The sequence below is a fragment of the Salarias fasciatus genome, chromosome 14 (assembly GCF_902148845.1).
Source record: "Salarias fasciatus chromosome 14, fSalaFa1.1, whole genome shotgun sequence".
NCBI classification, from domain to species: Eukaryota; Metazoa; Chordata; class Actinopteri; order Blenniiformes; family Blenniidae; genus Salarias; species Salarias fasciatus.
The window spans coordinates 10,433,524-10,577,697 of record NC_043758.1 but is presented as its reverse complement, the minus strand read 5'-3'; the positions used below and the strand labels follow the sequence as shown (position 1 = coordinate 10,577,697).

General features: G+C 40.3%; 2 protein-coding genes across 3 annotated transcripts; one reads left to right on the top strand and one right to left on the bottom strand.

Moving 5' to 3' along the window:
• Positions 1-10,878: 10,878 nt before the first annotated feature.
• Positions 10,879-23,465, top strand: ankk1 (ankyrin repeat and kinase domain containing 1). Its single transcript, XM_030109234.1, has 9 exons — positions 10,879-11,260; positions 11,647-11,929; positions 12,039-12,187; positions 12,572-12,621; positions 13,189-13,344; positions 14,565-14,677; positions 17,953-17,977; positions 18,337-18,577; positions 19,255-23,465. Exons 1-9 carry the CDS (start codon positions 11,091-11,093, stop codon positions 20,300-20,302), a joined length of 2,235 nt encoding a protein of 744 aa, XP_029965094.1. The 5' UTR covers positions 10,879-11,090; the 3' UTR covers positions 20,303-23,465.
• Positions 23,466-62,440: 38,975 nt separating this feature from the next.
• drd2a (dopamine receptor D2a) lies at positions 62,441-116,130 on the bottom strand. Of its 2 annotated transcripts, none has more exons than XM_030109074.1 (8): positions 115,968-116,130; positions 86,711-87,021; positions 79,920-80,029; positions 69,589-69,725; positions 67,309-67,517; positions 66,236-66,322; positions 64,315-64,702; positions 62,441-62,984 (listed from the first exon to the last, which is right to left on the bottom strand). In XM_030109074.1, exons 2-8 carry the CDS (start codon positions 86,987-86,989, stop codon positions 62,788-62,790), a joined length of 1,407 nt encoding a protein of 468 aa, XP_029964934.1. In that variant the 5' UTR covers positions 86,990-87,021; positions 115,968-116,130; the 3' UTR covers positions 62,441-62,787. The 2 variants fall into 2 exon arrangements, with proteins under 2 accessions (XP_029964934.1, XP_029964935.1); XM_030109075.1 differs by lacking the exon at positions 115,968-116,130 and adding an exon at positions 89,187-89,246.
• Between the last annotated feature and the right edge of the window lie 28,044 nt (positions 116,131-144,174).

Genomic DNA, 144,174 nt, shown 5'->3' with positions numbered 1-144,174 from the left:
TCGGGAACGAAGCATCTGATTTAATGGGATGAAATGAATCAACTGACAAGCGAATGCTAGAGGGTAGAGGTCAACTGGAGGATAAACTTGTGTTGATGTCGACCCTTGAAGAGCACTTCTGGCTCTCAGTCTTTTTTTTCTTCTTTTTCTTTTACTAGTGTTTGCTGATGTCAGTGAAAAGCCATTATATGGTGTTTGCAAATGCATTTTTCAAACAAGACTGCAGCACAGTGTGAACTTGCACAGTTTTCTACATAATCCCCAGCTCTCTCTGTGCACATTTATTGATCTCTTCTACAAGTAGTGGTATTTTTTTTTTTTTTTGCAGTTGCTGTCATATTACAGATTTTTCACAAAGACTTTAAATTTGCATGAGAACTGTATGTTTTGTCTCATCTAGCCTTGTTTGAACTGTTCCAAATCTGGTGGGGCTACTTAGATTAAAAGAAAGAGTTGTTTTCAAACTAATGCCTGTTTTCAGGGCTAGGTTTGAAAAAAAGAAAAAAAAAACATTTTTCTTCTCCAGCCTTTTTAATCCACCCTGCACACACAGATACAATGAAAGTACAAAGAAAAATGGGGACTTTTTTTTAAAGCTTGTTCTGTTTTTACGGCATGTGTATTGCTTCACTTAGTTTTTCTGTGCATTATTCCTGCTGTCTCTATTATGAGCAATAAACAGTAAATGCATCCTTCATCACCACAGAGCTAATTAACTGTTGGCCACTGTATCATTCTCACGAGCTACATATTCCCCCTGCCTTTTTCCAGCAGTGCCTTCAGAGGAGGAGTGCGCTTTCCTCCATGGATCCACAGACGATTGTCACCAATATCAGAAATCGCATATCCTTTGGTCCCATGTTGAGACAAGTGAGGAATTCCACCTTCCCAGAGGAGATAGGTAATTATTAGCAGCGCCTTAAACAAAACCATCAATCTCAGATAACAGCATGAGAATGGAAGATGCTGCAGGACGGGAAATGAGAGACGGCAGTGCCATTCATCAACAGCAGGCGAACAAAAGAGCCATATTGCTAAGTGGGCTCTGGGTGTTCTGTTATATCAATATATATACATGTGCGCGTATCCTTCATGGATCTATAATGGCAGGGTGTATTTTTCTTCTGGATGATGGTTCATAAACAATTTACCGTAGGAATTCGTGACTTTTTCCTCTGATTTTCAGACCCATCAGAGCTGGATCTGGTTCTGGTCCTCGTCAGCCTGGTGGTCGGATCTTCCGTTCTCACAGCGATGCTGCTGCTGGTGTGGCTGGCCTACCGTCGCCGGGCTATCTGGCAATCGGCAGCCCCACGGCGGGCGTGCTGTGGCTGTGCACACCCAGGAGGCGACCTGATCCTGCCGTGACCAAGGAGGAACCACTGCCAATTACTCTGATAAAGTCTTCACCAAAATAACTGCAGACTATTACATTAGCCGACAGACAGCGAAGCAGTCGATCATATTATCCATAGAGCAAAGGCGAGAGGCCGCATCAGCCGGTATGGGCTGGACTAGACAATGAGGAGCAATCCAATTCAAAGCTCCGCTCATAGGTGACACAGCTGCTGCAGTTAAATTTCAACCATTATCATTCACTGAAAACAATCACCTCCCTCAGATAGAGATGCTGCTCTGATCCCTTTATTTTCCCTGTATGGCAAGAAATCAATACACTTTGTACCCAAGTTTGAGACTGATATGTCATTAATACTGGTTTAATATAATGCCTGCATTTGCCACTTGACACCTATAGACCCTCTGAGACCACTGATGGAAAACGTCACGTTTATTGCAAAAGAAGATACAACAACCTGTCAATGGAGTTGTGCTTTGTTATATAGTGTGACATGTACTGGAGTATACAGATTTCTTCACAAAAGGGACAGTGTGTAACTTTTCATTGAAAGGTTTTAACAATAAGCTAATAAATGAAGAAAATGATCGAGATTCAATTCCAAAGATGTTTATGTGTTGTGCTGCAATTATTTAGAGCAACTTAAAAGTAGTAAGTTTATTTAGCTATATAGTGCTTTTCGCAGATAAATCACAAAGTGCTGTACAGAACAAGATACATACATACAGTCATAAGTATCACAGATTTATGTGGTTTATATTCAGCCAAAAGCTTCTCTAAATAAAAGAGTCTTCAAGTCTTCAGTTGCCCAAATTCAGGTCAAGTCTGTTGAAATAACAGCAGAAAGAGAAATGGGCTCACATTAACACAGACTAAATGGTCAAATGACTCAGAAAACACTCCTTTCATCCGTTTCCAGTGTCTATATTTGAGTGGGGGGATTTGAGGACTTTTCAGAGTTTGTGAAATGGAGAAACTGACATTCACTCCGACTTCATGCTGAGTTGTGCAAATGGGCGGCGGACAGAAGGAAACCTCTCGGTTTCATTCAGTGCACAACTAATCTGTCACATTTTGTATTTGAAGCCCAGCGCAGCTGTATGAATGCCTTACAGGAGAGGCTGGCTGCAGCATGTCCGTCTGCTTATCTCCCCATATTTGAGTGTGGCCATTCGGAACAACTATAGAGACTGCTGTATGGGCAAGTAGTCACTTTGTAGCATATCTCAACACCTTCTGCCCTGTGTGTGTGTGTGTGTGTGTGTGTGTGTGTGTGTGTGTGTGTGTGTGTGTGTGTGTGTGTAACTGTTCCACGCACACATTGTGGAGGCTTGTTTTCCCTTCAGGAGCAGAGAGCAAGACACGAAGGCATCCTCAGATTAGACTTGGCGTCAGTTTGGTCGGCCCTGACTTTAGGCTGTACACAGAAATTCATAAGATTAAGCACTTTATTGGCACCGTGTGATATGACAAACAAATGAAAACCACAACAAAAGCTGCACAGCAAGAAGCTTTTTTTCTTTTTTTTTTTTTTTAGAGGAGAGAAAATGACAGAAAGTTTTAAAAGACCCACTCCAGAAACCACTAAAAACCACTGTGAATAAATAGCTACACAAATATGGATTGATATGGAAAATTTAATAATATATACTGAGGAATAAATGATTTTATAAATCTCTGTTAAATAGGATTCTCCTTTCTCTCAGTAGTTTGGTCTGGGCTGCAGTTCTGCCCTCTCAGGCAAGATAAAGTGTGCATTTAGTTTTATTCTACTTTACACTGTGCTGCTAGTTTTTTATGCAAGACTGCAAAAAAAAAAAAAAAAAACTTTTCTTCAAGGGACTCAGAATTGCTGTCAGCATAAATGTAAGCGTAAATGACTGTCTTTGTATGTTTGCTCTGTGATGAATTAGTGAACTGTTCCTGCCTTCGTCTGTGACCGAGTTAGTCAATATGCTAAGATGGATGGAGAATGACCACAATGCCCACAAATGACCCTCGAAAAAATGACACATTAAAACAACCAGTAAACAAGATAAGATTAAAAAAAAAAAAAAAAAAAAAAAAAGATAATGGTTAGCCAAGTAAAAGCTCACCATAACATTTAAACCATTTCAATACAGACATCGAGACAGACTCTGCTCCACTTCTGAAGGGGTGCTGGGATCTGGCACCAAGAAAATCCTTTAAAAATTGTAAGATGGAGGCAGTTGATAAGTTAAAAAAGAAAAACGTTTAATGAAGAATTTGCAATTATCTATTTATTGAACTAGAATTTTAGAACCGTTTAAACCACTACCAGACTAGAAAGGATGAGAAAAAACAGAGAAGCTCTTCAAAATCACGTAACAAACAGCTTTCTCTTAAGAGTAATTGAGTAAATCTGGAACCATTTTACGGCGTGGCCCTCAACAGTACTCCTAGATTTTCTTGTGAAAATTGCCCCTGAATGAGATAAGTAAAATCATTTGCATCGTTGCGCCTTGGTCCCTTAGAACCGAGCTTTTCTCCTCTTTTCCCTCCTTCATCCACTTCTAACAGATACTAACCTCTGCGGACTGGGAACACCCCACATCAAACTTGCTCAAATCCTCACGCTTACCACTTTTCTGCTTTGATCACATTACTTCTGAGGGCAAAATACACTCGCTCTCTGATTCCGATGTATATCTTACTCTAACAAGCGCAACGATAAAGATAATCATAGACATGAAAGGAATTGATTTTGACGATCCAATCTGATCACTTTGACTTTAACTGGTCATCTAATGACGGTTTGGTGTGTGTATCCTTGTTGTGTTACTGTGTGCTGCTGTAACTCTGAACTGTAATGGCACACACCTTGTGAAGTGCTGCTGAGAAAATCATGGACGCCACAACATTTCCATGTTTCTCAAGGAAAAGGCACAAGAGCTTAATTACTCTTGGATTAAACACTTGGTCACAATTGTTAAACTTAGAAGTAGGAAATGTGTTTATGTAAAAGCATGAACCTCACAAAGTGATACTAAAGTGAGGGTATATGTGCTTTGTAGGATCAATGCTAAGTCCAAAATGCAACAGAACAGAATAATCAATTCATTAAAATGAGCATACAAAGTCCTGAAGAGCCAGCATGAAGAGACGACCAGCAGCTGGTGCTACAATAATCAACCCTGAGGTTACTTAACCATTTTACCTATTTTCATTAGCGACACACACGTTCCTGCTGCACAAGGTAGAGTTGTCAGAATAGTTTTACAATTTACCCCATCTCAATAAAATCAAATCAAATCCAATCTACATTCAATCAAAACACCAAAGAACAGGCGAATTTGATCCCAAAACATTTTTCTTGAGGGAAGTGAAAATAGACTGCGTAATATGTTAAATTAGGTTTTCTTTTCAAAGGCTTTTAAATTGGAGGACGGTGATCTGAAACCGGTGCTTAAGGTTGAATATTTTAAATTATGTCAAGTTTTTCCTCCTAGAAGTAAATCCTCGACGCTGCCTCCTCCGACTTTTTATTACACCGTATCAATGCACTTTCTCACGAACCACACGTTTGTAATTCTGTCTAAATGCAAGTGGCAAAACATCTGCATAAGATAAGGAATTGATTAAAAACCTCTCCGCTCTCTTGAGAGATACCGGGCGGCCAATTAATGTTCGAGAGTCCGAGATATACCCGCTACGATCATTTGCTTCAGCATGAGGAGATTAGATGAGCCATTCATTCCAGTGCCTCCAACCATTACATTCTGTTTGGTTATATTTGTATGCTCACAGAATATGGATCAGTCACACTGCCAGCTATTACAGGACATGAGAGGCAATAGGAAAACCTTTAGCTGGAACCCGGCGGCGTCCTCAGTGCCGCGCAGCCTGCTAATGTGATTGGCTGAGCCGCGAGATGTGGGCTCTATCAATGAAGACGGACTTCTCCCCTCAGGTAGCCTATCAGGAATCTGATCACGCCTGCCTGGTTTTCATTGGAACATCAATCCATGTGTCTGTCCTAAATAACAGTGTGGGCTGGTGAAGCATGAAACTGTGGCTGTCAGTGAATGTTTAATTCATCAATTGCCGCACTCGCACATGGAGGCGAAGAGTTAGGCTGTTTGGAAGAAAGTTGTGTTGCAATGAGTTGACGCTCAAACTGAAGAAATCTGGTGGCAACTAATAAAAAATAAACATAACAAAAGGGCACTGACAGGGCAAATCTGTATGTGAAGCAGTGGGCTGCTTTTCTGGATCAAACAGATTTCAGATGGTGTGAAGTTATGCTCTTTATGCCCTCGCTGCTGACGCTTTCTTGATGCTCAGAGGAGTTTTAATTCTGCTCATCTTCTGGCCCAGCCATCCATGTATCCATCCCGAGGCTCTGGAGTTGTATGTAACTCTTAGCAACAAATTGCCAGTTTATTTCTAAATGTGGCACACACTCTGTTCCTTGCCTCAATGAAAAAGTCACAACAAAAGATGTAACACTGAGATGGGTGAAGAAATTATCAACTGTAATATACAGTACATCAAGGTTCATTGTCTTTACTCTCAGTGACATGTTTTCACATGTAAAGAAAATTTGTTTCTCTTTACCTGCAGTGTATACAGGCATAAAAATTGAAGAATTAAATAATAAAAAGGAATAAAATATAGGAATATGTATTAAAAAGGCGCAGTATTATATAAACACTGCAGCTATGATGGCGTGGGGCCGCATTAGGACTCAGGTATGTTGTTCATGAGTCTCACAGGTACCGATAAGAAGCTGCGCTGGGACCTGCAGAGTCTTTTTTCCGGAGGGGAGGAGGGTAAATTCTGGGTTTTCGTGATGTGGGCCGCTCTGCTCCTGCACCGACGGGTGTGGATGTCACATCAATAACCAACATGCCACCTGCCAGCTTTCTTTAGTGGCTGGTGGTAAATATTGAGTCCAGACTGCCCTTGGGAGATGAAGAGTTTCCGTCAGATTGGAAAGATTCACTTTTATCGGTATCTTTGACATGTGGTGAAAGGTCAGTTCTCTCTACTCAATAAAAAAAAAGTCTTCCTGTAAGTGCTGGATGGCTACACCTGCTAAAATGACAAACATCCCTGATAACTAACGCAGCAAAAAACTGCTGAATTAGCCGAAAAATATCCAAATGCTGAAACATCTAAAGCAGCTATTACAATCGAAACCATATCAATAGCTAAAATAGCTGAAAACTAGAATCAAGAAGACTCAAGAATTTTTATTTTCATTGTATTCCCACATTCTGAAATTATAATTAGCAACTCCCTGCTAATAAAATTAAAACAAATAATAAGAGAATAGTGATTCTTATTAATTGTTCACAGATTTCATCAATGCCACATGAACATTTGGACACTTAAAGTCAAACTGTGAGGTCGAAGGTTGAATTTGAATCCTGACATAATGGCCCGAACTGACAGGATGTAGGGATGAGCGAGTTCCTGTTGATCTGTGGGGACGAGGAGATTTGTTGGCAAGCTATGCCGACCATCAGAGACTCTGCTTTACACAGCAGCATTGTCCAGGACAGCGGTTGAGAAATGCTTCGACCAATTATGGAATAGCGATCAAAATGTCACCCACATAATATCGTCTTTAGCTTGTGGCGCGTACAGACTCTGACTTTCTTACCACATGGTTCAACAGCTCAAGTTTCAGTGTGAAAGCTGTAATATACACCTCTTAACCTGCAAAACATCCCGGCACCGACAGCCAAGTCAGAGCATTATTGGAGAATGATGGAGTGCTTGAATAAAACGTAAGGCTGACACCTTGAGAACATGGAAAAGTCCAAGAAAAACTCTCCAAAGAATCGACCCAAGCGTTTTTGATGTGTGAGGTCAGGCGAACTTGTCCGTCACCAAGCCAGAGCTCATCTTTTAACATTTTGACAGTCAAGCACAAGGATCCCTAGTCTGCCTGCAAACTGTGAATTCATGAATTTATAATCATATAATGTCTCACTTTAATGTGTTTATAGTTTATTTAATTTTTATTTTTTTGAATCTGATGACAGCCCAAACATATAAAGCATGGGTCATATATGCGCTTCCACTCCCAACGCAGACCTGCAGGGAGAGTAAACTGATTTAAAATGCACAAGCCGGAGAAAATCTGATTTAAGTGGCTTTATTAATACAATCTCCTACCTCTGATTGAAATACAATTTCCAAAGTATGGCTGCTCAGACCTTTAGGGGGTGGAAAAAGCAGCTGCAGAGTCCTGCCTATAGCTGCTCTCGGGCTCGAGACAGTCCCCAGTGAAGGTGAGGGTTTCACGTAGTTGTGAGACTGTGCTGGAGATTTGCATCATCCTCTCAGCAGGGGCCATATTGAATCTAAATGCACCCCGTGTTAAAAAAAAAAAATGAAGAAACACAAGGGAGATGATGCAAATGTTTCTATGATTACCAAACTTACACCCACAGGAATAATTCACATGTATCCATAAACACACACGCTGGTTCATTATGTGTGTAATGTTGTAACGAGAGTCCACATGCCGTGATGGAACCCGGGATGGACAGCGGTGAAATTCAGGTGACGGGTTCATAGAAACCAAAAAAAAGAAAGAAGTTGGAATGAAATGAAAGGTATAAGACCAGCTTTGTTTTCTCATCTTCTTGAATGAGCTTCTCGTTATCGTAATCCTTTCAAATAAGCGAGGCAGTTCAAATCTTATCTCTTCAACAGCAGCCCCTTTTAACGATGCAGAGAGATGAAAGCCTCGATTTCAGGATCTGAGGCAATAAGTGTTGTGACACACTGGGAACTGAAAAGAGGGTTCACACACAGAAATCCAAACGCCATCAGGCAGGACATCCGAATGTCAGCTGGCAGCGTCGCTTAATTTACAGTTCATCTCCAATAGTTATTGATCTATTTACAGAGTGATAAATTAATTGCACGAGCAGCTGAGGAGAATGAGGCAATATCCCATTTCAGTAGAGAGCATCCACACTGACTCCAGAGGCTGTACGAAAAAGAAGAAGAGAAAAACCAGCAAGCCTTTACACATGAATCAGTTTAGGGTCGTTTCAGTCTGCTCTCTTTGCATTTCTGTGTCCGACAGAGCAGGAAATAAACAGGCACACATACTTTTTGCCGGAAGCTTTCTAACCTTTAATTCAAGCAGATTTCCAGTCCAGCTCAAGTTTAACTCTTTAAATCTAAGTGTATGACATGCGGCTCGCCAAAGCATCCGTTTGAGGGTCCAGGATGTGTTTCCACAAAGTCATTTACAAGTAAGATACAGACACTACTGTAATTCTTCAATAAATGTAATTATTATTCTTTTTTTAAACTGAGTACAGGAACATCAAACAGTAAGTGCGTTCACACGACCACTTTACTGTCAATCTGTCTATCTGACAGAAAAATCAGACTGTCTCATTTAAATGAACTAAAAAGATCAGATTGATGCGCAGTTTTAAATGCACCAAGTACTGTATGTATATCATCCACTGGATGTATCCCATGATGCTTTGCCTGACCATTTGTGACATGCACAACATGATCCAACAGGTGACTTTACTTGTTGACCCACCAGTAGCCAGACGGACCAGATTTTGTCTGTATTTACAATTTCATTTGAAGTCTGATCAGGAAGTGACAGTAATATGTTGAATTGCAGTGTTGGCTCCAGCATTTACCAGCTGTGTTTTGGAACCACCATTTTCAAGAGAGAACAGACAGAGAACAGAGAAAAGACCGTTTTTATCTTTATTTATAAAGATAAAAACAGGATCTGTCCCACATCAGTGGAGAGAAACACTGTGGCAGATAGTTGTCTTTCTTTCTTTGAAAGAAACTTCAAGTTATTCATAATGGATGTGAGGATTTTTAGGTCAACATTCAATAAAACATAAGATATTTAGTTTTTTCTTTTCAGCTTAACCTTGTCCAAACTTGTGCCAGAGACACTCAGGCTGATGCACCTCCTTCACCCGGCGTTGTCTGTGAGCAGTAAAGAGTTTCTAATGTGTTCTCACTGTGGATTTTAAAAGCTTTGATGCCACCTTCAATCAAGCGTGAGGTCCACAGGTCGATGTCAAAAACCTGAAAAGAAGAAGAAGCTCATGAGGCAAATCCACATCAGTCCAAACCAAAATAATTTCCTGAATGCAACTGAAACTTTTACCCAGTTTAAGGAAACACGCTGATCAGTGTTAGTAGAAGAGTAACATGAAGAAAGAAGAAAAAAACCCCACAGCTGCCTGGACATATTTTAGTGGCATTTAAATGGGAAAGGTCTTCTTCTCAGTTGTAAGGAAAAAGAGAAATGAGCAGACTTTCAAGAGGGAACTCAAACGCAGCACATACTGGGACATATTGGAAGGCAGAGCATCTGAAGCACTTCCTCTCATAAAGTCAATGGTTTTTTATTCTAACACAGACGAGCTCATGTTGGCCACATTTGAAATATTCAACTGGTCAAATGGTTGTTTGTCTATGATGTGAAGTGAGTTCATCTGTTATCAGACTCAATCAAAGGACAAAATGTAATAGCTGGTCACCCAAAAGACGATTGCCAGGATTATGCCAGGCATGTTAGTTTTAAACCTCTAAGTCATTGAACCAAAAGCTGTCCTGCATGAAAGCATCAAAGCAGAAAAGACGCCTGTTAAAATAAGTCATTGGTGATATGAGAGATAAACCACGTTTAACTGAGAGTCAGGTGATCACATAAAACAATGAGTTCAATGAGGGGCAACAACTATTATTTAGGTACAGTAAAGAATTTTTCTCACTTCTGATGATAGGGCTTCGATTTTTTTGTGTGTATCAAACTGTAAGAAGTGCTCAGATATATTCTACTCTTCTGATGGGATCACATGCTATAATCATCATAAATTCCATTATAAGACAGAGGGATTGAAACAGGTTGACTTTGGGCCATGTTTAACACACATTGCATTGGACAAGTCTCATGTAAATATACCTATCTAACTCTCTCGCTGTCAGTAATAAATGCAGTTTATTTTGGTCCCCAAGTCAAGCATATGTAATGTCTAGAACAGAGCCAGCCAGCTGCTCGCAGTATACATACCTGTGTGTACACACAAATGTGCATGCATGCACACACACACGTGGTTGACCTGATCCCTGTTGTTAGCTAAATGACCATGTCCTCAACTTCAAATTGCAGACTACTGAGGCGTTCCAGCGGAGCTGCTGGGGGTTAAGTGCCTTGTTAAAGTGTAGTTTAATAGAAGTAGATGGCTCATTAGGCCGCTCACTCACCGAGTATACAGATCCAAATCACAATTGCCATATTTATCACACTGAATATCATTATGGAGATTCTGTAAATAGTTCCAAATCTGCATATTTCAAACCATCTTGACAACAGAAATAAAAAAAATAAACTTCATCCATTCATTTGCAGAAAGCAGAAACTTCTGCCCGCAGCCTCGGCAGGAAGAAACCGGCTCTGCAGCATTGCAGTGCAAACAAGTTATTCACCCCAGCTCCACCCACCGGTTGACAAACTGGTGTGTGGCTTTACATACTTTTCACCCAGCTGTCACTACGCTTAATTCAGGCTGAAGTTCTACAACTTTCTTTTTCTCGGCGTGATTCATAAGCTCCCGCGGCACTGCTGATCGATGCTGATCTGGAGGATAAACCCTGTTTATATGTAGGATTAGAGAGGAAAGGTGTTTGGAAGACGTGTGTGTGTGTGTGTGTTTGATAGAGAGAGAGAGAGAGAGAGAGAGAGACGGGCTGTGCACACATGAACTGCCTTGACGGATCCCCCGGGCAGTTTGCCGACTTCAGGAAGGACGACTTTGAGGCTGACTGGATTAAGGTGGCAGAATGTAGATTTGGCCAAGTGTACCAGGTCAAGCTCAAACTCTGGCGGGAGAAATGCGCCCTGAAAAGCTTTGACAACGACTTTTACAGGTAGGGACTTCATTCTTACGCCAAAACTGCTGTCAGATTCACCAACTTCTCTCTCAATTTATAACGTTTGTGCGGGAGGATGAGCCTACACGTGCCTTCTTTCACACCTGATTGTAGTTTTTGACTTCCCAATTTTGCGAACATGACTAACAGTTTACAACCAATTTACTTTTCTCTGTGTTCCTTCTTAAAAATGCCAACAAAAAAAGAAAAAAAGAAAGTCATGCAGGGGAACAGCAACCTCTGACCCCCTGCTTCCAGCCGAAGCCCGCCCCACACTTTGAGAAACACTTCCAGCATAGACAATACAGAAATCATTTTTACACAAAAAGAATGTTTCAAGGGTGAACTTCCCCAAAGCTGAACTGTTGTTTTCTCTATTACAGGAGAATAAAAAACGAGGTGTTCAACATCGCCAAACTGAAATTCAAGTACATCATATCTATCTACGGACTGTGCAGCGAGGCGACGGCTGTGGTGATGGAGTACATGACTAATGGATCCCTGAACGGTCTCCTCGCCAGCCACACTTTGATGTGGCCCAAGAAGTTTCAGATGATTCATGAGATCTCCATGGGCATGAATTTCCTTCACAGCATGAAGCCTGCGCTGCTCCATCTTAACCTCAAGACGTCCAATATCCTGCTGGACGATCATCTCCACGTCAAGGTCGGTGAAAGGTCGGGGAGTGGGAAACAGTCTCTTGATGTTTTACAATCCGTGCTGAGCGCTTTATGATAATTCTGTGTTGTTCCAACATGCTCGTTCCTCGACTCAGATCTCAGATTTTGGGCTAATCCACTGGGAGCAGAGCAGGAGCGAGACATTCACAGAGCGTCTGACAGCAAGAGGGAACATAAGTTACATCCCGCCAGAGACCTTCACTCAGTGCTCCAGTCCTCCAGGAACCAGCTTTGATGTTTACAGGTGACTTGCCAAGGGCATTTTTGCAATTGCACTATCAGGATCCCTGCTTTTTTTTTATTTTTTTTATTTCCTGATTCGCTGCACAAGTCACAAGCCACAGTTCGCACGGTGTAACCTTGCTCGCCACTGTATGGTTTTTTTCAATCTTTCTCCAGTCACTGGGATGGATTCTATATATTCTACTCAGCTGTGACTCACTCCTCCTCAAACCCTACTGTCTTTCTGCCTTTTATTTTATGTTGCAAAGCATTGTACTATTCTGAGAAAGCCATCTTATTTTTTATGCCTTTCATGTGAAACAGCCACAAACTTCGTAGGAAGGTGTATCATATGAAAAGTTAAGAATATTAGTGCTGAAGTGTCTTCTTTTGCTTTGATCTACAGCTTTGGAATTGTGATATGGGAGATTTTAGCGCAGCAGAAGCCTTACTTAGGTAAGAATTTATTCATCCGACATCCATCACATCTTCATATGAAATAGATTTATAGTGCAACCCCAGCAAGGAGTCATGCAAAATTCAACATGATGATTAACCCTTTCCGCTGTAGAGGTGCTTGTGCTGGAGGCAGGCTGTAACCATTAGACGAATGAAGCCTGCCAACAGGAGACCAATAAAGACATCATTTTGTCCTACTCGAACTAAAACCAAATGAAGCGTTTACTGGGTTTTTCTTCACTTTGCATCTCATCTTTACAGATGAGAATTTTTTTTACGACAAGTTATATGTATGTCTATTGGGTCACAGTGTCTATTTATTTCTACATTAAGCAGTTTGAATGGGGGGGATGAAGTGTTGTTTTTGTTAATTTCTTTGCAACACATACAAAGCTTGGTGATATGATTATAATAAAAAAAAAAGGAGGAAAAACTCTCATTAGGACACTGTATTGTTTTTCTGCTGTCTGTACCAGGGTGCTCTCCAAGCTGTGAGAGAGGTGAAGAAACGTGACGTTTCCGCCCTGCAGCATGCTCATGTGTTCATCCGTTTTGTGCACGCAGGGTGCAGCTTGACCACGGTGCTCTTACAGGTGTCGGAAGGGAAACGACCCTGTGAGAAGAAGATTCCCGAGCCGAGGCCCAGTGAGTGTGAGCAGATGATCGTCGCCATGAAGCATTGCTGGAACCAGGATCCCAGGAAGAGGCCTCCGTTCTCAGGTACAGTATGAAACATATGTGTGTGTAGTTGACAAGAAATGCATGTTGTTGAAAATATCTAACATTTTTATGAAAAAAAAAAAAAAAAAAAACCTTAAAAGAAAAATATGAAGTAAGCAGATAAGCAGGCAATCTGAACAAGACGCTGCCAGCTGAGCTCTGCAGAGATTGGTTGAGGAAGAGGCTGGGTCACAGAATATGATGGCAGTTGTGTGTTTTGGGGTATCCATGTGGTCCCAAAAGAAAATGAGAAAGAAAGAAAGCCTCTAATTTGGATTTAAAGCTCTGAAGCTTGAATCTTGTTACTAAGTTACAAGACATTTTTCATGCACTTAAAAATCATCCAAAAATCAAATAATTGGGTTTCCCAGTGGTCTGGAATAATAGGATGACACCACAATTCCCTTATTTTATTTTCAACAAGTACAGTCTGTTTGGCTAAGAGCTGGAACTTATTCAGCACCTCTGCTGCGCTCCTAGAAAAAGATGTACAATTTGCCTGATTTGTGTTTGGTCGGATTTGTCATGTTAGTGTCGCATTATTATTATTATTATTATTATTATTATTATTATTATTATTTTCATAGTAAACTGACAGCAGAGAAGTCAGGGATGTTATTTCTCCCTCTAAATGAGGATGTGAAAACAAGGCTGGTGTTGGTTTTCAAACTTGTGCCACATGTTTGAAAAGCAGATAATTCAGTGTCATGTTGAAATGTCCGTGTTTTGATCAAGGAAGTGTTTCAGTATTTATTTTGATATAGTTTCTCAAAGGCGAGATAAAACAAGGAAAGCACATTTTTCATCTTCTTTGGGTATATAAATAATTATTAACTCAGTTAACTACATGCCCATAGAAAACACACTCAAGTGCATGTAATGCTCAAGTGAAACGCATACATTCAAACGAGATTTGCTCATTTAGTCCAGAGGAACTGGGTCACCTTTGTTTAAACAGGCACTCATAGCTTAAGAAGTCATGTTAATAAATACAAATCAGCATCATGTTTATTCATTAACAGCAGCTACTCCAATCTGCGGTGTTCACAGCAGTCATGGCTAATAATACCGTAGCTACAGAAGAATTTATCGCTAATTCATGCATAGCGGTTCATTCTCTGCAGCGTAATTATAAGTAGACCCCTTTGGAGTTTCGAGGTGCATGTCTGGGAATACATTTGTTTAAGTAAGCACATGCATGACTGCTGTTTTGTTTGCAGACATGGTGAGGAGAACCGAGGCCCTGAGTGAAATCATGAAGATCCCAGGACCAATGCACTCTCATGACGACGACGTGAGACAGAAATTGGATCACCTCCCGCTGACCTCCCCAGTTAGTTCTGCTTCCTCGAATGTTTGCTGTAGAATATATTGTTTGGATCCCAGCTTTAAAGGCGTGACAGATATTCAGTGTTATGGACAAGACTGTGGCGAAAAGTGATGCACTGACGATTGTGGCTCTGTGAGGATGTGTTGGATAACTTCAGAGCTGCATACGACATTATGATGCCCACAATGCCAGTGATAACAAACTGATCTTCAGAAAGTGCGGCTCACAGAAACCTCACTAAAATTAGCTACAAACATAAAATGTAATTTTAGACAAAGTGGAACATCAGGGGGGGATATGAGGATTAATAATCCAGAAAATCTTAATGTGTTTATATTTCACAACTCATTAAATTACTCACATAATTACCCTGAAAACAAAACAGTCAAACTAATCTTTGTGAAATCCTGAAATTTAGGTGCTCACCTGAATTAGATAAAATACTTGTCATTATACTCTGTGGGAAATTTGTTTTCTACGTCACTAACATCAGGCTGCTGCATCAAGTTTGATTAGATCATATACACACACACACACACACACACACACAGATGCACACAAACTATCAAAACTGTCATGATTGATAACACTGCTTCATAACACAAGTGGCCTTGTGAGTATTTTGGATTCTGATTGAGGTTGGCACAAATAAACTCTGAGGGCAGTTCAGTCTGAAACGACTCGATATCATCTAGCTGATGGTAAAAGCTCATCTTCAGAGTGAAGGCTGTGCTGCTGGTCAGACAGACGCCCTCTGCGGAGTCTTCCAGTCCTCTCCATCACTTTCATGGCAGGTTGTCTGAGACCAGAAGGTTGTTTGCTCCAAATGTTGCGTGAGCATGTAGCCTTCTTGCATGGCAGCCATGGCTGTTAGTGTGTGATTGTAGCGATCATTTTGTGCGTGTGGATGATTGGAGGTCCAGTAAAGAGCCTCGAGATGACTAAAGTGCTAAAATGGGCTATTTGAAGAAAAGCCCACATAACTTTTACCAACTGTGCGTTCATGTAGCTGAGAACTCAAAAAAGTTGCCAGTCAGGAGGGTTCGAGAATTCCCTGCACAACGTGAACATGCACGTCCTCCCACACATAATCTGCAGAAAAGCAACATTGTTACTGAGTTTATACACCTCATTTTTACACATTTAAATCCAGTACTGTTTCTTTTTTTTTTTCTTGCTGATGCCAAACCAGTCTTATATGCATGCTGGATCAGTGAACTGTGATTGTGCTAAAGCAGGCATTTAATGAGAAATAGAAAAGGCAAACAACCTTCTCTGACTATTCTGAAATCTACGTTGAACATTTTTCGTTACTTTATTTCACAACTTTGGTGATTTGTATTTACACATACTAGTATCAGAGCTGACTCGTACCTGAGCATGTTCACGCATCTACATTTTTTGAGATGGATTAGATCATTATCATCATTGCAGCATTGCACATTAGTATTCAATGGAACCAGAGAGCGATTGTTTTGTCAGTCAAGAATGTGAGGGTAGTTTGGCCGGGCAGAGTTTATTCAGATGAGGAAACAACAGCACAGGGTTTTGGATTTGGGATGGCAATCAATCCCATGAGGGGATAAGCAGTGGAACACTGGTAACAGAAGCACGGGAAGCACAACAAGGTGTTAATGAAACCAAAATCCAAGAATCTGACAAAAGCCTCACACAGAGCACTAAATCTTTGAGGATTTAAAAAAAAAAATAGAAAGATGCAACACTTGCACACACAGAGAGAAAAACACACCTGATATACCCTGGGAGAGGGGGAATAATGTCGTACAGGTGTAGCCCATTAGGAATGACCAGAGGAATTGGAGGCGCGGAGACATGACGGCCGTGAAGAGAGGCTGAAAGAAAGTAGCAGAAAAATAGCAGTCTGTGGTGTCTGAATGAGGCAAGATTAAACAAAACTGTTATTTGCAGTGACTCATCATCACTATTACAGTAAAGACACACTATGTGAAATGCTTGATACCATTGTGAGAACAGTCAACAGAGAGCAAAGTACAGCCTTCACCTGAGTCACATTCAGAAAGGAGGCAGTCAGAAAGGAGGCAGCCAGAAAGGAAAACAGTTTTCATTGTAGAATTACTCGGACAAGAACTGAAACATATTGTACAGAGGGAGACAACAGAGCTTGAAGATTTGGAAAACAAAGAAAAGATATTTGCATGAAACTAGAAATAGTGTGGGGACAGCAGGGAGTCGTAGGGTCATCAGAAGAGAGCGAGTCATCAGCAACAGGCTAGAAATTGGGCTCTTCAATGCACACGCCACATGTTGCACTCCAGGGAAGCAGTCACTGTGAGAGTGTGTTGGGTAAAGGGACCGTGGATCATGTCCCGGTGTCATTGCAGAGATATTAGGAGGTGGAAATAGCCGGAAACGCTGCAGGAGCATAAAGGGGGCGGAAACAACACGGAAGGCAATATCAGGGAGTGAGTATATTGGATGCATGAGAGAAGAAGATTGTACATTAATTTTTGGACACAACAGGACTTCTGACAGATACAGTGTAGACCAGCACACCGATGATTTGATGATCTTCCCAGTCCAGAAATAAATGTTATTCATAGGAAGGAGATTGAGTATGCCGAGGTGTCATTTGACTCAGAAACACAGCTGATCGAGCACAACAAGAACAAAAATCTTACTCCTGTGTAAACTGGATTGGATACAGCCTTCATCTTTTTTTTTATTATCAAAAGTATATTAAGATCAAGCTTGCTGGAGTCTGGAACACAGAGCTGAGTTCCCTCTAGGGGGTGGGGGGTTCCAGATGGCTCAACAGCTCACAAGAAATCCCGACTATGTTGTTTGTCAGGGATTGAAACAAATATGCAAATTTCTTCATTCCGCTACGTTTCTTTAAATCTCATGACACAGGTCAGGTTTTGTAAGGATGAGAACTCCTCTGATGTTCCGATTGTTTCCAGTGAATTGATGGAATTTATTACACTTTGGGATTTTTTTCCTTCAAGCTGACTGTTGAGTGCAACAGAAATGCCCTCGGGGACGATTTCGTATTAATAAATGTGACACAATATTTTTTTTCTTAATCACAAGAGTTGATTGAAATAAACGACGATGAATTTAAAACACTAGCCTGAGGGATGTAGTGCAATTCACCCGATGACTGCAGCTGTTTATGAACAGAGTCTGTGAAAACAAATGTACACGGCGTCTCGAAAAATATACAAACTGCTTCACCTCGTAATAACCAATGCCACAAATCATAACTTTTGTTGCGTTTTCTCTCTTTTCCATTGTAGATCGTCGTGCCTGTCTTTTCTTCAGGTAAATTCAAGGGTAAAGCATGAAGGGAAAAACATGTGCGATGTGGTACAATGCCTGAAGGTCTGACATTTAGAAAGTGCTGTTTACAGTTGTTTTTCCTGTTTTGATATTACCTTCAGAGGTGAAAAACAGACTCAAATATCAATAGGAGAGAGAAATGAACAAGTTTCTGGAATTAAATTTTTCCTAAGTATTGATTTGAGCAATGAATATTTAAATCTCATACTATTTTAATTCTAATATTGTCAGTTATTGTAATGTTTTTTTATGAAAACAAAACTTGATGTTCCAATTGCACACATGAATACAAACTTTGTAATTTTTTCCACATTATAGTGTCCTTTGCTTTCCTTTCACAGATGAGCGACACAGCAAAGATGGCCTTCTGTCCATGCTCAACAAAAAGGACTTTTGCAGTTTCAGGCAGTCTCTGAAAAAAGAGCATGTGTCCAAACAGTTTTCAGGCAACAGGAGCATCCTTCACTTCACCGTGGAGAGCGGTGATTTAGAGACTGTCAGGCACGTCCTGAGTCTGGGAGCTAAAGTCAACTGTGCCACTGCCAGAGGTTACACTCCGCTCATAATTGCTGTTCTACACAGGTCAGTATTATTGCGTTCTATCAATTTACCTTATATCTGATATAGAACAAAGTATATCCTGGCTTTCCTGGTAATACCTCCAGGTTTAAAGGTCGACGAAAGGTATTTTTGGCTCCTTTTCATGGTATTAAATAGACGAAATTGCCTGGAAATGTAGTTATTGGCTCAATCTCTGGGAGCTCGATGTGACCGGGCTGCACGGTGTGGGGTGGAGGTTTGCACTTTTGCCTCGCAGCCTGGTTGATCCTCGACTTGGCGTGTGGGGTATGGGATACATTTGTTTTTTTCCTTTCGTGCTTGCATAGGTTTTCTCTGGTTGCTTGGGTTTCCTCCGACAGTCCAAATACATAATTTGTTTTGGGTAAGATGAGGTTTCTAATGTGCCCGATTGTGAGTTTGTGTGGTTGTCTGTATTTTCTGTGTAAGCCCTGGGGAAAATTACACATTCAGAAATGCCAAGAAACCAAACTATTGACTTAAAAAAAACCCAACAAACTCTGAGGTTAGCTGGGATATGATGAAGTCCCTCCTGACCCCACATTAGGCTTCGTGCATCTAAACGATGAACACACAAAATGAGACGATCAAAGTCTTTTCTTAGAATTACTTTGTTTTTGGTCAAAATGTCGAACTATTCCTTGAAGTCTTGTTGCTCATTATAAATGTGCTTTGTCCAGGTTTCATGACATTGCGTCTTTGCTGCTGGATCATGGCGCAGCTGCCACCCAGGGAGACGATGACAACTGGACGCCGCTCCATTTTGCTGCTCAGAACGGCGACAGCAAGACCGTACGCCTTCTGTTGGACAGAGGAGCTGAAGCAGATGTCCAAGAAAATGCCGGTTGGATGCCCCTCCACCTGGCCTGCCAGAATGGCCACGAGACAGTGGTTCGCCTGCTGCTTTTGCGGCTGTCCGGTGAAACTGTGATGGAGCGGAGGGAGGCACAAGGGAGGACGCCGCTACACCTAGCCTCCGCCTACGGTCACGTGGATATCGTCAAGCTCCTGCTCTCCCAGGGATCAGATCCCAATGCGACCAGCAAAAGTCTCTCCACTGCACTTCATATGTCAGCTGAACAAGGCCATAACCGGATAGTTAGAAGACTGCTGAAGAGTGGCGCGAGCACCGACTGTGCCGACAGCAAAGGATACACTCCGCTCCACCTGGCTGCTCTCAAGGGTCATGTGGGTATAAGCAGGCATCTGCTGTCTACCGGGGCCAACCCGGACTCCAGGACACTCCAAGGCTGGACCCCCATGCACCTGGCAGCTCTGAAGGGACACGAAGCAGCGGTGGCCCTGCTGGAGGCTCACGGTGGCTGTGTGAATGCGAAAGGTGAGAACGGATGGACTCCATTACACGTCGCCTGCCACCACAGTTACCCAGAGGTGGTGCTGAAGCTGCTGGCAGGCCAAGCGGATCCAAACCTCACGGAGGATACTCAGGGATGGACGCCGCTGCATTTGGCATGCAATGCCGTCAGTTTCCCAAGCGTCCTCCAATTAATATCATATCATGCGGACGTCAATGCCGTAACCACGGCGAAGGCCACCCCTCTGCACCTGGCTGCTCGGCACGGCTGCACACCGATCGTGCAGGCTCTGCTGCTGAATGGAGCCGACAGGAAGCTGCAGGACTCATCCGGATCCACGGCTCTACAAATAGCACAAAGCTGCGAGAAATGGGAAACGGTCAAAGAACTCGAAAAAGACAACAGAAACTGAAGATTCGATGCAACCACGGTGTGACTTGTCAAGAAACCCGAGGACTTACGTTTGTGACAACACACAGTGTGAACTTTTCAGCACCGAAAAATAACTTGAGCAAAGAAAAACTTAATCTGAGCAAACAAAAATCTATTCCGCAGAGATCTGCAGGATAGAGCAAATAAAAAAAACGTGGAAAAAGAAGATGATTGTGTGTGTGTACGTCGATACTTGCAAACATAAAACATATTTTTCGAGCGCAGAATAGATTTTTGTTTGCTCACATTAATTTTTTCCATGCTTGAGTATTTTTTTTTAATTTTTTTTTTACCTGTACTCAAAATTTCACACTGCGCATTCCAGATTTTGGCATAAATGTAATTCCATAGAAACCAGGTGAGAGGGATGTTTACAACAGAATGAAATTTTAGCTGGCATGCCTTATTTCTTGTAAATTTTTACATGATTAAAAAAGGAATGACTGGAGTGTGTCTGGTCTGCTGGTGAAGACGGTTTCCTCACTGTGAATGTGGTAATAATTCATCAGAGGGAATGCTATGCACCTCACCCCGTGTGTGTAATTAGTATAAATGGAGAAATTAGACGCAGTTGTCATGTTTTTTTTTCCCCCTATGAGGCAGCTTAGTATGAGATATAAATGATTAAATATTTAACTTAACAGGAAAAACAATTGAAGTGCAAGAAGGGCTGATGATTTATGCAATTTATTAATCAAGAAGACAATTTTGCAAAATCTGACTGTGAATCAGAAAATATCCATGAGGGAGCCACAACACATGGGGTCAGAATCAGGTGAACGACAGAACATATCGACTGTCCTGGTTTAAGCACCAGTCAGCCTGTTAAGCATGTGTGCTCCTGGTGAATCGAGGCTGGAAATGAGTGTGAAAGAGCTGCTGTGATAATGACATATAGGCACATTTATTTGATTAAACCTGTCAGACTTTATCAAGGTATTATTTGTCCAATAACCTGGATAAGGCAGAACTGACACGGGTATTTTTCACTGCCACCAGTGAGTTCTTCCTCCGATAAATGCATATGTGACAAGACGACACAGTTCATTATCGGTCATTCCCACCTGAATCAAAGAAGAACTGCCCGGCTTTGCCTCACTCATTTACCACCATGACACCTTATTAAACTGAAATGAAATGCATGGATTCAGAAGCTGTATTGACCTGCATGCTCTCAGGGTTTTCGCTGGATTCACCAGAGACCGGCTCTGTTGCAGAGCGAGGCGTTGAGCTGAATCAAATTATTGAAAATGAAAGGAGCGGGTTTGATTAGGTCTGAGCTTGCATTTTTCTTCTTTTCCTTGGCTGCTTGTCTGCTGTGTCATGTGTGGATGGATATTGTTTCCCACAACGCATTTTGTTCTTCTGTGACCCGTTCGATTAAACATAAGTCTATTTAGCCCGAAGATTTTCATTTTAAATGACAACATGAAACCACCCACTGCGCAGAACTCTTGGAGCGGTATAAGAAATGGAAGAAACAATGTTTTTCAATATGTCTGTTCACCCCATCAGAATTAAATCAGACAATTCCACTAAAATTCCATCAAGTGCGCCTTCGCTAACACCTACACCAGGGGTGTCAAACAAATGACCCATGAGACAAAACCTGCTTATTCTGGCCAGAAGGACGGCTTTCAGGATCAGGAGTTAAAATGACAAAGGGAATATTCAATTGAACTTGAAGGTGGGAGCAGTTTGTTACCAACAAAGAACTGTGCTGTTTTAGAAAGAACAACAAAACAATACCAGTGTTAGCCCTGGAACAGGGGAAATAGTGTGGTAATGGGTCACACTTCATGAGAGAAAGAACTAGGATCTTTACCCTAAATGTATGTATGGACTGAAGATGCCTGAGAGAAGCCAGTTCAGGAAAGCTAGAACTTGACTGTAGATGGCAGGAATGCCTGTAGGTGATGGATCAATGATTTGTAGTGAAGTGGCTTGAGCGCTATAGCACGAATCAATCCATCTTTGAATGTGCTTTTACCCTCTTCAGGGTCACAGGGCGCTTTAAACAATCCCAGCTCACTGTGGACGAGAGCAGAGTACACCCTGAACAGGTCGCCAGTCCGTCACAGGGCAAGCACAGAGAGATAACCACACACATTCACACTTAGGGTCACCAGTTAACCTCAGGGAGGAAACCGGAGCAGCAGGTGGAAAACATGCAAACTCCAAACAGAAACGTTTTGCCCAGACTCACTATGAGCGCTAACCATTGCCTCACCATGTTCCTGAGGGTGAATCTGAAGAAGATGCATGGCAAGAAGTAACAGGTCTTCACCAGCAGCAGTCTAGCTGCTAAGAATAACCCTGTTTCAGGCAGACAGAAGCAGATCTTCCAGCAGGTTTTCAAAAAAAAAAAACAAAAAAAACATAAAAAAAACATTAAATTGAAAACATTGACTTATACTTTTCACCAAGAAGTGGAGTATAATGAAAATCATGTGAAATCAATGCTGCAAAGTATGGAATAATGAGAATAAGAATAGGGAATATAATGCAACACTGACACCCAGCACTGACAGCAGCATTGCTCGTGGATGAGGGATCACTGACGTAGCAGTGAAAGCTGCCTCCCTTATTCAGGATAAAAATTGAAGCCATGCTATGAGCAGAGACATAAAAAAATGACTGGTTGATGATTTATCCATAGTTATATCGCTTTGTTTCGTAAGATTGTTAAAATGCTCAAAAACAGCTGGCCTTGGATAACTGTGAAACTGCTTATAAACCAGGGTTTGGTAACTTTTTTAACATCTAGTGACAGTTCTTCTTGGTAATGAGTGTACCATTATCACCAATAAAGCAAAAAATGTTGTACTGCATGACACAAACGAGGTAATGTGTGTGTCTAGAAATGCCCCTGACGATGAACACTGTAGAGTGTGGGAAGGTATCATTAAAATGCTGAGAGCTTCAAACTCCTCTATGCTGGTCACCTTCGGCGAAATATCCTCCATCCTTAACTGAACAGATCATGTTATTTTACCAGTTTTCTTTTGACAAAATCATAAGACAAAATCATTTTCAAGAATTATTTTCTGCATTTTAGTATTTGGAAAAAAAAAACCTCCAAAAAACTTTCTAAAAAGCCATTGGAGATATTCATAATGGTAACATGTTTCAGTCCTCTGGCCTCTGAGTGTATATTTGACTGTACATGGTGACCAAAACACTGAATATGTCTACCTCACAATAAAAACTGAAGAGCGAAATTGTTTAACTTTTAAATCTCAGGAAGTGTTTGTTCCCTCTGTATAGATGGATTCTTTGGATGTACCCCCCCTCTCTCTGAGATACTTGGTTTCAATTTATTTTTAATCCATTTTAAACAGATCTCAGGAAACTTCACTCACTTGGACTACCTCAGGTATAGAAAAGCTAAATCCTGATTTATGGTGGTATTCATGGTATTCATCCAGTAGAGTTTGAAAAGCAGCCATCACATTGTATGGGGAAAAAGCTCTCTCTGGAAAGGTCTGTGTATTTCAGGTAGGGTTGGATGATTTTTGTAGTTGAAAGAGTCTTTTTTTATTTTTTTAAACCGCAGCAACGCTCATTTGAAATTTATGAAGCTTTAATGTCTACAGAATTGGAAGCAAACCAATTCTGTGTGGTTGTTATCTACAGAAAACAGCCTGACGACAACTTAACAGATGGGACTGACCGATAGCTGTGGAATCCGAAGCCGCGTCATTGTGTAACCTGTCTGTCCTCATTTACAGACAAAGAGTGGACAGACAGATCACACAATACGCTCCGATGCGCAAATAAACAAAGCCTTTGTTTTTTATTTCCTTACCATTTGTTCTAATGTCTGCTACTAAAAGCTGAAGCTCACTTTCTGAACTACATCTAATCAGGCCGTTCTAAATCAATGGCTTGGCCTCAACCTTTTTGCACATACGGTGACACATCGGATACCTTCCATCTCAGCCTGTAGCCTAATTAGATTTGCAGGCACCTAAACTAATTTTATTTTCTAATAGGGCGAAAAGCAGGAAGAAGATAATGTCATGTAAGTTGCTGGCACCACAAACACCACGAGCAGAAGACAGGCGGAGAGACGAGAGCTGCAATGTGCTGCTCTTTAATTTCACCAGCAGCTGAGTCTCGTCTGCTTCACACTTTTTCTTTTCTTCCCATTTGAGGAGGAGCTTCACTTGGTCAACATATTTTATTCATATGTTACAATACAACAGCTTAATTACATTCCGTCAGAGGCCCTGGTGTACAGCTGCTTTATGCTAAAATGAAGAAAGATTTCATTTCCTAATAGCTTTATATTTGTGTTTGAAAATGAAGGGAACAGTATTCCCAGTGTTGATTCACATTCAGTAGCAGGGAAACATTTAATTGGTTCACATTTCCATATCCTTGTTTATGACTGTTTTCAATTTGCATCATATTTCATGTTTTCAACATGGGATATACACAGCATATATGTTGGTCGTTGGTATGATATCATGAATCTACGTGAATTTATATAGACTCAGATATCAAGTTTATGGAGTTTCATGAGTCTTTACAAATAAAACTGGGGGTACAGATCCCCAATGTTGAAACCCCTGGACAGCTTCTGCAGTAATAAAACAACTTGTAGTTTCTACTGTTCAGTTCCTGCCCCCTTTCCCCATCAGTCAATCACGGGTGGATATACTCCAGAAGTGGCAGTATTTGGCAGAGAGCAGATTTGTCGCTACCTGAGTATCAGATTTTTGGCATTATCACACCGACGATATCATCCATCACAACGACTGTGTTCTTTTTTCACCTATTTAATATCTTTTATACATGGCAGCAACCAGTGGTGTCAGTGGAAGCTGTCCAACTGTTAGGATGAAACAAGTTAATCGCAGTTCTCTTTAGAGGAATTATTGGCTCGGATTCTTCTATTCTTCTGTTTTAGCTTCAGCAAGGTGACAGATGCAGATGGCAGCCCTCTGGCGACAAGCATCATACACACAGGAATGTGAGAAACGTTTCAAACATTCTTTTCCTGCTAGGTCACTGGTTGGTTGAGTGTTCTTTGCTTTTCAATGGCTGGAGCATTCATTCATAAACATGCCAGTTTAAACATTCAAGAACATTTTCCCCGTCCTCATTCGTATGGGATTACTTAGTATGTGGCACAGGTAGGGAACGTGTCTCCACTGATCTAAAAGGTGCAGTTAGAGAAGCACTATTAAATTCGAAGGGCTGAGCAGCAGAAACACTCTGGAATCCTCAACTAGTATTGTTGCTGAGCAACTTGTACATGTGAGAAAAAAATAAATAAATAAAACCACTCTGACTGTATACATAAGCCAGTGCTTCAGTTAAAAAAATTGCATTCTCCCTGATTACATGAAGATGGAAGATGAGGTCCTTTAGGAAATGTTGCTGTCTGCAACACTATTGAGTGAACAGCCAAAATGCTTACAGTTTATATTTAAAACAATAAACCCTGGCTCCGTCACACCACCACCATGCCTCTTAGCAGTGACTTGATGGGTAAATAAAAGAACATCTTTGTTGATTGTGTTGCCAGATCCCAGACCGGCAGTGTTGATGCGACTGTGTTCTGCCTGCACCCCACCCCCCCTCCTCCCAACCCCCCCTTCTTTCATCTCCTGGTTCATCTCAATCCACATGCTTGGTACCCACATGCGGTGTCAAGATCAATGAGGTGGGTTCAGCGTCCTGCTTAACTAATCAGGCTCATTGTTCTGTGACAAAACCCACTTGAGTTTCATACTCAAAAAGAAAAAAAAAGAAAAGAAAAGTAAGAAAGAAATTAAAGGTGCCGTAGGCAGGATTTTGCTAGCCAATGCTAATTTTTCTGTGTTTTCTTTGGATTAAATGTTAGAGTATCCATTGGTAATCCTTTAGGAGTGTAGTATAATTGCACTACCGCGATGGCGCAGCGTTTCCATCTGTCTCTGTTCTGAGCTGAAAAGGATTCATGACTGCTCCCGGTATGTTTGACCAATCAGAAGATCCCCTGAGGCTCTATCCTGATTGGTCGAGGGGGCGCCGCTTTAAAGCTCTGTTTCTCGTGAACGCACACGAGGAAGTCCAGGCCCGCATATTTACCTGCCTCGTCGGACATAACATCATCAAAACAACACGGAGGACACTGTCTTTTTTTACTGGAATTCTTAAAAAAAGGCTTTGACCCCAGGCCCACCATGAAAAGGTCACAGTGAATCAACCCGCCGGCGCAGGCGGCCGTGACACTGCCGGCCCTGCCCGGCACCCCGAGGTGGGCACGACTCCGGGTTTCAAATCTCCATCTTGGATGGGTCAAATCGCCATCTTGCGAAGGTAATTCTGCCTACAGCACCTTTAAGTCCCTTGTAGAATATGCCCTGATTGTTGCAGACTAAATGCTCACATGATTGAACTAACTTATTTACATCACTGATTGATAATGAATTATTGTCCATCTGCCAAAACTGAAGCTAATCCTTTAAATGGCAGACTTCCGACTAACTTTTAGAAACTTGTTTCTTAACTTTTCTTATTCCATTCAATTCAGATTGGAAAAAGTTTTTCAGTCCAGTTCTTCTATTCACTTCAGTTTTAATATTCTCTCTGTGTACCTTGTCATTGTCTTGTATTTGCAGTCTCGTTAATACCTTGTCAATCTTCCTGAGGAATCCTTTTTATAAGTCTAATGAAAGTGTTTTATAATACATTTTCATTAATATTTTTCCTTTCTGTGATGAGGTTCAATGTTCCTCTCTGGCTTCCTCCAGTGTCTCAAGACATGTTCATTAGGTTATTAATAATACTGAATGATGGCAAATGTTTTTGTGTTTGGGGCGTAACCTGACATTCACTCTTTGTTGGTGCATCTATTTTTTTTTTTTGGTTTTTTTTTTTGTAATTTTGGCCTGGATGAAACAGGTGAACTACTGGAGATGCTAATTAAGTGGAGGGTTGTTGCTAATTCTGTTTAGTACACTTTAAAACTGTAGGCTTTCTTCATTACTGGTTGAACTGATAACGTGAATGGCTGAACTCTGGCTGAATTTCCAGGCACATTGGACTTAAAGCTAGGGTAGGCCATGTTGTCCCAAAGCACTTTTTGTCATACTGAGTGAAATGCTCCTTGCCCCCTGGGAGAAGTCAATACATTATGTGTACGGAAAAAGGTGCAGAAAAAATCTGACAACTTTAGCGGCCAAAGGACAGTAAAAACTCCGACCAATCGTAAGGCGCGGACCGCTCTTAAGAAACCGATCAGATGCCGTGCTCCGCTGTCTGAACAGCCCCGTCTGCCCCGCTCCGTCTGTGTGTGTGTGTGTGTGTGTGTGTGTGTGTGTGTGTGTGTGTGTGTGTGTGTGTGTGTGTGTGTGTGAGCGCGCGGCGCAGATCGGCTCACAAGACTGCCTCTTGGTAATTACTTGGTGCAACAAAGTAACACAGTATTGTGTGCAAAGCGCTGGTCAATTTACATTTATGTGCTATGAGAAACAGTGAATCCCAGACATCTCCTTGAATTTAAAAAACCCGCCCGGCGCCCCGGACAGGACGTAAAAAGAGGACATGTCCGGGTAAAAGAGGACGTATGGTCGCCCTAGGCTTGGAGCGGGGTCCCATTGAAAACATTAGTTGAGATTCGTGGTCACGTTCTTGGGGCTGTGGCGTTGGGCCAAGCACTGATTGGAGTAGGAGGAGCTTAGGGGGGGTGGCTTGAGGTGTGCAACTTTCAGATCTTTCAGGCTCTTCAACATCGTCTTAAAGTAGTGAAAATGTGACACTGAGCTGTTTCAGACTACACATTTAAGGAAAGAAAAAAAAAAGAAAAAATTAAAAAAAAAAAAAAAAGGGATACTTAAACATTTTGGCAAATTGGCCCATTTAGCGCAATTTCTTAGACATTTCGAACAGCATACTTACTTTTTTGTTAGGGCGAGCTGTTGTTTATTCAGAGGTGAGTCGGGGAAGGTTTTCAGGACAGACACAATGGAGGTGAACGGTATTTTTGTTCCCCCTCGTCAAACTCATCAAATACACAATCCAACAACGCCAAAACAGTTTGGTGGACACGTTATAATCCGCACATTCACTACGCTGTGAAATATTAATGCAAAATTACGAGATTGAGATGTTTATGCGAAGATTGCTAAGACGGAACTACTTACTAAACATGGCTTCTGGGCGTAGTGATTTCAAAAGAAAAAGTAGTTCCCAGTATTTGCTTCAGTGTCGTAACGCTACAATATTATTTGTTGGTGTTCCACAGCGTAGTGAATGTGCGGATTATAACGTGTCCACCAAAGTGCTTTGGGGTTGTTGGATTGTGTATTTGATGAGTTTGACGAGGGGAACCAAAATACCATCCACTTCCATTGTGTCCGTCCCGAAAACCTTCCCTGACTCACCTCTGAATAAACAACAGCTCGCCCTCACAAATAAAGTAAGTATGCTGTTCGAAATGACTAAGGAATTGTGCTAAATGGGCCAATTTGCCAAAATGTTGAAGTATCCCTTTAAAGAAAATTGTGCTTGGCTCCTGTCTTTTATTTATTTGTCTTCATGGGAAAGAAAGTGAGTGGAGCATGGTGCAGGTGAAATGTTTATAGAAATTTGCTCCAACTCCTGGTTTCACTTTTGCTTCCTCATAAATTACAGATGTGCTGCTGCATTTGAGGGTTTTGTCTTTTACACACACACTACAAAAATTTGCAGTGTTTAGCATGTTTGAAAGCACTAATGTAAAGAACGTCAGACACTCACAGCTCTAATCTTAATGACAGGATGTGATCTGGCTATTTAAGTATATTTAGCTTCCCAGATGAGAACCATTATGTTCTCTGCAGAGGCTCTCTTAGCTGGCAGGGTTAAAGTCACCATTGAGCTGTGTCCTGTGGTGTTAAGCAGCTGCAATCATGACTGATGCAGCTGGGCATTTTGACCCAGGTGTGCAGCCTCAGCATGGCCAAACAGGCACCTCGGCAGGCATCAGTGGAGCTCACTTCAATGATTGACTGAGTGATCTATTAGATTTCCTGGGAGATGGATCCCCCCCTGCATGTGAACATATGGAAAATGTCTTCACCCCTGCCATCAAACTCAAGAAAATCTTACACAATGACAAAGGAGAAACACAGTCGTGGAGGTTGTGTAAATAATCCTGGTTGGCGTCGTGCCAGCGGCATCTCTGTCACTGCAATGAGCCTCGGGCTCTGGTTACCGAATGAAACATTCCTGTTAGCTCTTAAATTCGTGCCTGAAGTTACTTTCCAGTTCCACTCCCGCTCTGATTTAGTATTCTAAATGAAGAGATAGAACTTATTAACCTTAGACACATTATGCCTAATCATTTCCTGGAGAATTTTAAAATAATTGTCTATTTCTAGACAGTACAATGTATTCTGAAACCTATTGAACTATTGCGATTGAATTACATTGTTCTATACAGTGTATTCTTATTATCCTTTCAGCTCCCTCTCTGTGGTGCTGTCATGTTCCTCTGAAATGATTAATGGTGGATCTTGCTGCTATCTAGCACAGAACAGAAACTCCACAACACTCATTACTTTACACTATTTCAATACTCCGCACAATGCATTTTGTAGCAACATTTTCTGCAGGAGAGGACTGCATGTCTCATCTCTGCAAAGGTTTGTTCAGGAGGAGGAAGCATGCATGTGATTTCCATACTGCTGCATACTGTACGCACACTCATTTTCACTGCTAACGTTTTTAATCTTTCACTGAGAAAATTACCTTGTTTGATCTTAAATAGTCAAAATACCCTTTTGTCTCTAAGGTTAAGGCTGAAACCCACACATCACGAAACAAATGGGCAGTCTATTCAAATTTTATGTCAAAAACAATGAACGTTCACATCATTTTGAAGAGATTTCACTTACGTCAGTCACATACATGCATACAATGATCTGATTTAATCCAAACAAGGCCACGATATCCAGCCAAACCCATATTTCACTGAGCCACAAGAAGCTCAAAACCCAATTAGAAGAAGTGTCCTCAATCTTGAAACCTAGTATTTTTTAAGGTTTAGTTAGTCTTGAATCAGAAGTATTGACATGATTTTTTTCATTTTATCGCAGTCTTTATGGCTGTTGCAAATATTTTTAAGTTTTTCTTTTACAAATCAGAAAGTGGTCCATGTGAGCAGGACAGCCAGTCGCCAGCCAGCCATGGGCCGCTGAGGTGGCCTGCAGCACCTGAGGCCTCGGCTACGAAGGAGGATTTTCTCCTGCTGAGGTAAGTTCAAGGTTGAACCTGGACGACAATGCATAACTTCCTCCACAGCTAAAATGCTGAACTGTTCACCTGTCTTGAGTAGGGATGGGAATCGAGAACCGATTCTTTTGTAGAACCGGTTCCTCATGTCTCGATTCCAAGGAATCGTTTGGCTGTCCCCTAAACGATTCTGCTATCGATTCCACTGTGTGCGTGACGCATGGACTCACACAGCGCAGCTGCGGTCTGCTCGGGCGCCGCTACAGAGCCGCGGGCTGGAAACTTTCAGCAAGGATCCTATTTTTCCTCACTCCGGAGCCCTGCTGCTTCAATCTAAACAGAAACAAGTCGGGTGCCAGATGGAAACTAGTTACGTGTTTCTGCACAATCAAGCATCTTTTGAACCCACAAGGTGGGTTGATGGAATGGCAATGTGTTTGTGACGTGTTTTTTGTAATGCAAATCCGGTTTTTACGGTTTTAACATGCATTCTCTACAGAGATGGTTTAGTTTAGTTTAGTTTATTTAGCACATACAATAAAATATATCACAAACCAGTGCAGAAAAAAGAGAAAGTGCAGGGAGGAGCGAGCAAGCCAAAGGCTTATGAATACTCCCCACCTAATAAAATTATACAGCTATTGTTAAAATAAAATAAAAAAAAACAAATAAATAAAATACATACATAAATAAATAAATAAAATAAAATACAAAACAACAAAAAGCATCATAAACTCTCATGCAAAACAAAAGAAAGAAAGAAGAAAAAAAGACAAAAGAAAAGAAAAATGCTGTTGACCTTATATGGACATGCTCATAAAAATGGACATTTTTGTTGATCATTATAGGCAACACGGAAAATAAATTAAAAAAAGAAGTTAGCAGTCTACGGAAAAGCTAAAGTACAGAGCTCTCTTGGCTACACTTTTAAATTAGATGCTCTCTTGCGCGCCTTTTGAAGATCTACAATTGTTGGCAATGTGGTACCACCTGTTCCAAACTTTGACACCTCTCTACCTGAACAAAAACTGGCTTTTAGATTTAAGACATTTGGGCGGATGTAGAGCTGAGGCCTGTCGTGTTGAGTAAGAATGAAAATGAGAATTTGCTGCAAAGTACGTCCTAAAATGCTCAGGGACCTTGTCTTCTGAAGAAAATATCTTGTACATAAAAATGCATATTTGATAACTGTTAATATCATAAATATTGAGAATCTGGAGATTTTTAAATAAGGGAGCAGCAGTAGCGTCCCAGACAGATCGAGATGCAAGTCTAACAAAACGATTCTGAAGAATTAAGATTTTTAATGGAGGTTTGGACTGCTTTCAATTGTTGGACGGTTTTAATATTATATCTGGGGCAGATGTGGCAACCTCCATCAGCTGACAGCAGACACACAGAGGCTGTGTCAGTGACAGTGCTGCAGAGCTGGACCAGACGCGCCAGGGCATCCAGTGTGAGCCCAGTGTAATTTGGTTTTGAGCTTTTCAACCTGGCGTCAGGAAGAAGCTCCAGAGTTTGACTGTATTTCACACCAAAAGAAGAAACTGGGGCTACTTGCAGCTTGCAAAGTTTTCATGACATGTATATTTTTTTCTTCTGTTCAGGATGAAGATATTAAAGAGTTAATGCAAATACCCCATTTGTATTGTTTCATTTCTCACTCAATGAGAATCGATAAGAGAATCGATAAGGAATCGTGTCGATAAGCAGCATCGATAATGGAATCGGAATCGCTAAATTCTTAACAATTCCCATCCCTAGTCTTGAGAGCAGCATATGCTCTATTAAAGAGTATAAAAGCATTGCCTCCTGACCAATCAGATCACTTGGTAAATGGCCTCTTAGAAGATCCTGATTTTTATGGAGAGGTGCAACACTTTGACAGAAAAGAGCCTTGTCACTGAGCACTTTCAGGTTTGTCTTGTACTTGTTCTTCACTTGTTCCCAAGTCCATTTAGCTCCATCAGGGGTTGCATCTGAGGTAACAGGTTAATATTAATAGTCACACATGGCAGATCTGCAGAAGCATTAATTTATGGAACACACAACTGTTTGTACCATCAGGGTGAGGAATTAATATTCCAACACAAAATATGCTCACACTGGGAGCTGAGCCTCAAAGAACTCAATAGAAAATATCAACAAATGGAAGGGCACTGCAGGAAGCTCTTCCCAAAACGTCAGTGCACCATGATAAGGTGAAAATATAGAGCGATCAGAGTGCTACTCATTTATATTGCCCGATAAATTAATATTGCATCATCTCGCCAAATATAAACATAATTCTGCAGGCATTCCTTCCTGGCTTTAGCTGCAGGACTGTGAAGGCAAGTGTTGTGGTATTGTAAAAATGTATCACCTAAACTTTTTATGTCACAATGTTTGTTCGTTGGAGCTGCAGGACACATTTTAAGCTGATGGACAGGAGTGCCTCAATTTCAGTCAGAAATGATCACACAGACAGCAATTAATGATCAATTTAATGCTTTAGGAATATGTTAAACTGTAAGGTTATGAGCCAGGAAGCAAACAGGGTTTTTCCCAAACAGTGGAATAGAATATCTAAAGTAACAGGCAACCATGTTGATTTTGTCCAAAGGAGACATTAGCTCATACAATGAATGTCTTATCTCTGTGTAATTTTCAGTTGTTAGTCGTTGTAATGTTGCACATAATTGTACATTTGTCAGACTAATCTCAGTATTTTAAATGGATGCTTTTCGCTGCACTGTCACTTTGCATTTGTACATAATGCATAATTTGTTGTTACTCCCAAGGGTGTTTTTAATTGTCAAATTAAATATATTGGTGGGTAATAAAATGAATTACGTGAAGAATGCAGCTGTTTAAAATCAGCCTTTAAAGCTGATTTGCCTTAAAGAGCTACCAGTGACCTCATGATGCATTTAATGTCTATTTGAATTTACTTAACTGAGATGTGTGACATCAATGCACTTGCAAGTTGGAGACTTTTGGGATGAAATCTATACTTATTTAGGTGGATTTTCTTAGGACTATTTGCAAAACACTATCAAGATTTTTTTTCCTTTACCCATAAATATTGTCCTTTATGTGACAGCACCAACACACATGAGTTGAGCTATTCGTCACATGTTAATTGTTGTCAGCTGTGTCTCATCCAGCTCCTTCCATTCTTTGCAGAAATACTGTAAATCCCATCCCAGTTTAATTTCAGTTTCAGCTTCTATCTTGCCACTATGGCTGCACTTACAGTTTTTTTGTGGACTTCATCCCTGTCCCGAATTGTCTTTTGTTCTGTGGGCACCACCTTCTGCAAATACAATGGTTTAAATCCCCCCAGTTCCTGAAACTTTAGGGTCTCATCGTTGTGATTTTAATATTGTCTGAGGTCACTTTGCCAGTTTTCTTTTAAAGGACTCTCCTGGGGTCAAAGTATATAGGCAATTATGGAGCTGTTAAATTATAGAGTGACTCTCCTGCAGTCACTCATGACTCAGAGTACTGAAGAGATGAAGGTTTTTTTTTTTTTTTTTGTCAGGATAAACCAGTAGTAGTAATAACAATAATAATAATAATAATAATAATAATAATAATAATGAGACTTTATGAGCAACAACTGATAAAACAAGTAAAAGCATCATTATTCTTATATTCTCAATGTCATTCTGAACTTTGGGGCCTTTCTGTGTATAGTTTGCTTGTTTTCCCTTGTGTTTTAGCTTTTCTTTGGGTTTTTTTTCCAGATGCATCAAGTTCCTCCTGCAGTTAAAAAAACGTGGTGACTTTTGACTTTCTGTGTATTTGTGGTAGCCATAAACCGTGTTTGTTTGTGTGAGCTCCTCAATGGTCTGGAAACTGAAGGCCTGCTTGTGCCTAAATCTGTCAGGGCTGCCCTCCATTCTAAGTTTCTTGAAGCATTTGTGGAGGATAGCTGCTTAGAAATGAAGCGTTTTGTGTTTTGATATGCTTCACCTCATGTCACTGCTTCTAGATTCACCATCAATAGTGCTCCAAGGTCTGCCCTTCATACAGGACATTCCTGATGAAACTCTTTAAAAGTTTTACACTGCGCCGTAATGACAAAATGATATACTGCCACTGCAGAGCAGTGCTCTGGAAGTCATATCAAAACGTCCAAACACTCCTCTCCTTGAACAAACTGCCAAGATGGCATAACCTACAGTGAATTAAGCACCATTCAGATATGCATCTGTTTCATTTCCTCCTTCAGGCTTTGGTAAAGATTCCATCCAGCCTCTGAGGATGAAGAAGGAGTTTTTGATGACAAGACTCCTATTGAAACAACACACTTCAACAGCTGTTCCTGCCTACTGAGTACAAATCACAGATGCAACAACGTGCACACAGACACAGATTTTATCACACAGCGCACTATCAAACACGACTTTCAGATGACTCTGCAAGAGGCAACTTGGAGGAAAATGCATTCCCTCTGACACCTAAAGAGCAATGGCCAATTTCTGTAATATTCTAATATTCAGTGGGAGAAGTCCATCTTTTTTAAAAAAAGTTTACAATACTTAATATAAACTTTTCGTTTATTAATGAGGACTGACTGTTTAAGCAAATGCAAAACTTGCTCGCCTTCATCAAAGAACAGTGAGCTGCCTGAAGTAGAAAAAGTGTGCACTGTGTTACCGATTTACACACTTGTTTAATTAAAAAAAAGACCTAAAGAGAAACCAACAAATTATTCACATTAAAATACTCTGTAGAGGGTTAATGTATCAGACAGGGAAAAATATGGCAACAAGGACGGTTGTTTTCCTTTTTCCTTTTCCACTAACGTCACTCATAAAAATAAAGAGTCCATTCATTTTTTTTTGGAGCAATTAAAGAAGAGCACAGTGACATTTGCAGGTCCATTGTACTGTGCCAGCATCGTTTTAGTAATTTTCAGTGCCAGATGAGTTTTTTTTACAACACCAGAAATAAAACCTTCTCCCGATGATACAACAAAATTGATGATGGCTTACTGTAGCTGTGTTGACATCAGTCTGCCCTCATTTACCTTCAGATATATTCACACCCAGAAGATTTTAAGTGGCACCTTTGAAGTCACCAATAAAACCAACTAAATCCCAACCAAAACACCGTCTAAGTCTCTTTTATTGCTTCTGTGGCGAAGGTAGTAAATATAAAGTGAAAATAGTTTATCTGTGGTTCTGGTCAGAAAGCCTTTATTTTATCTCTTTATGTGGTGCATGTGTCTTTTTTTTCCAGCAAGACAAATATCTAAATAACAAACGGAGTCATTGAAGTGATGGGAGTCTCTCTCTTTCCATTTCTCTTGTAACAGGATTTCATCAATGTACATAAATTGGAGACTTGTGATCATCTCCAACTCTGAATGTCTGTCATGTACAGGGATGTCAACATAGTCTGATGAAATACATAGAAGAACAAAGCCTCCCAGAATTCATAGTGAACATGTTTTTTTTTTCCCACACTCACGCAACCAAAGAGGAGTCTGAAATTAAAGCACTACACCCCACACTATGAATTCTTCTACTCACAGCCTAATGGCGTCTTGCTAAACAAAAAAGACTTCTAACTACAGTGTAATGATCAGTGTGACCTCGGTACGTTAAAATGATGGTTTACAAATTCGCTTTGCAAACCAGATCAGGTTCAGAGTCTCCATCTGTACTCAAAGCCTTGCTTTGATACCCAGTTCTTCATTTAGCTTCAGTTATTTGTTCCTTGATTGCGGTGTGCATGATTTATGAGCAGCAGTGGCTCCCAATGTTTTTTCTGTCTTGGAGCTCTGTAAGAAAGGCTGTAGATTCCTTCTTGAAACTCTGTATCAACAAAATCTGACAGCGAAATAGCAAACAAATGTACAAAGCACAGTTGAAATGCATCTAAACACTGAAGCAATGTGTGGTTTCTAGGTCTTTCCCATATTTTATTATAGTTTCGACATTCAAATATCTCCCACCCTCCAAGATTTCTGGAATCTCCACAGGGTGTCCTGGACTACAGATTGGGACTCATTGATTTACAGGATGACATTTCTTTTTTTGCAGTATCAAAGTGTTCTTCTTTACCACCAATGGAGGTTGACGTCCAACAGTCAAAGACGACAAAATACCCAAGTTTTATGAGATCGGTGCACATTAGTTTATTGACGGTTGAGTCATCACTGTAACCTGAAATAATCTTTGGAAAAAAAAAAAACCACAGCTAATTCAACTAAATACAGTAAAAATTTTCTCTGATATCCCTTGACAGCAAGTGTCTGGCTTTTAAACACTCTCTGGTTCATCTGTTTTTCTTGAGGTCAGGTGAGGAAAAAGGGATGACTGCCTTTACCTTGATTCACCTTTCAGTGGATTGAGGAGGGTCAGTGAACTCCTCAATGAGGTACATCGAAGTGTAAGAGGAAAGAGCCAGGTGGGAAATGAAGCCAAACCGCCATTAAATGTTGTAATTATTTTCTAAGGGGCAGAGCAGCTGATGTCGCCTCTGGAACATGCCGCCTTCTGTATTGATCCTTTCACAAACGCTGAACAAACCGCGAGCGACACTCATCTGAGTTCATGGACCCACGTCCTGCCATGACCCTCTCGTCGATCCAGAGAAAGAACGATGACACAAGTTTTTTCAATTCTGCTTGGCACATCAGTCTGTGTTCCTTATTGACTTCGGTGAAATTCATTTCTCAGTTTGAACAGCGTCCGGAATTAAATTAATGGGGACAAATATTGCATCTTTGATTTGTTTATGTTTTATTGGCCAACAAGAATTCAATCTTTCACTCGGTCAACAGTTAGTTATTTGTCAGGGCTGCTCTCATTATCAGTGAAGCTGTGATTTCAAAAGGCACCGAACAGAGGAGTGTAAAGAAAACGAAATTAACAAAACAATATACAGCACACATAACCGAATAACAGAAAAATTCAGGAATACTAGTTTGAACTCATTGGTTTAAATTAATTTAAATTCAAACTAGACAGTAAGCTGTTGATATTTGTGATTTTTTTTTAATGTCTATGTAAAATGCTTGTGCGGTAGAATTAATCAACTCTCTTACTGCATTCCTGGGGCCGTGAGTATAACAGCATTTATCCTGACAGATAACTCACATGTGCAATCTTGCAACAAAATATTCATGATGCTCTTATGCAACAAATTTCCAGAGAAGGATTTGAATATATGTCTGCCAGCTCATTCCTCTGGATTTTGAAAAAATGATGGATTTACTGTTATTTTCTGATGATCTCCTTCTCCTCTTCACCTGAGGAAGAGGAAGTTGAGATAAATCCCATCGGAGGAGGAGCTTAACAGATTTGTGCATATTTCAGTGCTGTGAATCATTTAACACTTCAGTATTTTAGCAGCCCACAGAGGAGGCAAAAGCACAATCAACAGGTCTGCCGTTGCTGTTGTGTCCCGACTCCCAGAGGCAGAGCCACACTCCCAGAGAGGCCATCCGGAAAAGATTAAAAAGATACTACCACTGGATGGGAATGGAAATAATTTCTCCTGAGAGATCTGAAAGCTGACAGATTCTCCTACACAGTAACTTTGATGTTTATCCTACATTGTCGATAAAAAATGGTAGCTGTCTTTCGCTGCTGCATCTCTAACCTCTCAGCTTGGGTCTTAGTTCTGTTTGCTGTGTTTATTGGTGGGATGGTTTGGACAATCCTGATTTAGAATATAATATCTACAAAGTATGAACAGCTTTTTTCATCTTTCTTTTATTGACATTTTTTTTTTCACTTTGTACTTAGAGTTCATTTTTCCATTTTGTGCCCTCTTGGTGTTTTGTTTGGCTCAGGAGAACTGGACTCAAAATGTCAGGCACCCGCCGTTAGTTCATAAGTCCAAGGGAGGAAGAAGGAAGCCTTATATCATGATGGAGGATACTGTGCCGATGTTTCTGGAGAAGTGTGTATCAATGAGATCAATGAGTTTGTCATTTAGGGATGTCAATGATGAAGTTCAAAGCATCGGTTGCTCTTTCTGGTTCACAAGTTTTTGCTGCGATTTCTGAACAGATATACACCTTAATAGATCCACTCGCATATCTTGGGATGATGTTGGTGATTTGTTTCTTCATGAGTGGCACAGAGGTGTATTTTGTGAAACTGCTGTTTATGTTCATGGAGCACGTGAGAAAGAGGTTTTTCCACAGTGTGGGAACAATTTGATCTGATATCTCTCAAACAGGGAAGTACACTGGAACATAGTCACCTGTGTTTTATGTTTGTTACAGAATGAACTATATATTTTCAGTCTTTTGCTTTAATCTAAGGTAAAGTGTTTGTGTGCAAAAGAAGTGGGGTACAATAACCCCTCATCCATTTTTAAGCATTTTCAAGTTTTCCATAAAAATAGTGAGGGAAATGTGGCTGGACATAGCTCAGGTCAGGAATTTAAAAAGTTTTCACAGTAGGACCATACTCCATTCTTGATATAGTGCCTAATCAGCTATAATGTAAAATTGACAGAACTGAATCACTGTTACCTGTCATGAGTTACTCAAACATTGACAACATTTCTTAATAAAACCTTGACAGGCAATAGTTTCCATTTTAGACAATTAAAAAAAAAAAAAAAAAAAAAAACCAGACAGGAACACTGACACACAGAAACGCCGACAGACAACAAGAGCACATCAGGAAAGCCCATTATATGCCGAATGCACCAGGTGAAAACAATCATACATTTAGGCACAGGTGAAAGGCATCAGGGCAGAGCAAAAATCAAACATGAGGAGGGGAAACGAGAGGTACAGTTATCTCACAAAAAACACAAAACAAAACATGAATTTTAACGCTTGGCTACTTTCTGGTCTTCAACATCTGCTGTAGTTATTCAACAGGAAACAGGAACAACTGTGTTTTTGCAATGTCGAGCACCACATACTTTAACATTTATATAAATTATTTTATTTCACAATGGAAAAAAAAAGCATAAAGAAAAGCATCACAATAGTGTCTTGCTTGTTTTTCAACTTTCAGGTTTGATTTTTACTTTCCTTTCACAATTTAATGATGATTATCAACTTTACACATGATTGTCATTACTGAGGATCAATAGCACTTGTTTGAACACACAGGGGGCCAATATAATCACATGGAAGCTTCAATGATTCTAGATCACTTCTGCACCCCATGATAATATCATGTGCAATTTTTTACCCTAAAAAAAATATGCTAAGAAATACTCACAGTATGTCAAAGCACTTATAACAAAAACCAAAATCCCCACAGGAAAAACAAGCTACTTTTTGGTTTTTTGGGGGTTTTTTTTACAGTCATTTAGGTTCAAGCTTCACTGCAGTTCAGTGGCTTTGATGGTGGAAGTTCTGTGACAAAAACCTGATGGAAAAACAAAAACACTGTTTATGCCACCTCCTTGAAAGGACTCACCCATCTCATCATAAAGGATGCGAGAGGCAATAAATCGGTGAGCAGAGCGATTGACCCTGTCTGAGGATTTAAGAGAGTGGGGAGCAGCGATTCTATAAATTACATCTCCATAATCCGACATTGACAGGGAAACTGCTTCAACAACGCTTACCTGCCAAATATAGGAAAGCAGGTTATGTCCCAATAAGAGAAGGCAGATATTTGTGGTCAGTTTTACATACTTTGAGATCAAATTCGCATTTATTATTCCTTCTAAATGCACATGTATTATTTCTCCAGCGGTTTTGGTGCCAGTCTGTCAGTGTGACCAGTACCAACTATTGGATGGCTCGCCATAAAGTGCTGTTTGCACAAACAAGATCCCGGGAGGATGAATTACAATAACCCAGGGTTTCTTTTTCATCTGGCGTGGTATATTCCAGCTATTTTCATCTAAATCTGCCCCAGAAATAGAGGGAGAAGTTATTTAAATATAGGCTGTGAAATGTTGAGCTCCCACGAATGGCAATGCATCCAGCAGGATTTTTTTTTAGCAGTTTTATACTGAAATACACCCTAGGAATTGTTGGTAAGTACTCCTCTGGGAATGTCATGGGGTAGAAAATATTCAGAGTGAATGAAGGAAGAATTTCAACCCTCATGTGTTTGAACATTACTCCTGGCCTGGTGGGGAGATTTGGTCAAGATCAGCTAACAAACCGAATTAATTAAAAACTCCCATATTTGTTCTGTTGACAAGGCTTTCTGTTTTCATGGGTCAGGTGCAGCACTCCGATGTTTCTCGTGGGAACCGGGGTGGAGGGGAGCAGTGTGTAAAAGCAGAAAGTGGAACACATTCAACAGGGCTGAAGTGGAGAAAAAGAGAAGGAAGGACTCATCTCATCAGGAATGTGATTATGACTCTCTGCTCTGCTCCAGGAGAGCTCTCCAATCTCTCACTTTCACTCCCAGCACAATTAAGAGCAAACCCCACTGCTCCAATGTCGGCCTCAAGCCTCTGATTTGATAGATTGTGTTAAAATTTAGATTGATACTCTGCCTGAGGGGATAAATGATTACAAATGACACGGGCCTCTTCTTTGCAGAACTCCAATAGGGCAGAAAAAAAACACAAGTGGAGTCAGATGGCCATAAAGAGCAGACGAGGGAAAGAAGTGGAGTTGCAAAGCTCACTTGACAAAACTTCACTATAACCCTTAACATCGGACTGCTGCATGTCAAGTGGAGTTTACAGATTTGGTGGGAAGAGGTGACAAGCTGACACTGGCCAGTGGTGTTTATATTTTCATTTAGGAAAATCAGAGAACATCACTGAAGTAACACGTCATTTCACAAATCCAGTGTTTCAGGAGAAGATGACTTCAGTGCCTTTTGTGCATAGCTTACATCACATGTGAACAGGGAGGAGTGTGTTTTCTGTAAAGAAAACCAATGCACAGCTTCCTGCTTCGACACATTGACAGCAAATAGTAACAGGTTGCTTAACTAAAAACAAATAAATATAAGGGTAAAACAAATCACTCCAAATGAGACACCGTTTAGCCTAACAAATATAATCAGTAGGGCGATATAACACGGCAGTGATGTTGAGCAAACGTGTGCTCGGCACTCCAATCAACCAGTAGATCACAAAGAACATGTCACATAAGAAATGTACCGACTCATTGACAGTTGGGTCAATCTGAGATCCCACAGCCTCACAAAAGTGGGAAATTTTGGATTCATTTTGCAGTCATGTAATATTTGTGGAAGAAGCGATGGAGCATGTAAACACTGAATAAGTGTTGAAGTGTGCAGAGTTTCAGATTCACTTGTGTCCTCGCTGACTGTCCTGAATCCTAATAGCTGAGGCAGTGGTTTCTGCTTATTACAGCAGATGTTCGCAAGAACCAAAAACATGGAGTAGATGTCAAAGATGCCGGCATATGTTGTAGCTCATCCATCAGGAAGAGTTGTGTGTCGTTCTATTATTTATCTGTTTTTAAAAAGTCATCAAACCTGTACAATTTGTACAGTGACCATATGTTGTGCTCCAGAAAAGTGGATATTCGGCTTGACTTTCCTAAATGACACTCAAGATGCCGTATTTTTTCACAATTTTAAAAGTATGCTTGGTATGTATGGATAGAAAATTCAGTGATATAACAAAATATCAATTTTGTCTCTCTGTAAAGACAAAATTTTAGAGAGAAATTAACTGGACAGTTTTCATCATTTGAAACAATGATAATCACGTCAATGATTCCTCCTTTATGCAGAAAAAAAATCAATTTACAACAATATACACAACAACACGTATAAGGTTCACCCCAGCTTCCATTTGTTCTGAGGGTTAATCATGTTTTTTTTCCTTCAGTTCATATAAAAAGCAAAATTTCGTGGGTAGATCCGAAACATAGCTGTTCTGACGTCTGCTCCCTCTGTTTGTGAGCGTAACAGATCCACCGCGAGGCAGCCTCCTGGGGATTACGTCATATGCAACAAAATACTCTGGAATTCTGTGAGCTTAAATACATGCTCACACTAGCACCAGTGGAGAAAGTGCTGGGCGGAACAGTGCATGTGGTATTGGCCTTTGTGAAAATCACAGAAGAAACGTGTATCAAGTGTATCAATTAAGAGTCCGTCGAAAATCCATAGACATTTTTCCCTTTTCTAACAGTTTTCTTCTGCCCGGGGCAGACTTTGACATGAAAGGACTGACGTGTTTTGAAAATTCATGTTATGTTACACTCTTGTCATGCAATTGATTAACTGTTGTCAATTTTGAAAAAAAGAGCAAACACAAAGGGGCTGCCTCCCTCCTGGTGGGATGATGATTGACACCACTCACCTCTTCTGAAAGTATAATACATCTCAAATGAATATAGATGAACTGCTACATGACAATTTTTCACCTTGATGAAACAGCTTGGAGCATCTCTAAAAACGTGTTACACCAAGCTAGAAATAAAGTGCAGGCATAAAAAAATTCACAGCAAACAGTTTTAATTAAAGTGTATAGAAAGTAAATGTTAAGATAATTGAGAGCTAATTGTTTTCATTTCAGAATATGTTGTTAATTTACAACTCCTCTCAACAGAGTCTTCAAAAGCTTGTGATAGTTCTTACCTATCTTCCCATACAGAATAAGTAATCCCACGATGCAGCCTAAGTTGTGGAGGTATGGAGCTGCATCATTTGGGTTGATTACTAGAAGAGCCAGTAAATCAAATACTCTCATAAGCTGCTGTCAGAGCTAAATGAGACAGACTTCAGAGATGGTCACAGATGGTGAGTTGTGGCTGCGCAGTATTTCATCCACTGTATTCCAGGACTCTCGTGATGTACCGGTAACACATCTGTCATATTTCACAGAAGCTTGTTCGACTGCAATATGGTGCAGAATGCCAAGGGTTTTATGGCTTAGTCGTACCGGTAATGAGTTGTTGAAGCAGACAAATCCATAATGTTGCAGATCTGATTCAAGAGCTGAGAGTTCACACACTAATGAAAGGTGAAAGGGAAGTTTGTTTCATCAGGTGGATGGAGAGGAGAACAGCAGCAATATGTACACTTGTTCAGGGGAAAACCTTTAAGGGATTTGAAAAAGCCATGAGTTTAAACTTGAAACCAGAGACCTGTTACATTACTGACAGTTAAAACTGTTTTATGAGGCTGTGAGATTTATCAGCAGAGAGCAGTGAGATGAATTATTATGGGTGCATGGAAATGAATTCCCCTAAAAATTGCATTGACATATAGAGGTGTCCAAAAATGCAGTGGAAGACACTCATTGTCTGTGGGTGGACATTGTGGAAGAAATACACACCATGGAAAAATGGACTTTTCAATTGGAAGTTATTGAAAGGGCTTTTGAACAAAAGTATCAGACAGTATTCAAGGTCAAATCATTGCCCCAACCAGATTTAAGAAGTGAGTTTCAAAAGCTGACCTCTGTACAAACATTTCTGGTTCTTTGCTTCTTTCATTTCTTGATGATGTTCACCTCAAGCAGAGAACTTTGTTTTTTACTTTGTCTTGATGTCACGCTTTTTGTCAAATATCTTTCTGTTCACATTTTCCAGAGTCACTCAGTCTCCACCCAGGGCTCTTTTAAAATCATTTGAAAACAGTCATTCTGCCTTTCAGAACCTTCCTCTACACCACGCTGCCTCTGTCAGTCAAAATCATTTTAGCTGATCAGTCACAGTCAAATTTAATCTGCGACCAGTGAAATGATAACATAATAACAATTAAAACACATAGCTCATTGGTGGCAAATCAAAATGTTTGCCATGATAAAGGTTTTTCTATTCTCCAGTAATACAGAATACAAAAAAAAGTCATCTTCCTTTCATCTGAAACCACACTGAATTTGAAAGTTTTTGTTTCTACATTACCCATGTGCAACCATTCCTCTCTGAAGTCTGTTCAGTATTCCTGTCAGGTATCTACCACCCTGCCTGTGTTGTTTGGGGCGTCCTGTCCTCTTCAACCTTCACATGGGTCATCACTCAGTGAGGTGACTTCTCATTTCTACACTGTAACTGCCAAAGCATTCACATCGATGTCGAATCACTTCAGTAAACATCGCTCTGCCTTTCCCTAAAACGTGAAACCTCTGTGTGAAACATCCGGACTGCTCAAACAGAGAAAGAAACCTCAAGGAGTAGGAGCTCTTTCATATCCGGAGGTTTGTCCCTACTAAGATCCAGCCAGCTAAACTTCTCCACACTGAAAGAGGCACGTCACAGTGGTGACGGAGATTCAACAAGCCACAGTCCGAGCAACAATCATCTCCACGGCCTCCTCAGCGTCAGTCGGCGCAGACAGTCAGAGCAGCAGTACTCGCGGCCTGTGGCTGTACACTGTCAGGCTGACCTTTTGAAGGGAGTAATGAAAGCATTATTCTGAAGTGTCACATCATCTCTCCTCTCTGGAGTATCAAAGTGTTTCCTGAAACTGACAGTACATTATATAACTGGACCGAGCCAACACAGCAGCTCTCCGAATGAAACAGCTTGAAAAGACAACAGCGCAAGCAGACGTCAAGCTTCACCCGGTGGAACCATCGAGGTTACCTTGTTCACTTATCCGATTAATTTCCCAAACAGCATCACATAAGTTGCTGAAAATTACTTCTTGATTTTGGTTACAAGTCAAACAAGTGGAGAAGTTGCTGAACATACTGTGGACATGGGTTTATTACCGTCACACTGATGTGACTCAGCAGCTGAGCTGCCAGCTCTGTCCGTCGGTTTGATGACTGATTCACTCTTTATGCTCAGCTGAAGGTGCGTGCGGCTGGTGAATGGTGGTTCACACATTTTCTCAGTCTGTTTGAGTTAATCATTTCACAGCAGTAGCCAGTTACGTATCTCACACTGTCATAAACACTTTCATAACAACAGTGTCCTACTACATAAGTTCTCATGTTAGTCCCAGTGCCGGATGTTTGTTTATTTCTCTCAAAAAAGAGGCTATCTGATCAATTGATGCAGAATATCTAGATCCAGGTTTTATGCAGCACAGGGAGAAAAAGGACCTGTTGGATGTATTTTCTTTAAAAGGCTTTATCTTGAACACTTGTGATACAGAGAGGACAACTACGACAGCATTTTCGTGTCAAAATCTGCAAGTCAAAATGAGATCCTTGTGAACGTGTATTATTCTTGTCAAGGCTTTCATAATATATCTGTGCTTTCACGAGCAATACTTTGGCCTGCCAGGAGAAAACCCTGCTTTGAGCATGTGCAGTGAAGAGGTAAACGTCGAGTGTCACTACGCTGCTGCCAAACTTTCACCAATGTTTTTTATTTCTTCTTTTTAGAAACAAGTAGGCAGAAGAAATCTTCACTGTTTTCGGTATGTGTATAGAACTGAAATGTGTATAGGTTACAGTGGATCAACATTTTTAATTATGTCTCTTTCATCATTTTTATAATAAATGTTTTCATAAAAATATGTTTTTCCATATTAGCCTTGTAAAGGGGAAGTTGTCTTATAATCAGAGATTGGTTTCTAATCGAACTGCAAATATTTCACAAAGATGTATTTGTTCTGCTGGTAGCAATTACATAAAGCTTTCCTGCTTTTTTACTGAGGCCACATCAAATGCAGTTTGACTAACTTTGTAATTGTCAATCAAAAGACCATTTCAAGTTCCTCTGTCATGATTGCCTGGCAGCAGCAGGGGAGACAAGCTTATGTGGAAGTTTAATGCTTTTCTCTGTGCGTCACAGTTGTTTTCTCTGTGCGTCACAGTTGTTGTTTGACCATGGTACACTTGTGTTTGAAACAATTTCTATATCTGCAAGTGGATGAAAGGAAACCAGCGTTGTGTGACTAAGCAGAGGCCAGCTGCACCTCTAGCTACAGGGGTGAAGAGACTTTCCCATTTTGTTTTATGGTTGATGATTATTTTGAGACGATGTGGTTCCACTAGATAAAACGTGAGGTGAAGTGAATGTTCTGGGTGAGCAAACCTGCTCATGGTTGACCACACACACACAGGACCATCTTTCTCTGTGAAGCTCAGAGTTCTGTGGCTTACTGTCTGGTTCCAACCAACAGTGCGTCCAGTCGTTGCCTGATTTTATGTAGTAACATCATATTGTCCGCTTGAATACATTTCAGGTGCATTATCATATATATCCATGGGGCATGCATGTTTCACCTGATCCTGAACAAACACTGTAATATAGCAGGATAAACAAAGCACCACTTCCATGTGTGGGTGGAGCCCTCACATGTGGGGCTCCATGTCTGGAGACACCACCAGGAGAATCCTGATTATGTGTACATGTCATTGTGTCATGTATGCATAGTAAAATCAACAAACAAGGCCGCGTTTATGAGCTTATTGGAGCTCAACAGCATCAAATACAGAAGTTACTGTCCACTTTCTGTGAGTCAACAGCTGAACAGCTTAAATAACGGCCTCCATTCATTCATTCATTGTTCATTAATTGTTTAATTTTAATCACCATTTCTAAACAGCCCAAATAACTGTCATGAATATGTCATGAACTGCGATTTATAAATCGCCTCACTGCAACATCTGAAGGAGTAATTATCTCAATCAAGAGATATGACAAAAGGGAGACCACACAGAGGGCGTTTCATTTGACACCCAAATTAATGCGATAAACGAATAATTGCTGGCGTCCTTGACGGGAGCTTTAGCTGTTCAGCAGTGACTACACCAAACAAGTAATTCAGAAAGGTCATGGTAAGTGCTGCTCATCGTCATGTGGGTGTCTTGTTGAATCTTCAATGATGGTAAGAGCAGAAGGGGCCCCAGTGCTTCAATAGGGCTTTTCTTTTCAGACATCGTCATAGGCTCTTTGACTGGATGAGTGGACTAGATAAGCACCTCACTAGTAGCAACAACACAGCACTGATAAATAATTCGAATGGTAACAACGATAATACCAAGTTGCTTTAATAATAAATCAAATCAATGGATAGGTGCTCTGAACATGTGGACTGATAGTTTGCTATGCTCTTTTTATTGCCTTTCCAAATTAACATGAATTTCATCACTATACAATACATTTAAAAAACAAAACATAAAAAAAAAATGTTGTCGAGTCAATATCAGGCAGACCTTGGTTTAGGTCCACAAGCGAGCCAGAGCAGAAAACTGAATGGATCACATTTCAAAATGTGAACAGAGGTGTGCTTATCGATAGTAAAACATTGATTCTCCTGATGCCATTGATATTTACATCACAGTTGTTATAGAACACACACACACACACACACACACACACACACAGACACACACACACACACACACAGAGTTCTAGATTAATCTATGTTGTTGTAATTTGGTTGTGCCATGCATCCTTGATACTTTTGCTGAATGAGAACTAAAGTAATCATGAAAATTAAAGATACATGTTTGATAAATTATTAGATCCTATTTCCTCCTGTTTCGCATTTCCTCCAGTCTTCTTTTTCATGTGTCACTAGCTTAGTATGGTTGTATAAAAGCCCGACACGTACTGAATCTTAAGATTGCTATGTCAAAGGTTGAGAAGTGTTCATCTGATGTTTTAATGTAACCTTGGTCATGTTGGGAGCATTTCTCAGCTCAGAACGCAGCTTTAACGCTGCGTGCGATGTATGTGAAGTAGGGCTGTAACATACTCGAGCAGCTCCACGACTTTTACTTTGCGTTTAAGGTCAGATCACCATAAAGTATGTCAGGTGTCAAAGCGATGAGGCGCAGAAGTGCGGAGAGCAGGTGCTGCTGGAGATGAGAGATCTACTTTCATGAGACCTTTGATGCTGATAGGCAGCATTCAGGTATATGGAGAGCATAATGTGACACTGATGGCATTGCTCTCTTACTGTGGTACTAAACAACTGAAACTGTTGTTTAGTTGATTTGTAAAAGTTGATTTATACAAGTCAGTTTGTTAATCTGCATTAGATGCAGTATGGGCCTGGCTGGAGATCAGACAAAACTTTTCCTGCTCTGGGGCTGAAAAACCTAGATTTGCACATGTTTAGAAAAAAAAACAAAACAAAAAAAAAAACTCATAACCCCTAGAGAAAGCAGACTTGCAAAAACTACCCATTGCTTTAGTTTAAAAACCTCTTGTATTAGTATGTTTAGTATGTTCTGACAAATCAGAGATCAGAAGGCGAAGGAAGCTTCACAGGCTGGATTCTCCAGAGCAGGAGGGCCGACAGCGGTGTTAAAGCGGCTCTCCTTGCTCTTATCTAAGATGTCTCCCAGTGTCAGTACACCTGATTCTGATAGATGAAGCTCTCTGGAAAGCCTGTTGAGGAGCCTCTCTGCAATTTAACCAGCTGAATCTGGGAGACAGCTAAAACTTCAGGACAGTGTCTGGCCCTTGAAGACCACGATTAGACAACATTGTTTTAAATCTTGCTTAGCCCCTTAATATGCCCCTTGCTTAATATTCACATATAGTGCTTCTGCTTCAGGATGACAACACCTTTGTAACTGATGTTATAAACGTGTATCAGGATGGGTTTCTGGGGAGGGGGCCACCTTGATAGAGGTTTTTCAATTTTCTAGATGTCGTCAACCGTGTAATTGTTACAGTTATGAGAAGTATGTATGTGAAATCCAGTCATCACTACCAGAGAAAGAATCAAACTATTTAACAATGAGCATGACTCACGCTGCTGCAATCGTGTCGTGAACGGCACCTGCTTCAGCTTCGCATCATTTGAAAAATCAAAGCTTTGCAATTTTAATATTCAGTACAGGAATAACAGTGGCTGCTGAACACAGTGACACACACAGAAACACTAACTTCTTCCCTTTTCCTCACAGCTTCACGGGAGTATTCAGGTGTAAATTTTCAGAGCCGGTGGCGGCCACTCTCCCAGCCCGGAGAAGGCAGAGCAGGTCAGGCCCATTACCAAGAGAATGCCTCTCATTTTGTTTGCCATTCATGGGGTCGTGCGCCAGGAATTTGTCCCTCAGGGTCAGACTGTCAATGCCAAGAACTACTTTAATGTGGTGAGCCGTCGGAGGAACATCATTAGGTGCAAACAACCTGAGCTGTGGCGCGATGGAAATGAGGTGCTCCATCATAACAATGTGCCCGGGCATGGCGTGCTGATAAAGGACAAGATCTGCAACTACACCAACACACTCACACATGCTTCTCCGCAACCTAACTCTCAAGTTCTGGCATCATGAGACCTTCCTCCTCCTCAAGACGCAGTTGAAGTTGAAGCTTTGCTTTTTCCACACATTGGAGGAGATCCACTTCACATTGCGACTGCTTTTTTCTGACACATTAAAAAAAGAAAAACACTTCCAGTCAGTTATTTTAAATGTGGCAGGTGTGCTCGGAGTGGTGTATTACCAGGAAAGGCTGGGGATGATGGGACTATTTGAAACGGGTGTGAGTTTTGCTTCTCACTGCTGCTGTCACATTTCATCACATCTTGCTGGATCAAAGACACAAAAATAGCTGCTGTAAATTAAGTGAACACATGGAGAAATCCAAGCAGATACCACGTAACCCAGGCGTCTTTTGTCTTGTGCTTGTTCTCAAAGTCTTAATAATGGGAGTCTTTACCTTTTGTTGGATGAGATGTCATTTTTGTGAAAGATAATAATTTTGTGATTTTATCACATAAAGCAGCTTTGTGGCTTTGGCAAACATTACAAAACGCCTCTGTTGATATCACCACAGCGATTACAATTATAAACTCTTTTAATAGGTTGGAAAAGACTTTTAATAATGCAGGGACACAACCATGATTAATTTAATTTAGGTTCTTCTTATTGCCTGTATAGAGGAGTCTCCTCAAGGATATTGTTCTCCCTGTCTCACCTCTGGGAGTATTTCTTGACTTGCTTGTTGCTAATTTCTATAGCGACAGCAGAGAGGCGATCAGGGAAAACAGCCGCTGGAGTCTGGAGATGGGAGAGAATGAGTAGATGTGAACAGAAATCTCTCCTCAGAGACCCCATGTTTCATGCTGCAGCCACCTTCCCTCCATGCTCAGCTGACTGGGGGATTTTCCCGGTTTTTATTGACAAGGTCAATAAAACATATAAGCTGGCTTATATGTTGTTGCAGATGTGGTATTAAGAAACATGCTACGTTGACAGGGACCAGAGAGAGAGAGAGAGAGAGAGGGCGAGTAGCTGTATTTGTCGAGCCACATGTGTTTGTGTTCCCAGTAACACAACAAAGAGAGAAGCTTCAGTATATGAGTAATCCTTGAACCGGTGCCCAAGGGGGCTGAAGTATAACGCTTGGGACGGCTTGGCCAGCATTTCTCCTGATATAAATCACAAATTTAATCAGAAGCATGGTGTTGCCCCGCAGCAACGAGGAAAGAGAAGGATCAGAATGAGAACTGTTGATAGGCTGACAAAAAATGAAAAGATTACAGTTTAAACTGTTTTGTGAGTGTAGCTGACGCTGTTTAAGAATCTGGTTGTTATGACAGCACAGGAAGCTGTATAGTTCATAATCGGAAAACAAATTTTAGTTTTGAAACTGATGTTCTAAAAACGATTCTGTCATATTGTTGATCATTTTGTGTGTTGAAAATTGATTAATTTAATTTAGTTTTGTTTGCCCGGATTGTTTAAGTTTCACTTGATGTCATGTGACTTGCGCATATCAGGAAGTGAGTAGCGCGGGAGAGAGAGAGAACCAGCGAGCGGGAAGCGGCCGATTAAACATACCAACTTCATTTAATCTTTCTGTTGGTCATCCAGGCGAACACGGTAACTATTCATTTGGATATATTTTCAAAGATCTGTGTATTTTGTTTATGAGAGATGTGAGAGACAGAGTTGATTGTTTATTTCCGTTTTGTGAATCAATGCGATTGTGTGTGTTATAGTTTTCACGGTGTTCCACGGTGCTCCACGAAATGACGTATCTTCTGTGAAGAATAAACCTTGATGTGGACATCAGTATGAAGCGTGGACTCTTTCAATGACCAGCAGTTATAGTGAAAACGTGACCTAATCCATCCTCTGGAGGTGTGTCGTCTTCTGCGGTGGACTTCAGCGTCAGCGTGCAGATCTGCTTCATCCTCAGCATCAAACCTCAGGCTTCAGCGAGCAGTTCTGCATCTTCTACAGCAGTGGAATACTGTTACAACGCGCAGTTCTGTTTTATCCTGTGGTGAGCTGTTGGTCCCAGCGTGCAGATCTACTCCATCCTCGGCAGTGGACTTCAGACTGTATCATCCCTTTGCAAGTTTCATCTCCTGTGGTGGACCACAGGTTAAAGTCTGCATCTTCAGGTGAGACTGTGCCAAGTAAAATTAAAAAAAACCTCCAATAACGGATGGAAGACCCCACATCAAAGTAAAGAGAAACTGAACATTACAAAAGAAAAGCAACACGGTTTGATACCACATATAAGAGACTGAATTTAAAGAGTTGAATAATTTTGTGTTGATGTTAATAGTGGTGAAGTTGCTTATTCATTTGATTTAAGACTGTAATGTTCACAAAGTAATAAGGTTTGGTTTCATTCATACTTGCATTATTGTGAAGATTTGAACAGCAAGGTTGAGAGTGATTTAAGTTTATTGGAGCAAAGTGTTTCATTTTCTATTGCTGTGTTGCAAGTTTATGGGTTTCTTAATTTTCTACTGTAAAAAGCAACTTGCTTCAGCTTTGCACACAGAAAAATGTCAGTTCATGGTGAATTTGTCTCACAGAGTGGTGAGTTAGATAAACAAGCAGAGGATGTTACCAAGCAGGAGCAATCTAAAACTGACAAAACTGAAACAGCGCTCACAGAGGCTAATTTAACTGAAGAAAATGCAGATAAAGCGAGAAAATCTTCCCGTGAGCGAAACTTAACCCCCAAAATGCTGGAGCTCAAAACTCAAGAATCAGCTAAGAGAGAAAAGAAGTTCATATCAGCATATGAAAAGTGGAAAACCCAAGCCAGAGAGGTTCGTACAAAACTGAAGCATGAATGCTCTGAGACTGATTTATTGAACATGATGGATGCAGTTGAAAAACTAGAGACTGAACTGAAAGAGCTATACAGCAGTATAAGACTCCAAATGACACCCAGTCAAGAGATCAGAAGAAAAATAGATGCATGCACATCCGTAACTGGAAATTTAATGGGCCTAATGAAACTAAGGCTCACAGAAGAGGGAGAGGAATTTGATGCAGAGGCAGAGAAAGCAAGATTATGCCTACTGCTAGACAACGAATACACGAAGTCCATATATGGATCCTCATTTTCCAAAGCTGCTTCAGTTAGTCACGCCTCCAAGTGTGGCTCAGAGACCCCAAGCATTTCAGCCAAAAGAGCAGAGACAGCTGCAGAGTTAGCAGCAAAGAAAGCTGAAATTGAAATGGAAGCTGCAATTGATGCTCAACGTCAGCAACTCAAAAAACTGGAAAACCAAAGAGACGTTGAAATCATTGAGGCAAAACTCAGGGTGTACAATGAAGAGGAGTCAAAGATCAAAAATGAGAACAGAAGCCCCCCACGCAGTGAGTTATTGTGTGCTCGACAGTCCAATTCAGGATCTCAGGAAACGCAAGTCTCAGAACATGAAGCAACATTAGTGCAGACATTACAGGAGTCAATGGCACTATCTCGTCTCCCCGTACCTGAACCTTCTGTCTTCCATGGTGATCCAATTAAGTTTACAGAATGGAGCACAAGCTTTAAAGCCCTAATAGAGAGACGATGCTCAAATCCTGCAGATAGGCTGTTCTATCTACAAAAGTATGTCAGTGGAGAGGCAAGGTCTGCTCTGGAAGGCAGCTTCTACAGGAAGGATGAAGAAGCTTACCAACAGGCTTGGGACAAACTAAATGCCAGGTATGGTCACTCTTTTGTAGTGCAACGTGCCTACAGAGACAAGCTTAACAAATGGCCGAAGATTGGTGGGAAAGAATATGTTAAGCTAAGAGAGTTCAGCGATTTCCTGCAAACTTGCAGTGATGCCATGCCTCACGTCAAAGGTCTCCAGGTTTTGAATGATTGTGAAGAGAATCAGAAGCTGCTTGTCAAACTACCTGATTGGATCACATCCAGATGGAATCGCTATGTCACAGAGCAATTAGACCAAGATAAAGATTATGCAAGTTTCAAAGAGTTTGCTTCATTCATCTCCAAAGAAGCTCGCATAGCATGCAATCCAGTGTCATCACTGCATGCACTAAAGCCTTCTGAAGAAAAGTCTTTCAGAGATTTAAAGAGACCAAAAGCAAACACCTTTGCTACAAGTGTAAAGGCTTCAGATGCAGGTCACACAACCAAAGTCATCGATTTTGATGACAAACCAAAAGATTCAAACAAAGATCCAAAGAAACCCAGCACACAAGTACACAATCCAAACCAATTCAAGTGTATTTGCTGTGGAGAAAGCCACTCAATCCATAAATGTCCAAGACTTCTGGAAAAATCTTTAGAAGACAGGCGAAAGTTTGTTCAGGACAGTAAACTGTGCTTTGCATGCATGAGAAAAGGACACATCTCAAAAGACTGCAGAAACAAAGCCACCTGTGGTATATGCAAAAAGCATCATCCAACGCTGCTGCATGAAGATCATCCACCCACAGAGAAGTCTTCTCTCCAAGGTGTCCCACAGGGAGGAGAAGCCACTTCTTCAATGTCATGCTGTGTCAAGGGAGATGAAGGTGGGAGCACATCAATGATCGTGCCAGTATGGATATCATCATCAAACACCCCAGATTCTGAAATCCTGGTATATGCCCTATTAGACACCCAAAGCAGTCATACATTTGTTGACAAAGAGGTATGTGAGAGAACAGGGGCTGTGATGGAACCAGTCAAACTAAAGCTCTCCACAATGATGGCAAAAGACTCGATTGTGGAAAGTCAGAGAGTGAGCGGACTTAAAGTAAGGGGCTTCAGTACCAATAGTTTCATCAACTTACCTCCTGCCTACACAAGAGATTTCATTCCCTTCGAACGTGCACACATCCCAACTCGTGAGACAGCCAGCAAATGTAATCACCTCAAGGCTATAGCTCCTGAAATGCCTTCGCTGATGGATTGTGAGGTTGGTCTTTTGATCGGCTATGACTGCTCCATAGCGCTTGCACCTCGAAAGGTCATCACTGGTGGTGATTATGAGCCCTATGCAGTCAGGACAGATTTGGGCTGGAGCATTGTGGGAAATACAGCACACAAAGCCAACTCAGAAGATGTGACTGGACTATGTCACCGTGTGTCTGTAAAAGAGCTTCCACCTGTCTCACCAGCCGCTGTTTTAAAGGTGCTTGAACAAGACTTTGTGGACACTAAACCAGGTGAAAAGAACATCTCACAGGAAGATATTCAGTTCTTGCAGATCTTAAAGGGAAGTATTCATCAGAATGAGTGTGGTCATCTCGAAATGCCCCTTCCCTTCAAAGCTCGTCCTCAGCTGCCTGACAATAAAAGGCTCGCTCTGACCAGGTTAAAGCACCTTAAAAGAAAACTGGACAGAGATCCCAAATTTAAAGGTGACTATGTGAAGTTTATGGAGGGCATCTTCAAAGACGGTGATGCTGAGAGAGCAGACGAACCTTCAGAGCCTGGGCATGTTTGGTACATCCCACACCAAGGGGTGTACCACCCCAGAAAACCAGATAAGATCAGGGTGGTTTTTGACTGCTCAGCGAAGTACGAAGGCACTTCCTTAAACGACCATCTGCTGACAGGACCTGACCTTACCAATGGGCTCACCGGAGTGCTCTGCCGTTTTCGGAAGCATCCCATTGCGATCACCTGCGATGTGGAGAAGATGTTCCACAGGTTCCATGTCAGCGAAAGAGACAGAGATTTCCTCCGCTTCCTGTGGTGGGATAATGGTGACACAGATTCAGAGCCCAGAGAGTACCGGATGAAGGTCCACCTATTTGGCGCATCATCATCCCCAGGCTGTGCTAACTACGGTTTGAAACATCTTGCCAGCCAGAATGAGAGTGAGCACCCTTCAGCAGCCAACTTCATCAGGAAGCACTTCTATGTAGATGATGGACTGGTACGAAGAGCAACAATACAGATCGGAGAGCGGAAGTTAGGAAAAGGTGGTGAACGCCTCAACAAACCATCTATCCTAGAAAGACCCATTCAGAAGTTAGTTGTTCTTGTAGAAAGCAGCTAAAAACAGCAAAAAAAAAAAAAAAAAAAAAGAAGAGAAACTTCTGCATCAGCCGGAGCTTCCAGTCATTAAATCATCAGTAACTACTTCCTCCAAGATTAAAAATTAAAGTGATTATTTTACTGTGTTTACAAGAAAGAGTTCAGAATTTGATTGTAGTTCATTATAAATGTACAGGTCAGTTTCAACAGATAAGTTAAACACCCCCCATACATCATATTTTCTTGTTTTTGATGGTTTCTGAAGGTCTTGACAAATAACTCTGAAATTACCTTTGATTTAATTCATGAAGAGTGTAAAATATTCTGTAACGTTTCTGTTTGAAGTGGTGATTCAAAACCAAAGGTAATTTGGTGGGAGTGTAGCTGACGCTGTTTAAGAATCTGGTTGTTATGACAGCACAGGAAGCTGTATAGTTCATAATCGGAAAACAAATTTTAGTTTTGAAACTGATGTTCTAAAAACGATTCTGTCATATTGTTGATCATTTTGTGTGTTGAAAATTGATTAATTTAATTTAGTTTTGTTTGCCCGGATTGTTTAAGTTTCACTTGATGTCATGTGACTTGCGCATATCAGGAAGTGAGTAGCGCGGGAGAGAGAGAGAACCAGCGAGCGGGAAGCGGCCGATTAAACATACCAACTTCATTTAATCTTTCTGTTGGTCATCCAGGCGAACACGGTAACTATTCATTTGGATATATTTTCAAAGATCTGTGTATTTTGTTTATGAGAGATGTGAGAGACAGAGTTGATTGTTTATTTCCGTTTTGTGAATCAATGCGATTGTGTGTGTTATAGTTTTCACGGTGTTCCACGGTGCTCCACGAAATGACGTATCTTCTGTGAAGAATAAACCTTGATGTGGACATCAGTATGAAGCGTGGACTCTTTCAATGACCAGCAGTTATAGTGAGGAATGACTAATTAAGATGCTTATAAATGTGACTGTGTGTGTATCTACAGAAATGTGCACGAGTATTACTGACATTGTCGAAAAGCTCTTCAGAAATTCCGATGGGACTCTAGCATTAAATATTCAGTGTGTTTTATTGTTTGTTTTTTTTTTGTTTGCTTGTTTTTTATTCGATTATATAGCAGTAAGCATTATGTGTTAACTGACTTCCAAAAACAAGAGAGATTAAATCCAGTAAAAGCTATCTGGAGAGGAAAACCATTAAAAAAGGGCTTTAAAGTAAAGTAAAAATAAGAATAGGGGTATATAAGTATATTTAAGATTTAAAACCTGAGTCTCTGCAGTATTATGGTATGAATGAGTCGAGCCTCGCTGGAAACACTCCTGAGGAACATCACTGGCAGAACACATTTTGTGATGCATTTTCCATTAGCCTGTGCTTCACGCCATCGGCGCTGCCAGCAAGGGTGAGTAAAACGCTGAGCCCAGACTATAGGACCAGGCCTGTATGATTGATGTAGGCTCACTGACAAGCAAGAGCATTAACAGAATTCATAAATAATCATATTTAACCACCACATCTGTTAATTAAGATGATTCAGTAGCTCTTATGAGGACAGAGTGTGTCAACACACAGCATGTGTCAGATATGATTGGTGCTGGTCCAGTATGATGGTGTGGGAAATTTCCCCATGGGATTTTTTTAATGGGAATGCCATATATATGTGTGTGTCAAACAGGTCTACAGAAGATCCAGATATAGCATAGAAAATAGATCATATGTGAGAGTACTTGTACTGAAAAATGAGACTAAAAGTGAGCTGAAGGAAATTATTATTTTTTTCTTTAGCATCTAAATGCTGCCTCTTCTGTAGCATCGGTGTTTTCCTCAGGGCAGATAAAATCCAAATGCCCCAGAGATGGTACACATCCAATGAAGAAGGGCACCATGTGCATCGCATCAGTCAAGACACAGCCTGAAGGAGCTGAGTGAAACTGATTAAAACACGCTTTACCCATCCTGTTGTGTGATGAAGAAACAAGAAAATTAAATGAGATGAGGAACTCTGAGCTGCTGTCCAAAATGTACAAGTGTGTTTTCTTTGTTTGCTCGTTCTGACTGAGAAGAGACAACGATGAATTAAACAGACAAAACCAAAACAATACAACCGGAGCGGAGTGCTGGGGAGGAATGACTTTAGTTATTTGTAAGTTTTTCTGGCAATAAATCTTTGATACTATTTGATAAGTTTGCTCAGATTGTTTAACCCTCCACATTTGTTGCAGCTGTTGCTTCACCCCTTGGCACTTCTCCACTTTTTCCTGCTCGTTTTTCCTGATGTTGCTGTCAGCTGGTCCAGCCACGTCTGTCACTGCTGTCCTCTTCTGTTGTTTGTCGACCGCCATGACGTCCGATTGGTTAGCGAGCCGCTGCCTGTCAGTCCGGAAGCTGAAGTCCCACAGGATCTTAGCTGGCTGTTGTTTCTGACTGTCTCAGCCCCGCACCTTGAATCTGATTGAGTATGATGAACCTTCTCGTCTATGGCTCTTGTGCTGCGTTTTGTCTGTCAGCCCAGCAGTTTCCAGCTATCGGTAGGTCTTCCCCAGATCAGCCGCTCATCAGACTTCAGTTGCCTGGGGCATTCACTTAGCAGCTCACCCTCTGGGATCGTTTTCAAGATGTATTCTTGGATTTTGGATGTTTCACGTTGGACAGGGGTTCTAAGCATTCACTGGCCCTTCTTGGCGTAGTTTGGTGTCACCCACTGTGGCCCCACTTTGGAAATCAGCTTATAATGATCCGACTGACACACATATACACACACACACTTAGAATATTTTGACTCTATTTTCTGCCTGCAACGCGTACAACAGCACTCTTGGGGGAAAAAAAAAAACCAGAAGCTATTCTTGGTTTTAACTCACTCTGCTGCACATAGTTTCAATAACAGAGGAAAAAAAAAGTATAAATGTCTTGTACTGTCTTGTGTCTTGCACACACACGCAACTTTGCCGACGGAGTTACATTTGTTTCAACATCGGTTTTGGACACGTATCAACTCAAATTTCTGACGAATTCTCAAGCGGAACGTCACTGTCACAAACCGCAGCGTTCAAGACGGTTGGCTTTTTATGGTGGTCTTTGCAAATAATGTGAGCATCTTTAATAATGAAAAACAAAAAACAAAAACAAAGCTGAGTAATAAAATCCTGAACTGACAGCCCTCTTTTCATTCCGAAAACAACTTTTTCCAACAAAGCAGCAATACTTTGTTGTGTCTCACTGCACGACTGCCTGTGTAAACACATTTGCGTTGTAAAGCAAGAAACCCAAGAATGACCGTCACCCTGCATCCCTGTTGCTTTCAAAACAAATCATAGCTACTTCAGTTTTTACCAGATACTCTATTGTAATTTTTTTTTTTTTTTTTTTTTTTACCAACATTCAAATTCATTCAATATCGGTGTTAGTGCTCTTATTTGAGCAGTTATTTGGCCTTGGCTTTTGAGAGGTGTATTTAATGACGTCTCAACAGGACTCGAGGAGAATAAAACGTGCCTCAATGGAACTCTTACTTGACCTCCCTGCACAGTGTTGTATGAACTTCCACACATTGTTCTGGTTCCAATGCCTTTTACACAAACGCTGGTATTTCTGGTGACTCATTTCCAGTAAACGTGTGTCGACATTTTCCAATGACTTTCAATGTTTTTTTTTTGTTGTTTTTTTTTCAATGACTTATAATGAGACTGACTCACGATCAGGTTATTTTATAGAGGACAACCTGAATGGTAGAAAAAACAATTCATGTCTTAGTTTTGGATTGGTGCTGTTTCTGGAAGTTACACCCTTTCTATCCTTTCTGACGGTGATCACAGGCTTCATGTGTTTCAGGTTAAATTCTAAATGAAGTCTTTTGTGTGTGTGTCCCTCTCTCAGACAAACACTTATTGATAAACTCGAACACATCGCCTCCAGCTTTTGTTGGGAGTCATTCTGCTGCTTGTCGAAGGCTGACCCTTCCCCTCTTCTCAACCCGACGCACAGACAGAAAGACTACAGCCGCATGGTTCCAAACATCCACACACTCTTTTGTAGAAAAGATTATCCATCTATTCAACTCAAGGTCTCCAACAGTGGCAGTCTCTCCAGTAATATTCCACAAACTTCTACAGCTTTTATAACAATATTAAAACACAAAACCCATAAAATAATCTGTCTGCTTACCTAAGAGAAGTTTTATTCTTTATAATACCACCTTTTGATTGCAGCACACATTCCTGTCAGCATTCAACTGAAAGCACATCTATTTAAGATCAAGAGAATGGGTGAAACTCTTTGGAACTACACCCTATAGCCTACTTTGCACAGGAACTGTCAATAAAACTGAAAAATATATTTGCTCAGTAGTACCTTTACAAACTACATTTCAAACCATAGAAGTAGGTCCCATAGTCCCATAAAATCCTGTAAGTCTACAAGGTGTCACTTCTAATTTTTGATGATGAATGAAATTAACAAAGAAATCATAGTTTCTCGGAAAAACTCATTCTTACTTGCATTGTTTCTTGCACGGCAGCCAGTTAATTGCATGTCAGAAAAATGTTAGCTTCTCTGACACGTCCTGACAACAAAAACAGGTTAAGGCTGCACGGTGGCTGAGTGGTTAGCGCTCTTGCCTCACAGCAAGAAGGTCCCGGGTTCAATCCCCGGACCGTGCGGGCCTTTCTGTGTGGAGTTTGCATGTTCCTCCCCGTGTCTGGATGGGTTTCCTCCGGGATCTCCGGTTTCCCCCGTCAACCGATAACATGCACCATAGGTCAGTCCTCCAGTCAGGTGATTCTGACCATTAACCTGACCCCACATCTGGAGATGGGTCCCCGGGCGCTCCCCGCAGCTGCCCACTGCTCCATACGGAATGCCTCAGTGGCATCGATGGATGGGTTAAATGCAGAGAAACAAATTTCATTGTACATTCACTGTATAATGACCAATAAAGTACCTTACCTTACCTTACCTTACTCCTGAACGCTGGCAGGGCTGCCAGCACTCGCCACGGATGATAAATTGCCTTAAAGAATAAGAGCTTCCCATTCTGTTTCATTTTTCACCAGTTGGGAAATGCCAACGTCAGTAAAACAACACTGAAATTGCTCGTTGCAGACTCTCGCTCTTTGTGTTGGCTCGCTGTTATGACCGTTTTCCTGGAAATGATGTAATGTCCATCTGACGACTTTTGTCAGCATAACAACGGATGTTAAACTCAAAAGTTTCAGTAAGTCATTAGCCACTCGGGAGAGTAAATATTGCATCACAGCTATAACAAAGGCGTTTCACTGTCCCACTGCTGTCCTAGACAATGCAACATCACCGACAGTATATTCTAAATCGCTAAGTATGCATAGAGACGACAAAGAGAAAGGTTTATTTTAAATCTTTATTTTTGTTTGTCAGTTTTCCCACACACATGCACACCTCTGGTTGGTGGTAAACTATGTTTTCCACCAATATTCTGTTTCCCAATAATTTGCTACAGTAGAATTTGCCCTTTAAAGAAATATAAACTGAATGACAAAACACATTTCAGACCCAAATGTTCTCTTCATTAGGTGCAGTGTTATCAAACTGACTCAGGTACACCTTGCTGAATAGACAACATAAATAAATAGAGATCACCAGGAAGTTATATTTTTGCTAAAATATCAGAGTTCTTGAGCTATCACGGTGCAACACACCCATCTTCAGATTTCATTTGATCTAAGTGTCAGATCAGTCCTGTGTTGTTCATTACAGATAATTCTCATTGGAGGGACTGAGGCTATTTATTCAGCGATTTGTATCAGAGTCAGTTTGATGCTTCTGTATCTGATCGAGATCCAGTTTAGGCTTGAGACATTTATCTAAATGTAACTATATACTGTTGAAATGACCCCTCTATGGTGTTGCAGAGGTTTGGGAGGCAGAAAGCTGTGTGTGTGTTATTTACAAAGAAAAAAAAATCAACTTTATATTATTTCCTAGATTTCAATATAGAGTTTTATCATTTCACTAAAGCTACAGTACTCTGTGGCTGATATTTGTCAAAATATTACGATATCTTCTTCGATCACAATGTTCTGAACGCTGAACTGAACAAAACAAAACAAAACACATGATCTATCACCTGAAACAACACCCTTTTGAACCCCCTTCCTTTTTTTTTTTTTTTTCCAGTTTTGCCAAGTTCACCTCTGTCCTACTCAGCAAAGGCCCCGGGGAGCAGCTTCAGGGTCTGCACAAATCCACATGATTATACCTGGAAGCTGCAAAGTCCATGTACACGTCATTATTCAGCCGTGGAACAACTCCACTGCAGCAATGCTGAGAGTTTCTTCCAGTAAACAACATTACTCAAACTGCAGAAAAATCCCGGGTGCAACAGAGAGGCTGCCGAATAGTCACAGGTCATTTATGGGTGCATCTGTGGAGACATGGGGAACACTGATATTCATGTGGCACTTAACAATGTATCTTAACTTTATTTATTGGCGATACTTTGCAATTTTCTCTTGTTAAACATACATTTCATGTAAAGTCAAGTAGAGGAGCGGTGTAGCATGCATCACATTTCCATTGCAGGCATATAATCACAGTTAATGTGTTAAGAAAAACTATATAAACTATGGTACAGCAAATAATAATAATAATAATAATAATAATAATAATAATAATAATAACATAATTGTATAAAATTGCAAATATTGGCATTGCCACATTATACAATAAATAACTCATTTTATCAAATCATTGTCTTTAACACACATTCCAATCAGAGAGATCTCAAGAGTAAGAGCTGACCTATCTGTTTCAACACTGCAATGAACACTGACTTGTTATTTTTAAGATTTGCAGAAAAAAATGTCATCATCCAAACATAAAGTACACACACAATAAATAGTTTGCAACTCTCGTGTGTGTGTGTGTGTGTGTGTGTGTGTGTGTGTGTGTGTGTGTGTGTGTGTGTGTGTGTGTGTGGTATACACAAATGGCTCCTCACATGACAAGCACAATGATTTCAGAGAACAATGTAACTTTTTTTTTTCTCAATGAAACAGGGCTTTGTTACAGACATTTCTTGTATTACATTCAGTGATTCGGAGAACAGGACTCCACAAACAATTCACATATAGAGCCAACATGTCTTTCGGTAAGACACTTGTCAGTTTTCTCAGTCACGTCAAATCCATGACTTTAAAACGCTGGTCGTCGTCTCATCGCGTCGTGCGTTTCCCTTGACAGGATGAGGTATTTACCAGAAGAGATGCTTTTATTCATCACTTCTTCCCTCAGTCTGATCAGATAAGTGATGTTGCAGCTTAGCAGTGCAAGATCTTGATGAATGCCTTTCTGAACTCAACATTAAAGGTGGTGTATATGATAGGATTTACAGCACTATTCACATAGCCCAGCCAAGTAAAAGCATTATACATCTCAGGAGGAACCTTGCATTTGGTGCAGTGGGTGTTTAAGATATGGGTGATGAAGAACGGCAGCCAGCATATGATGAATACACCTGAGGAGATACGAGAAAAAAAGGGAGTAAGTGAGGATAATGAAGTGGGAAAAGGATTTTGTGTTAGATGCCGATATGGGTAGTTTACGGAGGAGTTGAAAACCAACATAGCAGGACAAATTGGGTTTGTTGCGTCACTGCGTGACTTTGTTTTTAAAGCTCTGTTTTAGACCGTGGCGAAAATACTGAGACTGAGACACATAAGAAGGCGACTAAGTACTTGTTATGCAAGGCTGTGGAGAAAACAAACATCACATGAGCGCACGACTGAAACAAGACCAGACAACGAGGCCTAGATCCGCCCCATCTGAACTGGCTGAATGTGTTTTACCCAGGATACACCGGGTGGGAACTGTGGTGATTCTTGGGTAAATTTGTGGGATGAGAATCAGAAACACTTTATTGCCAGGTAGCACTAAAACCCCCCTCCTAATTTTGCATATTGGAACGTGTGTAAGGTGACATTATATTTTAACATTTCATACCTAAATAATTCAAGTTAAAACCAACCATCACTCTGGCTGGAAGGAAACATGCAAGCCTTATCAGCTGAGACCGCCAGGTCTAAGCCCCCAGCCATCCTGGGTTAGAGGACGGCTGGCTCCCAAAGCCCCTTTAAAGCTCGTGTCCGGAGTTTCCGTTCGTTTCCAATGTATGTATCATTTTTTAACAGAGCTTAAATGTGTCAGTCTGGTTCGATACTTTACTATAATATTAGTATAAAGCAATATAAAAATTTATTTATGAGCCCCGCCTTCGTCTCACAGACCCCCATGTTATCCGAAAAAGCGCCGGTCAGCGTCAGCCAATAGAGTTCGAGCTTCCGCTTTGTCGCGCTGTCAATCAAAGTGTGCACGCAGCCAGAGAGCACGCGCACTCGCCCAGGCAGAGGTGAGTTAGCAACGCAGCAGCCGCCCCGCTTACCTCGGATATATCCACTGTCTGCTGAACATCCATCGTAAACAGCTGAACATGTCAGATGCTTGCGGACTCGGAGGCTCTCATTTTCACCCGACAGATAATTCGCGTGCACAATTAAAGGGGCATGGCTTGGTCGCTCATGAAAGCAGAGGGAGGGCGGAACCTCCAGACGTTGGATTAAAAAAAACTCTCTCTTTCAAAACTCCGGACACGAGCTTTAAAGCTCCACCACTGCATAGGTGGCTATTGCTGAATGCATGCTAAATCACAGCAAACTGTCAGATTTAGCCTTTAATAGTGAGATCTGGTTCGTGCATGCTGATATTTCAAACTGTGATCTGATAAGCCACTTAAAGTGAATATATTAGAAATGAAAACTATCTTTTGGAAAAAGGATGATAAACTTTACCAAGGACAATGGCTAACATCTGGGTGGCCTTCTTCTCCTTCTGCTGGGAGATCTTCCTCTTGCTCATGGTTTTCACAGAGGTCTGTGTCTTCCCGTTAGATAAGGTCTGTGTCTGGAAGGCTTTGGCCACAATGGGTGCCGGGTCTCCCAAGGCCTCCTTCGCGGGATCCCCGTTCTTCTCTGCTTTCTGTCCCTCCTCGGGCGGTGTTGGCGGCGTGGAAGTGGGACTGGCGTTGACTTTGCTGGGCATCAGCTGCTGGTTACTGGTGGCCGGCGTGTCTCCAAGAGCACACTGTGTCTGCTGCTGCTTCTGTTTCTGGCTGCTGCCACTGTTCAGCTCATCCAGCTCCAGATCTTCGCCCTCATTAACAGCATCTTTGATGAATATCTGAATATGTTCAGGATCAGCAGAAAAACAGAGAACGAGATGGTAAAATGTTTCTTTCAGCACAATGTTTCCCAGCCCTGGTTCTGAGGATGGGGTCCCTCACATGTTTTAATTCACTCAGTCGCTACATGGGGTCTGAACTGCTGTTGGCAGGTTGCCAGAGATCAGAGTGGCCGCAAGAGTTTTTCTCCTTCCTGCTTTCAAAATTATATTTCTACATGTTGAAGAAACCCGTAATGAGGCCCTCTACAGAAACTGAAAGCTTGGAAGTGGACCCCTTGCTTTTATTTGCGAGGAAGGCTTTTGCCTGGTAGTGCTCGTGGGGATGCTGCAAGCATTCATTCTTCACCTTTATGTTTTTGACAATTACAGATGTGAGTAAGCAGCTATTCCTCAAAACTGCCAGCTTGCTGTAACAGCAATGATTTAATGCAGATGGTAGCGTTTTTGATAGTTTTTTGAAGTGGCTGTTCACCAAAAACAAAGCAAAAGTTCTGTGTGTAGCTTGGGAAGCTCACATCACGTTTAAATGTGTGAAAGCACAATGAAAACATTGTTCTCTAAAGTTTTTATTGAGCACATGACGGGATGAAGCAGTCAGAGGCAGATATATTTATATCCCACTATATGACGTTCAACATTGCTATCATATGATGGATCAATGTCTGGTGAAGTTCCTGAGAAGACATCCCTGTGCAGGTCAACAGAAACAAGACAAACTGAAGGCTGGGACATTAAATTGGGACATTCAGCTGCAAAAGTACAAGTGTACAAACTAGATCTTTTTTATCTTTAGCTCTGGACTGATGTTAAGCTGTTTGCAACACTTACTCAGAGCTTACAAACACGCTTGCAGCAACAAAATGACAAAGTGAGACAGAAACAAGCCTGCTTTGATAGTTTGGGAGAAAACCAAGAAAAACTGACAGCTGATGCAAAAGCTTGTTTATTGCTGGTCTTTTGAAATACTGTCACTTTTTTTTTTTTTTTAGCAGAATATTGATCTACTCTAATGTGAACAAAGCCATACTATCAGGCCAGTGAGTCTATAACTACAGCACATCTTGACCATACACATGGTGTACTCAGAAAGGTTTGGGGACAGTGTGGAAGTGAGAAACTTCAGTTGTTTAAATACTGTTATCATCTGACATGTACCACAGCGATTATTCCGGTTCAGGTGGTAGCTGATGGATGTTTTAGTGAGAGATGAGGTCAGAGGTTTCATCATTTCCAGCAGCTGCCTCACAGCAGTGTGCACGTTGGGACAGCATTGATCCGTGCATTACTGTAGTGCAATAATAAGTGCTGCAGTGCACGTTAGTACACCAAAGCAAAAACACTATTCGAGACACAGAACCTTGCAGCTTGCCAATGGGTGAGATGTTTTGTTTTTCATATCTGTTGTGTTGGAGGGCAAAGACATTTAAAACCTGGGGACCAGGACTGGGACAAAAAAAAAGCTAAGTTTTAGTCATCAAGTGTTTTTAAAAATAAAGGTGTAATGAAAGGGAAAGTAAAGGAATGACTCACCACTTTCTTCTTGTTGACAGGAAAACTCCCATTCGATTTAACAATCATGGTGCACAACCTCACATCCTCTGGATGAGTGCATTTATCCTGAAAAGAAAACAGCTGTGTCAGTTAAGGGACGGGTAAAGTGTCAGAGCAAGTGACAAAAGGGCTGCCTAAGCACAGAAGCACAGGTCCCACTGTCTTCTCTTCCACTGAACACAGGCTGTTTCACAGCAATCTGATCTGCAGCCTCAGATGTATTGAAAGTGAAATGTATTCACCTGACAGTGCAAAAAAAAAAATTGTTATAAGCACCTGTTCAATTAAACTGCATTTGTTGACACCATCAGGACTATGTGTACAATCAGTCAGTATACTGAAATATAACTGCAGCAGAAAACCATAAAAGCATGTTTTTTTCAAAGAAACGCAGTGCGCCGAATCATGAGCGTTACTCAGTTTCTGCCAAGTCCACCGAGTTCCACCATGTCAGGAAAATCAATGACCAGAAAAAGCAAAAGGTCAATGGTGGGCCATTCTAATTAAAGGGGTATGTTGGGTTTTTTTTCTAATAAATGTGCCAGTTAATGTAAAATTAACATAAAAACCGCTTCCTCAGATTGAAGCAGCTACTGTTTCATTTACATATCAGATGATGGAATACAGTCAGACTGCCTGAGGGGTCACTGACCATCGCCATTTCAGTCCCTTGTCTTGAAATTATCCATTGTGCTTTCCAAGAAAATCAATTCTCCTCTTGCAGAATGCACTTTTCTTTTAATGGCACGTTGCTGTGTAATGCAGTGGTTGCTCATGAAACCTTCAATAATAACTGGACGGACTGCAGTGTCATAAAGACGCGAATAAAATTAAAAGAAAGAAAAGGGATTTTATATGTTCTAATGTTTCGTTCCCAAAGTAGTTTAAAAGGCATTATTCTAAAATGTAAAAACAAACAAACAAAAAAAAAGTACAGAGAGATAAAGAGAGACAAAGAGCACTATGATAAAAGATGTAAATCAATTCCACTTTATAAGGAGGTCACTACAGCGCTGCCTCTACACGGGGGTCGTATTGTTACAGCCGCTCACCTTCAGCGAAGTGGCCACATCGGGGTCAGCAGCCTGACAGATGCGCTGCTTCGGCTTTGTGTTTACACGTTTCCGCCTCTTCCTGAGGACCACATAAATTTGCACATAAACCAGCAGAGTGATGATGAAGGGGACGTAGAAGGACACAATGGAGGAGTACACCACAAAGGCTGGATTGGCGATCACACAGAGAGACTCATCACGAGTGGCTGCAGAGAGGAAGAGAAAGCACACAATGAATGAAGCCTTCAGTGTACAAGTATAGTTGCACATAAAAAATGTATTCATCTCGACTCTTGTAAATCTTTCTACTGCAAAATTGAAACCTATGCTTGGCTTGATATGAGGGCTACTCTACAACTTTTATCTCTCAAATATAATGCATCCAAAAATGTAATCTTTTCCGCACTTGCCTCACTTGGAGGTCATTCACACACTTCCCTCCTGCACATCCACTACAATCTCATCTCTCTCAAGACCGCCTTGCATCTCACAGCCAAGGCTGCCTCATAATTTCTATCACGTGATACTTGTAGAAGTCTCTTCACCTCATTTTTTAACCTGCTGCCCTGGTTGCCCTTTAATTTGCTTGCACACTGTGACAAACACAAATATTTTGGGACAGTGTCTGTCAACTTCAAGAAATCAAGGCCAGGATTAACTGAATGAACTCAAAGACCACAAAGGTAGCTCCAAGTCTGGTAGTGGCCATCACATAAAAATGTGACTGTGACATGGATAATTCCTGATCCACGGAAAGTCCAACATGTGTTCATTCATCTTCAGTAACACCTCACCTGACTCAGGATCACTGACACTGAAGTCAATATAAGCTGACAAGGAGTAAAGGAATCGTAAAGCCTCGACAGCTCATCAGTCCATCACAGAGAAAACACAAAGAGACAAACAGCCGTGCACAGAGACGATCACATGGCAGTTTATAGGCACCAGTCAGTCTAGTATTTATGTTTTTAGGCTGTGAAAGAACTTTTAGAAAAATGTAACTAGTTTTAAACAACTTCGGCTCACTTTCAACAAGATACATTGTCACAGGTGAATTGCACAGCTGCAGCCTGATCTCAAGTACAGTATCTTGTTTGAAAGATGTTTACTTGTTTCTTTTTTTATACTAATTTTCACAAAACTTGTGTGTGAGTAAACGTCACAAGAGTTTCCCAACCACAAATTAAAAGTCATGTTGTTGTCTGGCAAGACTTTATTCCTCATGTGCTCAGTCATCTCCTTTAAATTTTTCAAGCTCCATATTTACTTGGTATTTCTAGAAGTACAGTAACAACTGCCACAGATGCATTTCTTACATCTTTCTTCTTACATTTCTTCATCACAACAGCAAAACGTTAAAATTTGTTACCTAATTTTGCATTATTAAAATGCATACATTTTCAATTTATATCAATAATGGGCAGTCATATCAACAGTAGTCAAAAGGAATAGGAATGTGAATGATGTGCCAGTGGATTGGTTTGTATCTTTGTTGCTGCCTGCTTTAATATATTTTAAATACCTTTGACATGCAAAAATTTCATAAAATTACAATGTTCACTGTAACATACTTGAATGAGTCTAATTTTGTGAATCTAAATCATCAATGCCAGTCTCTTCATGTCAGAAAAGAAAAAAACAAAACAGTTTATTTCTACTGAATTGACATGCTGTGCAAAAATGCATGTGCCAGGTCTCAATGATACAACTTTAAACGCATCACGATATCTTTTTTTCTTTACAAACTTCCTGTACAAGCGTGTCATGAAGTAACAGTTAACAAAAATTCGTCACGAGATATTTCATTCTGAAAGCTTTTCACTCATTACTCATTCAGGTACAGTTAAAATAAAAGGAGTGTGATTAGTGTTTTTGATTTTTCTTGCATCAAAACAGCAAGCTTAAAGGTTGGTGCTTCAGCGGTTCCTGCGCTCATGCTTCCTGTAGCTTAAGCTGGCAGTCAGTAGGTTATTTGAAAGGCCTGGTTAAATTGACATTACATCAAGGCACTTGAAGGGATGAGTGAAGCTTCAAAGTGACTGGATGCAAGCCCAGCAACCAGTCAGCAACACAGTGGCACCTCCAAAAAAGCCCCTCCCAATCAGAAGCAGTTTAACAGGAACGCTAAAGCTCCTCTTCTGTGCAGTGATCAACTGAAAGACTATTAAAAATCTAATTTACCGACATGCACCAGTAATTACATAAATGTAGTTAAAATAGAGTGTAGAAGAACATTTTGGTTTGAAGGAGTATGGAGCAGGTGTGTGATTCTCTTACCTGTGTTATTGAGGCCAAACAGCAGGGGACATGATATGGCGAATGACAGCACCCACACCACAGAGATCATGACTGTGACCCGCCTTCTGGAGCTGTAGCGAGTGTTGTACAGCATGGGCATCGCAACGGCTGTGTAACTGAAATTGGAAGAGAAAAAAAAAACACACACACACTTCACATTCAGAATGTATGAAAAAACAAAAAATAACAGCACAACAAGTGTGATTACAATGTTTTGATGTAGTCTGTCTTGCTTTGAGGTTTTTATTTATGTTCGAGGTTTTTTTTTTTCTGGAGAGTTATTTCTCTTTCTGTTTTCAATTCTCCTTCATCAATAAAACTTTCAAGCAGGCTAAACAAGAAATGCTGCCTGCCATCTCTGCTCACATTTTATTTGATGTGGATTCCGTTTGTATTTTCAGCCTAATTTCTCATGAGAATGAGGTACTGTAACACTGGCTGTGCTTTTCTTCCCTTGGTATCCTACAGGACGGACCTTATCATTTAACCCTGCTGCTGTGCTTCGCCGTATTAGAGAGCTTCCGGGAAAGAAAATCTGCAGGTTGGTGTCTCACTCATTGATTCCTGTGCTATCTGGGAAGAAACACTTAAGACATAAAGTCAAGAAGCGGCCTTTTAAGAGTACACTGAACGAGTCTCTATAAAAACATGCTAAGGAAATCATGATAAATTCCAAGTAATTGCATTATGTCATGCTATCAGTGCAGCAGGCTCCCATGGCAACCCTGAGACAATATACAGCTGTAATGGCTCCTTCCAGGAATGCTCTGGCAGTTTGCTGATTCTCTGACCTTAAAATGTATTTTTCCTATCTCTCTGGTATTTTGGCGGTAGGACCAGAGGAGCATGGGTGCTGACAAGAGATGTTACTCCACAGATACAGTAAATACAAATGTGCCTTTGATCACAATCTTCATGGACCACACTGGAGTTTAAATACTGCACAAGTACGAGGCACCTGGCATTGTGGAGGTTATCCATTCATGGCCATTTATCCTAAAGATCATGGAAGCATTTCTTGTTGTGATGAGCTGTTATGACTCAGGGGCCCCAGCAGGTAGCCAATGTATATTTTGATTTAGTTTGATGAGATAACAGCATCAGCAGCCATGCAGGTTAATATTAAAATGCTTGAAATGAATATAGTTGCACATTAATCCAGCGGAGTGACTGTAGGATTTTTTTTTTTTTTTTTTTTTGTTCATTTACACATGCAAGGCTGGTTCTGAGAGAACTGATCGCTTTATAAGCGGAATTTTTAAGTATTTTGAGTGATCAGATCACATGCGACGAACCCCGATGCAGATTGTTGTCCACGTCGTTCATGTTGGGCTAACCACTTTATACGCCACTTTCGCTAAAAGGCCTGGCGTGCAGCTATGTGTCATGCAGTAGACGTTATCTCCAGATGTCAATGTCTTTCATAGTTACTTTGAAACACGGCACACACTGATGGCGTTTACACATTACACATTATGTATTTTTCTTGCAAATATTCGTGACACATGACTGTTCACACTGCAGCGCCCATGTGATCAGATGCATCCCAGAACACCCCGGGAAGTGTTTTGAGTGAAAGCACTTCAGTGCCTGTTCACGCTTGTCTTTAATGCTCACCAGCTGTGATCTGATCACCCTTTGGTCTGATATCTGATCATACTTTAGCACACGCTAGTGGCGGGTGACTACATGACACTGAAGCAGCCTTGTGCATTAATAAAATACTAAGATATTAGAGGACTGATATTGCCTACGAGAGAGTTGTAAATGTTTTTAGCAGGAAATGTGACCCAGACGTTTTACTAGAAACCAAAATGCAACTGTTTTTGGCACAGTGCCAAAGCCGCTTGCTGCAATTTAAATGATCTTATTGTCTAGAAGAAACTTTGGAGAAAACTGGCAGCAATAATGAGCTGATGTTGCTTAAAATATAAATGAATCATTCTCATCAATACTCATCAACTGGTAAACAGGTTTTAATTGCGATGAAACAGAACACTTATGCTGGTTGCAGCAGTGAATCAGCGTCTATTTATGCTTGGGTTACTGCGGGTGATTCTTATCTCGTTTCTACAGCTGCTTCATAGTTTGCGCAAAGTTTCTTCTCCAGTTTGTTCAATTCTTCTCTGAAGGCAGTAGAACATATCTGTGGATGAATCAGTGGGCTTCAAAGGCCACAAATGTAGAAATGGTGCAAAATCACAGCCATTATAACACAGCCATCATCTGTGTTTACCTCCATGAATTCCCTTGGAAATAACCCACAAACACATCTACAGACATTAGTGCTTCGGCTCAGTGTTGGGCTGATTATGTGAGACACCTGATTGCATCGTGCTGTTTCACATTTTATTCTTGAAATGGTGAATATGCTGTTGCATCACATTTGGTATTATAATTTGACCATTTATGCGGCAAGATTTAGGAGAATTTGAAGATTGAACAACACTTTAGGTTTCATGGAGAAAAATCCTTCCAGTTGTCACTGAATGGCAAAGCTTCCTCCGAGCAATAAGACAAGTTGATGGTTTATTTCTAATTACAGAAGGACTCAACTTATCTTACACTTCATCAAGCTGTTTTGACTCAAAGCTGCTGTATCAATAAACCTGTGAGCAGGTGTGGAAACACCCACGAGGCCTACACATGCAAGTGAACCAAGCTTTACTGGAACAGAGAATAAGCCAGCATATTCAGTTAAATAGAAAATAATGGACAGATACTGTGGACACCAGCCAGGCTGCAATATATCAATATATGGGTTTGAGAATTAAAGACTGATGAGCTTTGAGATCTATTTTCACTTTTCTGACTGGAAATAATTTTAAAATGTTAAATCCTCCAGCAATAAAAGAAAGGGTCAACTCTGTGATTAAAAAACAACAAAAAAGGCTTTTATGATGAAATGCTGAATATGACTTCTAAAGGTAAGTCTGGGGGGATTTTTTTCAAGAAATACCTTGCCATGTCTGTGGGCCATGCATATTTGTATTCACTAATGTATAAGTAACCATAATTAATACTTTTAACAAGATCGTCTTTGGATGGAATCAAAGAAGATGCTGTTGACTTCCCATGGTATCCTAAGTTTTAATTCAATTTAAGGTTGAACGTTGGCGGAAGCTTTGCGACGTCCTAACAAACTCTGAAATCTGAGGACAGCCGTCCATGCTTTTCTGCACATAGACTTTCTACAGCTATTCTGCTCAGATTCTGATGCAGCTCAAATAATTGGAGGCATGGGAGAAACCCTTATGACACATTCCCCCATAGCTGACTTCAAGCACTTTTGCTTTAAAATGTGGTCGTGGGAATGGTTTGTGCTGAGCTTTAGAAGTGAGATGAGTGAGAGCGCGTGGCTGAGAGGAGCCGTGCCAAGGTGAGTCTAATCGGCACAGCTGTTGTTTGTTGGCAAATAATTCTCTCTCCTTGTAAAGCAGGCGTATTTGCTGCACACCACGCTGGAGAACAACGGTCACTTCAGGTCAACGCCTGCATTGTTTGAACTGTTAGTACTCTGGACAAAGACTATCAGCAAATCTGTAAAATACTGCAGTTTCAGACAGTAACAGCTCTCCAATTGCATAAATTAACTTTATGTTCATTTAAATCATATTGATGGCTCTTTAACTATAGGCTATAACTTCATATGATAACGTAAACCACCAAAGCATTAATTTGTGTGTGGAGTCTATTACTGTAATTAAACACATTTGATTGCAATATATATTATGTATTATTGCAAAAGAAGTGTATTCATGTAACTAAAGTTAATAGTAAACATTCTGCCATTAGTCTGGTGAAAATATAACATGGCATAATGCTCACCGAGACAATTATTGCAAAATGAAATATCTTCAGAATCAGCCTAAAGACATCGTCTTGGCAGCCATAATTGGAGTTCGCGTAACTCAGAGTTGGCATGTGTATATTCATATCACCTCCTACTCAAATGCAGGCTCATTAGTCTTTCTGCTTCCGAAAGGAAACGAGGAGCCGGTTCATTTGCCTATTGTTGGAGGGCAACTCAACTACAACAGCTATTAATACAGATATGGTTCTAACGAAAGACTTTGCTCGTGTTTCCACATTTGTTCAAGAGAAAAAGCCGCATAATTACCTCCATATTTGGTCAGCAGTACTTTTGATGTCGACATCAAATTATTGGCCAGAAGAGATTTTAAATAAAGCAACTGTGACTTTTTCAACTTCGGTAAAAACAAACTGGTGGAAGCTAAATCGAAAGAGCATGATATCTTCAGTCGCTCAAGCTCACACTGCAAAAATGAACAAATATGAAGGCATTTGAGACGTGGACATCCTGCAGTTCGAAGTTGTCCACCGCTCCACCACATGACTCTTAATTTATGCAGACTGTTTTCAGTGTGCTTCCATCTTGTGAATTCCTTGTTCCCCTTTTCAGTTGTACTGAAGATAAAGTTACTGCTGTTGTATTTATCCATCCTGTCCTTCCAATTCCCAAGTCTGCAGCAGGCTAGCTCGCACTGGAAACAATATCAAAATGTAAATTGAGATCGTGTTCTTCTCCTGCATGCTTGCAATAATCAATTACACTACACATGAAAATGATCTACCATGAGAATAATAAGGCTTTCATGTCTGTGTTGTGATTAATTTCAGTGTGAGGAGAAATTGTGTCCATGGCTTCAGAGGTCTACGCATCAATTTATTCAAACACTTTTGATTTATTCACACTTGTTTTAATGTATTCAAACAAAGTTTGAAAGAGTACATCCTGTGGTTTGAACACTAATAACTTCATTTACTGTAGTAAACAGGTGAAAAGCCTGTCGTGAGTAAGTCCGCTTTGCGCAAACTGCTTTTATTGATGCTTCTCCAGAGTCATTAATCACATCGTTCTCATGCCAATTATACAGCTTAATAGGTGAATTTATTTTTGGCAATACTACATGTAGTTTTAAGGGAAAGACGTGAGTAATTACTCACATTATTTTTAAAGCTGCTGCAATCAATGTCTTCAATAATAGATGTGATGAGTGTAAGCACAGTAACAATCCTCCATTCTGAACCTCCAGGCTCTGTGCTTTACTTCACTCTGCAAGGCATTTCAGCATCTTTTAGCTTTCTGCCCCACATAATTGCATTGATCCTCTTTCATGACCCTCACGGTGTAGTTTCAGCTTTTTTCTGCAACGAAGGTATAAAAACTGCTTGTGTGCTTCCATTTAGGCACCCTGCTGCAGACAGATATGTTCTTCCACAGTCTAAAAAAAGGCAAGAAAAAGAAAATGTACAATTTGAATGGAATATTTTCACCTGTCTGACTGTTGTTGCATTAGAGTTGAGTTTTTCTGACCTCGATTACAATATGTCCGGTGGTTTCACAGGTAGTTTGAAAATAGTTGTACAATTCAGCAGAAGAGTAGCAACAACTCGTGCCAACTGAATCCGATCCTTTTGAGATGTGACAACACTGGGAATGGGCAATAAAAGATAATATAAAATGTTGTGCTGTCAGTTTTAATCACATTGATCGCAATTAATCGTGATTAATTCATGGAGAGCTGTCAACAGTGAACTTTTTTAAAGCTGAGATTAATCGCAATGAAGAATCTAATACTCATAAATCAGTCCCAATGTCAGGAAAAATACTATCATCCTCTAGTTCTTTTCTTTGACCCAATTGGCAGACCTCAACGGATTAATCGCGATTAAAACTGGCAGCACTAATAAAATGATGTGGGTAAATTTATCCACCCATTTTCAATACCACTTCATCCAGGTCATGGCTGTGTGATGCTGCAGGCGGAAGAACATGCAAACTCCACACAGAAAGACCTGGTCGAGGTTTGAACCAAGGAAGGAAAACTAATCACTCCATCAGTCAGGCAGCCCACAGAGTGAAAGATTACTTTCACAATTTGAGGGGGGACCCAAAAGTTACCGGACTGTGGTTATAAAAAAAAAAACAAGAATGATTTCAGACTTTTGGCCGTTATTCGTCGCTATAGCAAAATTGTGAAAAATTTCACCTCCCAAAGACACACAGGCAGCTCACACACAGTGTTTATGTTATTACAGTCCCGCCCCCTTCTTGGAAAAATGCGAAAATGGTCCCGCGCCTCTTAACCACGGAGCAGAAACTGGCTCGCGTGGACATGTGCCAGGAGCTGAACAGGCAGCTGGAGGACGATGGAGGGTGTTTGGGAAGATCCTCACTGCTGCGGCAGCTCCGGGAGGCGGTCAGGCTGAAGCGGCCGGCGCTGTGGGAGAGTGGGGACTGTTTTACGCACAGGGCTCTGCGCGTAAAACAGTTCCTGATGAAAAACGGCATGGCCCTGCTGCTCCATCCGCCGTATTCCCTCCATTTAGCCCCGTGCGAGTTTTTTCTCTTCCCAAGAATGAACAAGGAACTGAAGGGGCGGAGATTTGATGACATGGAAGAGGTGCAAAAACAATCGAAGAACGCTCTTAAAGGGACCATAACGCAGGAGCATGCTGATTGTCTTGAGCAATGAAAATCCCAGCTGCAGCACTGTATTCAAGGAGGAGGAAGGAGAGGACTTTGAAGGTGACAGTTTTGATTAAATGTGAAAATAAAAAAAATGAAAAGTTATAACCACAGTCTGGTTTCTTTTGGGTCCCCCCTCGTACACACATTTGATCAATCATTTGATCTTTACTTAAATTACGAAGGTAATGGAAATAAATCAAAATTATCTGATAAGTTTCAAGGCAAAACCGCTGCGATTCACAGTTGAATGAATGTTGTTACTCATATTACTGATACTTGCCTGGTTTGTTCTAAATTGAAAGATTCTTGAAAGATTCTCCAGTATGAAAAGCAATGACCAAAAAAAAAAAAAAAAAACAAAACCCAAAAAGTCTAGAGTTTAACCAACAGCTACTCCTTTTGTGTTAAACACAGTGCTGAGTGTGTGTGTGTGTGTGTGTGTGTGTGTGTGTGTGTGTGTGTGTGTGTGTGTGTGTGTGTGCGTTCTTGTATTTCTATCCTTGTCGGGGCCAAATGTCCCCACAAGGATAGCAAAATGTGAAACGACGTGCCTTGTGGGGACCTTTTTCCGGTCCTAAGTAGGAGAAACAGTGTTTTCTTGACCATGTTGTTGTTACTGAAAAAAGTAAAAGTGCAAAAACATTTCTTTAGGGTTAGGCTTTGTTGTGGTGTGGGTTAGGGTTAGGGTTAGGGTTAGGGTTAGGGGCTAGACATGAATGGGAGTCAATGGAAGGTCCCCACAAGGATAGAAATACAAGACTGAGCGTGTGTGTGTGTGTGTGTGTGTGGGGGGGGGGGGGGGGGGGGGGTGCAATGTATTTTACAATAAAGTATGAAAGAGCTTTGATGAGGTCTCACTGCAAATAAAAGAAACACACCTGATATATAGAAAAATAGTACCTGAATTATTCCCCTGCTCATGTAGTTTTTGCTGATGTTCACACAGAAATGACTGCATTGTGCATTTTAACACCACTGCAGATATTTAGATCCCAAAACACGAGTTTGAAAATCTTTTACTTGTTGCTTTTTGCTTATGCTTTATATACGACTTCAATATCTGTTTTTACCAATGCAATAGTTTGTTTTTTTTCTTCATATTTATCTTTATGTTCTTGGTACTCAGAGCTGAAGATCTTCCACTGAATTAATTTTAGTGTGTTGCTGCTGTTTTGCGATCATTAAATGTACCACTGGTGCATGACATTTCCATTTTTTTTTTTTTTTTTAAGAAAATTGCTTATCATTTGCATTCCCCAGTTAGACAATAAAAAGCCACTGCTGGGATTCAGTAGACATAATGTGATTATGTGCATTTTAAATTGTTGATGCAACTTTTATGATCTGCCGGAGCAGCTTTGCAGAGAATTTTATTCTTTGTCAGTATTTGTCGAGGTATTCTTTGACATAAATGAAGACTTTAAACACTGAGGATATGACAGAAACTTTAGATGAATCTAGCAGTAGACTGACTCACATGAGATGAAATGACACATCATTTCCTGAAGATTCAGTTTGTACTGAGACTCCGCTGGGATTGAAGTGTACAAACCATCTATTCTGCACTGCCTGCGATCATCGCTGAACTCTGACTGGAGCGTTTGTCAGGACTGGAACAAAACTACATAAAACATGAAAGTTTGGATTTTTTTATTTATTTAAGAGTGGAGACAATAGCTAAGTTACACATTTTATTTCTATCTATACATAACTGAGTCTTATATTTTGCAGATATCAGACATTTTATGACTGCGTAAGTTAGGGTTAGGTCATTTTTATTATATACTCATATATACTTATATACCTGTTACATTTTGGTTACCGTACCTTTGATCTGTTACATGTGATTATGTTCATAAAGCCTGACTGATTGTTGATTGACTGATGTTCTGCTGCTCTGTCCAGGCTTGCATCATCTCCTAGACCCACTTTCTCTACACGAGCATTGTTCCCTTTGTACTGGCTTCACATTAAAAAAAAAAAAAAAAAAAAAAAAAAAAAAGAAGAAGCTGGCACTACATCCACAGTTTTGCTCGACTTACATAAATTTTAATACCTGCTTTTTCCAAACTCAAAGTCTTCTCAACCCACTTCCTTCAGATTAGCGTCAGCTTCTACATGTGTTTTATCCAGGCAAGTACAGCAAGTACAAGACTCACTCTCTTGACTGGAGTCTTTTTTTTTTTTTTTTAATTCATTTTGTTCAATCTGGTACTATTTTGTAGACCCACTTTCTCTAGACGGTTAACATTTTCCATACATGTTGTGTTTGCCATCTTCTACAGTTGCTTTCACGAGGATTATGTGTCTTTTCAACCCATTTTATCCAGATTAGTGTGATTTTCAATCGTTGCTTCATTTAAACTCGCACCGTCTCCAAGACTAGTGTTCTGCAATCCACAGCTGTGGAGCCGCATGTTGCTATCTGCCAACTCTGTAGACGCTCTCTACACCTTTCTCCAAATTACAATGTTTAGGCAACATTTTTATCTGATTTTAGTGAAGTTCCACAGCAGATAACCTTTTAAACATTTAAACTATTCAATAGTTTGACAATTTGTCAACTGGAATATGTGACATTGGCCCACTGCCTTTCATCATAGGTCATGAATATTGACTTTTCAGTCACACTTCTCGGAAAAGTAACCTTAAACAATTTTACAAAAAAATAAATAAATAAATAAATAAATAAAAGAAAAAATGAAAAGAAAAAAAAGCCTAAAATTTTATTGAGTATGGAAAAACTGATTGACTTTTATTCTCAATGATTCAGGTTTACATGTTTTTTTGAGAGGACAAGAGGAATCAAATAAAAGCTGTGAAAAAAGGAGAAAAAAAGTCCACAAAACAGTCAGCTGAATGTACCCAAAAGATGGAAAGTATGAAACTAAAACAGATAAAATGGCTCATAAGCTGGATAAGCTTTGGAAAATATAGCAAGATAATGATATAACCTATACTACCGTTATCTTGAAGGTTACATGTTTTGTGGCTGCAGCAGACAAATTTTCTTGGGTGCAAAGTCAGCAAAGACTGCTGGTTTGGAGGGAGAGGTTGCTGACCTCTGTCCTGACCCACTTTCTCCAGACAAATGCCATCTTGTAGTCCCACTTTCTCCCGAACAGCGACATTTTTATGCCTGCTTGTGTCATGCCCTACATCCACTCTCTTTGTCACTATTACCATCTTGTATATCGGTTTTATCTGTAAAAGCATTGTGATTGGCTGCAGACAATTTAAGTCAGCGTAGCAAAAGGTGAATCACATTTTAACCAACTGTCAGAGACTTGTAGCTTTTCATCTTGTGAATGTTTTTCTCTGTGGTATTTTATATTTCCCTTTAGCGCCTCCTTCTGAGGATTGCATTTGACATTTTGGTTTTCTTCCTCTCCCGTGAGCTTAATGTGAGGTCATATATTTCTTTGAGTGCTAAACTAAAAACGGCACTTCCCAATCCTCCACTTTTGAATGTTTTGGTTGCTGAATGTGACTTGAATAATTTACTGTCGTCTTTCACCTTCTTTTCTCCCATTCAGGTTTTCACATCCTTCATTAACTTCTTTTTGAAATATTTATGTCATGTAATTATTAAAAAAAAAAAGCAATTAGCGTGATCTGCTGTCAAAGTCTTTAGGGGTTTTTTCTATGTAATGTTTGCAATGTAAATTGCAACATGAATAGGATGTCGATGCCCATGCACTTAAATGGTAATAGTTGTCATCTGTTCTTCAGAAAGGTAAGGATTTCCTATAAAAATTCAAGCTGGAAACATGACAGGCAGGACTAAAATAAATGTGTGCCATGGCAAACTCACCGATCAATGCTGATGGCGCAGAGATTGAGGATGCTGGCTGTGCACATCATCACATCCAGAGTGACAAAGATGTCACAGTGGATCTTGCTAAAGCGCCACTCTCCCACTACCTAGAAGAGAAGAACATCAACACATGGCAGCTTACAGCGACAGTCAACAGAACAAAGCCATTACACGTGACTGGGGAAGGCAGCTCTTTGCCAGAGACAGCATGCTTCTCTGTGCAATAAAGAGCAATAAAAATAACAGAATAAAAACAATCAAGCCTGGAATAATTTTATCATAATGTGCAAATGAGATGCAATACTGCTCCAGCAGAGCAATGGATGGTAAAATGGATGAAAAAAAGCATGAAAGCAGACGAGAAGTCAACATAATACATACGCTGATGGCAGCAAGCGCTGTTTCCTGTAATTTGTTCTGAAATATCACGGAGGCCTAAGTGCAACTGTATGCAATGTAAATGTCACGAAGACTGCATACAAATGCACAATAAGCTACAGTGAACGGCAGTAACTGTAACAGGTATGTCAGCTGCCGGCTGACCTACATAAATGGACAAACTGTCCTGTAAAAATCTGTGACGAGGCTTTATTGCCAAATTTGGATCACAAAATGCTTTGAAACAAAAATTCTCCAACGTGAAATCGGGGAATGGCGACTGACTGTCACTCCAGATATGATGAAGGGCTGGGAATACAAAATGCATCAGAGTTTGCTGGCTGACTGATGTACAGTTTAAAATTCCAGCGGTATCTTTGACTGACGTTATTTATATTAGACGGCATGTGTGGGGATGACAGCCAGTCTGATCTGAGTCTTCATGTGTTCATGCTCATTACTGAACTACAGACATCCTAATTGTCAGTAAGATAATTGCCCTTTAAAAAGAATCCAGGCTTATAGCTGCAGGTGACTTTCCATCAAAAGCATGATCGAAGCCTATTAGTATTCATACTCCTGTTGCTCTCAGCTGCGTGGTCAAATCCCTTGATGGAGGGAACTTCATCAGTGTGGCTCTGACAAGTCCGATGCCGCCCACCTTGCCTGACACTACGGCCTATACGTTTCCTCCCACAGGTTTGTAAAGGGTAAGAGAAATATGCGAGCACGTCGTTGCCCAAGTGTCGCCACGATTAACCTTTGTCCCTGGGTTGTGTCTTCATAAAATTAGGCTCCATCATTAAATAGAGGTCTACTGTTGTCTGCAGCACTCGCAGTGATTGTCCAATGATTCGATCGACCAATAACCATCCGTCTCCTTGTCACAATGTCCCTAGTCTTCTCTTTTCTGTAATTTTCCAAGCTTGACATTTGTCTTCAATGCATCTTCAGGCTGCACACTGTTCTCTGCATTTATTCCATCGCTTTGTCTCTTTTGCTACTGTCACTCGGTGCCTTCTTTGTTTTTTTTTTTGTTTTTTTGTTTATGTCAGAGGACAGGTTGTTCTTAGAAAAGCTCCTTCGACACAACCGACAACTGTTTTACAACCACATCAAATTAAACTACTTTAGAATTTAAGAGGCCCACAACCAGCTGAAAGCATCACATGCCTTCAGAGTTGCAACACAGATCTTAATCATATCAGTGTGGAGACGACATGGCCTGGATATTAAACCGCCTTTCACTGCACGATATCACAGGCACTGAAATCAAACCAAGTGATGAATGTTACGACAGGCTGACTGTACAGTAAACACATCGCCTCCGCAACTTGATGTATAATTCAAATTGTGCATATAACATATCATAACTCAGCACGTTGATACATTCTGAGTTAATTTACAAATGAAATGTAAGGTGTATAGGCAAATTGAAAATGCAGTAAGAGGGCCTGGGGAAATAAACACGCTGTAAATCAGTGGGGGAATTAAAGTGGCTTCCACTATAATCTGACGTAGGTTTGTCTTTAGTGATACTGCTGCTACGAGCATGACTACTACTGATGCTACAATCACAACAAAAGCAAAACGAGAAGGAAATGGATGAAGAATGAATGAAGTATGGTCAGTTTTAGTCACACTTTTACTTCTACCATCACTGCTCCTTGTGATAAAACAACCATGGTAAAGAAGACAAAGTAGAAAAGAAGAGTAAACAGAGGGAGATTGAGGTGATGATTAAATAAAATGCATGACCATCTAAAGCATTTTGGTCTGTGGCAATGACGGTACCAATATTACCATTATTACTGAATGGTATGAAAAACACGGCGATGGAACACAAAGACAATTCAGATGAAGAAGATGAAGAAAAAGCAAAAAAAACCCAAAAAAAAACTGCTTTATAACAAATTGAAAAAAAGATGCAGAACAAACAGAAACTAGAATCACAAGAACAAGAAGAAAGAAAAGAAAATCTGAATAACGGCAGCAGGAGAGTCCAATACATTAGAATTTAGAGGAAAAAAAAACCCACAACTGAACAAGCTATCAGACTTTCACTGTAGCGACAGATATAAATTACATTTAAATTACCCCGACTGTTTTTGTCACAATGTTAGATTGGTTTTTATCAGGAATGAGAGGGACTGGGTACAGTGCGTTGTGATAACCATCTACAAACCCTCACATTAGTAACACGGGGACGCACATCGCTCATATGAGTTTGGCTTTAATCTTTGCCCTCTTTTGATCTCATTGAAACTGTTACATCTTGATTAGAATAATCATTAATGAGATCGCTTCATGCTGCTCAAGCAACGTGATTTCCCAGCTTGTCTCAGTAGATGTATGTTTGTAAGACGGCGACAGCAAATCTATTGTAGGGAAACTGCAACAAACTGTGCCTCTTTTGCTGTGCAGCAGGCTGACTGGCTGTTTGTCAACACGTCCGTCTTCCTGTGTTTGAATAGCGGCGTGACGGCTTTGTTCTACTCTGGGTTTAAATTGCATCGGCTTGTTAGATGTCTCCTCTCACACAGGGACGGTCAGGACAGTAACCCTTGAACTCAACACTAAAGATCACACTTTCTGGCTTGAATAAAAAGTGGTCCTTTGACATAAAAATAACCAAAAGTGCTTCTGGGTTTACTTCTGTATTGTTAGTCTGCGCATTCACACAAATCCCATAAACCTATCTGCTGTAATGACATGGTGTAAACTGCTATTTCTCGGCTCAGAGGGTGTTTTCAGGATAATATGGAGTCTTCGTGGAAGGTTTCAAGCCTTTATTGTTCACTCTTTTATAGAATAATTATGTTTTATGATTGGTCTTCATTTCCAGGTTTTACGGGGGAACAAGGCTGAGTATTTGTGCCTCACAGTACAAATGAAATCAGGCATGAAATGTGTTACAGTACTGGAAAAAAGAAAAAAAAGATCAGGGATGGTTGAAGTGTGACAATTACAAACGAATTCAACAATGACAGAGTTATATGTCAATAATCCACCACAGAGAATCATAAAAAAACACATTTTTTACATGTCTGTACCTGACATATAAAGGTCACACCTCTGTGCTTTTCTGAATTATAGACATATCAAAAACGATTATATTTTAAATCAAAGCCAGTTAATGTGTGAAATTTTTTTTAATTAGAAATGACGGTAGAAGTTTAAGTACAAAATTCTCCAGATCGGTCAGAGAAGCCCTTAGCGTGGTCAGATCACCGGCGTCAATCATGGAATGAATGAATACCCAATAATGCTCTTTACATTTTTGATCAGTGCAGTTTTACAATCAGAAAAAAAATGTTTATGGTTGGCCTCTTCATAGAATTAAAGTCATTTCAACATCTGCTAAATTCAGGCAACGAATGCGTCATGATGTAAACACATGACAGAATTCAGATTTTTTTTACTTTACTGTAGAAAAACAGCAGGCATGAGTTCTGCACATCATGTATGTGCTGCAACAAACAAAGAGTGCAAAGTCATTTCTTCTTCCATCAAAGAAGAGAAAAAGAACAAAGGAGTTGTTCTTTTTTTCTATTCAGCATAATTTAAAATGATATCTGACCCTTAAGTTCTGCATTATTCCCTCCATATGCTCTGCAAATCAGTCACACTTGGCAGAAAGCAGAAACTGTGGTAATTAATGCAAATTTAGCATTTAATAATAAAGGGCAAGCTCAATTCCCTGCCCACACTCTGTGACGAAGCTTGCATTGTTTCTCATGCAGATGCATTATTAACACGAGGAACTCAGTCATCACCACGGCCAGTGACACGAGCCTTTCAAAAAAAAAAAAAAAAAACAGACGATGAACTGTCTGCACAATGACTAATGAAAAGAAAAACAAGGAACTCATGTGGCGAGGGAAAAGGTATGCCCAGCAATAATGTTGCCAAACACAAATTTCTGATGACGTCCCTAATGGGAAAAGCATGTTTTTTTGAAATTGCAAAGTGAATAAATAAATAATCTTCCATCCAAGGCTGTGCAGTAGTGAGCTCCGCATAATGTACAGTATGAAAGCATCTTCAGTCAAAGCATACATCGAGATTTTATTGTAACACTGGCTGGTATCTCTCTCTGAATGATGCAAAATGTGCAGCACTCAGACATTTTCATTACTTTTCAAGTAATTTGTTGAGAATACATAAGTTATATAAGTTGAATTAGTTACATAAGTTTGCACTGATTTATGCATGCTTTTTTTTCTGAAAGTGAATTTCTGTGGAAGTATGCCAGTTGGGACATATTTAAACAAATGTATATGGATTTATATTCGTTTGTATGAACATATACAGTAATTGCAAGCATTTTTATCACTATCGCATTGATTTTATATTTACATACACCGACTAGCATAGATTTCTACCCACTGATTTTCTTCAGCTTCAAATTTGCTGCACTTCTTACAATGAAGAGATTTTATTCCTGATGATCACTGATTTGTGGGATTTGTGCAAGTTTGCACAGGCTTGAGCCTGTTAGTGTCTCCATCTCCCTTTATCCTACTTCATGTTAAGAGGAAGTTTTAACAGTTTAAAAAGGATGAACTAAAATCAAATGACCTCTCCTCTACAGAGATAAGCACACTGACTTAGACAAACATTGCTTATTATTCTAAACAGAACTTCACCTCCTGAGATAATTGTTGTTATGAGTGTGTTTGGATAGTGGTTTTAAGTCGGGTAACAATTGGTAGGAGGGTGAGAAAGCCTTTTCTTATAATGAGTTCGGTGGGGAAGCAGGGCCTTGCATCCCCTCCGAAACACATCTTCAGACAAAGACATGAGGAAAAAAAAAAAAAAAAAGTTATCAAGTCTGAGGCTGCATGAAATAACGATCCCATCAGTCTTTGATCGAGATGTGAATTCCTATAGCTGACAGCAATAACTCTGCAGCTGGATTCGCCTCCCTGCAGAAACTGTGGTGTCACCCAAGCCTGCACTCAAACAGAAGCTGCCAAGTGCTGAATGAATGTTGTAATCCAATGTTACGCTTCCGTGTGATACACAGTTTCAGGAAACAACTGTCAAGAGTGTGTCCACGAGCGTGCTGCGACTTGTGATCAATGTCAGCCCGAGAGTGGCTTCACCGCCCACTCTGCTCTCAACGCTTTGCATCCATGAAAACACTGTTGGCAACGCACATGTATGCGATTACACCTCTTTGCACATGAAAGCACTTCCCAGCTATATTGAGGTTCCATTGAAAAGTTTTATAATACAATTTGGGGCTTTGATACGTGGCTGATTAGAATTCAACTCCCACTTTTCTGATCTTCTTTGATGTAGACCCCCCTCCGGCGTGTACCCAGTTCCCCACAACAACAGAGGGACTAAGTAAATAATTCTGATAAACACAAACAGGAGACATCCTGCATACAATTCTTTAAATCAGTGCCAATTGTTAATTTTCTTTTTACAGTGATTTGGAATTTTAATTTGCGATAATCTCCGCCGATGTGAGACTGACACGCTTACCATCTCAGCGCTGATCGGTGTGCATCACAAACATACAGGCAGAGCAAGACTGACAACGTAGGGACACTGCAGAGCTTACAGTTCCTGCAGTGTTTTTGCGTTAAAGCCTAATGGTCACAAATAACTTCTGGATGTATGAAAAGAAAGAGCGCAGGCCAGACAGTAAAGACTGACCTTATTATTGATTTATATGATTATGCAGGATTTAATGCAGGCCCAGCCTGTGTTGCCTTTGTGTCAGAACTGCTCCCAAAAATAATACATTAATCCACACCGTCGAATGCAAACAGTCAAATCCCAGAATTAGGAAGAATTATTCATACGTGTCTGAGCTCTGAATAAATAGCGCGGTTTGACATTTTGGCATTGTCACATAGCGCTGCAGCCTTACAGGCCTTTAACCAGAGCAGGCCTGATGTTTACAAGACTGATGTGAACATATTAGCCTTCACCCTTGTTTCACCTTGAGCCCCTGACCTGCAGATGACTGCGGGCAGCTTGGAAACCATTTCCATCAGTAGTTTACTGCCAACAGATTTCACAGAAGTGCCCCGAATATAAATGATTCCCTTCGTTATTTTTGAGCTCCTATATGTCAAACTGAGCACTGCCGTTAAAGGTGTTTTTTGGAAAAAGTTGAGTGTTAATTTTTCCTGCAAATCTACTCTCTGATGATTTGATAACGGTATACAGTTTGTGACGCTGGAGAGAATATTAAAACTGTTGCGGAAAAATAGTTCAAAGACTGAAACCTGACAGTGATGCCCTTGTGATGCTTGGATACAGAAAGAGAAAATGTTTTTTGGAGAGCAGAAAGATCCAGGAGTATTTGTACTTCGCCGGGATGCAGACATCAATATAGGCATGAAAAAAGAGCACAAACACAAGCGAACGCCCCGTTTCTGTTTCCCTACCTCTAAGTAGACGACCCACGGCATCACCAGCGTGGCCACCAGGAGGTCGGCCACAGCCAGGCTGACGATCAGGTAGTTGGTGGTGGTCTGCAGAGCCTTCTCTCTGGATACGGCCATGCACACCAGCACGTTGCCGAAGACGATGACGAAGATGAGCAGGGTGAGCAGCATGGCGTAGTAGTTGTACGGGTGTTTCTGCTCCTGGTCCGTCCTGTTGAGGCTCCATGTTCCGTTTTCAAAGAAACTGTCGTTGTAGGCATACTGGGTAAAGACATCCATTAGCTGTGAGTGATGCAGGCCAAGAGCGGGCCCTGAAAAACACGCAGACACAATACAGCATTTTAAATATTTGTCTTTTATGGAAATTTTCGCGAGCAGAAGGAAAACATTACAAGACATTGGTTTGAGATAATCTGCATTCCTCCAGTAATTGCTTTACACAAGCTACTTGTCTATTGATCTCTTAAACCCCGCTGCTCTCAGTAATGGGTCAATCTTCATTTTAATTTGTGGGGTGACCCGATAGTCGAGTGGCGAGGGAGCAAGCCAAATGCGCTAGAATGTTATCAGCCGAGGCTTCGGCCGGATTACCGGCCTGCCGGATGTGAACTGCATCTCATTCAGCTCACTTCACAAACATGCATGTGTGAGTCTACTGCGCGTATCACGAAGGGAGTGGGGGAAACAACCACGGTCACGACTACATTTCCAACTAATTACGTTACTGCAACAAAAACCACATCCAGTGAACGCAAAGGAAAAAGCTGAACAGGGCTCGTTTAAGAAAACGGTGCGAATTTAAATGACTCTTGCAGCAGCTCACAGGTCTCTTCATGTAAAACTTAATGTCGGTGTTCGGGTCATTTTAATCATCATGCCTTGGCTCCTGTTGAACTACAGTTTGAATATAAGATTGAGCATAGATATACTGCTAAATGTAAACAATTTGGGGTTTTGTAATTTATTTATCAATAAATAATTCATGTTTAAAATCAGAAGTGCATTTTTTTTTTAAATTAATCAATAAATAGACTTCAACACATTTACAATACAATCTTCCTGAATGACATTAATCGCCCCACGGTGCTCGAGTGTGAGTGGTTGTCTGTCTCTTTCTGTGTTTGCCCTGTGATGGACTGCGGATCTGTCTGAAGCGACCCTGAACTCCCCCCTCAGCTCCCTGTGACCCTGCACAGGGTCAAGCGCTATAGAGGGTGGATGGATGGATGAATAGCCTTAATGCTCGCTGCTAAATATCAAGGTGATCTCAAACACTTGAGCTGATTCAATAATGTCGATTCTTTGTTGCATGTTTTTCAGCTGTTCTTTTATCCGTGCTTCAACCCCACAGTTTTGTAATGAAATTTCAAATCCACCGTGCCAACAAACGTACTCTCATCAATTTCCATGAATCACTTTCATTAGCTATTGTTTATATCCGATTTCCACGCTGAAGTTTATGGCCTGATTTGTCTGGTGAATCGTGTGATTCACATTTCAGAGGCATCCTGATGCCGTGTAAAAAATAAAGCCTGGTTAAAAGCGTACAATTTTCTTTTAATACTTTTTTTCCCTTTAATATTCAAATTGAAAAAAAAAACATGTTAAAGTTGGTGCACTGAAAAAAAACACACGTTGATAATGTCAAAGGTCAAAGAGTGGACTTTGCTTCACCAGGGAATGGACGGAGGAACATACATCCTCTGTTCTCTGTCCTCTTATTTAAGGAGGATAAGATGATTCTTCTCTTCAAAGTGATAAAAGATCCTTTAATAGCAGATATTACAAAACACCCCAAAAAGCCATTCTAAAGTTAAAAAAGCAGATAAAAACATCTTTCATTCATAGAGAGTGACACTCAGACTCACCCTGTTCACCTGTTCACCATGTAAAGTTTGGTTGGACTTGCAGACTTTGTTCTGTTGTTCTGTTATTAGTTGAGTCACATTCATTCATTTCTTTTGTTTTTCTTATTTCTTCTCATTAATAATTTCAACATCAACCATCTTTGTAAAAGGAACCTGGCTAACATTTCTTTTTTTGTAGAATAAAGATATTATAGTGATGACGCTTGTTGGAAAAACAAAATCTATTATTTATTTTTATTTATTTAACCTTTATTCAACCAGGAGGGTCCCATTGAGATTAAAAACCTCTTTTCGAGGGAGTCCTAGGGGACATTAATACAAAATTCAATTATGTGTTCATTCGGGTCCTTGCAGACAGAATAAAATCATTTGAGTTTCAATAAAATGTGAGGATTTTTTCAAAAGCATTAATCTTTTTTTTCTTTCTCCGCTGCCTCCCTGCCTCTGCAGCCATACGGCTAAATCGGGTGGTACATAATCACTCAACCTGGAGTCAGTGAGTATTCAGTGGAACAGTGTGATTTGCATGAACTACACATTCGCCTCACCACCTTCTGCTGCTGGCAGATATCTCAGCCCTGTCACTCAAGGTGAAGGGAGATATTCACCTCATAACGCACGGCACAGCATGGGACACAAACAGCAACCCCCTCCCTGAAATCCTGTTCGTGACAATACTATGTAGGCTGAATTTACAGTAAGCAGTCAAAGGGGGAGGATGTCCATTAAGAGGTTATCTGTCATAAAAAAATAAACAAATAAATAAACTCAACAGCAGATATCAGACACATTTTGTAGAGTGGGAGGATGAGCGCCCATTAGCTGCTGTAAGGGTTGCATGTTTGATTTTGTAATTTGAATTATCATTATTATTAGGTATTAATGTGAGTGTATAATATTGTCTGTTTCTTTGTGTTTCTATCAAATCACTGCCCAGCAACCCAGTTGAATGGTTTGATCACAATATTTTCAAATTAAGAAAATGTGTTTTCATGTAATATTTACTTTTACTTTGCAGCTTTATCTTTTTTTTTTTTACTGACTTCTTGTCAGAAAATTAAAGGGAGAAAGATAAATACGGAGGAAAAGGCATTTCTGTGACCCCCACAGTGATTTTTCCTGAAAATTAAATTTTGTATGGCGCTCTCTGGTGCCCCCTATAGGCGAGAATGGCACTTCTACTGTCACGCAGGTGAGGGACGAGAGTTCAGAATCAGTTTTTCAAGCAAAGATTACATTAAAGAAACAACAGCAGATAGTTGAAAAGCCAGTCCAGTTGGACTCTATCGGTAAAATTAAAACAGAATAATCTATAAATGATGTACTAATACGGAAATGTTTCATATTTATGCACTTCATACAGCTTTCATGGATAATACCAGCGATAACAGTGATTCTTTTCTCTCACTGAATTTCTCACTGAACGTCACTGAATTTCTGTAGGCTGTAGCATTAATGCTTTCACAGCCCTTAACGTGTGGCTTTGTTAGTTGTGCTCTTTTGCAGTCCAAAGTAAATATCTGCTGCGCTTTGAGTGTTGTAGTGAGAACTCTTGTGAACAAATAACAAAGATCAGAACTTTTATTTGATAAATCTTTGTTGGTTTCTCTTGTTTCACTTTTATAGGAAATCATTTAATGGGGCTGAAATTAATGTGTACATTTGACACAGTTGTGGTTTATTTTTGATTTATCATTTAATAGGTACATTTTTGTGAGGAGAATAGAAAGTTTTTTCAGGAGCAGTACACCTGCAGAGAATTAATATTTGATCTGACTGTCATGCTGTCTTTAAGACGTCACTACGTCTGTGAGGATTAGGTCGTATTCTGAGGGAGCTGGCAGGTAGGTTGTTCCCAGAATATCCCCGTTCTTCAGAGGATGCAGGTTGTCTCAGTTCTGTCTGTTCATTTAATCCCAGACTGAGAAGATGATGCTGAGATCAAGCTTCGGTGTGAGCCATCTGTTCCTCGCTGCACTTCAGATTTCACCTTGTGATTCTTTGGTATTCTCGTCATGCTGCTGAGTGAATTTGGGACCTAGATCTTTTTTTGTGAAAGCATGCGCTGATGTTGACCAAAATCCACCAATTACACATGTTCCTTTAATTCTCTGTCACTCAAAGTCATGACAGGAGTTGTTAACACATTTAATAATTTCAGGAAATTACAGCATCAGCAAAATGACGAAATCCTAACCTTTGCATTGCTGTGGTGGCCGCTTCTCACAAATATTTAAAAGGTGTTTAAACAACTGATTAGCTACTTAAAATCAGCATCTATAACCCACTGGTAACTTTATTAGGTACACTTTTAGACTCTCTAGTGAGACCCAGACGCCGCTTTTGACGCACTATATTTTCACAAGAGACGATCATTCATCCAGCGGTCATCCACTTCTAGATTTATTCAATGCAGTTTATATTATTTACAAGATATTTCATTACTAGTTGCTGAAGTGCAACTCACTCTGTATGAGTGAATTGAGAGTTCACTGGTCTATTGATAATGCCTCAGGGCTCCATTAGCAGGTGATAACTCAGCTTGAGGGTAACTACAAATCACCGTGAGCTAAGAGGAACCAATATGATGTGTGTCAAAAAAAATAAGTGTTTTGGCAGGACTTATGAAGGAGGTGTCTCACTGCATCAAATCTGATTACACAAGTATATTTCCTGAACTGGTCAGTGACCATATACAGGTTTTTTTTATATAGGTTTTGTAAGCCACCTTACTTCTTTTCAATGGCCAAGTCTAATTAAAAGGAAACTACTGTGAAAAACATCAAATGACTGTGTACTCAGAAAACTGACACAAATCATCCACAAATCATTTTTGTATTGTTGTTCCCAGTGAGTTCTTTAACAACCCAGTGAAAATATATATTCTGCACATATTCCAGTTTCTCTCTGTTAAATGTATTCATGTATGAAACAGATTTAATGCGCAATTCATTCAGAAACCACTGTGTCATGCCCAAATTATCGTACGGGGGGATAACGACACTCCAGATGGATCCAGGAGACAAAAGCATGTCTGTTTATTTTGATGTGAGGTTTGTATTTTGTTTTCTTGTCTGATTAAAATGTCGGTGCTTCTGAGTGGACCAGATGTCATCCTGCTCATAGACTGGGGATTTAATTGATCCAGTTTAAACAGAGCAAAGCTATCTTCTGAGACTCGAACACACAAAGGCATTTTCCTACATTAGTTGAGATCAGTGTGAATTGAAGTGGTAAATTCAATGTTTTCCTGCATTTTTGTGTCTTCAACTACTTTTTGCTGCCTAATGAGATACTGTAAGTACTTCATGTTATTACTAACCTTTAATTAACTCAACATTTGGTCTAATTCTAAAACATTTCTGATTCAAAGATTTAGTAAATTTTATCAAAGCCACTTGATATTTGTGTTATGAAGCATCACAACAAACCCAAGCACAAGCGCGTGTTTGCTAAGCAGTGAATAAAGAATAGCTTAAAAAACATTTTTAACAAACCATTCGAGTGCCTGGTCTCAGTTTATAGGAATAATGGAATAAATGAATGAAGCAAATTTACTTTAATCACATTTAGAAGAAGCTGAAGTGATAAAGCATGCCCGCTGCCTTAATGATCAACACTTGAACTGAACAGTTAACCTCTTTTTCACTCACAAGAATCATAATTAGGAAGCAATTTTCCTAATACAAGTGATCCGAACTGGGGAAGTACGAATAAAGAATTATGATTGGAGCCCTGGGTATGAAGACTGAGCAACTACCCAGCTCGCTCTGATTGATTAGTGTCAATTCGACGGTCGCTGGTCATCGGCTAAAGAATGAATGAAAAGCAAGGACGATTAAGAAGACGGACCCATGTGAGGAGAAGAAACAGACACAGAGGAGATGAGTTTGAAGACAGCAAAGTGAGGGGATGCCAAACGGTCTTTACTTCCATCAGATGTCCTTGGTCTGTTGGGTAAAAAACTGCTCTGGTGCTCTCTTTGTAGGACGGACGAGAACTCCCTCATCGACACATTCACACAAGCACGCACAGAAAATAGTCTAAGCAGTTCAGCTCCTTCATACCTGTCTAGATTTCAGTTTATGTTCTATCCAGTTTCACTCCATTTCTCTTTCCCTGTCACTCTAATTGGCTCAACAGTCTTCCAGGCTGCAGCGCTCACTCCCACCTTCATACAGCTCACTTTATCCCTGCGCCTAATGTCATCTTTCACAGCCAAGCAATTATTTTCCCAGCAATGTAATTGTTCCCACTTTGCTGTTAATCTATGCCTGTTATCTTTGATTGTTAACCTCAGTCACGCAATAAAGGCAGTGAAAGTCTCTTCACAACATTTTCTAAAGTTAGAATGAAGACAGGAGGTAATAATATTAGCTAAGTAAGAAACTTCAATTCAGTTCATGACAGTTTATAGGAGCAAAGGTTTCTTTCAAATCCAATCAAAATAAGCTTTATTTATGAAGCACTTGAAGCACAAAATGCAGCAAAAAGTGCTTTACAGGTTTAAAACTGAATAAAAATGGAGGCTGTTTCAGAAGAATATGTTGTAAGTGTGTGTTTTATGAGTTGAAAATTGCAGTTCTTACTCCACTTGACAGCAACATTAACCAGTCGCTTCTGAAATAAACTATGTCACTGTAGGTTTGAGCATCAAAGTATTGCCTTGAGAGGCAAAAAAAAAAAAAAAAACTGCGTGAGTTATGTTCCTATGGAGTGTTTTCAGTCTTGAAAAAATAAAAGGCCAAAGGCAACATGAAGCACATATCAAGGTTACTTTTAGCAAGCCTGACATGCCAACCCATGAGGTTTTATTCATGGTATCACTGCTGAACACCATCTCTTCATTAGGGCTCTTGTCATAGCACGTCTGAAAGCTCTGCAGTCTTCTGACACCTACATATGCGTAACAAAAAGTGATTGCGGCTGTTTTGCTGTCTGACTTTTGGTTTTTTTTTACCCAATAACTCAAGTGTTGATGAGTGAAAACAACATAATTGTAGCTTTATATGAACACTGACTATTTAACATTCTGGGGTCCTTGAAAACCACTGCTGAACGGGACATTGTAAAGGACAATCTGCCGGCATATGGTGAATTTTTAATAGGGGTTTGGTACATCTAACCTACAGCACATCTGAATGTCACTGCGCTGATGAGATTACTTATGAGATGGGATGAGAGGTTCACACACTTGTTCTGGCCTTGATTTAACTGTATGAATAACGCGCGTCGTGCAGAGGGAGCAATGTGTTGTCCACTTTGTGCTTTCAATGCTGCTAATAGCGTGAAGTCCAATACAGACACCAAAGACGAATCAACCGTGTTCTCCTTGACTTTTTCAAACCCAGCAGTTCACTGAATTAATAAGACAAGTTACCAAGGAACACGGAGGAGAGCCTCAGAGCAGGGAGAGGGATAGGAAGGATTAAGTGAGAAGAGGAGGAGGCACTGTGAGCGAAGCGTGCTCCTGTTAGGATATGTAAGCATTGCTCTGGGGCACCAGTCTGTGCGTGTGTGTACCCTGCAGATGCCCTGTGCTGTCTAATCTTATTTATTTGCCCACTCCAGTTCCTTAGTTACAGTATGTGAGACTGTTCTCACTGCTGGCCTCATCCCTGGCGCTACCTTGAAAACAAAAACAAACCTCTCTCTGCCTGCTGCTGCCTGGAATGGTTGATATCTCTAAATGGTGTCCTCGGTGACCTGATAGAGGTAGATTACATCCTCTTGACAGGCCAATCGCAGGTCAGGGTCAATGACCACAAACAAAGGCAGGGTCTCTGCACGGCATGAATCCTGAACAGAGTGGATGAATGGTGGATGCGAAAACATTTAAAAAGATGTCCCTAAACGCACTTTTACTCTTCTATTCTGACTACAGTTTGTCATGGTTTCTAGTTCCATTTCTTCACACGTGGAAGGAATATAAAAGTACAGGGAGATTCTGATTTTCACAAGGCCACTAAATATTTCATGTTGAAAGTGCAAAACCATGGACTGATCGACTTTCGATGCAGAATTGATTACACCTGCCATTAAGGAAGCTCCACAGGCATGAGCCACATGTTGATTGTTTTCAAACACAAAATGGTCAAATTTCATGAAGTGGGGAGTATTACAGGCCTAAAATATTTAACAATTCATAAACAACTAGAAATTGGCACTCAGAGAGCGCAGACCTCCGCCACAGCTCAAATCAGTCACCAACAACAGCAACAACAGCATATATAAATATAATAAAACAACATTGTGATCTGGGCTGTGATTGGAGCGGAGCGCTGCGGCGTGCGGTGCCTCTCTCTGTCGCCCTGTCGCCCTCTCTCCCTGTGTGTGTGTGTGTGTGTGTGTGTGTGTGTGTGTGTTTATCTGAAAAGGAAAACCGAAAAGCAACATAATTTATGGTATTTAACTTGATTTTAATTTGAAAATGGACCGGATTCTCTCGTATTTTCTGTTCCCGACTTCCTGTGTGGTGCGATCTGCTCTGTCCAGCTTTTCAACTGGCGGTGCACGGCGCGCGGCTCGCGGAGAAAATAGAGAGGAGCTGAGCGGCCGCGGTCCACGGCGCGAGCCGCTACGCACGCGGCGCTCCCCGCGCCTCCTGTATGAACCGTCACATAGGTTAACAGGGGCGCCAATCTGAAAGTCGGTGGGCGGCGCTTCCCACTTCCGCGTCGGAAGCGGCGCGTCCTGTGTGAACCAGGCGTTTGTCGCCCCGTGTCGGCGGGCCTGGCCAACCATGTGAAAGACTGCCCTATCTCTCAATGATAAAGAATCCTTAAAAAAAATTCCTGGATCCAGACAGTGATCCGGATCATCACCAAAATTCACCAAAAATAGATTCTAAGTTAGCCCAAGACCCACCTTTCCACAAAGTTTCATTGCAATCCATCCATTACTTTTTCCGTGAACTTGCTAACAAACCAACCAACCAACCAACAAACCGACGTGATTACATAACCTCCTGGCGGAGGTAAATATGAGTCTGCTGGTCTTTGCTAGCTGTGTGTGTGTAAGTAAAACTAAAAGAAATTTCGTATGGGTTTATCTCATCTAATTATTGCTGACAATGTTGATCCTGAACTATTAATGTATTTTTTTTTACATTATAGCTTATTTTATTATGTTTTTATATTTACAGATTATGTTGTGTTATTTTTTCATTTTTATTTTAAAGGGGCTGTATCATGCAAAATTCACTTTTTGTATGTTTTAACCTTGTTATATAGCTATGTACTCACCAAAAACACCCCCAAAGCGTTTTTTTTCCTTCGTGCTTGTGCATTTGAGCTTTCCTCGTTGTTGTGCTGCTCAGAGAGGCAGCCCCTCCCGCACCCGTGAAAACGCTCTGTTTTCCCACGTTCACGTCACACTGTGAAGATGGCTCCCCTGAGCCCCCCTCCCGCAGGCCCTCGGCAATCAGCGTTGCTGCTTTTTTCTAACTCTGATTACGGAGATAACTTTAACCATCGTCTGAAAGCAACAGTCAAGCAGGAGCAAGAGTCTGAAGGGTCTGCGCTTGGTGAGTTTCTAACAGGAAAAGATGTTTTCGCGTGTCTTTTCGTGTAAAGAAGCTAGAGCTAAAGAGCTAAAGCTAGCTAGCGCATTTGTTTTGAAACGCTGATTGGTTGAAGTAGCTGTCAGTCAAAGTCCACAGGGGGAGAGGTGGGATTTTCAGTGAAACAGAGCGTTTTCTCTTCCGGGTTTCAGAATTAGCCCCAGAAAATCTTTTATTTCAAACAAAATTACTTTTCCTTAGCGCCAAAAATAAACTATTACCATGTCAATGCCATTTCTAGGGTTTGGACTAGCTAAAAAAGCATGATACAGCCCCTTTAATTTATTTTATATTTGTCTTTGTAAACCACTTTGATCAGTGTTGGTTGTTTTAAAGCGACACTAAGGAACTTTTCAACCTTAATAAAACATTTTAATATCTTTTGTGATAACACATCGAATTACAACGGGTTGAATGACCCCTCTGTCACGGGCTGAGGGCGTCAGTATTGCTTTCACTTGGACTAAGAAACTGTGAGGAGGGTGGTAGGAACCCAGCACACGGCATGCGTCACATTATGATATAATATTGTTTAGCCACCATTAGATTCATTACCTCGTCGCTATCCGTCCTTCACACAGCCACTGGAAACAAATGTAGGCGAGTTCAGTCTGACAGCATGCCACCTGGAGCAGCATTTTACGACGTCACGCACTAGTCCTCATGGGAACTGTAGTATTCCTTTAGGCAAAACACTACCGCTTTTGTCCACTGGCGCCGCCAAAATCAACGGAAACTGAAAGTTCCTTAGTGTTACTTTAAATGTGCTATATGAATAAAGCTATGACTTATCCCTATCAGACACAGTTACGGAGTTCCTCATGGCAGTGCGTCCAACACCCTGCTATTTTTGTTTAATGCAAACAATACTAGTCCAATACTTTCCATTGGGATAATTCTTCCTGCATGATCAGGCCTTTTCAGTATCATGCAAGAGCACTGATAAAAAAATAAACACTTGATTAAGAGACTGCAGTGTTCTCCCCGCCTGGCTCAGTAATTACTTCCAGTTGAACTGTTTCAAGATGGGCTCATCAGTGCTCTTTTTTTTTTTTTTTTTTTTTTTTGGTTTGGTAGCAGCCAGACAGCTTATCTGGACTTAAGTGGAGCAAAATCAGCAAACGGTCCCAAAGCCAGAACAGACACAACGTGAGACAGCGGTAGTGAGTTGACTGACAGCAATGACAGCCTTTAAGCTTGTACTCTGGGTGAGAATAGACCAAAACACCGTGCGCAAGCACCCAAAGCCGTGTCTATAATAAGAGAAATACTTTTGCTGTGTCACTGACAGATTGGAAAGTGGAAAAGAAGTTTCTGTGTTTGTACTACATCTTCTGTAAGTCTGGATACAGGATTTGGGGACAAGATGCTGAGAGGCTCAGATGAAAAGCCAGGCGGCCTGCAGTACATGCTGAAAATGAATATCCACTTGTTAAATGGTTTTTCTCATTACAAAGTTATTACGGATAACATGTTACCTCAATCCTCATTCCAATCAGCAGGCTGAGTCTGAAACTGCTAATATACTGTAGCTGTGGTGAAGATGACATTAAGCTGATGCATGCATCAGTCACAGTGATTAGCGCGGGAAAAATCCTGAATCATATGATGAGACTCCCAAAACACTTGCTAAAACCAGGGTGAGAGAGGAACATAAAGATGGAACACTTCACAGCCAACCACAGAAACTTGTTGAGTTTTGAAGGCTTTTGTAAAAGAAAGAGCCTGACATACAGACCTGGCCCCAGAATACAAACTCTTGGACAGAGGATGCCAGAGGAACTGGCTTTTGGCCCAATCTCATGTCTCTCTTTCTCTCTCTCTCTCTCTCTCTCTCTCTATCTCTCTCTTTTTTTCTTCAATGTGATTAGTTGATGGCACAACGCCAACAAGCAATGCTTTAAACAGAAACTTCAAGTAGCTGGAAGCAAACTGATTAAAGGTTAACTGCAGCCAACAGATGAAATGATGCCCCTTTGAGTTCACATCACAGGCACTGGACTGTGGAGAAGAAGGGCAGAGTTGTTTATCGGTACATATATCAGGTAGTGAGGCACTCGTCAAACTTTTAATAGATCTAAGAGAAGCAATTTTCTGTCTAGACCTACGACAGCCTGATCTTTCAGAACTTGTAAAACAGTATTACTGGTAATTTCATTTATATAATATTAACAAGAGTCAGTTTTGTTTGTTTTTCAGAGACGTTTCTGTCTTATACGTTATTGCATTATTGCCATTACTTTGTTTTTCTCATTCAGGTAGAAAAACCACCTTCTTATGAATTTACTACTTTGACCTTCTTACTTTTCCATATTGCGAGCTGCTGCTTTGAATTGTGTGCTGTCAAAACAAGATGTTAAATGACATGCTATGATTTTTTTTTAATATATTGTTCTATGAAATTACCATCATTAAAGTTGCAATAATTAGTTTTTCTCTCGCAGCACAAACTGGGCTCAACCTATCAGCAATCTTGCACCTACGTTGCTGATCAGTGCCAGTTTATCTTGGCATTGATTAACATGGCATTGTTTATCTCGATATTATCATGGTAGAAGGCTTTCTATGAAAACAAAACCTTTAGTTTGTGCTTTTTGTTTTCCAAGAGATAATTGGACCTTGTGAAAGTGTATCATGTTAATAATAATAGACCTCCACCAAACAGCCCCCCCCCCCCCCCTCAAATTTTTATGTACAACAAAAATATTCTCAACCCTCCGCTACAATTTGATGTTAGTTGTATATCTGGATTTTCATGTGTTACCTCACTGCAATGAAAATTCCACAGAACCGCTACGTTTTTTTCTGTTTCTGATCATATTATCCAGAATTTTGACAGGATCTAGATCAAACTTTTAAAATCACCTACTGCCTTAGACCGAGATATTGCGGAATACAAAGTTTGCATCCCATTTACCATAATGTTAACAAAACATTCAAATCAATCCAAAATCAATGATTTAATCCAGATCATTCCCAAAACCTAGTTACTTGCTCCGAGTCCCATTTCAGACATTTCCTGAAAATTTCAACATAATTTTTCCATAACGAAAACATAACCTCCTTGGCAGAGTTAATAAAAACTTCAAAACACACTTTAATATGTGGTTTTTGCTTTAGTTGTGCCTTTTTGAGCCAGACACATCTGCAGAAGACACCTTTCCATGGTGTTGTGGTCTTTCATGTTATTTACTTCACAGAATAGGAGCTGTGTGTGTCCTGTGGAATGAAGTCAAAAACCCTCCTGCTAAAAAAAAAAAAAAAATAAATAAATAAAAAGTATTGTGTGAAGTCGGATACATAAAATAAAATGGCTAAAGTGCAACCAGAGGCTTTGACTATAAAAAATGGGCTTGACAATGAAACTGAAATAGCCCCGTGGGTGTTTTCCATGTGCTATTTAACAAACCTGGCAGCCAGAAAAGTAAACAAGGCACAAAGGCTAACATTAAAGGGAATCAAGTGGACATTTACCAATGAAATTATGTGAAATTGGTTGCACCAGTTGCATCAGCTATTAATATTAGGTGGGCGAGTGTGCATGTCTCTGTGTGTGCGTGTGCGTGCACCCCATGACTGCAAGACTCCTTTTAGTTAAGTGTATGTTTGCATTTCAAAGGAGTAATGTAATTCAAAGGGTTTCACTTTGGCTCTTACATATCGACATGCAGCCATCTAACTTTGTGCACTTCTTTATAATTTTAGTTGCCTTTATTGCATTAACATTGCATTCAGCTGTCTAAACTCCACTCAATCCCCATTAATGAAGATTTCTTGTGGGAACAAAGTTATAAACAAGACAATCTGGGAAAGGCAACCCTCTTTGGCTACGTTCACACTGCAGGGCTTAATGCTCAATTCGGATTTTTTTGTGAAATCCGATTTTTTTGCGAGTTCGTTCACATTTACAATAAAATGCGACTTGTATGTGATCTCCCGTCTGAACGGAATACCACCCAAAAGTGTCCCGCATGCGCAGAAGAGGACATAACGACGTCACGCAGCAGCGCGCTTCAGTGTTTGCGGAACTCACAAACAACATACAGAATCTACAGCTTTTCAAGCGTCAATGATTTATTTAAGAACTGATCAAACACGCATCCTTACAATTGAATAGTGAGCAATCATTTCAGTGCTGCGCTTCTAATCAGCCGCGCTGAGCTCCTTCTGTGTGTGTGTGTGTGTGTGTGTGTGTGTGTGTGTGTGAGAGTGAGAGAGAGAGAGAGAGAGAGAGAGAGAGAGAGAGAGAGAGAGAGAGAGAGAGAGAGAGAGAGAGAGGGAGAGAGATAGGGAGAGAGGGAGAGCGCGCGTGTGGATATTATTATTATTTTTCCTCCCCGTTGTCCTGGCGCTGCAGAATTTAGCGAATGAGAAGGAAGAGAGCCGAGTTTTTGGCCATGGCGTTTTGTGGGGCAGCGGCAGCAACAGAGAAACGCAGTCAGGAGAGGTGGAACAGTGATGTGAGAGGCTTTAATGATACGGAGTTCAATAATATTTTTCGGATGACAAGAACTCCCTTAATGTGCGTCTGCGAGCGCCTTTTTTTTTAACACTCACGGTAAGACACACGTCTTCAGCCCCACATCGTGACGTGCAGGTCGGATAAATGCGACCTGGCCGTTCAGACTGAAGTCGCATGGCAAAAGATCAGATACGTATCGGATTTAGGACCACATATCCAAGTGGCCTGGGTCGCATTTGAAAAAATCGGATCTGTGTCGGTCAGACTGTCATGAAAAGATCCGATACAGGTCGCATAGGGGCAAAAAAATCGGATTTGGGTCACTTCAGCCTGCAGTGTGAACGTAGCCTAAGTCACCTGTTTTCTGAAGAGATTGTACAGCCCACCTGTTGACTGAGGCTCTGCTTACAGAATCTTTGGAAATGGAAACTTTTCGTTGTGTTTTCCATCTGTGTATATGGCGACGGTGCTTGGAGTCAGTGAAAACACACCTGTTTGAAAGCTGTTCCCGAGGCAGAACTTTAAAAACAAAGCTCTGACACGTTTTCTGTGGAAATGAGGGAAAAACACAATTCATTTAAAATGTTTCAACTTCGTTTCCCTGTAAACGGGGGAATATGCAGCTTTTTTGAAATGTGTCCTACAACTGTAGCTCTTTTGCACCTGCATGAGTAGATGGACCATAACAACAACGTTTGCCTCCAGACTGTCACTGGCAGTGCGACTCCCAGCCAATATTCTCCTGGGACTTGGTAGTTTTAGACAGTCAACTGTAAAAGCAATCCACTATATGTGTACCTGTCATTGTGTAAATACAATTTGCTGAAACAAAACTGTAAAAAAATGACGTATTTTCACTTGAAACACTGTCTTGGGAACGACGCCATAAGCATCAGCAAAAGCTGTTTTCTAAACAGTTACTATTTCACCACATTTCTGTTGACTGGAGGAGTTCAAAGCTTCACTGAAATGCCCCAGCCACATCCCTACCAAGCACAAGTTCTCCTAAAGTACGCTATGATGCTGCACATGTGTATTTTCTGTTCTCCATTGGTGCCACCGCCTGATGTGGACGGGTGGTAAGCCAGGCTGAATATTCATATAGATCACTTTAATATGCATAAATAAAGATAAACACTGACCTAACTGAAGTTTTTATGATTTAATCACACACTAGCAATGTTAAAAGCTCATGAAAGTCAATTTTTCATGACAGGGCTTCTTTAAAGAATAACTTAACCTTTTTTTTTTTTTCCTTTAATCAACAGACTGATGGAAAGGTTGCAGATATGTGGCTGATTGATTTATTCAAAGGCATCGAGACTGAATATTTCAGTAATAAAGACAATAAAAATTAATAAGAAGTGCCATGCATACCCCACTGTAATGAAACATAATGAGAACACTTGCACTGAATAGAATACAAAACAATATAATATACTTTATTGTCCCACTTAGGGACATTTTTCGGAGTCTCAGCAACTGCGCCATAAATGCCTTGACAACCACAATGACTACAAAGACGTCCCTACAACAGCGATGACATTACACATTACACATACATACATCACATAATTAAAAACAGTAAAAGAACTATAAAAAGTATTGCACAAACATCCTTCTCACTGTCTGAGAAAAGCTATGGGAAATTAATGTGACATTACTATAAAATCTATTCGTCAACATCTCAAGGGTGAGAAATGGTGGGCAATTTGGAGAGCACAATGTGGATTTATAATAGAAAAAAATGAATAGTCAATATGAGGATTGAAAAACTGACAGACCAGTGAATATAAATCAAAAGAGGGAAAATTCATCAAGAAATACCAGAGCAGTCTGACAGGGGAAGGGGGAGAGTTGGTAGGAAAGTAAGGACAAAGTAAAAAGTGAATTGATGACCAAAAAAGCATCATTCAAGTTCTTTCTTGACTCCACAGAGAGTAGACTGCTCACCGTGGGGGAAAATTTGGTTGTTTCTATATTGACAACCAAAAAGAGACTCTTTTCTCTAACAATTCATCCACTTCTTGGTCTTTCAGACCTATTTTTAAATTGGAAAAAACTGTTGACATGTTCTTCACCTGGACTGTTGCCTTTTTTCCTTGACAAGTCCAGATCAACTGAAGTGATAACCACGCTCAACTCCCAACCAACCCTGAACTGCCTCAAACTCTTTTGTATGCTGAATCTGATACAGTGATTCAAAACTACATTACCACAACTTCTGTTCCTTTACTTCTGAATCTCCACAGTTAAGGGGCCAAGACAGAGCCTCACTTTCTGTTTAGTTTAATCTCTGAATAGTTCTTTCTATATGCTTTTGTATAGGTATTCCAGCCACTGACAGGTGAAGTAAATAAAACTTATTACCTCTTCGTAATGGCTGAATTGGTGCAGTGGTCAGCCCCGCTCACCACACAGTGAAAATTCCACGGTTCAAATGTCCCACCCCACCTCTCCCTCCCTCCTCTGAATGGACTGAGTGGCCCATACTGGTTGCATTCAACCCTATGTGGATACAATGTTATCGCACACAAATGAACAGAAGGACGTTAACAGGTGGATTATATTCAGAAGAAAGTTTAGTTTCTGTCCTAAAAGCTGAAAAAAGGCAAGCAAAAGAACTTGAGTGAGGTTCACAAAGGTTGGAGTCAAGGCTGATTGTTTTGGGGCACAACTGTCCCGTGTGGTTTGACCACACAGCTATTGTGGTTCTTATTGCTGCAGGAGTTAGTGGCAGTTCTGACAGAAAGCTGTCAGAATCCACAATACATCACATGTGGCAAATGGTGCATGGATTTTATAGCTCTTCTCCAGCTACTTGAGCAGCTCCCACAAAGCCTTACACTGTTAATCACATTCACCCATTTTCACACACACACGCACACACACACACACACACACACACACACACACACACACACACACACACACACCAAGGGCGGCAGCTGCCATGCAAGGTGCTCAGTTCATTCACTGGGAGCAGGTTGGGGTTCAGCGTCTTGCTCAAGGACTTTTCCATATGTGGAGAGAAGAGTGATTGTTTACAGTGTTGAGACTGAAAAGTGGGATGAATGGTTGACTCCAGCTCATGTTATAAACATTAGATTTGTAAAACAAGCTGTTGTGGACACAACAGCTCCCGTAAGTGTAAATTTTCAGCTGACAGACAGATTAATATTAGCAGAAACTCCAACAATTTCATCTTGGGTTTGAATTTTTTTTCTCAATACGAACATTTAGAAATTTGAAGGTTTTAAAGCAAGAAAAATATTTCTGTCTGTCTTTCAGGCACCTTGAGTCTGCAAGGTGTGACAAACGTCTTTCTTCCGCCATCTTGATCACATAGACAGCCTGCATTATTGAACTGGTGGATGGCAGAGCTACAGCCAAAGCGTATTCAGCTCCCATCATTAAACCAGTTAAACGGTGCTATACTCCGACCTCTGAACTGTGAGCAGTTGACCCGTCCTGCACATAGTCCTTAAATAGCCCGACCTCACTTTCTACCTACAATCCCTCAGTCTCACAGCTAACCGCAGCCTCTCTTTCCCATGTGAGCTCGGCTCTGATCTGTGAGAGCAGGAGACGTTATCTGACTATCCAGGACTTCAGCAGCAGTGACAAGGGTTTTCTCTGCAGACTGACCAGCTCCCTGTTGTCAGCTGTCCAAAAAAAAAAAAAAACCTCTGATAAGAAAAAGTGAGAGTATATCTATTTGTTCCAGTAACTGCACATCCTCCTTGTCAAGTCTGACTGCTTTTGTGTCATCAGATAAAGTGAACAATTCCCTTTATAATTAGGAAATTGCCATCATTTGCCTTATCTCGTGGAGATCTTGATAGGTTATAATACAGGGTGCACAAGAGATTTCATTGTTATCTAGAATATGCACATCAAAACTGCGGCATGGGTGTCATTTAGTCTGTCTTTCATGGTACTGTTTGACATTGAAGACAGCAAACCATGTCATAATTATTTTTGTAATAATGAGGCACTTACAAAACAATTACAAGCTACAATAATTTAATTACAAAGCAGCAAAACAGCCTTGAGTTTACCCACTAATTACAAGAATCTTTTAATCTACTTGGCCATGATTGTGTCAGGATTTGCACATAAAATCTTGGGACTACAACATTTTAAAACATATTGCATTATATTCAGTGGCTAATATCTCTATTGCTGCTGCTATTGTGATGTAAATAGGATTAACTATGAGGCTTTTTATTAAATCCATCACATCCGGGGGATTTGAAATTGTCTGTCCAAGCACCAGGCAGAGAAAAACTAATAATCAGGAAAGTCTGCTGTTCCTATTGAGTGATAATCTTCTTCAATCAGGTACGCATGACGCAGTAATCAGTTTGTTAACCCATGTAATAAAATGCACTGTTAATTTCATAATAAGCCCATTTAATCATCAGTTTGGTCACGTTGAATTGCAGGTTTCCACAGCCCCAAGTCTTGTTAAATGACTTGAGACAAACACCAATTTGCATGATTCAGATCATTTTCTGAATGAACCCATCATACAAGACAAATCTTTTTATTTCTGTTTTGGCTTCTTTGCATAGTTTTGGTCTCCTGACACTCAAAAATTAACTTTGCACAATAAATGCAGCTCAAATCACTTGATAAGTGTTCGACATAATGGATATCTGTCCAGTCAGCTGGGTTTGACTGATGCTAAAATCAGTCAGAAACAGAGTAAAATTACATTAGGATGTAGTTGGTGCTTGTAGTAAAAGAATAAAATGTTAAATCGGGAGAATGTGGATCAATTTCTCAAGAAAGTCTAGTTGAATTGTTCAAAACAATTAGGAGATTTTTCTCATCTCATGTCAGAGTGTGCACTTAGCTTAATTCACAGTGTCAACCCAACAAACAGGAAGCAAAACCTTGAACTGATACCACTCTGTCAATACTATCCGAGAGCTTGATGTTACCCTGTGATAGCCTGCATCCTAATTAGTTTTCTATCAGCCACAGACCTCTTAGTTTCCTGGTCAAAATCACTGTTGCTTTCAACAGCATCAATGACTATCTGGTGAATTCCCTTTATCATGGGGCATTGGCTTTTGTTGTTGTATGGGTGAAGAAGCAAGTTGTGATTGTGAAGCCAGGTTCTGTGGGCGGCTGAGTGTGTAGGTGGTAGCTGCTATGACTTTTACTGTGCTGAAAATAAACCTGCTCATTCAGAGCTGCAATTACTCTGTCATTATCTTTCCATTGCAATTATGTCCCCTTTCTCTCTGCACTTAGCATTATGGAAATTTTCCTTGCGAGATGCATGGAGGAGCCTTTGGTTTGATTTGGCAAAACTCTCGTTTGAGCAAAATAAACAGTTGATATAAATAAGGTGAAGTAATGCTTGATGACTATTAGTTGAGCTGTAATTTCTTGCAATTTGAACAAAAGCTGCTTTTTATAGCCATTATTTGCCTTATTTTTAGTAAGTAATATATTTTTCGTTAACTTCCGAAAGGTTGCAGTGTGCAAAATCTAACAGATCCATCTTCAAACTGCATGTCTAGACAATGTCTGTCTTTAATTAATTTATCAAAACAGAAAACGTGACATTTGTGGAATCCACTTAGACATTTGTGGAAACAGTTGTGAAAAAATATTCCGCTCTTGGAAAGTGATTTCAAAGTAGATGTGGCAGAAAAATTAAGGATTCTGGGGGGATGCCTGGAGTAAAACCCTGCTTCAGTTCAACTACTGAATTGCTGTAATCAAAATGCAAATGTAAAAAGTACACCACTCAAACACTTCTGAGAGTATTTATGACTTTGTCAGTGTTGGATGTTTTATTATAATGTCAACAACAAGCACTCAAACAGCCATGCACACTCACATTGACCAAATTAGTGAACAATTAAGCTCAAATGAAATGTTCTAAACATGCTAATTCCACAACAGAAATGCCGAGCTCAGGCTCAAATCTAGGACCATGACCACGACTTTATCAGCTGAGAGTGCCAGTGCACAAATATCTGACTCCTTAGAACAAAGAATTTTAAATTATTTTATATCATGGTTGTACTCAGTAGTGACTCAAGCTTTTAGATGTCGTTTGAAAGTCTACTGGTGTGAGTTGCTTTCAACTGAGTGAAAGTGCACATTCACTCCAAGCACGAAAGCAAAAAATGCTTCTTTATCCCAGTAATGTTTCTTTTTTAATTGTTACTGACGTGCCTTCTTTTAGATGAAAAAAATCTATATAATAGGCTGTACTACATTAAACTGCATCTGAAATGTGACAGGGAAGCTATCATTGACTGATAGTGTCAGAATGAGGTGAAAATTAATTATAGATTGGACATCATCCAGGAAGCATCAAGACAAGCCACTGTGAACGAAAGGAGGAGACAGACATAAAAGGATAAATAAAAGGCAAACTACACTCAACCACATAGACCCTGAGGGTGAAAGATTCCGCCTATGCATCAATGTCGCTGATACAGTAAGACATAAAGGTTATTGTACTGGTGATTCAAGCCATTACGTACTCAAATTGAGCCGTCAGGGTAAAAATGGTAGGGCATGTGCCCACTGCGAGGGGAGGAGCGGGAGGTTGGTAACAAGCCTCCGTCGGCCTCATTAGGTGGCAGGAAAGCTCCAACCTAACAACTGGTCTCGTCTCTTGCGAGGGTGCGTACTGCACACACATATGTACGCACGTATGCGTCCCTCGCTACTTTTCCATCGCACAACACACAATACAAAGGCGCACACACGTAGGAACTGACGCAGGTGTTTGCACAAATATCCACACAGCGTCTCCTCCCACTACCTTTTTTTTTTCCTGGCACATCTTGATGGCTCAGTAGAGACTTGTGTTGTTTGCTTTAGTCTGTCTGCAGGTGATCTCTCAATTGTGGTAAATGAAAGCTGTTGATTTTTTTTGTTTGTTTGTTCTTTTTGATATTTGATCCATACTTCCACTTAAAGCCCCGTCATCCCATCGAGGTTAGAGTCTTATCTGCCACTACAGCAAACTGACTTGTGACTTCTGTATTGATTTTCATTCCAGTGACATGAACATGAACTAAATATAAATGTGTTTTTGGGCAGGGACACTCGATTGAAGTCACTTGCTGCCAAACTCTCAGTGCAGGAAGAAACTTCCAGCTTTCTGTCCTCAGAATAGTTAGGTGAAAATGCAGAATTCTTTTAATAAAACTGCAGCCGATGGTGACATTTGTAGCAAGGCGCTGCTGCTTTCATTAGTTGTAAACACGCGGCACTGTTCGTGAAGCCTCAATATGAGCCACACAAATGTCAGTGATTACAAAGAATATAATATCAGTTAAACCTGAGTATATCAACCTCATGTTTAATCAAGATCTTTCTTGACATTCTGAAAGTTTTTTTTTTATTAACAACCTGAATGGTCGTGACACTGGCTGTGTCAGTATCACTACTTCAGACATTTAAAATTCAGCTTGCGTTGTAAGATTTTACCATAAAACATTTGAAGAAAATGCTGATTTCACCTCGCTGATCGAGGTTTGTGAGATTTCCTGCAGAGCATAACACCGTGTTGTGATTCTCCAAGCAGCTGTTTACGATCGTTGAACAGCATGACTCAAAATGCAACAAAAGTGAGTCTTATCAAAGGTCACATGGCCAGATGGTAAGGAGAAAACAACAACCATAACAGTACCTTGTGTTTGACACTTTCACATCGTATGTTTTATCTGCTCACAAGCTGATCTGTGATCTCTGAGTTACGTGTAGAAAAGGAAGATCAAGCCACAATAGCAAGCCATAATCAACTTCAGATTTTATTTATGGAAATGGCGGGGGACCTTTGTGACATGGAGATTGTCTTCTTTGCACAATCCAGTTTCCTCCATTAGTAAATGGTGAATCGGTGCCTTTAAATTAACCACAGGTGTGAATGTGTGTCGTGATCCGTCTCTCTGTATCATCCCTGTGTTAGACTGGCGACCTGTCCAGGGTGTACACTCTGTCTTTCACTTGTTGTCAGCTTAGATCAGCCCCCGCCCCCCCAGCAACTATATGTTGGATTAACTGGGTATAGAAGATATACTGATAAAATATATAATAACAACATAATGAAGAGTTTTCCTTGGGATGAACTGCCACCTGAATGCCCAAGGCACTCAACATGTATCATCAGCAAATACAGGAGGGAATACATTTTACCAGCAGCTGGAGAGACCAGTTTAAAGGACAGTACATAAGCTCTGATCATAGCAACATAGGAAGAAGCTTTAGGCACCTGATCCTCAGAGACAGGTGTCTGCCATATCAGTGGTATGAACAAAAATGCCGCTGAGACAGTCCAGCACATAATAGCAGAGGGAGAAAGACACAGGCTCGGACACTGTATCCTGGAAGGATTTACCAAGTGGTTGAGATAGAGTACAGAACATCTTTGCAGAGTAATCTTAGAAGTCTTGCGGTCTCAGTGGAAAACACAACACGGCTTCACTCTGTCCAGGCACACATGGCTAAAGCAGAAGAGAAGGGGGGGGGCGTCGGTCGAGTGGCTGAAGGAGTAACTCAAACTGGTATGAAAGAGGAACTTGATAATGGTTTTATAGCTTTCTGTTTCTCCCATATCCATTTCTCCCCTTCTGTCCCCTCACCATAACCACAACTGCAGAAAGTCTCCACTCCTGATCCTGGTTCTGCAAAGCTTCCTTCCAGTTAAATTGGACTTTTTGCCTTAAGCTTGATGTCAAACATGCTTGCTCAAGTGGAATTGTTGGCTCTTTTCTGTAGAAGAGCCTTGAGGTGACCTTGTTGTATTTGGCACTATAGAAACAAGACTGAATTGAATTGATGACAGTGGCAAAGAAAGCCTTGAGAGCTTCTCTAGATTCAACACCTGAGATGACGTGACACGCGTACATCATGGAAAAACTATGTATGACCAAACCCTGCTCACATGAAGTCGCTTAGTAGTGCCTATCCAAAATCCAATTTGTCCTAACTTATTCCATTGTATCAGATATATAAAAACTTCAGACTTGGTCTTTTTTATGTGCCATGGCTTCTGATTGCAGAAAGACTTTACACCAGAGTAAATCATTCACCATGTCTAATTTCAATGACTGGATCGGATTAATTTGTAAAATGGCTCGAGATGAATGGGTGGCACTGATTGTATGGGAGAGGCAATATCTTTCATGAATTATAGCTCCTGTTTCCTCTGCAATTAAAGAAACATGGATTAAATGAGCATGTGTGATCTGCAATGTATGTACATTATGAATACTAATAATGTCTTTAGTCAAACGGACTGACTGATCGTGACAGGTCTCCTCAACACACATTTAAAGACAAAGGTGGCATGGAGAGCATTGAGATTCGAGACGGATTGATCTTTGCATTCATTTGGTGCAAAATTCAAACCCTCTAATAAAAAAAAAATCGGCTAAAAGTTAGATCTAGTTATCATCTCAATGGACCTCTGTTTTTACTGAAATAGAAAGGACGTATGTTTCCCCCTCCTTATCTTGGGTGCTTATCAGATTTTGAAGCTGTTTCAGTTCCCTGGGTATATTTATCTATTTTTTTCAGAGAGCTGCATTGTGTTTTTATTAATTATGGATGTATTTGTCTGGCACAGTTGCTTTCAAAGTGTGAGGGAATGAGCCCACATCACAGAGAATGTGCTTTGTTGCTGGATTTCAGGTTTCTTCATATGTTTCACAATGTAAGGTCTAATTAGAAATGTCTGTTGGTATTGAGAAATAAAAAAGCACAACTCTCCCCTGTGAGTTTGAAATGTACACTAAGTCTATTATTTGTACAATTTAGAATGTTAAATCACTAAAGCTAATTTGGTAATATTAAATAATCACAAAATTTGTTTTATTATATTAATTCTCCACTTATTTTTTTTTCATATTTTAACCCCCCCCCCCCAAAAAAAAAAATAATAAAATGAAGAAGTAATTATCCTGTGTAACAGCATCCCCCTGCCCCCCAATGAAAACATATGAATGCAACTGCAAAAATATTACTTTGACACAGTTACAAGACCATTTGGTTGGTTTGCTTTGTTACACTGCTAAAAGACAGAAACCCTATAAAATGATGCATCTATCCGACAACAGCAATCAACATATTCCTCGAACCGCGTTTCTGTCTTCTGTTTCATGCTGAGTTAAGCTTGTCTCTTGCAAAACGCCGTCTATTTTTTGTGCTTGGCATGAGAGCTGCTGGCAAGCAACCAAGTCTATCACCAAAAACCCAAAACAATGAGTTCAAAGTGGCTGCAGGCATAATTAAACCACAGGGTTCGTTAATTCTCAGTGAGATTCACACTACAAGCAACCATTTTGCATAACCAGGACTAATCAATCTGTTAAATATTACACACCTCCTAACTCACTGGTAGAATTTATTGTGCTTGATATGCTTTTGATCGGTTTGGGTGCATTTGGATATTATCAAGCAAGGAATATGGTATGATTTGAGTTCTTGCCCGGATGGTAATTTATCGAAGCTTAAAGCAAAATGTCACACTGGATCTGTGCTTTCTTTGTTCGCCAAACAAGAGACTGCTGAGGGAACCGTCATGTAAGTTTTTACTGAGGAACTGTATAAGTCAGCTTCTATTTGACCCTTGACAGGAGAGGTTTATAAAGAAAGTTTAGCCGATGCATGACTTGTGTCTTAAATGTGACACAACAACCCACCTTATCTGATATTCATCTTTAAGTGTTTGACAAGTTAAAGGTTAAGATCCAAAACAAAGACAAGCTCCAGGACCATTTGAGTAGTTAGATAGTTGTTTCCTCATCATTGTGACGGTCTTCCTGTGTCAGGCACCATCTGCTGGAGCTGTAACAATTTAGAGGTAGTGCTACTAATTAAATGTCTGCAGAGAAACACCTTTGAATGGACCACATAATCCCATTTCGGGGTATTCATACCAAACACACCTCACAGTGAGACAACTGCAGAGAGATGTGCTTCCTCTGAGGAAATTCTGTTCTCGCTCCCTACCTTTTGCTATTAACCCTTATTACTTCCTCTCTTTTCTAAGAGTCATCCTGCCAATCGCCGCTCAACATCTCAGTTCCCACCACTGCAGATGGTTCGCTCACAATAGTCCCCTGTGGGCCAAGATGTATGTTTTTAAACTGCTTGCTTCCTTTGTTTTGATAAGTTCAATAGGAGTAACATCCAATTACAACATTCTTTGTCCAGTGAAGTTCATTATGTATTATGTATTATTATTGCATCCAATGTGCATGTGCATTCATGCATACATGCTATGTCATCCTACAAGACAAGGCTTGATGTTCTCTGACAGTGTCTGCATGAATGTGGCCAAAGTGCTACACACTTCTCATGGGAATAGTGTGTGGTGTGTGCATGTATGCGGATCAGTGGGATTGGGACATGTTGTGAAAAGATTGAGTACTTCTTCTCTGCAGCCTGGATCTTGACTGCCTGGAGTTGAACCTTCAACAAACCAGGAGCAGGAAGTGGCAATGTACAATGGTGGATTCAGGATAAGTATGGGAGGAAGGAATAAATTGCAAATGACTGGTCTTAAAGAGGAACTTATGCTTCATGATTCAGTTCAACTACAATGATATTGAATACGTCCACACTATGACTTCCCCTTTAAATCACTTGAGCGACTATCATGAAAACAAATGCGTTTTTTATAATAGAGAAAATCAATGCTTTACATCAACTTTAATTCACAATACAAATAACTATTGTCTCATTTTTATATGTCTTATTGTCTGTCTGAAATGTGCTTTCAACATGGTAATCTGAATGAAATGCCTTCTACTGACACTGTAATAAAACATCCATAACAACAGTTACCAATGAGCCGATGCTTCTGGAGTAGTTTGAATGGAAAACTACAATATTTCTTTAAAAACACGACAATTACTTGCAATTTAGAAACATTAGAAATAAAACACGAGGCAAGTCTGAGTATAAATGCTGAGTACTCTTTTCACCTTACGGTTTTTTCACCTTACAATAAATGTTTTTAACCTTGAGTTTATGTCAGAAAATCTCTTCATTAATCCTCCTGTGTATGTCTCTACTAAATGTATCTTAAGACATGTGAAGGTGGTCAGATTCAGATGTACTGAACTCTATCGTCAGGCAAATAAAATGTGTAAAACACATCATGTGGCTGCAGCGAGAAATCAAAAATAAAATGTGTGATAACAGAAATAACAAGTGTCCAAAATGATTGAGAACCTTTTCCTAACATTAACATAATACTAACAAAGGACACACATACAGTGCAATATTGCCTATATGGGTATACTGCCTTCATAATGTGATGTGGATCGATATTTACCATTGTTTGAATAGTCAAACCGGCTGACATAATGTGGCAAGCGTGTAACTGTAACCTGGAGCATAACCAGCTCATGATAGATCTCCTATAGCTTTTGGACCTAATTGGCTCTTCCATCCCTTCAGTGATGGTGCGGGTCCCCAGAGCGTTGACGAAGTTGACGTGCTGGGAAAAGGCTTTCAGGAGAGAGGGAAATGTAGGCCAGTTGGCTACGTTCACAGATATCCAATACAATTAAACGATTTGCTTTTCAAAACACAATGGGGCTGCCAAAATCATGTGACCGATAATATACACGCAGTGAGACTTGTAAAAAGAACTATGTAGCTGTGCTGCAGCTTCAAGATGCCAAACAGACCTTCTGTTAAATCAGTAATTTTTCACAATTCCAATCTGAATGATGTTGATCCAGTTTGTGGCGAAGAGGCCATTCTGAGGTTCTGGTTGGTACACGTCGGGTTCTGCTGACAGTCTAAACTATTTATATTTCATCTCAGTTCACTTCTGTTGCAGACTGAACCCCGCGTAAAGGTCACTGAAGCTCGTATGTGCTGCTCTTTTTATTTATTCTGGTCCAAGCATATGTCCTTGTGTTTTAATCCTGCTGCACTAGAACAACAACAGGATTCATCCACTTCTTTACAAACACTCTGCAGCTGATAAGAACAAAGTTATTCTCTCACTAAGATAAGAGAGTGCTTGTGGATATCCACATTTCTATGATTTAGTTTCTGCAAAAACACAACCATCACACACACATTTGCAACTGAGATGCAGAAGACAGTTTTACCCTCACCCAGGTATGTCTAAACTGATAAACACTGAATTGTGAGATGCATTTTCCTTTTCTTCAAGTGAGTTTCCCTTGTGCATTATCTTACTGTTGATAAAAACTCACGGCTGTCACAATTCCAAGTCTTTTCTTCTGTTGCAGTAATAATAAATAAGAGTCCTGTGGAGAACAAGTAGTGCTTGTTTCATAAAAGCAGAATAGTGTTTGCTCTGCAGCTTCCACTTTCATAAAACAGGAACACATTCGTACCACACCAGTTTAACTCAGCTCAGATTTAGCTCATGCATTATGACTCTGCTTTATAAATAAGGAGGCGATTTCATGGAATGTAACAAGCAGCGAAGCCCTCTAAACAACTACAGCCATTTGGACTTGTAACTGGATTCAATAAGCATAGCTGTGACTGTATTGTTGTTGTTTGAAAGTCATTTCTTTGGAGAGCGCAGAGCGGTATGTTGCATTCACATGTCTGTATTGACTGACCAGCTGCATTAAGTGACACGGTATTAAAGCCCCTCAGAACTGTGCTAATAATGTGTCTTAGCTAATTAAAGGCTGTGATGTAAAGACCTTGTAACCAAAAGACAATCTCAAGTAACAGTGTCATGTGACTTTAGTGATTTGTATCATGGTCATTCTGCTGTCATCTTTTAATAATGAATTAATGAACCAAAATGGTCCATGAGATCATTACTGTTTTCCTTTTTTATTGTTAATATTTGTTTTTATGTACACAATTGTCTGGAAAGTATTTACTTAGCGAGTCTGTTCCAAACAGCTGGGCTTGACAGCCATGCAGCTATACAGTGAGGTTGTGTGTGTGTGTGTGTGTGTTTAGGTGTGACAGATTAGAGGCAGTAAAGTACATCATTCATTATGTATCTTGGAAAGACACCAGAAGCACACAGCACGATGTGTCAGCAGGTATTCTGACGTTCATATAATGATGCTTTTATTGGAGATCAATAATCTGCTTTCTTTAATTTATCAAGCATTCAAATGGTTAATGCTTCCCCAAGTGGAGATGACACGACCAATTTACCCTGTCAGATAAAGCCTGTCCTTTTTAATGACAGCACCGGTTCTCCGTGTGTGTGGGGTCATTAACACCTGAATGATGCATAGATCCAAACCTGTCTACCTCCAGAATAATATACTGACCAAACGTCAAAATAGTTTTTAGTCAGTAAGGCTTTGGGTTGCATTTTTTTTTTTTTTTTTTTTTTAGTTTTGACCTCATTTCTTCAGGTGATGCTGACTCTTGCATCATAGTCAGATATTGCCATCAGCATCATCATGCTCTGGTGAATTTGATAAAAGAAAGTACTAAGTGACTGGAAAACTGTATGTGACGCCCACGTGCACACTGTAACAGCGCATGCAACAATGTAAAGCCCAAAAGATCTCAACCACAGGCATCATTTAGTAAGAGGCATGTGTAAAACTAGAAGGCTCGTGTCTGTGAGGCTCCATGATGATCCACCACTCCTCCACACTCCCTAAAACACTGCTCTCGTGCGCGTCACCCTTCCCCCCAAACAATTACATGCATTTTCCGTCTTTGGTCACAAGACCTCTCCAGCAGCCATCGCAGGTATCCTGCGAGCCAAATCAAAACACTTACACTTCACTCTAATAAGTGAAGCAGCACACAAACAACGGACCGTGCCCCCTCAGTGATTCATTTTGCCGTGTGTTGTGAACTTATGCAAAGCTGAGTCGTTCACGCAGGAGCGGTTTGCTCAGCCGTCACCTGCCCTGAGAGGCGCGCTGGGTGACGGACCCGCAGGCTCCGGAGAAACCCGCACTAATTACAAACTGGAAAGCGCAATCCGATCCGCAATCAGCGCCTCGCGGGTTGGGAAGGACGGGCTGACACAGCCAGGCGCACCGCCGCCTTCAAGGATGCAACTGTAACTCACTTCCAGCACTTTTCCCCGGCGTTACGAGGGAGAGCAAATGTTTGCGTTCGGCTGTTTTGCATTAACGTCCTACCGGGATCAATACTGTAAACAGTCGAGCGGTCTCGCAAAGAAATCCTCCCCGTAGCGCGCGGCTGTGCGCGCATCCATCCACCGTGCGCACTCATTCATTCATTTGACTCACACAAACTGACGCGTCCTAAACAAACGATGTATTTATATAGCTTCAGGGATGATTTGGAGTAAATTCGCTCACGTTTAGAAGCAGGTTACATTGTTTTTATCAAGTTTGCACATCACGCCGAACAGAAAAACAAATGTCTTACCTTCACGCCATAAGTTTGACCGAATTTTTGTTTTTACAGGCTGATAAATCCAAGTGCGTCCACAGTTAGCTCCCGCTGCATCCTTTATTTGCTTTGCACATAGTTTACTCTTTAGAAATTAACCGAGTCGGTGCGGCTGCTGCTGCCGAGGAGCCAAGCATTAGTTCAAACGTGGCACAAAAAAATATCAAATTGAAAAAAGCACTATAATAAAACGCAAACAAACTAATGATGATTTAAAAAAAAAAAAAAAAAGAAAGAAAGAAAAGATAAAAGAAACGCTTGAATCGTATACTTTTTCCGTTATTTTTTTTTTTTTTTAAAAACTTGGTGGAAAGATTTTCTCTTCAGTTTGGAAGGTGAAAGAGGCTGAGGCTGCGCGGTGTCCTTTAAGTGTCCAGGAGCTTTACGCACGGAGCGCAGTTACCTTCTGTACTGACGGAGGCAGGAGACGAGGCGACTGTAGAGAACTGTGAAAATCAAGGCGGGGTTACAGCTGTTTAATCCCTGGCAATGAAGTATACATCCCTGTTTAATGTCCCCGGTATGGGTGCAGTATTATTCCCTGATGGTTCCCTCAGCTTTTCCACACCGCACTTTCCACTGTGTGCCACGATCCGTACCGCTTTTTTTTTTTACTTGGTAAACAAGAGAACAGCTCAATATGTAATGTGAACATGGGCTTCTTGGTTTCCGGTGGTTTATTGCATTAAATGAATCATTTATTGACTTCAACTGTGCATTTTTTATTGGAATTAATGTGTAAAATGTTAGACTCTGGAACCTGCAGTGTGATGGATAAGTAAAGACACCATTACACTGGTTTACATCTATTCATCCCACCACTTCCAGCTCTTGTCTTGTTTTGTTTTGTTTTTGTTTTTTCAAGAAGCGATAATGACCATATTTATGTTTGTTCTCCGCCTCTAAAAACACACACACACACACTCCCTCTCTTTCTCTTTTTTAAATGTACTGTAGCTGTCATCTCAGTCCTCACAGCTCAGGTTTTCATTCCTGGCATGTAATTAGGCGCCTCTTTATACACAATACTTTGTGAAAGCAGATTACACAGTAGAAGGTTAGAATGCTAGCTGTTATTGTTTACTGTGATGGCAAACCTTGAGAGGGGAAAAACAATGTACTATAAATTTCATGCCACATAACATTTATGTCCGCCTTCTGATTTGATGTGCATTCAACACACATCACCTTCAACCCTTCGACAGGCCATCTATATGAAGGCAAGTAAGAGTAACCCCGGGTTGATGACTGTGAAAGTAATCCTCTCTGTTTCACATATTGCTTTGAAATATTGTCACTATTCCGAGTCGAAACACTGTTGCTGGAATGTGTATGTCAGAAATCCCAGCGAAGCTGTGGTTCAAGTCATGCTCACTATTTCAAATCTAATTATTTTAGGACTTCAGCTGTTATCTTCGGGCGATTCTGTAATCGTTTTAAGACGCTCACGGTCGGTTGTATGATGTAAATTATTTGCCCAACAGGTTTTAGCTGTCACACATGAAACATTTTTTACAGAGCCATCATATATGTGGAGAAACGACTGCGAGATTTTATAAGTGGATTTTTGTTAAAGTATCACACGGCTAATATGTTCATAAATAAATAATGCATTTTGTAATGAAATTAAATATTAATTGCAGGAACCAGGCACCGAAATGCATTAATGTGAGGAGGTAAAGATTTCAACAGTATGATGCAACCAGTGGTCCTTGAGTCACTAACAGTGTTTGTGTGTTTGTTTGTTTGTTTGTATGAATTAATCCGCATAGACTAATTTACTTGGAAACCCTAATGTTGTATTCTTTCCACACATCAGCAGTTCAATGCAGTATAGTTGCATTTTTTAATGAAGCCCTATATATTCCTCAGGACTATGGCCTTAAAAGTGTTATATATTGCAGAATATATTTGTGGTAATAGGAATATGGACACTTTCCGGGTAAGAAATTTTTTCTTGGAACAAACTGTACAGTTGCTTTTACATTATCAGAACTGAACTTGTGAAAAGTGAAAATGGTTACACAATTCTCTCACAGGTGCTGAATATTTATTTTTCTTTTCCATTTCTTTCTATATCCTTTGGTTCATAGACATCCATATTTTTCACTTCGTTATTCTACTTTCATTGTTCCTAAAACTGTATGTGTTTAATTTTACATAAAGTTCTAACATGACTCAGATTCATTTCAAAACACATTGTACCTGTATGTCCAATAAATTACAGAAAACCCTTCTGAAATCTTTATTATTATTGTTTTAAGATTCAATTATTAAGTATATATCTACCAGCACTTACTCAAATTCAAGATCAGCAATGCGATGACATGCTCAACTGAGACTTTGAGTGCAGAAATCAGGTCGGCTCATGGGTGTTCCCTGTGATTTATTCTATGATTAAAATAATCTACATTACATTCAGATCTAATACATTTTAAAATTACAGTTAAAAAGCCTATTCAAAGAAGAGTTTTACTTTGAACATGACTTGAATGACGCCCGGAACGCATATGAAATACTTTTTTACAGTTATGTTCACCAAACATTTGAAATCCAATGCAGAGAATGGCAATACAACCCCAGAATGCCACACCACAGCCAGATTTATTGTTCAAAGTACTGGGATTATGCTGCTCCAAATGTCATAAAAAGCACATTATTTTTATATTTTGCCTTATATATGTAAATCCAGCTGGGTGCAACAGGTACCACGATATATCCCAGAGCCACGACACACCTGGGGATATGTAAGTGACTGAAAGTCAGTAAACTAAGCAGAGGAAAAAAAAGATAAAATGCAAAAATCACACACACACACACACACACACACACACACACACACACACACACACACACACACACACACACACACACACACACAAACATGTACAATCTCCATGCTTGTAGTGGGAGGCGCAAGCAGGTCGAACTAACTGCTATGAGGTAAGGCTGCCTGGTGCCGTCTGATATGGCATCTATTAACCTGTGTTGATGAGTGAATGTTGATGGAATGCTAAATAAATCACAGAAACTTCTACAGATGACCCTCGGTTCACACTGCTGGACAAACTAGCTTGATAAAGCGTTTCATGATCCAGCGAAAGGTTACTTCCAGAATGGGAGTGAATTCCATGCAATCTTCCTGTCAGGTGTTAGAAGTTGGTTCACTTCAGGGACCGGCATGCATTTTTCGCCTCAAGTCAAGCAGGACCCGAGGCGACGGATTTCAGACTGCACACAGTAGAACCGCTCTGAGTTTGGCCAAAGCACAGAGCCACAGCGAGCGCATGCCGACTTGAAGAGAGCTGCAGAAGAGCACAAACCTGGCATGGAGGAAGACCCTACTGTGACATGAAAAGGCTCTCAATCCTGCTTTCTTTCCCACTAACACAAGAAAGCACACTCTCTCTCTCTCTCTCTCTCCTTCCATCGTCTCTGGAAGTGAATCATATTTTACGCACCAGCAGGCAATGCTTTAAACTTCACCTCATCCTATAAAACATTTATGATATCACCACTGGTTAGCACCAAATAAGCATGTGTCACATCTTGTGCTTTGACTCTCAGGCTCATTTTCCTGCTAACCCTCGTGCTATAACCTGACACTCTGAGTGCTGAGTGAGACAGCGCCAACGAGGCAGAGAGTTTTGGCAGGACTGTCTCTTTGGAAGACAAAAGTGACAGTAAAACCGGTGCAGAGACACACAGGACCAGGGAGAGATACAGTATCAGCTCTGAGAGACAGGCTCACAGCCCCCTGATGGAGGGGGTGTTTGAGAGGCAGCTCCAGCAGCACATACTCTATATTTCAACTAATATCTGAATATAACAAATATTTCATAAGTATTCCATATTTATAGGCAGGTGTCAAGGCCCCCCCTAAAAACACACATCATATTCAAAGAATTCCCAAAGAAATGTGTTTATTTCCATTGATTTCCTAAATACAAGTTTAAAGATGAAACACCTTCTGCCCACAAAACTGTATTTTCCCAGTACGCCTGTTCACATTTTTTGAAGCAATTAAACTCACCACAGATATTTAGGATCATTGAATAAATGTATTTTCAGTGTAATATCTCCCCAATGTGACTGCATGATGAATACGACCCAGTTTCTCCACACTTATACACAAAACTGTACACGGCCCGGTATGCTTCCCGTATCAATTCATTCAGCCATCCAGCTTCTATACCCTTTATCAAAGCAAGATCTGAAAATGGAAAAAAGATAAAGTAAACCCGCCAGTTCATCAAAGGGCAAATGCTGACAAACAAATCCATACATTTAACCCGAAGCACTTGAGAAAACAGAGAGAAATTGTAAATGTTAGACAAAAAGGCTACCAATTCAGTTTTTTTTTCATTCTCTGTCTTTTTTTTTTGGTCCGTGTTTTTGTATAACACAGAATATGATTGTTTAATACTGTGATTGGAAAACTACAAATAAAGTGTTCAACAAAAGAAAAGAAAGGCTACCAATTCAGATTTGAATCAAGGACATTCGCTCTGTGATTTTAGCATGTTCTCCACCACGCCACCTTGTGGCCTGCTGTACAGTAGTCTATGCTATTGTTGGTAATGATTTTCCCAAGGAGCCACATAGAAAACTAGGACTGCTGTCAAAGACTGTCAAAATAGGATTTTATTTTGTTGATTCATCTCCAAATAAAAATCATTGTTCAATTACTTTTATTACCTTCTGTTCCACCTTGCGTCCTTCAGGACCGACTTTTGAGTTCAGCATGCGCACACAGACTGAACAATGTGATTATTATCTGGATGCAGGAAGCATCCATTTCAGAAAAAGAAAAAATAAACTGTACACTTTGAACAATTTGCTTCAGTATCGTTAAAACATTATCTTTTCATGTGAGACACAGGAAGCTTCACATTAAATAGCTGCACTGTAGCGTGAAAAAAGGCACATGAGAGCATGAGCTTACAGTCTAATGAGAGTTTCTCGGCTTATTGCATGACAGTTGGCGACCCTGTGTTCTTATACTGCTCGACTTGTTTTGTCAATTGGACTCAAAATGTGATGCTTAAACGCAGCGTTTCGTTCTTCACAAACAAAGCACATGGCTTTATCTCTGCTGCCATCGTTACTCCGATAAGGATGGCAGCGGCATCGAGATGAAGTGGATGAACCGTCCAGACTCTGGAGGCTGGTGCTGGTGCAGTACACAGGCAGATGGATGTTGAAGGGATTAATTGACTCTCGGGTTGGTGCTGCTGTGGAGAAGGTGGGCTGTGCTCCTCAAGTTCTGGGAGAGAAAGAATGGCAGGATACATTAAACTGTCACCCGACTGGCTTTGAGAGGCTATAGATAAATGGATTGGGAGCAGGGCCAAACAAAATAATAAAAATCAAGTTATTTTGACAGCGTGGGAAAGTGGAAGTAATTTGGAGGATGGTGCTCTGGGGAAATGCATAACCTCTGAAAGACTGCCAGGAGAGAAACCAGAACTTGATCTTTTATTGAATTGAAGTTCATTGAATGAGTTTTTACATACATTTCGGAGGCCATATTCTGCTTGTTGAGAGGAGGACTCAGGGCACCAGATGCTGCCGCTGGTGGAGGAGTTCATCTTTTGTATGGGAAAAAAAAAAAAGCAAAAATCTGACTGACTTAACTCATAAAATCCTGAATAATGATGGGGAGACAATTGCTGAGGCACATGAAAGCTGAACAAAGCAACACAGACTGACACACTTGGCGTGCGACCCACACAAGAACCACAAACACAGACAAGCCAGCAACCACAGCAGACAATCACACAATCAGGCACAGGTGAACGACATCAGAGCAGGGAACACCAGCCAGACACGAGGAGGGGAAGTCAGCCTGGCCTGAAACAACTGAGAGCATCAAATTAACACAAATGAAATGAACACTATGACACTATGAGAATACAGTAACAAAGTAAAAATAGGTCAATTAAAAACAGAAAATACATATACATATATACATATATGCATATATAGGGTTCTTCATAATGTTCTTCATAATATCTAAAATTAGTCCCAAACATGGGCATTGTGGTTACCCATACATTTTTTTTTTCTTTTTTTTTCGGTATATGTTCATTTAAATTTTAAAATATCAGCAAAAATGGGTGCCAGATTGTTAGGAACATGAAAAAACCCAAAACCATTGTTCAAGCAAGTCATCTATCGATGGAACGTGAGGCCCCATCCATTGAAACATCAGTCCATTCACCCTTTGAGCCAGGCATGCAAATACAGGACTTCAGCTCAAGCACTGTTGTCCTCGCATATGAGATACATATGGCTGCAATCTCTTTGTCCCGAAAAGTAAATTTTTATCGTCCTGTCTCCACAGCAGCGTAACTACAAAGATGATCTATTTAAAACCTGAAATAAAATCATTTTCTGCACATAAAACTAAACAGCAGCAAATCAAAATGTTGCATTTGTTTACTTATTCCTCAGAGAAGATGAAACTGTTTGGCCTGCAAGAAACACATGAAATGCAAACTGTGTAAAGCTTTGGAGGAAGGAAATGAGAAACAGGAAAATGTTTTTTATATATTCAGATTTTTTAATCAAATTATTCAAACTATGGAAGGGGAACAGTTCATTTAAACTGAGTTAATGAGAAAAGTTTTGAAAGTTAAAAAAAGACTAAGAGCTCCTCAATAGCCTAAGATTTAGAGCAGCTGTACAATAACTATGATTTTAAGAAAAATGGGAAAAGAAGAGGGGCAGTGCAGAAATGAAGAAAATTAGGCTAAATTATAAAAGGCCGATCACAAAGTGAATTTCCATAAAAAATATTGTATAAATTAGAACGCGAATCATTTCCCAGCCAAGAGATGGGCTGCAGCGCTCCTTATCTATTTTCTTACACTAATTTATCCTCTCCGCTCAGGCAAAGTAATTATGCATTTTACAAGATATTATCAGAGGAGACGCAAGTAGAGTCAACAAAAGCAAGCGGCTGATTCCTGCAGGATTCATGTTCATTTGACAAGCATGTTGAATCGTCACTTAGCCTGTCCAGAGTGTAAATAAACTTTTCTGAATACCATACATTTTCTGTGACGGAGGTATGGGAAAGTAAGAGGAAAGAGAAGAGATGACCTGGATGAAATATAAGTGTATGAGGAGGAGTTGTGAGGTTAATAATTAATGCTGGAAATGTTTATCGACCACAGTTCCATGGCTTTAGGCTGGCTCAGATGTGCATCTTTGTCCTGCAAAAAGAATCAGGTGCAAATTTTGATTTGATTTTATTTTTATTTTTTTTCCAGAGCAGGCGGACAGAGCGGAATAGAAAGAGAGAAAGCAGAAACACATTTGTAATTGTAAATCTCAAGGTCACTCCTTGCTTAAGCTGCCAAATGAAACAGCATGTGGACAGTCTGATGGGTGGGAGTAGTGGGAGGGCACTGCGGAGTTGTCTTTGCATTCACAAACAAGTTTTTTTAGCCTTATGGTCATCCATGACTGAGCGCAAAGAAATGTCTGAGTGTGTGCCTGCAATGAACTTGTTAAGATGTTTTCATGTCTCCTGCTCCATCTGCTCGGGGCTGATTGCAGACTGATTCAGAGAAGCCTCTGCCTCCATAGGATGTGCTGTGATTATGCACAACTCAGAAGCCAAGAGCAAAACAAGGAGCTTCCACTTTGATTAAATCCATAATCAATCCACATTTTCACCTTCCTTTGCTCTGGCCTGTTTGCACTCAAACACGTTATTGTTCTTTGTAGCATTTGCCTCTGGAAATGTCCATTTCTGGTGGCGTGGAGCTCCCTGATCGGCAGATCGATGAGTGGATTGGCACTCCATGTGGTGCAGAGGAATGTGGCAACAGCAAAAAAAAAAAAATAAAAAAAATAAAAGATTTTTTTGAGTTTTAGTCTACGGGTTAATGTGCATTTCGGTTAGTTCACAGAGCAAATAGCGCCTATTGGTGGATAAACGACAGACGAAAAGAAAACCATAAGGAAAAGATGCAGAAAATTAAAAACATATAACCCATGGACCATACTGGCATTAATGGCAGCAGTTCTGTGACATGCGACTGACTTTATTGGCTCTACTGTGCTGCAGACTGGAGCCCTGATTCCTGGAGTGGCTCCACCGCCAGTTTAATCAGCTCAATTCAAAGTCACAGCAGAGACTCATGGCATGTTGGATTAAATGACCTGTGGTTATCATGCTCTTTTCATCTGTCATTATTCACTCATTGTCCATTCCGTGATGTGATCTAGAGAAGTCTTAAAGACGGTAAATTTCCAAATACACTAAAGAAAGTGTTCACCAGTTTGTGGTGGTGCCATAAACCCCCTGACAGCAAGATGGACGTACCTCTCACGCATGACTGTTGTCACTGTTATTCTTGTTATATTGGCCTTGTCCTTGTCCGGACTGTTTCATTTTAATCTGATCATGCCATAAAACTGGCTCCAAGTACAAATCTGTCAAGCTTATCTTTTTTTCACCCCTTTAATATTCCAGTTGACTCTTCATTTAGGAAAAAGATGTGAGCGTGAAGTTGTTGCTAATTTCTCCTCTTTCAGTCTTTACTTTGACTTTGCCACTGAACAAGTACAGTTTATGCAAACTGGATTCCAGACTTTGAGCATTTCTATGTGAAGTCTGCATGTTCTCTCTGTTAATATGTGTATTACTTCCCTCTGGAATCACTTTCAGCAATGATCCTGAGTTGGATAGTCAACAAATACACAAATTCTCTATCACCAAAGCTGTTAAATCATCTGTAAAATGAATGATTTTGTTTGAAAAATCTTGTTTACTGATTGTATACAGAGGGTTAGACAGTATTGCAAAGCACTTTATAAATAAACCTAGCATACGGTACTTACTTTTGTGTTTGTTGAAGCAGTTAATGTTGAGGGTGTCAAAATCATTTTTCAGTTCAATGTTGACATACAGCCTAGTTTGATCTCAGTAGGTATTGGAAAAACAAGCACAATAACTGAGGAAAAAGCAGCAACTACCAAATTTATCTTGCTTCATAGCAAAGGAAAACAAGAGCGTTCATATCCAACGCACTTTTCCCAAAACAAACACAACTTCACATACAGATTTGATTTTAAGGTTTTTTTTTTTGTTTGTTTTTTTTTTCATGCAAGGAGGTGGGCCTCTGAAGGTCAGCTATTCAGTTCACTGTTGTTTACTGAGGGCACATCAGGAGTCAGACTTACTTTTATCCACGCATTGCAGCTAATATCCTCTTTGTAATGTTTACACTTTGCAAAGTCAGGTCAAAACACCACACTGGAGCCACTAGTGTATTGAGAAGGTTTTGACCTGCATGCTATGCCAGCTTTGTAGGTTTCAGATCAGAAGCGCGTTCTGGCCCCCAAAAATGTGCTGCTTTACAGAAGCAATGCTTCTCTTATAGCCAGTGTTAGACCAGTTACTCAACATTTCTACTTTAAATTATTCGTTTAGTTTCTTAAAGAAGAAGTAACAAGTTACTTGTCAGGTATTTCTCCTTCGTTCAGCACAATGAGGTTCGGGCTTATTGAATCATTCATTAAAGGTAATTAGAGTTAGATTAGTTGGAGGAAGATGCTCTATAATCCATAATCTATTTTGCATTGTGTTAGAATAAAGTATGATATATTGTTAACAAAACTGAGTAATCCCAAAAGAGGAGATTTAATTTTAACAGACACTTTTCTAAACGGTGTCAAATTACAGTGCACTTTACTTTTTGACAACTGTAAGATTCTTTATTGTTAATGTCTGGTTGTGAAGAATCTATTTTTCAATGTAGAAAATACGTCAACCTTGCACCTGGTCACAGGCAGAGAACACTTCCATTTGAGATCACATTTTTCATCGTTGAAACCTATGGCTCGTGGTGCGCCTTCTGCTTCATACACGTATAGATATTCACCTTCACTCAGCTTCCTCTAGAAGATTTAATAGACGGGAGATCAGCCGACACTTTTGCTTTGGTAGAGTCGCACAGGTTAACGTCTGAACTTTCAAACCAACAGATGCACAGTTGAAAACACGCATGCCTGTCGACCACTGAGAACTCTGAAGATGCACATAATGTGGAAGAACAAATATTTATCCATTCATTTTACAAGCTCCTTTCAAGTCACCAGAGGACCACTTTCATTTTACGCTCGTGTAGTAGTGAGGATTCATTATGAATAATGAACAAAATCAACTTTTGTAGCGAACATCTCAAATTGGCTTGAGCTGTCTCACCTCACCTTAAACATCAAAAAAACAGTAGCCATGTGTTTTTCAATCACATAAAGGACACCTAATAGCATGTTTGAGGTCAGACTAGGAAACGAAATAATCCAAGAAGTCAAAGAAACAAAGTATCTAGGAAGTATTCTTGATAACAATTTGTAATTTCAAAGTCAGGTATCTTCTGTGTGTAAGAAAGTCAAATCTAATTTGAATTGTTTTCGTTTTATCAGAAGGGAGCTGTCCCATCAGGCTGCCCTGATGTATATGCATGCAATGATATTTTCGCGTCTGTCCTATTGTATCACATCTTGGTCACAAACCTCCAACTCTGTACTCCAACCAGTCATTTCATTGTATAAGCAGGCAATTAAGGTATTCGACAGAAAGCCAGTGAGATGGCATCATTGTAGAATCATTCAAAAGCATGATCTGTTTACATTTGAGAATTTTGTTAATTTTAGCACATTGAAACTGGTTTTTAAGCGTCCGAATAACCATGTGTCGCCACCCTTTTCTGCTCTTGTCAGAAGACAGGCCTCTCTAAGAGCAAACACCAGAGCAGCTGACAGTGGAGACTGTGCACTTCCATATTTTAAATCAAAGTTTGGAAGGTCTTGCTTCTCCCATAATGGAACAACACTGTGGAACTCTCTGCCCACTGGCTTAAAACTGCAGACTGACATGAACACCCTCAACAGAGGTTTGAAACAGTGGCTGAAGTCAGGCCAAAGCTGCACACATGACAATGTATAAAATGCACATGATTTTTATTTAACGTGGACTTATTCTTGTGTATGCAATTATGTTTAATTCGTTAAAAGCCTCCTATGGACTGGTGTTGAAAATTAGCAGTTCTGCTATCACACTGAAAGTAATGCATCTGGTCTGCCCAATACCTTTGTTAAGTCCATATCAAATAAATAAATAAATAAATAAATAAATAAATAAATAAATAAATATCAACTATATGTACTAATTGTTTCTTAATCCCATTGTTGAGCAAAAGAAAATAAAAGCATACATATTCTGTTTCTCTCAAAACTTTAATTAGAATATTTTCCCTTCAACACGCCGCTGTTTAGAATCGTCATGCGGTTTTCATGCTAAAGTTCAGGTTGACTCATTATTTTCAACGTTTGCCTGAAAGAGTTCCTTTTTCCTTTATAGCTGCGGAGGCTGGGAATACATTTGCTTGGAAGTCTTTTGCAGTAGTCCACACAATATAATGCACTCCACTGTACAGTCCTGAAAGCAATAATTAAAGAGTAAATCTCCAAACTAAAAAGCCTGCTAATTTCCCTGCTCCCAGCTGTGGCCGTGCTTTACAAGCATTTGCACCGTGAACATAATTTCAGCTGATCCCATCACTAAATCTTGCTCCATTTGATGAACCATCACTTCTGTTAGAGGAGAGAAAAAAAACGCACTGCTTACACTCAAAAGAAGTAATTTTTCTTCCTTTCAGCATGAGGAATTATTTCTGTTGTTGCTGGCTGTGTCAACAGAAGTCAGACAGTCTCTTTTTTTTTGTTTGTTTGTTTGTGGCGGATAACTTGATTAAGAGGGCAAAGGCTTTTGCAGTTGTCAGAAAAAGTTAGGTCCATTACAAAAAAAGGATAAAGCAAAAAAAGACGAGAGAGCAGATCCTGAAAACATTTGCCGAGGGATGAGGGACCAGTGAACACACAGACAAACATACAACATGAGGTAACGAAGGCGGCAGGAGCTGAAGCACCCTCGCCAGCAAGAGGATGAGGAGGATCTTTATTTTAAAGAAGCCAACTCTCGACTGTAATTGGGAGGCAGTGAGTGCTGAGAAGGGAGTCTGTGATGTGATCATTAGTCCAAGTGTGGAGGTTTTCTCCTCAGTGAGCTGGGGGCAAGAGGGGAAGGACAATGAATAGACATGAGAGGCAAACAGGGAGAGAGAGTTTTTTTTCTTCTTTCTTATACAAACCAATTCAAAGGTACCAAAGTACAAAACCACAGGTGTCTTCATTGGGAGATAGAGTGGGAAGGACCGGTCAGACCTGACAGAGGTGGAAAATACCCAGGAATAATCGGACTCATCCAGGACACCCACTGACACTCCATCCACCCGGCTGTGAGGACTAAAGGCAGAGTTCGGCAATACATCTATGTCAAAAAAAGCAGCGGGGAGCAGCTGGAGCCGCCTGTGCTGGATGGTATGGCAGCATGAGAAATGGGGCCATCGGTGCTCTGCTGCTATACCTGGACACAGTTTGGTGAAGGCTGTGAGTGGATGCCGTTTGAGAGACGGATGCCTGAGAGTGGATCAAAGGATCGCGCTTTCAGCGCAAGCCAACTTAATTTGTTGGATGAGTGGCATCAGCTTTTACTCTGTGAAAAGGGAAAACCACTGCCAATCAATTCAATCACTGAAGCTTGCAGCAATAAGGGTGTTTATATATATATATATATATATATATATATATATATATATATATATATATATATATATATATATATATATATATATATATATATTTAAAAATTGGCATGCAGCAGATTCAATGATACATTTGCAAAGGTGACAACAAATCACATATTATTAGTATTTTTGGTTGACCAGACTTGACAGGAATGGACTTTCAATAGACTTCCTGTGTATTTAGACAATCAAAGACTCTCCTTAGCAGAAAACCTTTAAAATACCAAAAAACAAACAAAAATCTTTGCTGTTCGTTTATTTATAGCCAAGCATTTGTGCATCTGGGACATGACAACCCACACATTGTTTAAAAGGGGAATTTTTTTCTTCTGAACTTAATTCCACATTTCCACATGTCTCACACATGAAAAGCTTTTGCCCTTTATCAAATTCTGCACTGTTGCCTCTTGCCTTCTGACTGCAGTGGCCTTCTCTAATTGGTTACAAGTAGATTCAAAGCCCCAGCTAAATCTTTTATTTGATGGTGAAGGTCAAGTTGATTCCCTATATAGTATGCTCTTTTAGAAAATGTTTTAATTTATGTGTACGATTACCAAAGCCATGCAGTGTGACCAAAGGAGGCATCAATCAACATCACTCAAAGAAATATAATGAAGAGAAGTGACCAAGGGAGTGCAAACCTTTGTGGACGTGTCAGCAAACAGCAAACCCTGAAGGATGGACAAATGAAGCGTGTCTAAAGCACGATCCTGCAGACACCCAACACATTCAGCCTGTATCACAGGGAGTGGAAGTGAAGCATGCACAATGCCAGCCAAAGGCCACACATTGATTTCTGTGACAGTGTAATGGTTGCACATGTTGGTTTAGACTTACCTGCTTACATTACAGCGCAGCTCTTTTTAGCTTTGGTCCTCCGGTGCCGGCTCGAGGACTGTGTGATTCGACGCCTCACGGCTGGAAGACTTTGCGCTCTGTCTCCCCTCATCTACATGTTCAGAATTATTCATCAGCCCAAAACACTGAGAAGCTGTGATTTGTATTTACATAAGAAGAGTCGACCAGGCAAGAGGTCTCCTTGCCCACGGTGTGTTGGTGTTCCCGAGTACAGTCTCCTCTGACTCGAGATGTGCATCCTCAGGCAGCCTATGTGCTCCTTGAATTTGTCCATGAAGCCTGTCAACTTTAAAGCCGTCATGAAATTTGCTCTCTTTCTCAGTCTCCGTCCCTTCTCGTTTTGTGTTGTATTCTCTCCTTTCCCTCTTTCACTGCATTGTGTACTACCTCCACCGTCGCAGTTATCTTGCAGCTGAAAGTCATCTTTTTGTGTCTTGTCTTCCTCTCTCGTATTTTTTTGTTGTTGTTACATTGAATGTGGTGCGTCTGTTGGGACAGACTCAGAGAAAGAGCCATTCTGCCCATCACTTCCTCGTGTCAGAAAATTACTTTTTGCCATGAACATGTGTGTGAGTGTATGCGTGTGTGCATATGTGTGACAGAGGTGGCAGTGTATTTCTATTTCTTTAGTTTTGTTTTTGATCGGAGTGCAATAGCCATAGCTCTGGTGCTGCCATCTGAATGCTGGGAGGCAAGAGAGGATGGGAAAAGGATGCTGAAAATGGATTCAAAGCGATAGGAGGAGGAGAAAAAGAGAGATAAGAAGATTGGATGGGCAAGGGGCCAAGGGAGGCTTGGGAGAGCCCATGAATAATATGAAATGACACCACAAAGGAAAGATCAGAAGTACCCTGCTGTCTCGAAACCTACAAGCAATGTAGTTTGAAAAAAGGGAGAGAGGGAGAGAGAGAGAGAGAGAGAGAGAGAGAACCTTCTTTAGCATTTAATAAAGCATTTTAATTCAGGCATGTATTCAGTTGTAATCAAATACACTGGCGCTCCACAGGGAGTTTTTTCCAGGCACATGGCTTCAAACACCACCCGCTCATGTGCCCCACCAAACTTGGTGTTTTGTAATTTCGCTGTAGGTTTAATAAGTACTTCAGAGCAACCCGGCACCTTTGAAATATTTAGTCATGCCTTCTTTGCGGGGGGTAAATGCATGGTATGGAGTGCAGCAGCCGCGGATGTCTGCAGGGAGCTCCACCAGCGTTGTGGAGTCTCTTTGGCATTGCCCGCTCCCTCTGTCCCTCTGTGATAGTGCCGTTTGATTGGCAGCTCTGTGTGCGCGTGGCCGTGTTAATGTCTATTTGTGTGTTTGTGTAGCGAGGACTTCTGTCACCAGTCATTCCAGCAGATACAGGCCACTCTCAAAGTGTTATTGACTGTCACTCAGCGGGACCTTCACAACCATCACACTCGATTAATGTCTTATCATATAGCAAAGAAGTGGGCAGTACTGTTTCTGCGTGGGTTGATTTCAAGGGCAACAAGCGATATGAACACAGTGATCCACATGCAGGTTATTATGCCGACTGACCAGATCACTGAGGACACAAGAGCCTCCGATTCTAGGATAAACAGGGGGAGACACAGCAATCTGTTGACATGCAGAATAGAAAGACATCATTTCAGGACATTAAAATGACTGTATATACTATCTGTGTCTACCTTCCATCATCACTTCTCATTAGTGCCGGCTCCTTGGCTCCTCCAGCTGAAACATCAAGTGTGGCACGGCAAAACTTCTCCATATAATGAGTTCAAGTGTTGTGGAAAAGTTTGAAGCTACATTCAATTAAGATGAACTTGACTGTGGTAAAGCTCTGCTTCTAAATCCAACTGCAGGATCAGTTTGAATACTAAAGCAAGCAGCAAAGGTGGGGACGGAAGAGGTACAAATGAGTAAAGTGAAAAAGTGATAAGTAAGTTTAGTAGTTTTTTTCCCCCCCCTTCATTTCCTGGGCTTTTCTTGGATATTTTTTTCTCCAAAGTTTTTACTTTTAATCACTACATCTGAGCATGAACATGCACTTTTTACTCTCAAAACTGCCTTGTTAGCAGTTTTGCCCTCTTTGGAGGATGATATGGTGCAACATAACGGCACACAGAGGGAGAGTCAGCCACAGAGAGAATGGCTTGATTTCAGTGCGTGTCTGCATTGCCTGGTGGAAAATTCAGGAATATTGTACGAGATAGCCTAATTATAGAGTATTTTAGAGGAGAATATCATACACACAGCATACTCACGATAACAAACCTACTGCATCACAGTCGAACATAGCCACCGCATGTGTTTTATGACGTCCTCCAGGTGCTTGCTGAGGCCTTTGCAGCGTTAGTACAGAACGGATTTATTGTACCACATCGCAACTGAAACCTTGAGCTTATCAAACCCCTGCCTGTCCTGACTGATGGACGCAACTGTCTACAATAAAACATCCACAATTTTGCTGTGATACTTAGACAATAAATCCGATGATTAAATAAATTGGCAAAACTGGTGTGTGTGTACAGTTGATGACATGGAGGAAAAACATCAGCAGAGAAACTTCCCGTGTCTCATAATAAAAGGTATTGATTTAAGCTGGGTATGAAGATTTTAATGCACCCAAGATAATGTAATAAACAGTGGCTGTAAAAGGTATTTACTTCAAGGAAATATGTAATACTGGAGATATTATTACAGTTGTCTCACACTTATTGGAGGCTTAACTTTTACTATTCATTTTATTTGAAACATTAATTTTTTTTATGTTGAACTGTAGGTTTTATTTGAAGGTGAACTTTATAAAAATGTTTAATTACATAATTAAATGAATTAGATAACATTCAACTAAAAACATCTGCATCAGGTCAAATGCACTTCAAGTATACGGTCCTTGTCATGTTATCTTTTTCCATCCCGGCAGTCAAACCCTCTAAATGTAACATCACACATAATGTTTCTGAACATTTGATTAATTTTTGTAGTGAAGTTTATGATTTTTACAACCAAAACATTTGCATCCTATTACTTTCACATTTACCAGACTCTTTGTTTAGTTGAATATCTTCACTAAAGAAGATGAAGGTAGTAGTTTTGCCACTTGCAGTGAATGACTCTACAATTTGCGATGGTGTGAATCTTGCTCACTATTGAAGCGCCGTTTGAATGACGTGAAGGAAAAAGACATCATTCGTGATTAGTTTTCCAGAAAGATTTCACATTTTGAAAACATTTGCAATACGCACGAAAATGCCATAAACTCTGAAAAATATGTAGTTTGCATGTCTCACCACTAGTAGGTGCTGTGTCTTTACAATACAACCACCCAAGCATCGAACAGTCGCTTTCAAACCCATTTAAACCGTCTTTCTTCAGCATATTGGCCAATTCATGATCTACTGCATAAAAGAAATGTGTTTGACATACTTTTGAGCACAGCTTTATAAAACAAAAAAAAAAGAAAAAGATAATAACTTCTGAGGTCAGACAAGAGGGCATCAAATGTACACAGGGAACAAGGACAAGCACTGGAGACAACAATTGCTTGCTTTATCAGGTATAGTTTGTCATTGTCAAGACGTCTTGGAGGTTTTTGCTTCATCTCTTGCACAGTGTGACGGCTTGTTTGATGTGTTTTAGGACAGTGAACCATAAGAAGCCAGACCCCTCGTGTGTTCGGTGGTGAAATCCTGGCAATAAACAAAGGTCTTACATCACACTGTGGGACAGAGGCTTTTGTGATCAGAGGTTTAGTTGAAAGTCTGACAATGTGTAAAACTTAAGCACAAAATTCCACATTGTGAGTGCTGCTCCCACTGGTTTCTCATAAAGTGATGTATACAGTACACAGCAGCGATGATATCTTCAGCTCAAACATGGATTTACTTTAGCCACGCGTTGAAAATTAAAGTGTTTTATCTTCCTTCTTGCTGTGCCTGACTCGGATGATGCCACTGGATGACATTTAAAAGTGAGCATATGTTTATTTTTTTCCTTTATTGGTTTTCTTCTTCCTCAAGCTCAAATTCTGAGACATTGCTCAAGCTGAAATGACTGAGATGTGATAATATGCAATCCGACACAGTTTAAGATAAAGACCTTATTGGACACATCTTTCACACGCAATAAATACTTTATGCCACATTAACTTTATTTATTCTTGTAACCATGTTGAGATCGACACCTCCGTTGCAAGAGAGACTGTGAAATCATTGTAATTGCACAGTGAGCAGGCGGTTTAGGAGGAGGAGTGTTTTATTTCACTTAATTATGCCTGTGGGTGTGTAACTCGATCCAAATGGGTGCCACTAGAGACCACTGGCGACCGACCTGCTGCTAATCCCACGTGTACACCTTGCTTTGAGCAGCGGCGGGCTGGAAGGACTGACAAGTGATGAAACAAGAAAACAGTATCAATAAAAATACAACATCGAGGATCATAACAATGTTTACTGCAGCGATACATGATTAATGTTGTGACGATGAGACGGCAGTGATGAGGTTCAACATCACAGAGCGGTGACCCAGATGGAGGTAGGAGAAGACAGGACCCCCTGCAGTCTAGACGCTCGTGGTGGAGCGGATTGGTGCATGGCTGATGCAAATGTCAGAGAGACTCACTGATCTGACTGGAGGATGAAATGGCGATGAGGAGGACGGGTGTTGCACGTCTGAAGATCTGAAAGGCAGGATTATTATTTCAAAATATTGAAAGAGCACAGAGTGGACCCTGATTGGCTCCAGAAAAACACAGATGCGTTGATAATTGGACAAACACAACAGCAGTGTGAAAAGTTCAGGGGAAACAAATGGAGCATGAGAAAGATACTCTTTTGCATGGAGACGAATATAAACTGGGTGGGCATGAGATTTTCTCCGTTTTGAAGTGATTCATCTGTTTCATCGGGAGCAAGTAAACACATAGTTATTGAAAAATAGTTTATTTTAAACCAATATTTGGACACAGAAATGACCAAACTATTGAGTTCCGAACATGATTGTGAATCATTGTTTTAAGTGTTGTAATTGTTTACAGATGCAGTAACAATTACCAGGGCATGTGAGCATGTGCCAGAGGTTAAGGGATCAGCTAAAAACTACAAGAAATTAGATAAAGGATTAAGTAGCTTGTGCTTGCTCGTATGGAACTGTTAGTCATTTCGAGATACTTTTACAGAGAAAACCTATGTTGTAATTGACCCTATATAAATAAAGCTGAATTGAATTATTCCGAAAGATTTCACTTTCAAAGAATTGACATAAAGCTGTACAACAGTTGAGCTATCACTGAGCAAAAAAAAAAAAAAAAGAAGAAGACGTTGCTTCTTGGTGATGGATTCTGGAAAATCAGGGCTACGTTAACCAAATTATTTGCCACCCAGCTCTCCTCATTGGTCACTCTTGATTACATCTTCATCCCAGTTATGTGTTCCACTGATATGAAGTGTCTGTTGTGTTGGTGAAACATAAAGGAGTGCATTTATAAATTAGATATTCATTTTGAAAAATTTAATTGCGGCTCTATATGAAGAGTAAGTGAATTTCAAGAATTTGCTTTTCGTCCGTGTGCTGCTTGCTCTCTTTTCAGCACAGCTGCGGTTTGAATGGCCCCTTCTGAGCAGCCGGGGATGGACGTAAGATGCTTTGCTCATAGGCACATGGATATTTGTTGCTTGGCGACAGGAGGAAGATAAGCATCACCTTACGCCCTCCCCACTGAATCCTCTGGAGCACCGGTGATTTTGAACCCATGCACGGCTCCTCGGCTTCCCAGCCTCATCCTCCAACCCCCCACTTCTGATGCTGCAGAGCTGTTTGCAATCAGCTGGGGCCATTAGCAGCATCTTCCACCAGTTTCATACTTCCTCATCAGCATTTTTAACCTTTTCTTTTGAAAAAAAAAAAAAAAAAAACTGGTTGTATATACTGTGTTTATTTCAAGCTCTTTGAAGCGATTTTAATTCTCTTATAACAGAATGCTAAAGTATCCCAGTGTGTCATTTAAAATAATTTAAAGAAAGTTGTTTGTGTACAGATTTAAAAAAGCGCATATCCAGGTTCTCCTCTTCTTTTAACAGTGTGAATAAAGACAAGTGTAATGTCAAGAGACCAATTAGTAATTTACTATGCAATCGAGGACACTTAGGAACAGAGCGCGAGTCTAACAGGAAAGTGACTTTGTTCTGTCTATCACTCAACTGCTGATGAGCAAAAAGCAGGCTTCATCCAGAGAGCTTGTTTTTAGAGGCTTTCACTCCAGTGATGAACAGCTTAGGTTGTTTAATTTTCATTTTGAAATATTTAATTCGTCTTCTCCTTTTCCCGGCAAAGAGAGAAAGGTAGACGGCGCAGTTCATTACGTGACTGTGGAGACAAACATGTTCAGTCTTCTTTTTTACGACGAGATTGAATCAAGTTAAACACAGTTCTCTTCCAGGAAGCAAATTTATTTCAGAACAATGAACCATTCAAATGAGTGTGTTCGTGTGTCTGCCATTACGGCGATTGTTTTTACACAGAATCCGTTTTGTCTGAAGAAAAATGAGCCCGAAGCCAGAAAACACACTAGGAATATGTTTGAAATGTGATTGTCTTGAGTCCCTTGTTTTTTCTCCTCTCTCCTCTTTGGCTGTCGAACAGTCGATGTCTGCACAGAGACTGACTGATCTGCACCATTAGGAAATCAATTACTCTCTTAGAATACAAGTAAAGCCTTTTTCGACATAGTTTTTTCCTGAACCAAGGTCAACTGCTTTATTATTCAAGAGCCTGCAAATTGTTCTTCAAACTATAGAATGATTAATGTTCTGAATATTACATCTAAAACATTCCTGAAATATCAGCAAAGTATATCGTAATAGGTGGATGAATAAAGTTTACATTCTAGGCATGCAGTGTTTTCTTTCACCATTTAACTTGAGCCTCCCATTGATTTTCTGCCTTGTTTTTCATTATTCTGCAAAACCGACGCTGATCTGCAAATAACAGCAATCGACATCCAGCTCAGACTCATGATGCTATGATCGCTTTGACTGAGAAAAATGTGAAGCTTTCAGTAATTTACAGATGAATTGAAGTCATAATGTTTTCGTGTTATGAGCTGACAGTGAGGGCTTCATGCCTGCCAGGGCAGTTATTACAGATTGCAACGGTTTTCCAGGGCTCCACAACAGCTGTTGCCCTTACCAAAGAGCCCCCTCCCATGTGAAAGGAAAAAAAAAAAGGATAGCCAAAGCAATATATATGAATGGAAGTGAAATATGAACATATGCTACAAAGCAAAATCTTAGAATGTCTTTTTCTTCGCGTTAGCGCCACAGTATGTCCAGATGTGCCCCATCTTTCATTCGTCATTAACGGAGATCAATTCCAGCTTCCATTGACTCAAAAAAGTGTATTTGAAAGAGGGATGGGAAAAATACAGAGCAGGGTCCAAAACTAGCCTGCAAGAGGGATTAATCTAGACCAGGGCTACTCAACCCTGGTCCTCGTGGGCCGCAATCCAGCATGTTTTAAATGTTTCCCTCTTCCAACACAGCTGATTCAAATGATCAGGCTGATAACGATCCTGATCATTTGAATCAGCTGTGTTGGAAGAGGGAAACATCTAAAACATGCTGGATTGCGGCCCACGAGGACCAGGGTTGAGTAGCCCTGATCTAGACCCCACCCAGTGACTGCAAAGTGTAAAAATAACAAAGACTGCACCGTTTCTGCTGTGGTTCAGATATGGTTTGTAAATAAGGAAAAATATGTGAATATATTGAGGATGAACTTTTAAGATTTCACTGTAACTAAAGGAATATTTTAGACGTTGTTTGTATTTATAAGTTACTCTGGTTGGGCCCAGCTGAGATCAGATTGGGCCGCTAGTGTTGAACAAGTATCTGACTGAATTATAAGATGAAGTCATTTATTACTCTACTTGGGGCATTTAATGGTCTCCAATGTGGATCTGATTCTTTGTTACAATATCAAAACAAAAGTCAAAGGACACCCCAAGCTGCAACTGCCATGCACTCATTAGTCTTGGTGTAAAATCTAATCTGAGAAATCTGTCACTGTGATAAGATGTGAACGGTGAGTTGAAATGCTCCTGCTGTTTCTTCTTTTCCCACCAGTCCTCACAGGTAGGTAGTTTACACACACACACGCACACACACACACACACACACACAAGCACAAGAGCGCATACACGTGATACTTGTTTTCATGTCATTCCCATTTTCCGGAAAAAGCACAGAATTCATATTTGTGAGTGTCGACAGGTTAATTGGTTCGGGACGGCTGCAGAGAAACTATTTATCCACAGTGAGAGGGAAAGCTCGGCCTTCTCTCTGGGACTGTTATGTCTCCCCTTCTCGTAGCTGGTTCCCTCAGCTGCACAAAAGGTAACTTGATCCAATTCAACCCATATCAAATTCACTTGGTTAAGTGATTTCTGTCGTGCAGTACAGGTCAAATTCACTAGGGGAAGTAAATTTGATCTACAGTGCTGAGAGGTGCAACAGAAAGGTGCTTGGGGAGAAAACACAGCGGTGTTAATGACGCTGTCTATTTCCCTCCGTTTTTACTTGATCTCACTCTGGCATTTCTCAGCTCAGTTCACTGACGATTCAGACAGAGAGGCTAACAACAAAGGAAATGAATTGAAAAAAGCAATTAGATGGTTGGCCAATAAATGTGTATATCTGGTTCACAGATGATGCATCCTAATGAGTTTTCTGATCCCCTGATGTTTGTTTAAGCACCACCATGATGCTGACATTTATGCTTTGGGTGAAACGTCTCTACAGATTGCTGGATGGATTGCTGTGAAATGTGGTTCACACATTCATGCCCTAACAGGCTCAGTTCAGATAACATTGGTTCCCTGCGAATGCTCAACTAGGTGAACCATTGGATCTTTCTCCAGTTTTTAATACATCTTGGTGAGGTTGCAGGGCAACTTTTTCCTCTTAGGCTTAGCTACGTTGTGCAAATTGTACCTTCAAACTGGAAAAAATTGTGTGATCACACGCCCCCTTTTGCCCAGACATGTCCTCCTTTTAGTTCCTAATTTTGTCAGTTAAGCTAAGTGCTATGTGTCAGTGCAAAGAATTTACAACAAAAATTTTGGTTTTACTTATTTAGATATTTGCTCAAAAGACATATGGCCTACCTCGTTTTTTTATTTTATTTTTTTATTCTTTTTTTTGGGACTCAAGCCTGTTGTGAGGTATTAATTACATCAGAAAAAAATCTCTTCAAACAAAAAAAATAAATAAATGTCTGGTAAATCTACTTTGTTGTCTTTGAGCAGCTTTGGGCATTTTTACAGCATCTCCAACAGGCTTGGAAGTTTGTCCTTTTTTGAGATTTCCTCAACATGTCAGCCTCTTCATTTTTATCCTTGTAGGATGTAAATGTGAGCATTTACCTTGAGACACCTTGTCCATGCCTTATAGAGCTAGTAGCATAGTTTAGTCTATGAACCTTTCATTACAATACAGACACATTTATTATCTAATATCCAGATTTTGTCAACCAGTGCTGCGGTGACTGACAAAGATGTTAAACGCATAAGCCCATTGCGCACATACTGTTACAGTTAGTGCTGTCATGCGATCAAAAAAATTAATCTAATTAATTACAGGTTTTGGAATTAATTAATCTAATTAATCGCATTTTAATCTCATGTCTGCTTTAGGTCCCCAAGTGAAGAATTCAAATTCAGGGACATTACAGAATTGTAATGCATGACTCATCAAATGAATATACTGAGAAGAGAAGATTTTAAATCCACGTTTTTGTTGATGATGAATGAAAGCTAAGTAAGGACGTCTTGTTCAAAATAGATTCTAAGCCCAATCAGGCAACTTAAATAACACTTCCAGTGTGTTTCATTAAAGAAATTCTAAAGAAGAAAAAGTTTAAGTACATCCCAGCAAACCAATTCGGCCAGGTGTACCATTCAAAAATGCAGTACAAATATAGATTAAAAAAATTCTGAAATAAAATAAGGCTGAGTCTCAAATAGCCACTTAAGCAAACTAAATTCAAAATGAATACTAAAGCTAACTTAATACAGCAATTTAAAATGAATACTACAAGTATAACATGCCTCTAAATAAGACAACAGTTCCATTCACATTGAATTGCCAACCAAGTGTGCTATAATTAATCTTAGATTAATTTTTTTAGTGCACTAATTTGCGGTGTAATTAATTAATCTAATTAATGCACTAAAATGACAACCCTAGTTACAGTATTATGAATATAACTGTTGTAAAACAATCAAAACCAATAACACATATTCAATAAGAAATATGATTATTGCCATGAAAAAAGTTATGTTTTTTTTTGACATTTTTATTGCTGTTTTCTCTGATGTACAACCTCTTAGGCTGGATCTGCAGGAGGCTTCCTCTTTCCAAAAGGAGTTTCCGTTGCCTACCTGCACACTGGGGGATGGCAGTCATAATAATGTCATAATAATATGCCGGTCCTATTTTATAAACTTTGTGTGAGATCTTGACCTGGATATGTTCAGCACTTCGAGATAATTATGTTTAATTGGTGTTTAATAAATTAAACTGACCTGAACAGAGCAACACAGTGGCAGAGGGGTTAGTGCTCTTGTGTTATGGTAGAAAATTTAGGTTTGGGTTGAGGAATTTTCTGTGAGGAGTTTGAAGGTTCTCTCTGTGCGTTTCCAGGTTTTCCACAACGTGGATTTGACTTTAATGGGCGTCTATGAATTGATCCCAGGCATGAATGTGAGTTCAAGTCTGTGTGTTTGCCTTGTTGCTGGCCTGAGTCCTGTTCGTTTTGCAGCCTGCCGTCACCAGCAGTCAGATGTGACCTAAAGCTGGTGACAGCAACGCAGCAGCTTGTCAGACCTCAAATTGGACCTCATAAAAGGCAGAGGACCACTCCTTGACCGCATTCACTGTGAAAATAGACAATGACTAAACCCTGTAAATATTGCAAGGATCAATTAAATGCAAATTTTCTCCACAAAAATGCTTCATTTAGAACGGCCTGCATTTGGTTGCTGCAACACTTGTTGCTGCTCCATTTCATTTTCCTGAATTTCTTCCACATAATGCACAATTCCCTTTGAACATAATGTTTTTGGCTCCCTACCGTGCGGACGCTCGTTCCACATGTCTAATAACCCTGTGCCGTCCACTCCACGGGAATCTACAGGAACGCTCCCCCTGCTCTTTGGGATTTGCATGTAGAAGGTGAGACAGACTGGTCCTAAGCGCAGCCGAGATTATTCTTACAGTCAAAGATTCAAGTCAATTTATGCAGATGGGAATTCCTGTGAATGAATGGAAATCTTCTGCACAAACCAGACAGCAGGAGAGCCAGACTGGTGGCCATCTGCTTCAAATGTTTGGCTTCAGGGGATAGCAAAGACAGACGATAAAAGTATAGAGAACAACAAACAGCAGCGGGCTGACAGAGCCAGGAAATACAAACATACAATAACTTCTTTAGCTTTTCTGTCACACTGCACGTTAAGAGTCGGCCAAGTCGTCACATATTCATGCAGGTATGTGTGGTCTTCTTTGTAGTTGAGACCAGTAATGGTGAATGTTACTGTTCAGCATCCACATATCTAGAATTTGGCCATACAAACATAAACATATCGACGACAGATCTGCTCAGACCTGAGTCGTCATCTTAGCTTTGAGTTATTATTTTGCAGTGGAAAAGAATTTTGTCATTTAATAACAGACCGTTTTTACAATTATAAAAGCAGTAACTTTTAAAATAAGTTAATTTGTGGTTAATGCAGCTAAAGCTGAAGACTTTCAGAGTCATTGTCATACTTAACTGATCTTAAAATGATTACTCAAATTAAATTAGAAAAAAAGTGATTTTTTTTTTTTGTTTTAAATTACTTGCCTGTTCTACTTTTAATTAGGGCTGTCACTTTAGTGCATTCATTAGATAAATTAATTACACCGCACATTAGTGCACTAAAAAAAAATTAATCTAAGATTAATTATAGCACACTTGAGTGGCAGTTCAATGTGAATGGAACTGTTGTCTTATTTAGAGGCATGTTATACTTGTAGTATTCATTTTAAATTGCTGTATTAAGAATTGTTTTTATACTGTATTTTTGAGTAGTGCACCAGGCTGAATTGGTTTGCTGGGATGTTTTTAAACTTTTTCTTCTTTTGAATTTCTTTAATGAAATGCACTGAAAGTGTTATTTGAGTTGCCTGATTGGGCTTGGAATTTATTTTGGACAAGACGTCCTGACTTAGCTGTCATTCATCATTAACAAAAATGTGGATTTCAAATCTTCTTTTCTTGCTGTATTCATTTGATGAGTCCTGCACTACAATTCTGTAACGTCCCTGAATTTGAATTTTTCACTTGGGGACCTAAAGCAGATATGAGATTAAAATGCCATTAATTAGATTAATTAATTACAAATTCTGTAATTAATTTGATTAATTTTTTTGATCGCATGACAGCACTACATTTAATGTGTGGATTACAGTGTAAACTGCTGTGAGACTAATCCAAATGTATGAAAGAAAAACTAATTATGTAGATTATCTGAGAAAATGTGTGAGGAAGCAATGTCATGAAAAGAAAGAGGCGGGAATAGCTACTGGACCATTTATCTTACAAGATGGACTTTAATACATTTTGTTTTTGTTTCACTTAATACACGATGGATGATGGAGAAAAGACCCTATATGCATCCCTTTTGCAAATAAAATTTTTTAACTCTGCTAAAGCATAAAAAACTTCAAGTTCTCTGGATTTTCACTTGTTTTTTTGTTTTGTTTGTTTTTAAAGTCTTGTCATTAAAGTTGCTTCGGCACCCAGTTTATCTTGACTGAGATAAAAGAACTTCTTGCCGCTCACCAGCAGCTCCTCCAGATTGCTGACCTTTGGCCTGGTCAGCTCTCTCCACTGGCTGTGAACTGTTGCAGGATGTCAGAGGAGTAGTTTGGTAACTGGCTCTGCTGTGTGCTTTGCAATTGATGGGATCTGTTCATTAGTCCTCTTCCAAATTATTAGTTGCAGAGGATGCACACACTCAAACCAGACAAGCGTGAGCATGCAATCGAAGTGCAGAGACTCAACTTAGCAAAATATGTAAACATCTCACACAGGAAATAATAAGGCTTTATTAAAAAGAGTAAACTTGAGGGAAAGAAATCTGCTTCATGCACTAACTTTGTGCTAACTGATCCCAGAGGACCTTTTGATTTTGACTCGGGGATAAGGGTCTGTGACCCTGCATCAAATGACAATGGGCAAGAGCAACTATTATTTCCATCTATCCATGTATAACGTTATCCTCCACAGATTCAATCTACTGGGCAAGACTGAACCGAGGAACTAAAGGCCTAAATTAAATAAGTTTTATCAGCTGCAGTGGTGGGATGACACAAGTTACATGTAATTTCCAGTGATTGCCTTGACTGAATCATGCCTCTGAGCAGCCTTTGGTGAAGGGAGTATGTGCGTTTATAACCTGGGGGTTAGAATAATCACTCATCGTACACAGGGGAGCGCTTCTTTCTCTGGTTGTGTCAAGAAGGATATCAGCAGGGTGCGATTTGTGATGAAAGCAGGAGCGGGGTGTTTTTGTGGAGTGGAGTGTGCGATAAACATGAAAGACAATGAAATGAAAAGCAGTCAGGAAAGTGTGGAAATGATAATGATTCTATCCATCGAAACACAAAAGTCTGGAAGTTCGTGTAAAATTGTGTGTCAATGCACAAAATGAAACAACACCTGTTTGCAACCACTGAACCCTACAACATTTATCAAAGTAAAAGACCTGAAACGAGCCCTCGTCAACACATGTAATTTACCTCTTGATTACAACGAGATCAGGCAACAGCTCAGCTTTGATTTGATCTTTAAAGACTGTTAGTTTATGTTTTTCTAACCTGCCTGCTGGTGAAGTAGCTTTGATTACTTTTCAGGGGAGATCAACTTCAGCGCTCTCTGTGGTCGGCATATTTCAGCAGAAGGGGGGATATGTAGAACCTGCGTGTGGGCAAATGACACCCTGGTTATCGGCCAACTGGTTCTTTGGCTGCGGCTCAAAAGTAATGAAGCTGCCATCTTGTCAGAGGTCCCTTTATGTTTTAAAGGCTTGTTCTCACACACCATAATTGTAAGTCTTTGGAGACCAGCTGAATTCATTTCTGTCTCCATCGAATAATCAGATCAGGTGATGTTTCCTTGCTAACGACTCTTCCCCACCCATAAACGGTGTTACAGTTAATCTAGCAACATGCAACAGGCATGCGATAAATCCAGCTGACCCACCAGATGTTGATTGAGTGGATGAAAACCTGCATCTCGGCCACAGTTACCTTTGAATTCAGCCCGCCTGCAATGTAATGTTCTGCTTTGTGTCAGCCTGAGCGGCGGGCCTCAGGTGTGTGTGAACACACAGCAGTGGATTTAGCACTTCTCTGGCAGCCAGGTGTTCATTTCACTAACAATAGAGCGGCAACGTCATTGTGCTGCGGGCCAGCGACATCCTCTCATCACAAATCAGAGAGCAGGGCCCAGTCACTGCTCGCTTCCCAGCCTGACTTGTAAATGGTGTTTTTATTTAAGGCATCCTCTTTGTCTGGTTAATCAAAGATGCCTCTTGTTTGAAATGCATGTGAATGAAGCTGAGGATGGGATG

What these genes read in the sequence shown, in the direction of transcription:
- ankk1 (XM_030109234.1), top strand. Translation starts at nt 11,091, where the DNA reads ATGAACTGCCTTGACGGATCCCCCGGGCAGTTTGCCGACTTCAGGAAG. An exon ending in TTTGACAACGACTTTTACAG is followed by an intron (nt 11,261 to 11,646) that starts GTAGGGACTTCA and finishes TCTCTATTACAG; the next exon opens with GAGAATAAAAAACGAGGTGT. An exon ending in ATAATTGCTGTTCTACACAG is followed by an intron (nt 18,578 to 19,254) that starts GTCAGTATTATT and finishes TGCTTTGTCCAG; the next exon opens with GTTTCATGACATTGCGTCTT.
- drd2a (XM_030109074.1), bottom strand. Translation starts at nt 86,989, where the DNA reads ATGGATGTCTTTACCCAGTATGCCTACAACGACAGTTTCTTTGAAAAC. An exon ending in CGTGGGTCGTCTACTTAGAG is followed by an intron (nt 80,030 to 86,710) that starts GTAGGGAAACAG and finishes CTTCTCTTCTAG; the next exon opens with GTAGTGGGAGAGTGGCGCTT. An exon ending in ATGTGGCCACTTCGCTGAAG is followed by an intron (nt 66,323 to 67,308) that starts GTGAGCGGCTGT and finishes TTTTCTTTTCAG; the next exon opens with GATAAATGCACTCATCCAGA.